Source organism: Brienomyrus brachyistius, chromosome 18, assembly GCF_023856365.1.
Source record: "Brienomyrus brachyistius isolate T26 chromosome 18, BBRACH_0.4, whole genome shotgun sequence".
NCBI classification, from domain to species: domain Eukaryota; kingdom Metazoa; phylum Chordata; class Actinopteri; order Osteoglossiformes; family Mormyridae; genus Brienomyrus; species Brienomyrus brachyistius.
The window spans coordinates 18,495,278-18,602,295 of NC_064550.1; the positions used below are offsets into that span (position 1 = coordinate 18,495,278).

General features: G+C 44.5%; 4 protein-coding genes across 9 annotated transcripts; all 4 read right to left on the reverse strand.

The window, feature by feature from the left end:
* Positions 1-5,588: 5,588 nt before the first annotated feature.
* On the reverse strand, positions 5,589-44,289 carry LOC125713400 (ubiquitin carboxyl-terminal hydrolase 2-like). Of its 2 annotated transcripts, XM_048984492.1 has the most exons (14): positions 44,073-44,289; positions 42,495-42,586; positions 37,009-37,717; positions 13,824-13,874; positions 13,049-13,172; positions 12,843-12,954; positions 11,680-11,790; positions 10,331-10,395; positions 9,692-9,795; positions 9,421-9,501; positions 9,108-9,186; positions 8,484-8,591; positions 8,245-8,365; positions 5,589-6,766 (listed from the first exon to the last, which is right to left on the reverse strand). In XM_048984492.1, the coding sequence occupies exons 3-14, from the start codon at positions 37,672-37,674 to the stop codon at positions 6,682-6,684; spliced, it is 1,707 nt and encodes a 568-aa protein (XP_048840449.1). In that variant the 5' UTR covers positions 37,675-37,717; positions 42,495-42,586; positions 44,073-44,289; the 3' UTR covers positions 5,589-6,681. The 2 variants fall into 2 exon arrangements, with proteins under 2 accessions (XP_048840449.1, XP_048840450.1); XM_048984493.1 differs by lacking the exons at positions 37,009-37,717; positions 42,495-42,586; positions 44,073-44,289 and adding an exon at positions 19,323-19,928.
* A 1,375-nt stretch (positions 44,290-45,664) lies between these two features.
* On the reverse strand, positions 45,665-64,997 carry tecta (tectorin alpha). The gene is made up of 23 exons (XM_048984230.1): positions 64,951-64,997; positions 61,445-61,658; positions 61,063-61,350; positions 60,792-60,929; positions 60,480-60,645; positions 59,975-60,387; positions 58,710-59,280; positions 57,311-57,921; positions 56,354-56,924; positions 55,332-55,966; positions 53,107-53,866; positions 52,777-52,976; positions 51,781-52,161; positions 51,253-51,539; positions 49,338-49,618; positions 49,006-49,116; positions 48,683-48,885; positions 48,433-48,596; positions 48,071-48,319; positions 47,750-47,912; positions 47,148-47,232; positions 46,534-46,653; positions 45,665-45,995 (listed from the first exon to the last, which is right to left on the reverse strand). Exons 1-23 carry the CDS (start codon positions 64,995-64,997, stop codon positions 45,895-45,897), a joined length of 6,759 nt encoding a protein of 2,252 aa, XP_048840187.1. The 3' UTR covers positions 45,665-45,894.
* Positions 64,998-71,707: 6,710 nt separating this feature from the next.
* On the reverse strand, positions 71,708-85,852 carry tbcelb (tubulin folding cofactor E-like b). 5 transcript variants are annotated; one of them, XM_048983815.1, is made up of 12 exons: positions 85,731-85,852; positions 82,963-83,010; positions 82,564-82,781; positions 81,842-81,900; positions 81,161-81,328; positions 80,288-80,427; positions 79,296-79,477; positions 78,174-78,430; positions 76,466-76,592; positions 75,849-75,965; positions 72,836-72,927; positions 72,352-72,450 (listed from the first exon to the last, which is right to left on the reverse strand). In XM_048983815.1, exons 5-11 carry the CDS (start codon positions 81,312-81,314, stop codon positions 72,855-72,857), a joined length of 1,050 nt encoding a protein of 349 aa, XP_048839772.1. In that variant the 5' UTR covers positions 81,315-81,328; positions 81,842-81,900; positions 82,564-82,781; positions 82,963-83,010; positions 85,731-85,852; the 3' UTR covers positions 72,352-72,450; positions 72,836-72,854. The 5 variants fall into 5 exon arrangements, with proteins under 5 accessions (XP_048839768.1, XP_048839769.1, XP_048839770.1 ...); XM_048983811.1 differs by lacking the exon at positions 72,836-72,927 and having other exon boundaries at positions 71,708-72,450; XM_048983812.1 differs by lacking the exon at positions 72,836-72,927 and having other exon boundaries at positions 71,708-72,450; positions 82,963-83,118; positions 85,731-85,839.
* A 1,235-nt stretch (positions 85,853-87,087) lies between these two features.
* On the reverse strand, positions 87,088-104,568 carry LOC125713270 (alpha-2-macroglobulin-like). Its single transcript, XM_048984269.1, has 33 exons — positions 104,370-104,568; positions 103,949-104,105; positions 103,558-103,610; positions 102,155-102,175; positions 101,023-101,188; positions 100,531-100,615; positions 100,039-100,153; positions 99,146-99,263; positions 98,942-99,051; positions 98,539-98,697; positions 98,111-98,356; positions 97,091-97,154; positions 96,868-97,013; positions 96,532-96,678; positions 96,030-96,161; positions 95,378-95,568; positions 94,982-95,207; positions 94,627-94,747; positions 94,415-94,536; positions 94,068-94,119; positions 93,193-93,276; positions 92,660-92,836; positions 92,289-92,367; positions 91,748-91,904; positions 91,119-91,193; positions 90,641-90,803; positions 89,948-90,138; positions 89,646-89,861; positions 88,863-88,981; positions 88,589-88,679; positions 87,799-87,867; positions 87,598-87,703; positions 87,088-87,173 (listed from the first exon to the last, which is right to left on the reverse strand). The coding sequence occupies exons 1-33, from the start codon at positions 104,403-104,405 to the stop codon at positions 87,124-87,126; spliced, it is 4,044 nt and encodes a 1,347-aa protein (XP_048840226.1). The 5' UTR covers positions 104,406-104,568; the 3' UTR covers positions 87,088-87,123.
* Positions 104,569-107,018: the final 2,450 nt, after the last annotated feature.

Below are 107,018 nucleotides of genomic sequence, written 5' to 3' on the forward strand. Positions count from 1 at the left end.
TAGCCCCGAGTGATCGGACTTAACAACGGCCATGTCTATGACCCTATACTCAAAAATGGTTTGATAATAGAAGGATATTTTTCAATGAATTGCAAACTTAAGCAAACAATTTTTTCATTGGTGTAAGCGTTACAGTTTACCATAAGCATAAATACTTAAAAAAGATATCTCAATTTGTCCAAAGTAATAAACCCTAAGCCTACCAACCTGTAGATATGTATTTACAGAATATAATATGAATATAATATGTCTTCTTCTATGAATATAATATCTTCCTAGGCCTTTCCAGCCAAGGGTCATTGTAGATCTATCACTTTACTTAACTTTTAGGAGAAATAAAGTTCATCCATCTACACATCTTTTTAAAAAAATCAGGGAATCTTTTCATTTGAGCACATTTCTGTGTTTGCATTCAGGAAAGCAGTTATGATCTTCCGCTTTCATGAAAACCAATATGAAGGTTATTACCATGGACCTCATCATATACAGATAACAGCATACGGAGAGTCTGTTGATCTACAAACACAACTTTATGGCTCTTTATGACACCAATGTGGCTTTTGCCTGTACGCATCATGCTGGACCGTCGGATGTAAGGTATTTCGCATATGAGTAAAGCTCCTCCCCCAACCCCCCAAATATAAAAGCAGGAGCAAAACTCCCAGAAAGTACTGGAGTAAAAACTTAAGGTGACAGACAACGAGAAAGACGGAAAACTGGATTATCCCAAGTGGTTAGTCACAGTCTTACAGATTGTATTTTATCTTTCTTTCCTCCATCTTAAATGTTAATGAATAGCCCTGAAATGATTACCATGTACCGCGGTAATAGGGCTCTCGCAGACTAATGGCGCCAACATACGTCTTTTTGTTCCTCTTGTACTTTTTACATTTTATATATGCTATTTTCCCCCCACTATATTTCCAAAATCTATGATTGATTTAAAAATGTGGTTTACGCAAATCAAAGTTATTATACTTCAGGTTGTATGGCTTGCTTACCAGGATGTCGTCAAGAAAATATTTTTCTTTTTATTTTTAGCAGTGAAATGTTTTATTTTTTTCCCCTTTCTCTCTGGAAAAGCCATAGTACGATGACCTTTGACAATTGGCTTGTGAGAAATTCTTAGATTTATATTAGAACTTGATAGAACCATAATGCATTAATCGACACCATACTAAGTATGAGATTTGATGTGTGAGACTAAGCAAAGGTGGTACTGGGGGCTGCATGTTTTCATTAGAAGGCTTTATTCTTTCTCTGGAGAGCAGGAACTCAGGAGCTGTTGAGGGAATCATGCTTGGAAGGTTCTGCGTTCTGCTGTATGCAGGTGAGGTATCCATCTTACATTTATTCAGACGTCTCATTTGAATCTGGGGCTGTTATTCCTGCCTAGGTGTTCCTGTTGCTCTCTTTATTTCAATTTCAGCAGTTCATGTTGTATTCGCAAGCACCACGATGATCCCTATAATACTATCGATGACGTCCTCAAACCAAGAGACAGTCTCACCAGTGGGCACAGCGGTACTGACCTCAGTGGTCTCCTCCTCCGCAAACACCAACACCAGTCCAACGTCCTCCAATCAGACAAGTCCATCACATGACCCGACCCCAGAAGAGGGGACCCCTGAAGGACTATCACCTGGAGAAGCGGCAGGGGTGGCTGTTGGAACCATCGCTGGGGTGGCTGTTGTCGGTGAGTGGGTTGCTGCCCTAGAACAAGGTTCTTCCAAATATGCACCAAAAATTTGCCTATAGAATCCCAACAACTCACTCAACTACATAAGTGCACACCAACCCAAACCTACTGAAAGATAAGTCTACTAAAATTGAGTTATTTACTACATTAAATATCCCACATGTATTAATATTACACATTTACGTTTTGTATCTACCAGAAGTACCACTTTACAATAAGGCTCATTAATAAAAAGAAAACTTATTTTTTAAACTTCTTTAAAATGGTCTTTTAATGATTTACAATGTGTTACAACCTAATTAATAACCATATTATAAACCATTCATAAACTCTCTATACGGGTAGCCTTATTGTAAAGAGGCATCCTACCAGATATTTCTGTCCAAAGTGACGTACAAGTGAGGCAAACAACACAAGTCAAGCACAGTGTGGAATATTTGCAGGGCATTTTCAGAAGCAAATCGCATGGATTTTATGTGCATGAGCTACAGTAATACTTGCACATTTAATGATCTCATATTTAAACAGGCACAGCAGGTTTATTGTGGTAAATATACACTCTGTTAGCATGGAGTATGTTTTCACTTAGTTGTTCTTAATGTTGTTGGCTATGTAATGAATCCAGGCGTGTCCCCTTTTTCTGTTGGGCAGGTGGGGGGATTTTTGCTGGTCTGAAGTTCAGCAGAAGACTTGGCAACTAGCAGCAGCTACCTTGCAAATGCCTCGGAGCTGAAAAGTCATTTCTGGCATTGGCCAAATGTTATCCAACAGGAGCATGACATCATTACTGATTGAACCTTCAAGAACAGAAATGTTAAGGAGCCGCCAAAATGACTCTAGATCAGATTCAGTTTGATGCCGAACAAAAATAGGATGTAATCACAAAACTAAGTCTTACTCTGTCCCTGTACACTTGTACTTACTGGTTACTTCTAAGGCTGTTTCAAACACAGGTCTAGTTTTAATAATTATGGATTCAAGTCCTGTGGACGACAGACTGAAATACCCCCAAAATGTTTGCCCCCTTTCAACAGCACACCCATCTGCCTCGGCTTATGTCTGTGTTTAATGGCATAAGCAGCTCGGAAATCAGTAGTCGGTGTGTCGATTGTGTCACTCCTAAACGACTAAGCTTGACTTTCAATTATCCACAGCATCACAGAAACCCAGCTTTTAATTCACAGTTAATATATACCTCATTCCACAATTCAGAGACAAAATGTCACTCATATGGCTGTACATTCAAAAACATCACAACATATAAAATTATTTCTGAGAAGGCATCTGCATATTTATAGCCAATGACTATAAAATAACACTGTATCATGGCATCGGCAATGAACATTTCAGTTTTATAAAGTATTGATTAGCAACAAGATGCTAACATTGTGTCAGTTTCATTACTGTAATATCATTAGGGAATATATCGTGACTAGTATACAGTTAACGCAATATGCTAAGATGACATCAAAACAGCCCCTCAGAGCTGTATTATGTCAGGATGCACTAACAGGAAACACAGAAAATGACTGATCTAAGGACGGTTCTGATGGCAGGACAGCCGAGCTAGAGAGCTCACAAATTGCATCGCCATTGAAAACGGGGTGATTGGGCCCGGGGGGGGGGGGGAGGGGGGGCTAGGACAGAACTCCTGAGGAAGCACAATGTCGACGCCTCGTCCCAGCTAGCTCCACACATCGACCTAACTGCACAGTTGCGCTAAATATTTATTACCCTCTTAACAGCTGATTTCTGAACCGGATCCAGTTTCATCCAGTAGAGTAACTTGATTATTCACTAGGATGGAAATCCAAAGGTGGGGGGCGAAAGGTGATAAAAGGGGAAAGGATTTACCAGGATTTCAGGTTTTTTCTGAATAGCAATAAATGAGGCACGTTTAATTCCGCACTTTATATACCAGCAACAATGACAGATAATGATCAATCTGTAACTGGATTCATATATAATGAAATACCCTTTCACTATGGATGCAAGCAGCATTACTATCATGCTAACGAAAACAACAAGTTAAAGGGCGTTATTGTGTAGATGGACACAACAGTCATCCCTTTAGCTGTGCGCATAGAAATGAGCGACTCGCCCCGTAAATACAAGAGAAAAGCGGACTTGCAGCAGAATGGGGCGGGGAAATCGGTATATACGCCAATCTGACCACGTCTGATTGACAACGTTATTAACCAATGACAGGCCAAATCAGCCACAGCCTAGCGGAAAACAGCTAGGATTAATCATGCTGCGGGTGTATCGAAATTAATACAACAGACCTGTAAATAACGTCTGCGTAAGGGGCTCCTATAGCCCTTTCTGTCAATGCGAATGACTTTGAAAGACAAAACACCACCGTCTTGTAAATCCTTCGGTGAAAATACTGTTCTTGCATTATGTTTTATAGAATTTCCGCACTCTAGTGGACATGAGTAGAAAGTGCACATCAGCCTTCCAACTATCCACCTTCGAACCGCATATCCTAGCAGGGGTGGTGGGTAACCTGAAATTTACTGGTGCATATCAGCGCAGACACACACAGCATACACTAAACGACCTTCACGGCCTGAGGACTCAGATGAGGAAGCGTCTAATACGGGTGGAACGTCAGATGTTGGTGTTTCGTGTGAGAGGCAGTGGTCCCCTAAGGGGCTGCTCAGCTGCAGTGGAAAAAAACACAAACAACTTGCTTACTGAGAACTTTCTCCCCGAGCTTCTTCCCAGTGTGGGCTTTAGGACAATGCTATCCCCCCTCCTGACTGAGGCAATTAGCGGCTGCGAAACGCCGCCTGTTAGCGTTGCTCACCAGTGGAGTTCGGTCATACTGTTGGAAGCTGTTGTTTCTCTCCGTCTGTGTGGTAGTGATCGCCACCTTGCGGAAGTTTTAATAAAATTAAAGGAACATTTCTGCCCAAATAAACAAGCTGTACAGAAACTTATAATTAAATATACTACAGTGAACTGTACATTTATGGCTAATGATGACATTATGAGTAAAGTAATGTTTAGTACTGTACCATTACCATGTGACAAAAGAATGAATGGATGAATGAATGTTACATTTATACAGTGCATTTGAAGACACCCTTTACAGAACCAATGGGGAGACACTTCAACCACCACCACCACCATGTAGCCCCCACCTGGACGATGTGACAGCAGCCATTCTGCACCAGTACGCTCACCACACAGTAGCCAAGGGGGTGAAGGGGCAGGAGAGAATTCACCAGTCAGATATAGGGGATGATTAGGAGGCCAGATCTGATAGGGCCACTGGTAATTTTAGGCAGGATATCGGGGTGCCACCCCATCTCTTCCAAATGATGCCCAGGGATCTTTTATGACCTCAGAGAGTCATAAAAAGAGCATGAGCGAAAATAAATATCGAATGTATGCGCTTTGTTTTGCAACCTAGGTAACATTAGTCATGTTTATGTCACCTATCCAGTAACACCTTATTTGTATCTATGCAGTTAGCAGATTCTTTTATCCTGTTTATTAACGCAGCCAGGGATAGTGCGTGGCCCTGCAAGGTGGGACTCAGGGCCTCCGTGCTCGAACGGTCACTGGTTCATACCTCGTGGGTTGGTGTAATGATTTCATCGCTGGGCCGTTGAGCAAGGACCTTAACCCCAGTTAGTCCATAGACACCAGCTGACCCAGCTCTCTGATTTTCACCTGTATGTGGCTGTGGGGGGAAAACATCTACTAAATAAATTAAGTGTAAATGTATACAGCTAAATATTTACTAAAACAATTCAGGCTTAACAGCTGACTCATTAAGTTCCACCTCCTGGGATTTAACCGCGCAGAAAAACAGCACAGCAGAAAGGTGCACCTCCAGAATGCACAGCACACACACGAGCAGGAACTGGGAAAAAGATTCTCAAAATGTTTTTATTTATGTTTTTTTTAACTGCCCCTGTTAAAAACAGACTTCGTCACATTATCACCAATAAGCATCAAACAAAAGTATTCTCTCTTTAGCTTATTAAATAAACTAAAGACAGTAATGGGTCACGTTCAGCACCACCGCATAGTACATTCTCTATATTGCATCATAATATAAAAATATTCATACACAGACACACACATTTGAATTCATGTATGTGTTTAAAAACATTCTTTCCATGTTGTACAGTGGCATGAAGTCAATGTGAAAATAATCCATAGTTATGAGCTTTTATTTTACGTCATATGTCCATTCACAGTTCTTTTCTAGCAGCCCCACAGTGACGGTACAAAAAACATGGCCCCCTTCCATGGCTTAACACCTTCCCTCATCACCAATGGGTGAGAGGTGGAGGAGGTTTTAATACAGGCCAATGAGGAGGGAGGAAGTAGGTCAGGTGGGTAGTGGACTGGAGTGGTGAGAGATGACGAACAATAGGCACTGGGGCTGTGTGCGTGTAACGGAAGGGGAGAGTATGGAGGTGGCGGGGGGGGGGGGGGGGGGGGGTGAAGAGAGGTGTGAAGTTGTAGTGAAAACACAAGGTCTGTAGTTATGTCCATGGCCCCCTGTTCCAAAATGTTTCAGCAGGGGGCATCAGAGAACCATTTAGGTTATGTGGATTTTAGGCTTTGGGGGTTTAGTGTTAAACCAAAAACCGCAGGAGCCTCTACGGCTGAGGCATTCTGGAAAACGCAGACGGTGTAACTCGAGCGAGGGCTCCTGTCGCAGTGCATAGAGGGGACCTCTGAAACAGGGCCGTCTGGGTTATTGCCTGAAGGTACGCTGCCGCCATCACAAGAGGCCTGTGTGCACATATGGTGGAGGTGCCTTGGGCCCAGTGCTTTTCCAGCTTTTCCAGGTATTCTTCTTCCCATTGGAAAACGCCTTCCGTTCGTCTAGCTCTGAGAAGGGGGAGGTGGGAAGGGAGGCTTATGTGCTGAGCTCCCTCTGACAGATTAGTCCTCAGTAGTCCGATTCACGCTCCGGCGAGCCTGCGCCGTCCCGCCCATGTCCAAGGGGGACCTCACAACCGCGGGCCAGATGTCAATTCGTAGAAGAGCACGTAGGCGTCACTGCTGCGCACGTGGCTGGAGGACATCGGTGTTACTCTGTGGAGAGGTGCGGATGAGAGGACTTAGTACAGAAAGATTAAGCAGATATAGGAGAGGAGAAGAGGGTAGCTCAGGAGGACACAGAGGGGCTGTGAAGGCACACACAACTATTACAGATGGGACAGCACACAGGATGTAGACAGGGATAGGCCTCTGGCGCTGATATCCAATAACAGCTGTACTAAAAAAGCCCAGGGTGTTGATGACATGCAGGGAGAGATGTCGGATGTAGAGGGAGAGAGGGAAAGAGAAAGGCACAGGGCGCTAAAGAGGAGGGATGGAGAGTGGGAATAGGGAGGTAAGGGGCTCTGGCAGGCATATAGGGAATTGGATTCGTGCATGTGCATAAACACACGACCACACACGCACGCACGCACACACGCACACACACACACACACACACACACACGACCACACACACACACACACACACACACACACACACACACACACACACACACACACACACACACAGGTTATCAATTCTGGGCCCCCTGACAAAATGTGACCATGCCCCTGTTCAATTTTATTTTATTTCAAGTATTCACGGTCCCCCTGTAAAGTGCTGCCCCCCCTGAATCTGTCAGGGTATCCATGCCCATACTGTGGCCCCTGTGCAGTGCTGGGCCCCCTGAATCCGCCAAGGTATCCATCCCCATACTGTGGCCCCTGTACAGTGCTGGGCCCCCTGAATCCACCAAGGTATCCATCCCTATACTGTGGCCCCTGTACAGTGCTGGGCCTCCTGAATCCACCAAGGTATCCATCCCTATACTGTGGCCCCTGTACAGTGCTGGGCCCCCTGAATCCGCCAAGGTATCCATCCCCATACTGTGGCCCCTGTGCAGTGCCGGGCCCCCTGAATCCGCCAAGGTATCCAACCCCATACTGTGGCCCCTGTGCAGTGCTGGGCCCCTTGAATCCGCCTTGGTATCCATGTCCATACTGTGGCCCCTGTGCAGTGCTGGGCCCCCTGAATCCGCCTTGGTATCCATCCCCATACTGTGGCCCCTGTGCAGTGCTGGGCCCCCTGAATCTGCCTTGGTATCCATCCCCATACTGTGGCCCCTGTGCAGTGCTGGGCCCCCTGAATCCGCCAAGGTATCCATCCCCATACTGTGGCCCCTGTACAGTGCAGGGCCCCCTGAATACGCCAAGGTATCCATGTCCATACTGTGGCCCCTGTACAGTGCTGGGCCCCCTGAATCCGCCTTGGTATCCATCCCCATACTGTGGCCCCTGTACAGTGCAGGGCCCCCTGAATACGCCATGGTATCCATGTCCATACTGTGGCCCCTGTACAGTGCTGGGCCCCCTGAATCCGCCTTGGTATCCATCCCCATACTGTGCCCCTACATACATACAAACATACATACATACATACATACACCACTATCCCACGCGTGTTTGCGTGGTCATGTCCAATTCCCCAGCTGCACACGTATGAAAGCTCAGAGAACAGAATTCATGCCAACCTGGAGTCATTGAAGCTGTACCAGTCCCCCAGCGTGGGGTTGCGACAGTATGATGTGTAGTGCCCTCCCATGGTGGTGCCTGAGTGATTGGACACTGCATACAGGTTGTACACTGCATGAACTGCAGAAAGATAAGACAGGATGGATTATTATTCTCTCAGAATTACTGGCTGTCATCTGGTCCACCTGAGGGTGACACACGTCCAGAGGAAGGGCGGAGACGCACACTGGGAACTCACCACTGTTATCCGACGCAAACTCCCTGAGGTCCAGGTCCTTCAAGGGGAAGTTGACGAACGTGGACAGCTTGCTGGTTCGCACTCGGGCTTCTGAGAAGCGCTTCAGATCTGGGTGAGGGCACTAAGTCAAGGGCATGGCTGACTTCCGGTAGCTTTATAAATTTTTTTTGTATATTACGCAGAGTGGGGTTTCCTCCGGGTACTCCGGTTTCCCCCCACAGTCCAAAAACATGCTGAGGCTAATTGGAGTCGCTAAATTGCCCATAGGTGTGCATGTGTGAGTGAATGGTGTGTGAGTGTGCCCTGCGATGGGCTGGCCCCCCATCCTGGGTTGTTCCCTGCCTCGTGCCCATTGCTTCCGGGATAGGCTCCGGACCCCCCGCGACCCAATAGGATAAGCGGTTTGGAAAATGGATGGATGGATGGATATTACGCAGAAACACCATTCCATGGAAAGTGGTAATATTATTGGCGATATATCAATTCATATGAAGGAAAACCATTTTAACAAACTATAGGGCAACAGTTTAATCTGAAGTATGATAACTGAACTGTCTCTTGCGATACACAATGTGAAATTTCTCCAAAAAGAAAACTAAGAGTCTCCACGCTGGGAAAGGATACGAAGCACCAGAATCTTGGGAAATTTCTGGACGGTGAACTTCTTTGTGCATTTTTTCCTGGCTTTACACCTGTAGCACGTCTGCAGGCACAAACACACACTCACGTTAATACCACTTCTTTAGGAGCTCTGCTTGCACCCCCCCGCCCCCCAGGCAGGGAGTCTCTTTTTACTGGTATCTAAAAACAGTACGTCCTCCTATAAAACATCCTATTAAATATGGCAGGCTGTTAAAGTTTAGTGGTCCCTGACTGCCCGTGCTGGTCATTTCGCTGCATCATGTGAGTGGCAGAGAGGTTACCGGCAGGAACGCACCGGCTTCTCGTCGCCATCCAGCATGTCCTCCTTGGTGAAGAGCCTTATGCAGTCCATGAGACTCACCTCCCCGTAGGTCTTCTGTGGACAGAGAGGTCAAACGTACTAGCTGTTATCCACAAAAGCCCCACAGAGGTCGCACTCCTGACCCGTGGCATTGACTCGTTAGTTTTTCTAGTCCTTCCTCCTCTGGGTACAGGCAGCGATAAAACGATTCGGATTTCCCACAGGTCCTGCGAACGGGGCAGCTAATCCGAGACGGGCTGCATACCTTGGCGATGGGCAGGGAGAGATCCCAGAAGGGGTCAAAGACGGTGGAGCAGTAGCCGCATTCACTGCATGTCAAGGAGCTTTTCAACTGTCCCACAAAGAGATCTGTGTACAGGTAGACAGATATTAACCGTGTTCTACTCAAAACTACAGGTGTTAATCCAGTCCACCTCTGAGAGACAGATGCCAGCCCAGCCACAGATCTTTTTTTATCCAGAGACACTGGTTAGTTTGGATGGCATGTCTTGAGAGGAGGAACTGGATACATTCATTCAATACACCTGCTCCTTCCTGTGCACCACTCAATATCAGTGTTTACTTTCCCTTTTCTTAGCCCCAATCTGCCACCTGCATCCTGTTCTTTCACACCCTTGTCGCTTGGCCCAAGTTTGTTTTTTTTAACCCCCTATCGTTGATCGTTTTGCCTCTGCTCACATCTGCCACTTTTTCTGCGTTGATCTCACCCCAACCCGCTTTCTGTAAGCCTGGTTCCATAAATAAAACCCATTTGCTGTGACGGTCTCGATTTCACATGGCTCTTCCGGATGTCTGAATCTGACAGCGCCTTCCTAGTTCCGCGCATGCAGGGAGGTGTCGGAAGGGTTTTGCATGTGAAGGCGTCAGCGGGCTGGACACTCACCCACTACTTTGCTGTCCTCTCTCTCAAGGTACCTGTTCCACATTCTCTTCCCTTTCTCGTCATCGCTGCAGGGAAGGGAAACGGAGTAGACCTGTGTCACAGTGAGCACCTCGCACCATACCTGCCTGGCCTGATTTCCAGCTGGCCTTCTAATCGACCATCCAGTAAGGGGAGGCTAATCCCCAGTGTGACAGAGTCCTTCCCCAGCAAGGCTGGGTTCCTTCAGACAGCCACCCGGCTTGGGTGGTCCGTAAACGTTTATATAACATTGCAACAGGAACCAACAGCATAGCTGTCAGCTTCTGTGACTAATGGAGAAAAAATGACAGCTGAAGGAATTTCACTGGATGGCGAACAAAGTGAACGCATTATGCTAGAAGCTTAGAAGCCCCGCACAGGAGACTAAAAAAGAAAATAATCCAAATCTATATTTTTAGATACTGTAAATATAAAACTGTTCAGTGGACACACACACACAAACACATATATATAATGCAACTCTACTAATTAAATATTTAATTGGACATGCAATATACCAGTAAGTCAAACACAAAAACACAGACTGGCAAGACAAAACTGATGATTTTGTTTATGAACTGTTTTGGAGACTCCAGTTTTAGTTATATAAGAAATAACATGTGACATTAATGAAGCATTAATGTAACATTAATGGGCCACCTGTGTTCATTAGCAGGTCTATCTCGACACGGAAAGAACCGAACGTCTAAACCTCCAGCCACATGCTCACGACATACTTCTGGTGATCTGCCTTTCAGCAGGACTGTAAATGGCACAAAGCAAATTTAAATACCTAAAACCGATAATTACTGTGTCGTTTCTGGGTGCCGATTGGTTTCGTTTAATTATGTCACTGGGTATACGAACCGCTAATGTAGCAGAATGTGGCAGATCAACCCACAGATTATAAAATGGTACATTTTCTACATATAATAATCTTTATTTAATATTTTTATACAACATAAAGGGTACTAGAGGTTGGGACACATGAAGCTTCCAAATGATTATGCTGTTTAAAAATAATTATGCTATTTTTAACAAGCGAAATAAGACATCATTAATAAAACTTAAAAACTAAAAAGCTGTATTAAACATTTTCATTTTATTTCTTGAGCAAACGCCTTTATCCAAAGTGACATTTTTGAGGAAGCAGGGTGATACAATCCCTGGAGCAATTACCGTTAAGGGCCTTGCTCAAGGGCCCAACGGTGAGATCTCACATGGAGCCCTGCTACCCCCTGCCACTTAGCTAAATAAAACATGCAGAGAGTGTCCCCCAGTGGCATGAGGACCTGAAGGGTTACAGCATGGGCCTGGCGGCTGCTACTTACGGTAGGTGGTCCAGGTCCTCCATGTGAGCCCGCGGTCGCACAGCGATCCGGTTCACCTCATTGTGCAGCCCATCAAGCAGGAATCGTAGGAACTCTTGTGCGTCCTGCTGGCTGGAGCATGCGGAGAGCATGGCGGCCTGGTTACATTACTCCATACTACAGTCTGCTCTCATACGTTCTGCTTACAGAATTCCCTTTGACCATTACATATCGTCACTGTCTACTGTTTGACAATGGTGACTTTTTACTATAGAGGGAATACGCCCACTCTCCTCTGTCTGCTGATAGCATGTGACATCAAACTGACCAATGAAAGTCATCTAAATAGTCAACATTTGTTTCCATGTTGGTCATTTGTACAGATTACTTTATATCACCATGGCTATTTAACTAATATTTATGTTTGTACTAGTTAACATTTGTGTTCATAATGGTCGTTTGTTGGAATTATTTTATATCGCTAATTCAAACAAGTTATTGTTGCTGTCCAATGAAAACCATGTCTGTCCACTATTTGACAGTTGTGATTTTTTTATTAAACGTGGAGTACAGCCAGTTTCCCGTCTGCCAATAGCGTCTGACATCTAATTGACCAATGCAAATATCTTTCATGAAGTCATCTATTTAACTAATATTTATGTTTGCACTAATTAGCATTTATATTCACAATAGTCATTTGTATGAATTACTATATATGGCTAATTTGAAAGAGTTAACTTGATAGCTAGGTAGCTAGCTCACCAACATCAATTGAAAAAATAAGGCAAGATTAGTTTGCATCTTGTTGACACTGACATATATGCCCTGCTGACAAGGATCCACGTAAGTTCATTTAAAACATTGATCTGTTCACTGATGGCTGTGTGAAGTTAGGTTTCTATTTGTGGTGCTAATGGTGTCTCATTACATTATTTTAGAAATATTTTGTAAAGTATGAAATAAATGAGATTTTTGGTGATGCATGCTTTTAACAGGACAGTGACGACATGCTGCCTTTACAGACGTCCTTAACGGCAAGTACATTTAAATACATTAAACATGGGGGGGGGGGGGAAATGGGCGGGGCAATTTTGCTATTTAACATTTACCTTAATATGTAGGGGAAAACTAGGTTGAATTAGACTAGACAGCAGTGTTTGATGTGGGGGATCGAAACCACTTACTTGTAGCCCACGAATCTGGGAGCGTACTTCTGGATTTGGGTTTTGAACTCAGAGGGGCTGACAGCCTCACTGGCCGACGACGTCCAAAGCGTCTGTATGAGTTTGGCGAACTCTGAAGGGGGAGACGAGAGACGGGGGCCATCAGAAGCTGCACAGGGGCCCTCTGTCAAATGGGCCGAGCCGAGCCGAGCCGAGCCGAGCCTTACCCTCCATGAGCGCGGTGTGAGCGCGGCTGTTGTTGTTGAGGTCTCGCCGGTGAGAGCTGTGGAGGCAGTAATCGCGCAGGTCACGCGTGTTGCTCAGGCACTGCAAGATGGAGTTCATGAAACACTGTGGGAGACAGTGGGACATACACACACACACACACACTTATTATTCAAACAGGATTTTAAAATAAAGCTCTCTTACATTACGTTACGTCACATTTCTAAGCCGGTCCACTTTTACCCAAAGCGACGTTCTTTTCATACAGCTGGCTTTTTATTAAATCCGTTCATGGTTAAGTACCACCCTCAAGGGCACCTCGAAAAAAGCCCTCCAAGTGCTGTATTGACTACCTGCTGCTCTGTAACGTCACAAGGAGCATGTGGGCGAGGATCTCTGCCACGGCAGTGACATGAGCAGTAATTAAAATGCTCAACAGATAAGTGCTCTTGAAAAGGATGGAGGGACAGCAGAAGTGGGTTGGGGGGGGGGTTTATACTTAAATTTGTATTTGGTGGGGAAGAATTTATTTTTGGAACACCCTCTGTACCGTTACCTAAGGGCTCCCATTCTGGAAGTAGAATCAGGGTACGTACAGTCTGTACTCAGCCTGATACACGACACGCAAGTGGTTTCAATGAAACCCAATCTGAAGAAGACAAGCAAGAGGTCCAGCCCTCCTCGTGTGACCACCTAGTACCAGACACGCATAGTTACTCCTGTTCGCAGGAAGCCACGGTACCTATACTTTAGCAAAGAACATGAGAGCCAACTCACCGTGTTGCCCAGGTTTCGTAGTCCTACCAGCCCCTGGGCACTCTTGGAGTTCTGTGAATACACGGGGGGGGGGGGGGGGGGGGGATCAGCTACTGAAAATAAACGCGTGTAACGACCCTCAAGTTCACAGTATAAAGGGGAGAAAGAGAGAGTTTGCCAACAAGCTAAAGCAGTGACTCATCTAGTGGTGGCACATGAGAGGATTAAAGCTGGAGACCAGAAGGCAATCGTCCCTTCAGCAGACACACACACAGACACACACACACGTTTGCACTCATATCTTTGTAGGGACTCTCCATTTGTTTCTATAGGAAAAACCATAATCCCAACATTGACAAACTTAACATCTACCTAGCCTTAACCACAAGTAACCAAACAAAATCCAAAACTTTTGGCTACTTCGGTTTTTTAATGGTATTTACAGATATTTTTTCAAACTGAGGTTTTTATTGTGGGGATTTCAAAAAACATCCCCACAAGCTAAAAAGTAACAGGTTTTACCACATCGTAGGGGCATTTGGTCTGCACAATCTGGTAAACACACACACACACACACACACACACACACACACACACACACACACACACAGGCAAACAGAGTCCAATCAGGGCCTACAGCCCCCCACAGTGTGACTCACTTCCAGACTGTTGACGGGAAGGCCCTGTGCGACAGACAAAGTAGAAACCTGACACAGCACTGTTTTTTCCAGCACGACGCAGCCCCGCACGCTCCCTGGTGACGCAGTGGAAAGAAACCCAATCTACTACCCAGACCGGAGCTCAGCCCAAGCTGGAGGTGACCCCCTCCACAAACCAGTGAGCCTCAGCCAGACAGCAGCGAGAGGGAGACCTGGGCTCAGCTCAAGGAAGCTGTCATATTCACTATGACTGGGTCGGGACCTTGGATGGTTCACAAAAGGACCACAAAAGGAGCAAAGCCAACAAAAGACTCTCATAATTACATTAATAAAATCCCAATAATCATCATAATAACTTTATGTTTTAGTCAAGGTCCATCATATGACCTTAAATCATTTCCACTACTTTAGGTTTAAAAGCCTGTAGTTATAGCATTAATTACCCTGCACTGAAGTTGCATGAATGTGTAACAGTATAGTAAACATCCTCTGACGTGCCTATAGGGCCTTGTACGCTGCCGGCAGCTCCTCGTGACCGCAAAATCGCCGCTGCAGTGCCGGGACGTGTGACGCCTGTCATCTGCCGGGGTCTTGCATCCCACCCTGCACTGATCTATGTATGTGTCATCTCTCAGACGCCGTCAGGGGCGCGACAGCACCACAGCGTCACGGCCCAAAATAGCCCCCCGCCCTCCACGTCCCATTTAATTATCTGGCGCGCGCTGGCCGCCGTGCCGGAGCCGTGCCTACGGTAGCGACACGGTAACGAGCAGATGCTCCTAAGCCCTGGCTGTCCTTATGGACGCCCGCCAGCGGTGTGCAGACAGCTGGCTCAGTCGGCTGAGACACCGGCTTGTATCTTCATGTTATACAGAGAGCTACTCACACCCGTGGCCAGTACTACTGCAAGCATCGAAAACACAGGACTGTCACCGCAGCCTTTTTGATTTGGTTCGCACAAAATCTGCAAAAATAAATGATTGACATGAGAGAGCTGATAAGAAGCAATAAATACAGGAACCCACGCAAAAACGAGGTTCTGCTGGACAGAGTATTTTATAAATCACACATGAAGGACAATGGAGGAACGGTTTGTTTCTTTGGACAGAACAAACGGCCGCCAGCCTGCAAAATAATCCCACTGCTTCCCAAAATGGCCCAGTTCATTGGCCCAGAACTGGTAAGTGGATTCCTGGTGTTTTGCTGTTGGACCTTAAGAAGCTGAATATTCAGAATCAACAGAGAATGTTACAGAGGTGCACCTGCGGAGGGCGGTGAGCGTTCCAACACCTCTGCCCCACTTCTGTTGGGTTTTAGACAAATGGGTGCATCCAGAATGCGATCATACACAGTTAGCAGCGTGTGCTGCCACACTGCAAACGCGGCAGGCGTGTTTCGCTGAGCCCCTGCAGGCTGGTCCTGCGGGAGGAGCCGTCAGTGCCAGAGACACCAGGAGCGGTCTGTCCTTGTCACAAGGCTGCGGGGCTTTGCGGTCACACCTGTCCTCACGCTGCTGGGCCTCACTAAGCTTTCCAGATCGCTCTCTCCCTATCTGTGACACACACATACACACACAGTTCTGTCTCCCCCTGTCAAAAGCTTTTTTTCTCTTCCTCTTGCTGACACACACCCTTGTTCCTTCCCCTTGCCACAGACACACACATCACTCACACAGAAAACACACACCTCATCTAAATTTCTCCCTCTACCACACCTTCTCAATCTCTCAGATGCATGTGGGTCACAGTGTGCCAGTGTCCTGCTCTGCAGAATGGCAGAGAGAGACTAATCCTGCTTTTATAACTCCTGAAAACAGAAAGCAGAGCACTGCTCCAGCTTAGATTATGGACCCCTGCCACGGCTAACGCCACGTGTGAACTACCGCCCAAAAAGCCATTTCTAACACACCTTCCAAAGGGCATTACCCCAGGGCTTAGGGAAACGCAATGTCCTCTTAAGGTCACAAAGAAGCTAACTTGGATTCTACCCAGGGCTAAATGATGAGCTCTTTTTTGCACGCCACCGATGAACAGCACTATAGTCAAGGGTGCCTGATAGCACACTGCCAAAGGACATCTTACGATTTAGCAAGGTCATGAACTGAAATATTCTACTTAATACCCCATGAATAAATGTATTAATATTACAGATGGCTGCCTGGGGCCTTCCTATCTTCCTTTTTCGTTCATTTGTGAAGAGCCTATAACCTAGACATGGAGCATGCAGGCTCTGAAAGAGAGGACTGGCAAGATTTCCTGGGGGGAACCATGGAAAATAAACCGAAATGACAAGGTGCTTTTAGGTCCTGAACCCAGCTGTGGGCTGGCACCGCTCCAGGAGTGCACCGCGGGACGGCAGCACTGACCGCGCTAAGTAAACACCAGCTGGCATGAGCCTGGAGCCTGAGGCGCTGCGAGACTCCGTGTTCTGACCCCCCACCTCTACACCCACCATGGTTCCTTATGCTGGCTGACGGATCATAAGCTACCTGCAGAAACACAGATTGCTGAGAATTTGAAGGCTGGAGACCATCGCGCTTATCAAACGGCTTACTGTTGTACGTAAGTATCCCTAATGACCCTCAGTAGGCAGAGAAAGATATTTTTTCTATAGAAAACCTGCAAATCTGCAGCTAGTGGCCCTCCTCAGCTCATTAGAGATATATTACTGCTGAGGTATCAGCAGTGCCAGCATTCCATTCCAATTCTAACAACCATATAGTCACATTAGTGGATCTAGCGGCCCTTATCAGCAGACCTTGAGCATATCTAAGGTCCTCTGCTCTCACGTTACACAGATAAGAGTGAAAAAAATCCAAATGCTTCTTTCATATCTGCTGCATATAATTCAGCACAGTGTTCTGATTAAGCACAGAGGCATGCGGCAGCATAGGCCCCCATTGCATAACTACAGAGGCCATAAACAGTAACATCAGGTAAAGTTATCTAAAGCAGGCTTTGATGTGCTCCCACTTGTATACGGGGAGAACATGCACTGGTACAAATGTGTTTGCACCCAGAGCAGCAAATCAGTTTGGCTGAACAGCAATGAGTGGTATGCAGAAAGGTTTCCGTAATTCGTTAGTCTTATAAGCATGTCGTAGTTAACAACAGAACCAACAAACAATAACCAATTATATTTGTTAAACTAAATATGGGATTAAAATTAGCTTTTTCTTTAAATAAATATACATGGTATATTTATTTTTATTACAGTTTAACTGTGGTCTTGTTGTGACATGAAATATACTCATAACTTTCCTCATTCTGACCACAGGAAGACGCTGGCACACCTAAGACAAGGTTAAAGGGTTTTATTCAACAACTGAAGGATTCATGCTGACATATTGAGCAACTTTCACAACTTCATTACAGATTACTGAGAATGAGCTTTTTAAGCAAGACTCTTTTCACATTTCCCACAGCCGGGGAAAAACAAAGCAAACTATTTAACCTGAATTTCTGCAGGAGTTTTCTAGATGCATAAGTGGGCTAAACACAAAATTCTGAGCTACTTAAGCCTCCTAGAATAAAGGCAGCTATGATACAATAAAATATATGCTGATATGGTTTTCTCTGCTGTTCACAGGCTGTGGCTCAGTATAGCAAGCTATGGCAAGCATAGCATCAGGCGGGACATTTTACACTATTATGTATTTAGGAAGCGTTGATATCCAAAGCAACATAGATATTGAGAAAAGCAGGGTCAGACAATCCCTGGAGTAAAAGAGGATTAAGGACCTTGCTCAGGGGCCCAACCTGGGCCTGGCCACCCAGGGATTTGGTCCTGCGACCTTCTGATCACCAGCACAGTTTCCTAATCCCGAGCCACACATTGTTCCACACAATGGACCTGAAACTTAACATCACATTGTGATGATCATTCATCTGATGGTTTTTCCACATTTTATTACATTAGGGTCTGAAACAAACCCAGGAAATCAAGGTATGCAATGTACATCTAGAAATGAACTAATTGATTTCAGAACATCACAAACGAATTAGAAAAAGCGAAACTGTTGTGTTATTTAATAATTCAGCAACGCTGACTGCTGTTTTATTTGGGAATTGATATATGCTGCGGGTTTAGCGCCCACATATGTAGGTACAGGGCTCCTGTAGGGCTGTGCAGCATACGGCGGCTTGTACGACGTCAGCGGGCGTTCGCGAGCAGCCACCGGATTGGCTGTTACATAACCCGGCCGCAGGCAATAGCGCATATTTGCCACATTCCGGCCTCTGCGTAACTGTTACTCGCATCAGCGGTAGAGCAAAGGTAGAGTAAAATACGGAGAAGACACACTGGCACGAACAAACCCACTAGCCCCATAAAACACTGTCAGTCTCAGAAAGAAGTGCCAGATGCTTACATTAACTCATCCATCTTTCTGTCCGACACATTTTACATTATGATCTAATCATGGTTTGTGTACGGGCGATTCATTTAATCTCACTTGAAATACTAAAGTCATTTCGAAAAGTATATCTACAATTAGACCTGCCATTTAATTACAACAACCAAAAAATTTTTTTTTACCGTTTAACATTGCTTCATTCATTCATAACATTAAACGAGTGTTGATATAGCAATGGGGTGTTATATAACGAAAGGATCTGCTCATTTGTCAGTATTACAGATGTTCAGATACAGTAAATGTCTGCGGAGCCAAATAAAGCAATTCAGTTCTGATGTACTAGTAATATTACATGGACAATACACACATATTCCATCATGCCTTTGAACACAGTATGACTAAGTGTGAATTGTTCCATCGGCATGTTCCACAGACGTGGGAGTACTTATACAGTAGTTAATCTGACTAATCGCATGGAGAGAACGGAGTCGATTCGACCGTGCTTACCTTGGCTTGGTTAATGAGGAGCCCCACGAAAGTGGACACTAGCATAGAGCCCGACATTGTAGGGCTCTTGCGCCTTAGGTCCTGCTTGAGAAAGGGAAAAGCGGCTGCCGGAGCCTCCTCCGGCACCGTGACCGTGTACGACTGTCGCATGCTCGGCATTGCTGCGCTCTACGCTGCAAATACTATTATTTCACGTTGATGAATATAAGCAAAAAGTTTACGAGCCGGGCTCGCCAGTCGCCTTGATGTGATACTGAACTCTGTGCTCAGATGTACTTCACTTTTCATCTGGAGAGCCTTCCGGTGGCACCGCTATTTTTGGCGTTTCTTCGCGATTGTTCCGTCTCCGGCACCCTTTAAAGGTCGCTATTCGTTCACAGAAATAGAAAAAAAGATTCACCCGGCGTACATCTGCAATACTTATTCTCAGCTAACGACGATAGCTACATTTAGGAAATACATCTGCAAAGCACCGCACAGTCGGAAATCCGCCATTAAAACCATACAGTCTTCGCTTAAAAGCGGCGATTAGGAACCTTGTCGCGCAGTACATTCACAAATCAAGGCGAATCGGTGCTCCTTTCGGTTTTACTACACAGTAACACACGCCCCCTTCAGCACAGACGTCAGAAGATCTCTCACGCCTCCCAGACGTCAAACACCGGCAAGCGAGTCCTATTTACTTTTGTCTACGCAGGGGGATGAAAATTAATCTAAATCTGCAAATCCTGGAATAATTCTGCTTTTCTCGTTGCATGTGTATTGTCTTCTTCTGTTTAATATGATTATTATTATTATTTTATCCACCCAGACTGACAAAGCTACTGCATGGTTTTAGCTAATCACGGTGAGACTGAATATAAACGGGTCCTGCTGTGAATGCAGGGATCTTGCAGATCTGCGTAGAGACAAAGTATTTTCTCGGAGAATCTGACCCGATATGGCGTTTCCGTAGGAATCTGTCCTTTCTTCAGAAGGGACATAGCTGCGGGAAACGCGAGGTGCCGGCTGATACGGATCATTAAGCCGGATGCCCCGTATGTCAGTAGGGCTCGCACTACGCGTTTTGCCAACACCTAAAGGACACTTCTCAGAGCTACCGCGGCAATATGGCTGGGCCCGGGTGGTCCTAGGCCCACCCAGATGGAACTCGGGCCCACCCAATCAGTGTTCACAGTCAGCGATCCAGTATGATAAAACTAAGGTGTCTGACAGGTATGTGTGTGCGTGGTTAGAGGAATCAGATGAAATGTGCTGCTAAGAGAAGAGGTTAGCTGAGCTGAATCTGTTTAGCCTCGAGCAAAGGAGACAAAGGGGGGACATGATCCACGTATATAAGATTCTAACAGGTCTTTACGCTGTTCAGCCAAATGGCTACTACAAAATTATTCGTGACCATTAGCGGGAGAACATTTTAAAATGAATTTGAAAAAGCACTTCTTTACGCAGCGTGTAGTTAGAGTACGGAATAGTCTCCCCGTTAGTGTAGCGCAAGCTAAAACCCTGGGTTCCTTTAAATCAGAACTAGATTTTAACAACTCTGAGCTATTAGTTAAGTTCTCCCAAAAACGAGCTTGATGGGCCGAATGGCCTCCTGTCGTTTGTAAATTTCTTATGTTGTAAGAGGCAAATAGATTCTTCTTCCTCTTTGTTAATTTCCTCTTAGTAATACCATGGCTCATTGAAAAACTGATAAAAAATGATGTAGTTCAGTATTAAGTGCGCTTTTGTTGCCACGTAAATTGTTTTGGGACTGACCCACCTGATTTTCTACTTGCCCACCCACACTATGATTTCTGGCTATTGTCTGAGTCATTCATTTATACATAATACTTGAAAGTCATTTCGTAATTGTACGGTATGACAATAATTATACAAATCCTCTTTGTAATTCAACCTCCACCTTAGTCTCATACTATCAGGATTAGTAAATTACATTTTTTAATTATAATTTTGAATGCCTGTGTTTTACACACAGTAAAAAATGTCAGTGGGGGCAGTATCGGCAGTTGTAAAGTGACACACATTTGCTACCAAATTCAAGATGGATGTAGATGTGTACTTTTAAGCTGTTAGATCTCAGCTCATTGACCCTAAACTGAAATCCCAGACACCTGAAATGTCATTACGGGCTTTTTAGAAGACACACAAAAGATGGATAAACCACAAATCCCTCAATATAAGTGCCCTACATGAATGGTGTGACCTCATGACATCGAATGATCGAGTGATTAGTCATCACTAGTATAACTGCTGTAGGTTTAACAGGCTCCTAAGTGACAAACCAAAACTGGTTCTATATTACTAGAGACTGTCTCTGAGGTGACATCAGTCAGGAGGAAAGAAGACGGTATTTGGGTTTAAAAGCAGCTGTAGGCAGCTCTTCCTCACAAAGAACAATGCATTGTCAGTAGTTCGTACTGCTGGATGGAAGTGTCACGGAAGTCAAACTGTCAGGACCCTCCTCTGTGCCATCGTAAACAGAAAGAATGTTGCAAGGATAGAATGTATCTCGTATGCTAGCCACAGATATTTGAGGATCCAGTGGCACACAGAGCCTAGGCAATGGATTCGGGCCCACAGGAAAGCAGCAGAACACATATTGTTAGGGTGAAGTGTCAGCACAATGGAGTCACTGAATTCCAAGTTCACGGTCCAAGCAGCCAGAGCTCAACCCCTTGACTCCACTGGACCTAGACTGCACAGGGCCCACATTTCCATTTTGCGGTCTGCTCCCCATATATATATATATATACATGGGTGACTAGCTACACTGCCAGCTGAAGTACAGGCGGGACAGCATGGGAACATCCTGTGTGCCCTAGGGGTCATTCACTTTTAATCCTGACCAAGGTTCAGAAAACTGAAACCACTCTTCAAGTGGTGCCTTTGAGCGACTGTGGAGGTGCTAAAGGATACGGCAGATCGTACGACAGACTTAAAGAGCTCAGTCAACCTATGTTTTAACCTTTTATATACATATAAACACAAATATGAGCATATGATGGCAGCAAAATCAATATCACTGGCTTTGAAAGTAATAATATTAAGATAATATTAATGAATATTAATTAATACTAAACATCCTTCTACACAATTAAGCAGATAAATGGTACTTTTAGGCTGTAGGATGCATAAGCCTGAAATGCACCAAGAGGGCAGCTAACAACTAGCACCAAACAGCCGACAAATGGTCAGCTCCTTTCAATTGTGAAATTCTGCGCTGGAACACACTAGTACAACTAGAGGTGATGGTTGCCATACAGCCCAATCATTATATTTCACACTGATTTAATATAATAAATCAGTCTAAACAGCGGCAAAGGCAACCAAGCATCTCCGACTGTGCCGCACACACTGGCACGGCGGAACGTCACCGACTTTCACCGACAGCATGATGCCTTCCGACGGCCGAAAAGCGGCTTGGTGTTTTCCAGGCTTTAAAGTGCAATTTCTCCATTCATTAAAAGATAGCATAAACACAAATAAAAAATATAGGCCCCTATTTGGCCAGATTATTTGATATACTTGAAATATGTGTGTTTGTAACAGTAAACATAAAATCTATAAAAAAGTGTTAAAAGAGCAAAAGTGTTAAATCAACCCCTTAAATACAAATTCAGCCTAAAAATTTCAGGTTGTCTGATTCCTAAGATGGCAAAATGTAAAACAGGACATTAAAAAGTCCAAGATGTAGATGGTTCCCAAGCATGTGTAGCATCAGATCAGGAACCAAGCCATTTTGCGCCTTTGTTATCTTTCCTGCTTTTGCCAAAATTCTTTTAATGCCGCAAAAAAAAGCTAAACTCAGATATCTGCAGGTCAAAGGTCCAAGAACCGTCTGCTGCCTGACACTCCGCTCAGTGGGCACATTTGGAAAGTTACGTCTGATTGATTGTGCGCTGGGCGGTCTTTGGATTAACTGTTAACCACTAGAGATTATTACAGGGGTTTATAGCCCCCACCTGGTGACTTTGTATCAAAGCTAGAACCACTAACAAGGGTTACGGGCTGGCATAACTAACACAAAATTGGGTCCAGTTTCTTCTATTAGAAAATTCTGATTGCTCTTTTGTGCCTTTGGGCCGGACTCCACTGCATGCAGGTCAAGGTCTAAAATAAGTAACAAGCAGTATCATATCACTGGAGTGAGTCACTTTCATCAGTGTTACAAAAAATCCCTACATATGGCCCAAGTGTTACGGCTGTAACACCAAGCCGTTCAGACAAGAGAAAAAGTCATTTGTTACAGAAATTTGTGTGTCTTAGTCGGATAGCTTTTCAACAGCTTAGATCCTTTTAAAGACATGATTATAAGTTTCAGACAATAACATGCTGTCATTGATGCAATTTTTGGAAGAACCAAGGCACTCCTGTAAAATGTAATAAACTGAAACACACTGTTCCCTGTTTGGACATCTAAAATACACAAAGAAATATATCAGTAAAAATTCAGACCAAGATTTTTTTTTTAACCAACTAGTTGCGTATGTTAGAGAGTGCTTGGTTGCAACAATATCTTGGTCTGGATTTTTACTTTCTGGACCTGCACTATCCACCTCTGTAAAGTTCTTTGTAGCTGTACTCATTAACGGTCATAAAGAAGGAGGTACCTGCAGTATCGTATCTGAACATCCATACATCTTCCCACTGCTTATGCTGCACAGGGACATGGCGTTAATTAAAACATTCCACACCTATTTATAGTAAGTGAATTATGAGCTATATAAGTAACAGTCGGCCGGCATGGTGGTGCAGTGGTTAGCACTGTCGCCTCACACCTCTGGGACCCGGGTTCGAGTCTCCGCCTGGGTCACATGTGTGCGGAGTTTGCATGTTCTCCCCATGTCGTCGTGGGGTTTCCTCCGGGTACTCCGGTTTCCCCCCACAGTCCAAAAACATGCTGAGGCTAATTGGAGTTGCTGAATTGCCCATAGGTGTGCATGTGTGAGTGAATGGTGTGTGAGTGTGCCCTGCGATGGGCTGGCCCCCCATCCTGGGTTGTTCCCTGCCTCGTGCCCATTGATTCCGGGATAGGCTCCGGACCCCCCGCGACCCAATAGGATAAGCGGTTTGGAAAATGGATGGATGGATAAGTAACAGTCAAATTTCTTACAATAAATTATGGGGGCTGTGCTTTGAATAATCTAGAGCATCCCAAACAAAAAAAGCCATCACATTTATGCTCATATTACTGCTCATATCATTGCACTTTCTACTAATGAACACACAGTATGTGCCTCAATAGAACAACGAAGACAAGTACACCATGATATGTGCAATATAAGGAATGTTTCACCTTTTTGCTTCTCCAGCAAAGTACGTCACTAGATAACCACAGCAGTTAAGGGAATAAAATGTAATCGTAACTGTATATTCTTCTAACCCTTCCAAATCAGTCTAATGGTGTAGATAGTGTTCCACTCTATAACATTAGTGGTTTCTTAAAAATATATTAAAGGTTAAAACCCCTGAAAAATTAGATGACATGGTTGAAGTTATCATCCAAAAGGTTATGGCACATCTTAGCCCAGTTTCAGGCCACAGCAGAGCCCCACACTCCCAGGTCACATGACCTAATGGATCATCAAATGACCTTGTAAATAGCACCCCTGAAGGGGCTTGAGGAGTTCCACATATTTCACCTATATTCTATTACTTATTATTATGGCTGTATTCCAATTCTGGCACCTTCCTCGACTGTATGACTCCTGCATCAGTAGCTCCCCCAGGCTTAACACAATCTATGATTTCAGGTGTAACACAGAATGTGCTGTTCCTTACAAGCATGCATTTTCAATGCCCATTTTGTTGGTTTGCATAGTAATAGAATATTCAGTAATACTTTACTTAAAGCAGTCATATAAATGCATTATACTGTGCATTATTGGGGAGTTTAGTTCTCCCCAAGCGAGCTTGATGGGCCGAATGGCCTCCTCTCGTTTGTATAGTTCTTATGTTCTTATTATGCATACCTCCATAATGCATTATGATGTATTCATAAAGTATTATAAACACGGCTATAGTTATAAAACGGTATAACGCATTATAGCCGTGTTTATTGCTAATCATAAATGCTCTACGAAGCTCTCATCTATAATGCACTATAAATACCTTCATTATGCATTATATCGGTCAGTATAAGAAGTGAGAATGCTTTGTAATGCATTATGAAGGTATTTATAGTGTATTGTAGATGAGCTTCATAGAGCATTCATAAAGCATAATAAACATGACCATAATGTGTTCCATCCATCCATCCATTTTCCAAACCGCTTATCCTACTGGGTCGCGGGGGGTCCGGAGCCTATCCCGGAAGCAATGGGCACGAGGCAGGGAACAACCCAGGATGGGGGGCCAGCCCATCGCAGGGCACACTCACACACCAGTTACTCACACATGCACACCTATGGGCAATTTGGCAACTCCAATTAGCCTCAGCATGTTTTTGGACCGTGGGGGGAAACCGGAGTACCCGGAGGAAACCCCACGACGACATGGGGAGAACATGCAAACTCCACACACATGTAACCCAGGCGGAGACTCGAACCCGGGTCCCAGAGGTGTGAGGCAACAGTGCTAACCACTGCACCACCATGCCGCCCCCATAATGTGTTCTTTATTTATAAATAGTTATAACTGTGTTTATAATACTTTATGAATGCATCATAATGTGTTACGAAAGTATCTATAATGCATTATAATGACTACCTTAAGTAAAGTGTTGCCAAATTTTCTGTCTATGTTTGAACAAAGTTTGAACAAAGAACATACACCACTCAACCATAACATTAAAACCACACATATTGACAGGTGAGGTGAGTAACACTGACTGTCTCGTTACAATGGCATTATATATTAGCTAAGTTGATGTATTGGAAGCAGGAAAAATTGGCAAGCGTAAGACTTTGACAAGGGTCAAACTGTGATGGCTAAACGACTGAGTCAGAGCATCTCCAAAATTACAGGTCTTGGGGTGTTCCCAGGATGCAGGGGTTAGTACCTACCGAATTGGTCCAATGGATTGCCAACTGGCAAATCGCGATGGGGTCATGGTAGCACAAGACTCACTGCTATGCATGGGAAGCAAAGACTAGCCCGCCTGGTCCAATCCTACCAGAGAGGTAATGTAGCACAAATTGCTGATAAATGGTGGCTATGATAGAAAGATGTCAGAACACAAAGTGCATCACAGCTTGCTGCGTATGGGTTCGCGTAACCGCAGACCAGTCAGAGTGCCCATGCTGACTCCTGTCTACCACCAAGAGCGCCTACAATGGGCACGTCAGCGTCAGAACTGGACCATGGAGCAATGGAAGAAGGTGGCCTAGTCTGATGAGTCATGTTTTCTGTTACATCATGCGGATGGCCAGGTGCATGTGCGTCGTTTACCTGAGGAAGAGATGGCACTGGGATGCATTATGGGAAGTCAAGCTGGAAGAGGCAGTGTGATGCTCTGCTGGGAAACCTTCGGTCCTGGCATTCATGTGGATGGTACTTTGACACGTACCACCTACCTAAGCATTGTTGCAGACCAAGTACACCTCTTCATGGCAACAGTATTCCCCGATGGCAACAGCCTCTTTCAGCAGGATAATGGACCCTGTCACACTGTAAAAAATGTGCAAGAATGGTTTGAGGAACACAAAAAGAGTTCAAGACGTTGACTTGACCTACAAATTCCCCAGATCTCAATCTGATCGAGCAGCTGTGGGATGTGATGGACAAACAAGTGCAATCGACCTCACAACTTACAGGACGTAAAGGATATGCTGCTATCCTCTTGGTGCCAGATACCACAGGATACATTCAGAGGTCTTGTGGAGTTCACGCCTCAATGGGTCAGAGATGCCAGCAATGTTAGGCAGGTGGTTTTAATATTATGACTGATTGGTGTATGTCTTGTGTAACACAAGCTCAGATATGATTTTGGTCAGCTGTTTTCAGGCATTGTATTTGTAGTTTAACCGAGGAACCACAACTGGTTCTGCTTCTTTATTGTTTCCTCGAGGCAACACAGGAGGTGCACAGGAACTTATGAGCAGTCAGACTCCAGACTATGAGTGAGGAAACATGGTGGGAGTCACCATTTCACATTCCTCCGTAATAGGTTAGTGTTAGTCAGCCCTGTATGCAGTCGTTCAGGTTAGCGAGTATGTGCGCTTCTTAGCCGGGAATGGGGTGGGAAGGTTCAGAAGGGAGTGGCAGGGAACACCCACCTGACCTTGTCCTTTTGGCTGTGGGTCTGGGAAATAGTGGAATGACAGTAAGTGGATTTCCCCCTACCCTCCTATTTAGGTCTATACATTGTCCTTTTATTAAACAAACTAAATAACCTTATGCTATTTATCTTATTTACACAACAGCTTGTCATTTTTGTCTCTACACAGTCGCGCGTTTACAATTCTCCTCTGTTCTCTGTATCGCGCATGGCGTAGCTCCGCCCCGATGCGCACACAGACACGTGCGTGCACACAGGTGACTGAGAGTGCACGATCATATACATTATATATATATATGCGTGCCTGGGTCACATGTGTGCAGAGTTTGCATGTTATCCCCATGTCATCGTGGGGTTTCCTCCAGGTACTCCGGATTCCCCCCACAGTCAAAAAACATGCTGAGGCTAATTGGAGTTGCTAAATTGCCCGTAGGTGTGCCTGTGTGAGTGAATGGTGTGTGAGTGTGCCCTGCGATGGGCTGGCCCCCCATCCTGGGTTGTTCCCTGCCTCGTGTCCATTGCTTCCGGGACCCCCCGCGACCCAGTAGGATAAGCGGTTTGGAAAATGGATGGATGGATGGATGGATGGATAAATAAAGAAATATTCTGATGTTTAGTTCAGTTGTTATATTGACTGCTGTCATTAAAAAAGACACATGAACACCATGAATCCTGTCGGTGTCTGTCTCCCCCCCCCAATGTATACATTGTGCCAGTCCAAAGTAATACACTGCAAACTAAATGTAGCATAAAGTAAGGGATGAAATTGACAGGTTCTAGTAGGACAAGGTGGGAGAATCTGGGCCACACAGCACAGAGGACAGAAGTATGACTGTCCCTGTGTGCACAATAAACAGTATTGTGATTTGATGTTTTTACATCAAAGTCTGTGTGTTTGGACAACAGCTGTTAGGAAGTTTTCCTGCATGTGCATGTGGGTGCTTCTATGACAACACTGTGTTGACCTGTGTCCTTTTACTGATTAGAGAGACTGCATTCACACACACACACACACACACACACCCTTAGGTCTGAGCTTGAGCACCATTGCCCTTTCCACTACCCATGCTTGGCTGTCAGGGTTTATTTCCCCACCATTTTCTTCCCCACCACTATACCCAAGTATAGCACCAATTTCTTCTTCCCATCTAAATATCCAACCATCTATTTTCTGAAACTGCTTTCCTATTCAGGGTCACGGGGGCTGGGTCCAGGATGTGGCACCAACCCATTGCAGGGTGCACTTACACACACCCACCCACCTATGTGCAATTTGTTAACTCCAGTTAGCCTCAGCATGTTTTTGGACTGTAACCGGAGTACCCAGAGGAAACCCCAGGATGGCACAGGGAGAACATGCAAACTCCGCACACATGGAACCCTAGCACCACCATCTGCCCCTCCCCCCTCAAAATGTCACATGGGTAATTTCACTTGTCTCACCTGGACAGCCTCACACATACTATTGTGTGTTCAGTGTATATTCATCGGCATGTGCAATTATATACATGCATAAATGTTGGCCAAGAGTGTATATGTGTTGTGAGCGTTTATGTTCATATCGTATGTGTGTGTGTATCCTTTGGGAATGTGGTTGTGCACATGGACATGTCATAAGTAGTGAAATGGATGAGAATGCATGTTTGCTGACAAAAAAAAAAAACCTCATCATTTTACAAAACATAATAAGCAAAATAAGCGAAATAATTTCACCTGGAAATTTCTCTCTCATAAAATAAGATCTTCAGAATTTAGATTAAAGATCTCAACTTAGTTTTTTTTTTGCAGCTCAGTGAAACACCACATGTCTACGGTAACCATCTGACTTCCTGTCAGCCCGCAGGCTCACCAGTGTGTTCCGTGGCTCACCGCTGATGTTGAGGGCTGGAAGAGGCACATTCCATTCCCTACAAGGACGGTGGTTATGGAATGTTGAGAGTGCAGATCATGTGGCAAAACAAACGAACTCACATTTATGTCAGCATATATTTACATGTCCACACATGAAGTGTGAATCACATGCAGTTGAAAGGTAAAAAGGCACAAAGGTACTTGTGTGTCTTACTGCACTATTCCTGACTTAGTTGGCCTACCAAGGCACGAAGATAATCCTTAATGTCCTTTGGCAGGGGTGTCAAACTCCAGTCCTGGGGGGCCGGATCTCTGTGTAGCTTAGTTCTTCCCTTTTTCCACCACAAATGATTCAGCTCAAGAGTTGTGTGGTAATTAGTGCAAGGTGGTGCAAGGAGTTGAATCTGGTGTGTTAAATGAGGAGAAACCCAAAAATGTGTAGGGCTCCAGCCCCCCAGGACTGGAGTTTGACACCCCTGTCCTATAGTGCGTTTAAGGTTCATTTGGCATTTGACAGAAGGGGATTACCAGTATAGTAAACCTCTTATTTCTGTTGGACATGGATTGAAGAAGGAAACGGTTGCATCCTGGCAGGGGCGGGATTGAGTCTCAGTGAGCCAGCAGTGCATATCTGCCCCTTTAACTACCTGCCACTGCAAGAAAGCCAGCAGCCTTTTTAGACACTGCACAAGTCTGAAACAACAATGAAAAGGAAAAAGCCCAAGTCTTTAATGTAAACAATCTCAGATGTCCAGATATAGACCAGTATATACAGCTAATACTGAGTAGAACAAACCTTTGCCTCCAGAACCACATCAAGGGTCAACATCCTGCACACAGCTGCTGTTCAGATCTGTTATTTTTTGGACTTGTGACTTTCCTTTTAGCTTTTACCAGTCTCTTCATTCTCCAGTAACCTCTGTCATGGCAAAGGTGTTTACAGACATTGACTGGAAGTTTTTTTTTGTTACCCAATTCTCTGTCGACACTCTAGACAATGTAGTATGTGAAAGATCTCATGAGGGTGACTGTTTCTGAGAAGCTGGACCCATCACTTATGGCACCAACAATCGCACCGTGCTTAAAACCGCTTAGATCAGGCATCTTAGCTGCTATAATATTTAAGCAAACAGTAAGAGAACGTCTTGATCCTTCCTGAATTCTGTATGTATTCAGCTGCAGCTACAACATTTACTGTTTGCGGGATCAGGCTGTTTGTATTAGCAAGCGGGTGGACATAATAAACTGCCCACTGAGTGCATATAGAAATTATGAAGTATAAGTTCATCTAACAAATGCCACAATCTACAACAATAGTCATGGTAAATTTGTAATGTTAAATGATAGCCTCTAGCTCTGGGTATCCCCGAGATATAACATAAAATCACATTACCCCTTCAGTACCTGTCTGAAGTACTAAAACAGCAATGTTAAGGGCACACCCCTCAGGCAGCAGTACATGGCATTCACACTGTATATGCAAGGATATAACTCCCCTGAGTATCCCGCTGAGACAGCAAGGTTAAGGACACTGCCCCACCACAAAGCTGTCTATTATTCTTCAACAGTAAGTTAAGGACATATCAACTCCAGGTAGCTGTCTGCAGGTCTCAGAAACTTAAGGATACAGAACCTGGCCCCAATGTACCTCAGTTTGCTGTGCAGCAAAGGGGTCAAACAAAGTGTCAGGAACCAAAGTGCCATGGTGGGGAATCTCTACACACTAAGAGGAGAGGCAGAACTAAATCTGGGCAAACTTTCTCCTCGCAAACACTGCCAGGCACTACAATAGCTCTTACAGGCACCGCATAGCTCTGACAGGCACTAGCATAGCTCTTACAGGCACTAGCATAGCTCTGACAGGCACTAGCATAGCTCTTACAGGCACTAGCATAGCTCTGACAGGCACTAACATAGCTCTGACAGGCACTACAATAGCTCTTACAGGCACTGCATAGCTCTGACAGGCACTGCATAGCTCTGACAGACACTAACATAGCTCTTACAGGCACTAGCATAGCTCTGACAGGCACTAGCATAGCTCTGACAGGCACTAGCATAGCTCTGACAGGCACTAGCATAGCTCTGACAGGCACTAGCATAGCTCTGACAGGCACTACAATAGCTCTTACAGGCACTGCATAGCTCTGACAGGCACTAGCATTGCTCTGACAAGCACTAGCATAGCTCTGACAGGCACTAGCATAGCTCTGACAGGCACTAGCATAGCTCTGAGAGGCACTAGCATAGCTCTGAGAGGCACTGCATAGCTCTGAGGGGCACTAGCATAGCTCTGAGAGGCACTGCATAGCTCTGACAGGCGCTGCGTACCTCTGACAGGCGCTGCGTACCTCTGACAGGCACTAGTATAGCTCTGAGAGGCACTGCATAGCTCTGAGAGGCACTAGCATAGCTCTGAGAGGCACTGCATAGCTCTGAGAGGCACTGCATAGCTCTGACAGGCACTAGCATAGCTCTGAGAGGCACTGCATAGCTCTGACAGGCGCTGCGTACCTCTGACAGGCACTAGTATAGCTCTGAGAGGCACTAGCATAGCTCTGACAGGCACCGCATAGCTCTGACAGGCACTAGCATTGCTCTGACAGGCACTAGCATTGCTCTGACAGGCACTAGCATAGCTCTGACAGGCACTAGCATAGCTCTGACAGGCACTAGCATAGCTGACAGACACTGCATAGCTCTGAGAGACACTGCATAGCTCAGACAGGCACTAGCATAGCTGACAGACACTGCATAGCTCTGACAGGCACTAGCATAGCTGACAGACACTGCATAGCTCTGACAGGCACTGCATAGCTCTGACAGGCACTAGCATAGCTCTGAGAGGCACTGCATAGCTCTGAGAGGCACTGCATAGCTCTGAGAGGCACTGCATAGCTCTTACAGGCACTAGCATAGCTCTGAGAGGCACTGCATAGCTCTGACAGGCGCTGCGTACCTCTGACAGGCACTAGTATAGCTCTGAGAGGCACTACATAGCTCTGAGAGGTTATGCATAGCTCTAAGAGGCACTGCACAGCTCTGACAGGCACTAGCATAGCTCTGACAGGCAGTAGCATAGCTCTGAGAGGCACTGCATAGCTCTCACATGCACTAGCATAGCTCTCACAGGCACCACATAGCTCTGAGAGGTTATGCATAGCTCTAAGAGGCACTGCACAGCTCTGACAGGCACCACATAGCTCTGAGAGGTTATGCATAGCTCTAAGAGGCACTGCACAGCTCTGACAGACACTAGCATAGCTTTGACAGGCAGTAGCATAGCTCTGACAGACACTGCGTAGCTCTGGTGTATGATGGCCTAGAACAAGGTCACTGCTGAGCCTTGCTGCAGTCTAATGCCAGAGGTGATGTTCTGCTGAGATATACAAACACACTTCTGTAATCCATCGACTCAGTGTGGCCCCAGCTGTGGCCCCAGCTGTTCTGCCCCTTTCCCTACGCTATGCGGGAAAGGGGCAGAACAGCTGGGGCCACACTGAGTCGATGGATTACAGAAGTGTGTTTGTATATCTCAGCACATGTCAAATGGGCAATGGATATAAACGTGCACAGAACAAAGTGGTCTCATAACAATAATGTTGTAGTAAAAAGTTTTTTTAGTAATTCAGTTGACTTCAGTTAAAAAACAGCCCCACCCAATTTTGTTGTGTCAAGTTCAAGATTACTCATCATGAGAAGAATTATGCCTCAGACTGTATTTAACGTTTTATTTATTAATTATTGATTCAGATTTTCCACACAGTGTAAGCAGTCAAGGCACAAATTTAATGGAACCTCGCCTTCATCACTGGCCTCCCTGTTGACTTGTCTCAAAAACTAAAGGTGCACAACATTGGCTGCACCTTCCAACCTGAAGTCGGATTCTGTACTGTCACAGTGCCCATGATGACCCACGGATAGTGGCTACAGGTCAGACAACCAGCACTGATGAGCCACAATGTTATGGATAGAACACAGTGTTCAGATGAATGGGAAGAATTACATGTAATGTAGGGGCAGCAATCATGAGGCATAAGCACTGAGTTAACAGACAGCTAGCAAAGTGAATTGGTGCTGGAAAGGTGGTTGCCTCCATACCAAGAGGCTACACTGCAGTTGCACATGTGGCAGGGCACATTTTTGACATTCTTAAGCAATGAACAGTTCATTTCTAGGTAAAAATGCGAACACGAATGCCATTCCATGACATATGACTAAACTCCACCCCCTAGTGCCCACGAGTTTTCCAAGGTCCCACCCACCACCTTATCACTCATTGAGTTTTGATTGGCACCTACATTTCAGGATGCTCTGCAATAACCCCAGGAGGATGGTTTCCATGGAGTTAACACAGAGATGACCTCAACACTCAAGTTCTGTAGGGTTCGGACAACATTCAGCTAAAAGTAACGTCACACTGAAAACTAAATGACAGGAGATGCCTCCAAATCTTCCCTGACATAAATCCTGCTGTGCTCAACAGTGAAGGACTTGGCAGCAAACTCCGTTGACTGGCTGAAGATTCACCTTACGCAGTGACAATGACAATTTCTGTAACTAGACTCACAACGAGGTAGTTGCAGGGCAGCTGCGAGGGCAAAGTGGCCACTGTACCTTTAAGCAAAGTACTTGCTTAACTTTAAATGCTTCAGGAAATCGCATGAGTCAGGCTTTAATTAAGGTGCATTCTCTTGCAGGTCTCAAGCCCCTTGGGGGCCAGAGTTTACCACCTCCATACTTTGCTAACCACACACCATAAATATTGTTGTAGTAATGAGTTTGGGACTTTAAAATGAATTTAAATTTACCTTGACAACCCGGCCCTAAAGACCGTACATGTTACTTAAACAGATGAGCAACAGTAGATGTGCCGACAGAATACGTTACCAAGGGGATGGAAGGAATTCTTTCTCACGCCCAATCAAACAGGTTCAATATATAATGTCTGTTTATTTCTGGCCTTTCACATAGCTGCCCCAGCCCTTGAAATAGGGTTGTGACAGAGATAGCTCTCACTTCCACATCATTACACTTCGCTTGCATCAACGGAAAGCATTATGTGGACAACGCCCAAGCCCTCAAGCCTGACTGTGCCATGCAATGATGGCATTGTCTTCTCTAGAACAGGTATGCAAGCTCCCAGGGACTCCCAACCAATGGACGAAGGTGAAAGGTATTCAAGGCAACTATAGACAACAGATTCATTCGATGACTAATACTATTAATGAAAATGTGGAATATAGCTTGAAACTATGTTAATATGTATCATTTCTATCCTGAGGGTGGTGTTCTTTGCTGGTGCTTTCCTCCATATCTGTAAATTCCACAGTTCTGTGTGAATATTCACGTACAGTCATCCATCAACTTCCATCCTATCGAGTAACGTCCAATCATACTTAATAAAATTCATCGAGAAATATCCAAAGCGGACATAGAAGATGTTAGTGGACATATTTTATGTGAAATGTCACAAGAACCAAAACACACCAATTGTGCTGCCACTATAGAGGTTTACTTAAATGTTTGTCATATTGAATCTTATGTTATACAGCATATTTGACTTCTCCCCTATAATGATTGAGATACATCCAGATTGATTAGGTCCTCATTTACCAGGATGAAATTCAGACATAAGTCAATGAACAGCTGTATTCCAGTTGCTTCTTAGAGTCTGAAGATATAGTTAGAGTGAACCAGCGATTATTCATTATGCAAATAAGTGGAAATAAACTGCATGAGAAAGACCTGTGATGGACCAAGTGTGGCTGGCGATGGACAGGAACTTGATCAGCACCATTCTAGTGGGCTTTAGTGGCTATTGAAGATGGATAAACAAGGAAAAAAATCAGTTCTATACAAAATTATACATAAAAGTGGAATATGATAATAAAAATGACACCCTCCTGATCCCAAAGAAACTGCTGGTCTCAACAAAATACGAAACAGTTTTTTGGAAAGTTTTTCTGTTGTGAACTTTTGTCTTGTGCTTCTGTCCCCCCCTTGTGGCAGTTTGGCAGTACTGCTATAGATCTTTTTGTCACCATATGATACTTAGAAACTTCGATAGATTAAACCAGTTGAATATAAAGAGTCACAGTCACAGAGGACTGGTTGGTTGAAACAAAATCTTGGTCTGGAATTGTACTCTCTGGACTTGAAATCTCCACCTCTGGATATACTTCACTGGACCACATATTTCTTTAGGTGCAGGCAAATATGATGCACTTGCACTACATGTGATTTTTTTTCAAAAAGACAATATAATATTAATGGAATATAAATCATTACATTTTCTCAGACACCTCAACAATAATAAGTCTGTGCACCCACTAAACCACTATGTCACAGAATTGTACCAGACACAGTTTCCACTGGCCCTGGTTGTACAGCAATAATGTTTCTGCTTCTCTGAATTTACAGTCCTTTGTTGTTTAAATGAAGCTATGTCGCCACCTAAAGGTTGAAAATCTACATTGCAGTACGTGACGGTAGTGTTCTTATGTCCTTGACTCCACTCTCTGTGTGTGAACCATGCATGCTCTGCCCATGTTACATGGGTTTCCTGTAGGTACTCTGCTTTTCCCCCCACGAAAGACACAAATCGAGACTGACTGACATCTCGGTATTTGCCATGATGCATGACTGTATGTATGAGTGAGTGTGTGTGTGCCCTGCAATGGAATACCATCCCACCCATCAGCCTTATGCCCAGTGTTGCCTAAGACAGACTTATTTCCCCTTTCCCACTAACCCTCACTAAAGTAACTGCTTAAAAGATGGATGGTTGGATGAATTTTCTCATGACTGCAAAAATCCAAAAGTTCTGAGTCAGACCTAAATGTCTGCAACCCCTTTATGCACCCACTAGAATACATTACAGAGTTCGGGCAAATGCCTTCTTTAAACACTGAAGGTCAAACTGCTGTAGCCCTTTCTGTCATAACTAACAGACCATTCCTCTGGCCTTACCAGGAACAAAGAAAAGAAGCTGTTTTAATTAAACACAGAACAATTCTTCAGTGCTTTCCTAAAGACCCTTCTCAGCTAAGATAACCTTCACAGCGAAAAAGAATATTCTACCCTAGGGCTTCTTGATTATGGCAGAAATCATAATCACATTTAATTTGGTCAATATTGCCATTTACTGTCCATTCTCTCCAAATTGCAGTTTCATAACACTGCAATTAGTCAGCAAAAGGAAGTGGGGGAAGCATGATGTGCCAACATTCAGATTCAGTTTTGGCACATCACCTAGAACAGGCTATAATCCCAATTCTGAACCGACTGACAAAAGGGTACAGCCAGCCAACTGTAAGCATGCACAGTAACAGGACAGAATTCGCCGGGAATCGCATCCCCATTCTCACATAAAGATTTAAACTAAGTAGCAGGTACAATCCCCTGACACACCTGAATTTATGAATGTCAAATGGATTGAACTTTATTCTAGGCTGTTAGCGGACACTTTCGAGGCCATACCAGCACACTTCCGACATGACCCAGTTCAAGGTAAACTATGACAACTATGAATGATGCATCTGGGCAGAAGTTCACCTTCCACAAAGTAGGGCCCAAACTAGCTGTGAACAGGGGGACACTGAGGCATCTTACCGTACTGTCTGGGCCAGGGGACACCAGGCGACCTGCGCTGGCTCTCTCCCACGAGCGGCAGGTGCTGCCAATGGCCTCCTGTGTGGAGCTGCGTGCGATGGCAAAGCCAGAACGGCTAGTGCGAAAGGCGTCCATTGTCTGTCCTGCCCGGCTCCGGCCAGATGACCGGGTCTCGTCATAGTCCTGTCGGCTGGTTCCTGGGGAGCCAGGGGGGTCGGCTAGACCCAGGGAGGTCAGGTCTCGCGTCAGGTCTGTCTGGCTCACGGACCTGCGCCGGCTCAGGGATAGCCGGGGGGAGGCCCCCGGGGATGCAGAAAGATAGCCAGGCCTGGCTGGAGAATGGCTGTAGGCAGGGCACCCCCCGCCCCCGTTCAGGCCTCCAAGGCCATAGTCCCTCATCGGTGCCCTGCTCAGGCTTTCGCTGCGACGTCCATTCAGCAGTTCGCCCCGGGGTAGCGGCCGGCCACGATCCGGCTCCGGGGATACGCTGCAGTGGCGGCCACGGCCCGCGCTCAGGTAGCTGGGGGACGTGTAACTGGACGGAGCACTCATGTAGGCCAGCCGCTCGTGCTCGGCGTATGAGCTCAGTGGGGAGCCGCACGAGGTGTAGTGGCCGGTGTAAGAGTTGTTGCCGTAGCGCTTGGCCGTGGACGTGATGCGAGACATGCTGGAGTGGCAGCCGCAGAGATGCGGTGGCAGAACACATTGACTGCAAGAGAGGAGACGGGGGAAGTCATCGTTATGAACACCCCCATTCCTGTAACTACTTTGATTGTTAAAAAATAATAATATGCCCATCTATCTTTCATCCAATCACCCAAGATGGGGTCATAGGGTGGCCTGACGCAAATCCTAGGCAGCACAGGGCACAAGAGACCAGAGAACATCATGGAAGAGTCGCCAGTGTGTCGCAGGGCACACATGCACTATTTCTAAGGGCCAGTCTTTGGGTTGCAGGAGCAAACTGGAGTACCTGGTGAAAACTCGGGAAACACAGGGAGATCATGTGAACTCTAGAACCATGCAGATCACACAACTCTGGATAAATTAACCCCCAAGGCAATTTAAAATGTAATAACATTGTCAAAGCCAATGTAAAACTGAGGTGGCTAAGTGAAATTTAAAAATATCGTACATAATAATAATGAGGGCGGCATGGTGGTGCAGTGGTTAGCACTGTTGCCTCACACCTCTGGGACCCGGGTTCGAGTCTCCGCCTGGTTCACATGTGTGTGGAGTTTGCATGATCTCCCCATGTCGTCGTGGGGTTTCCTCCGGGTACTCCGGTTACCCCCTACAGTCCAAAGACACGCTGAAGCTAATTGGGGTTGCTAAATTGCCTGTGTGAGTGAATGGTGTGTGTGTGTGCCCTGCAATGGGCTGCCCTCCCATCCTGGATTGTTCCCTGCCTCGTGCCCATTGCTTCCGGGATAGGCTCCAGACCCCCCACGACCCAGTAGGATAAGCGGTTCGGAAAATGGATGGATGGATAATAATAATGAGAGATAATACTATGTTAGTCACGCCGAAAAGGCTCCTCATTACATCAGGAAATGTCCTCTCCTTCGCCAGGGAGCAGCTGTTGTTTTCCCTCTGAGTATGTTTTTTCTGGCTTTTCGCAACGAAAACATCCTCAAATCGATCCGCTCAGTCGCAAGCTGCCTGCTTTTTATGTACAGCATGCACTGTTCCCCCAGAGTGATGAAGGTGGAACTTAGGCAGCAAGATGCCCCACAAATGTGCAAGCAGAAGGGAACGTCACCGTCGAAACACGGAAACTACCAGAAACCGAATCGTGTGCCTGTATGCTGAGATCAGCAAGGCCATCTCCTTTATTTTCACATCATCTAAGTCCTTTTTCCTGCAGAGCTGATACTTGAAATATCTGTTAGCTTTTGATACAGCACTTACAATTTTACAAGTAAACTAGTCTTCAAAGTATCAGATGCAACATAAAGCACAGTGAGGTCTGGAGCTCTGCTCGATGTTGGATGCCTGTTACCTCTTCAAGCTCAAATCCTGAGCATTACTCTAAAACAATTACTATTACCATAATTTTTCTCCTTGTTGCGAACAAGCAGAGAACAGAACTGAAGATGAGATAAACAAAGCTAGCAGTACAAAGACTACAAAGACCCCTGCAAGCGGCTCCTAAGTGAGAGCTGGCAGGCTTGTTGGGGGGTACGGCAGCGGATAAGCTGTTTGCCGGACACTGGGAATGACTCCATTAAAACCTCCCCATTTCTGGGCCACAGCTTGTTCCTGTGGAGACAGACAGTCCCTTGTTCACAAGGCACTGCGGCATGTGAATAAGTAAAAGTATCCGGTGATGTCGATATGCTCCGGGATCTTGGTTGTGGCAGGGTGCTGGGGGGGGGGGGGGGGGTCTCCAGTTTCTTTAATCCACCCCTCATCATGGACTGTGAGAGCATCAATAATTCAGCTGGCAGAGAGGAGGCAGCTAACTGGAGGCCATCCAGCTAAGGTGAGCTGCTTAGTGCGGATCCAGCAAGAAGGGGTGGTGGTGATGGCGTGGCCATGAGACGGATCGCCACATGTGCTGGGATTACTTTTACATTTACTGGTGAACTGCACAGCGTTTTGGGGATAAGGGTGACGGTGGCTGGGATCGGACATCGGAGAAGCACGGTTTAGCGGGCACCCCAAGAGGTCTGTCCCAGGCCTGAGAGGTGAGCGAACCATGTGACTTTCTGGTAGAGGCTTGTCGAGTGTTTTCAAGTCACTGGAGTAGGCTTTTCCAGGAATACTCTCCCTCCTCCATTTTAATAAAGGCAAGCAAGTAGGAGACAACATGCACACAAACACTGGCCAAACTGAAACATAAGCTAAGCACAATGACACTAGCTAAACATGGAATGACTGGCTAAAACCTCATTCTGTCCAATGTCAAGCTACAGGTCAGATTTAATCTAAACTCAAACACAAAGGGCACATACAAGCGATACCTCCAAAACACTCAGACCAAAAAAAGACCCAACGTTAATCAATGGTTTCTAGTTTACATCTCAATAGGAAGAAGCAACTCCAGACCTGCAAGACTTTGCTGGTTTCCATTCGACCTCAGACCTTAATTATTTGATTCAGCTCAAGTCCAGTGGCAGAACACTCACACGTTTACACCCACCGTGCAGTTTTTTTTCCCCTTTCGCTTTCCCTGGAGGTTCCGCTCACTGCGGTTCCCATGACTACATGCGAACAAGCTCCTTCCTTCGGATACAAACACACTGTGTGCCACTGCCGTTTCACTCACCCTGTCGCCTACAATGATGGATGTTTGTCATGTTACCCAAGAAATAACTTTGCTTTCTTCCTCACGAAGTACCCCAACTACCTACAGCATAATTTTGTTTCTTATAAGATGGCTAAACCCAGAAATAAAATACAAAGCTTAAAGGTTAATTGAGTTAAGCCCCATAATGAATTGTGGAACAATACCAGCAGTGTTGTCCCAAGCAAATATCAAAGATTGGAATCATGTTCAATTCAGGCATTTTTTAATTGAACGATCCGAAACTCCATCTATTTAATTTCGCCCAATGTACATTAATTACACAGAATGTAACGTACCATCACACATTGCAAAAAACCTGAAGCACATGACTTAAAACTACAAACTATGGATGTGTCAGCCATGTGGAAATTCCTTAAACTTAAATTCAAAGTAGCCCAACAGCTACCTTCAATGTTTGCAATGCCACTCTTTCTAGAGGAGGTAGCAACAGTGTCATTTAATACAAAGAATCTAATGGCACTTTAAGAGACTAAAAGAAAGAATACTGCGAAACAGCGAGACTCAGACGAAGAATGCACTGACGTCTACTGTATGTGCATGTATGTTTAAATATTTATAAAAAGATCGAATTGGGACTCGGAATCAGTAGATATAAATATTGAATGGATAGGATCGGGGTACCAAAAAGTGGATTGGGACATCCCTAAATACAACCACAATAAAAACCTGAACCCATGGCCAATGGTCACATAAGTAGTTCCACCAACACTCCAATACCTTCTAGGCCTTGACCCTAAGAATTTCCCATGTTCCACAGAGAAGAGAACTGTAGTAAAGGTGGAACTAAGCTGACTAGCCTCACAGACCCGTGGACAAAAAGAACAAAGGCAAAAGGGTCCCTCTCCTTGCAGAGACAGACTAACAAATCCAACAAGCATATCACATTAATAAATTTAATAAATGTACAATGAAATGTCAACTGTTCTGACTCGCAAACCAGGATGGTACTATTTATAAAAAACTGAAGGGGTGGTAATCAGTCAATCTGTTTACTTGAATGTGAATGATGTAAAAGCCTGGATATAACTATACTGTACTTACATGGGTGTGAGGAAATGAGACAGGCCAGCCACTCTAACACAGGGAAAGGGGGGAAGTGTAGAGACAGATAAAGGAGTCTGTGGGGCCTTTGTCTGTACATCATGAATGACTTATCCTACCATCTCCTGCAAATCCAAGGTATGCTGCTAGAAGCTGAAAATATGCATAAACATGCTCATTCCCTTTAGATAAAGTGGACTATGGTTTTTGGGAACCTCCCCTTTTGACGAAAAGATGCGCACGAGATGCTTGGTCACAATACAATTGAGTAGGGGATTTCTAAAATGTCCAGTTAGTGTCCTTTATAACATCCATCCATTTAAAATAACCGCTTACCCATTTAAGCTTGCGGTAATGCAGAGCTTATTCCAGGAAGGACAAAGAGGAAGGCACGATTCACTCTTAGTGAGCCATTTATGTGGGCACTAAAAATTTACCACTGCAGTGAGTGAAGGCTTTAATTACCCTACAGATACCCCTTTTGCCCCACTGTGTTTCACATTTAGGGCTTTCACATTAAATACCCAAGTCCATTTTCGCATGCATACCTTGCAAAAAAATCCCTTTCATCCCTTTCCATTTGGCAAAATAAGTGTGGATGAGGTCAAGTCTCATTTAAGTCTCCAAAGCTGGCTGAGTGAAACCACCAACGAAACCAGCTTACCTGGCTGCAGCCCATCTAGGCAGACATCTTGGCCCAAAAAACACAGATCAGCTTACGCAAAACTGAACTACAACATGCGATCACTCAAAGGGTACAATGAACAAGGAAAACTATCACTAAAACAATATCAACAAAAATTGTGGAGTTGCATTGTATATACAGAGAGTGTGGTTGTGATGTATGATAGAACCACCTTTGCCCTGCACCACCAGCATGGCCAACTGGAGTAGATGACCTGCTTGTAATGTGAGAAAAATGACTGACATGTTTATATAAATGTACAGCCGGATTAATGTTCAACACAATGGCCTCCTCAGTTGCTTGATCAGATCCCTATCTGTGGTATTAGCAGCTACCCTCGCTCTGTATGACAGGATAGCTAAGTTACTCTGTGAAAACGGTGGCCGACTAAGGGGACATATACAGGTTTCATGTCCGCAGTGCCCACTGCATGAGCGGGGCGCCTACCTGCAGTGTTCGGAGAGGCTGTTCTCAGTGCCAGCAAGCAGCAGTGTGGCAACTCATCCTCCTTCAGCACAGTGGCATCTTGCCGTGCAGACCTGTGGAAAAGTGACAAGGACCACCGATATCAGGACAACCAGTAACTCTTACCTACACCCACCCAGTCAGTTCTTTTCCCCATTGTTATTGTGGCCCGTTGCAAATTAGACTGAGCACACCTGACTTTTCAGCCTGACCCACTGTACCGCTAAACTTCAGCACCACTTCATTAAAACGTGGAATGCCATCCTGGGCATCAGGCTTGAATATACCTATAAGCTAAGTGCAGTGAGAGCAGCAGAGCTCTCTGAGCGCCAGGTGCTGCCCTGGCAGGGACAACTGAGGAATAGTTAAGGGACTGTATAAGAAGAACAATCCAGAAAACCGGAGATCAGGTTACAGAACCGGTGAAAATATACCGGGGGCCCGCGACCTGCGCAGGACACTAAGATCTCACTGGAATTACAAATCGCTCTTAAAGCAGAGGCAAAAAAACACTTAAAGCAGAACTACATTGTTCATGATCCAAAGGCCAGTGACCGTGAGGGCGAGCGCTTTTCATTCACCAGCTACTTCGCTTTCGTCAGTCCCTACTCGTTGATTTATGTAAAAACCACTTCCTTGGCTGCACAGCATTTTGCCCATTTCCTCTATGAATTACAATGGTACAGGCGAAATGTCCGTGAGAAAAACGACAAAATCCTTTCATCCTCTACCTTCGGGACATTTTAATGTCTCGAGCTCAGTCCGGGAAATAGCAGCAACAACACAAACCCGCGTAAATTTTACATACGAAGCTATGCCCTCAAAGCTAAACATTATCTTAAATGCGATGTTTTATGGGTGACAAGTGTAAAATATGCAAATGTAAAACAATCTAAACTTTTTAGGAGCACTCAGGTGACTTGTCTTCCCACCAAGACAACGCCAAAGTTTCGCGTTTGCCAGATAGAGGGGCTGGTTGTATCTTCTGAGGACAGATACGCCAACGCAACTGCGGGGAAATAAATAAATAGAGAAAGAAATGCGGCTCTGTGGCCAGCTAGTGCTTGTGGAGTGTTACTCATCGTGATGATGTCAGCTCCGAGGTAGCAGAAGGAGCATATTCACCCCCAAGACTTGACAAGCCAGCAAAGGATTGACTCACACGTTGACAAGAATTTACGGTTTTTTTCCCCCAAGATCCATAACGCCTGAAAATACCACGTTGCCGTGTGGCTGGCCGTTTATCAGTATGACATATATCTGCCAAAAAAAACACGAGGAACTGAGGCTGGCCGGGCAGCGACTCGAGCCGGTGACGCCACATTCAGCTGCTGTTATACGCACCGCGTTAGCCACCCGGCTAGCCAGTTAGCTGTACACCCGGTACTGTTAAAATATTCCGCTCCATCACTCACACACACGCGCGCGGCCGGATTCTGGCTACGTCCCAAAAAGAACAGATAGTCCTGCTAGACACACAGGCAAAGAAAGACAGAAGAGGGGAAACATGCGGCGCTTGGAGGAGCGAGCAGCCGGTGGCCGCGGTGGCGGAGCCCTCACCCTCAAGGTCCGAGCTCATAGTGAGACTACTGTCAAAATAAAGACGCATCGCTCTATGTCCTAAAAAGTAAAATTACGCCTTCTTCTTCGCCAAAAACGTCATTCCACAAGAGACTGGCACAGACCCAATCGCTGGGAAAAGTCACAGTTTTTTTCTCTAGTATTAAAGCTCTTAAGGTGCGAGTTGATATCCAGTTTATTACAAAATAACGGTCTTCGCTCTCTTTAACTCTGACGTAACGGCTAGAAACCTGCAGCGCTGATTGGTGAATTTTACACCCCCCCCCTTCACAACTCACGTCGCTACCGAACCGCCTTCTAAGCCATTGCCATGGTGACTGGAGTAAACACTCCGATGATGGATTAACTGTAAGATGCGCGTAAAACGTTGCGTTGCTGCTGCTGTCGCAGTGCCGAAACGCCGGTAAGTAGGTAGTTAGGTGAATAATCCAGGTGACCCGCTACAGGAGGCACTATATCTTGTCAAACCAACAACCTCTTCTCTCCTCCTAACATTTTCAACCCAAAATATTGTGTGTACGTGTATATGTATGCCCTGCACACCAGCATGTTAACATACAGGACAGGTAAAAACCATTTAAATTAAATGGAAATAAATCATTTCTTTAAAGCCACGTAGGGTGTAAATATCACTCATTTTATTATGGACACACTTGTATAATGCTTTTATAACATGTGATGTGGTTTCTCCACATCTAAAACAATACAGTGACAATATTATGTCATTCATTGATGTTAAGTTTACTAAAGTTGTTGCTTTATTTTTTACATTGTTGTACAATAACAGTATCATTTTTACCTTATTTTTCTGGAATTTCCCATAATTGCTGGTTTTAAGCAAATCAGTAAACCAACTATACATTTGTACATTGAGAACAGGGACTGTAATTCCTCTTCTCTGTGAAAACTGTAAAACTCATATATGCTATGAAAATAAAATGCAATGTGTTTCGTGTCTGTATTTGACTGATCCCTTTCAATTAAAAATATTCCCTTTATACCATACAAACATTACATACTGAAGATGAGTTTAGTTTCATAATTAATGCCCCGTTTGTCAATAATAATCTTCAAATCCTAAACTGCCCTGTTACATTTGATTCTGTTTTCATGATCCCTTTATCCGTATCAGTCCGCTTTATAATAGTTCTGTCTGCATTTGGCTGTATTTCTTTACATGTGGAGGTTATACAAAATGAAACATTTGTACGTGGACTGTTTAACATTTCAACTGGAGATTTGTAGGATTCGTACAGAAACCCAGAGTAAATCAGTTCAGAGCTACTTTAAAAATGTAAAAATAATCCATAAACACTGTATGCTGCTAATAATCCAGTTGCAGATGTCAAAACCGTCTGAGGGAATTAGTTTGCTTTGACTAGAGCATGAACATACGTGCTATGAAGCATAGACAACTGTGGCAACTGAACTGTGCTGTGAGGGCAGACGACACAAGGAGACTATGCCTGACCCAGGCTCAAAATACTTTACACTTCTATATAGGTTTAGTTCACTAAAATGTGTTATTACCATAATACTCTGTTGTTTCTCATTTCTAATCTTTCTGAGTATTTGCTGTTTTTTTTTTTTTTATCAGTCCCATTATTACAGTGAAGCTGTGGCCCAAGGATTCCACTGATCTTCAGTCCAGAGGTGATGGCCAGTGTATGTCACGACCTATAGCGTTGATGTTGTGACCCCAGTAGATTCTGCTGTTGGTTTTTCTGGTGTGAGAGCCTTTCTGAAGCTCTCCTCCTTTCCCACGCACACGCTCTCTCTCTTTCTTGTTATCCCACTCGGATCAGGAGAAGGAGGTATGTGTGGCCGCCAGGATGCTGCCAGCAGCAGCACTGAAGACCAGAAACAGGACTAATGGTCGGGGCTCATGACTGGAACTGGCGACTTTGAGAAGGAAGGAAAAAGAAAAAAACATCAGGCACAGGTTGTCATTTCAATATAGCAGGGAAAGAGGTTTGTGCAATGTATTGGACGAGAAGCAATTAAAATGTTTTCATACCACATAATTCCACGGACACAAAAAATGATTTGAATGTTCTTAGCAGACTCTCTGAATGATACTTTTGCAGTTGTCAGGAAATAGTCAACGGTAGGAAAAGTGCCATACAAAATGCAAGCCTTATATGATGATGACTGACAATTGCCAAAAGATGAAGAAAGGCTGTATAATTCGTCCATGTTTCATCGATGAGCACTCCAGAGAGTGTGCACTCCAGATTTTCACAAGGGTAGCTGACAATTATGCAATATATGGCAATGACAATTTTACTTCTTATCAGAGCTGTAGATCTGAAGGCTGAAACTGGCACTGCAAATATGTGCATAATTTGCATAATCTGGGGTATTGTGTAACGGGAGGGGGGCAAAGATTTCAAATGGCAAGCAATGTTTTTGCTTTAATTGGGTGGTGGGAGAAGCTCACCCAAACAGGTCTTCCCATCACGCTGCAGCGTGCCGGTCACACAGCTGCACACGGCTCCAGTCACCTGGCTGGTGCAGATCTGGTCACACCCACCATTGTTTTCCTCACACCAATCAGACTCTAAGGTGGGGGAGGAGCCATGGACGACCACCACAGTGTGTCCAGAAGCAGCCATTCAAATTTTGTTTAGTATTGTACACTAGTGGCTAACATTGTGGAAACACCTGGCATTTTTGGCATCATGCTTTAAAAATTACTGCATGAATACTGGCGGTAATCTTTATAAACAATCAAAGAATTTTTGCAAATGTCATACATTGGATGATGAAATAAGTAACTACAGTAACTAGAATACAATTCTGCAATCTCTAAAAATTAAAAGTGTTTCCACAATTTTGGCCTCTAGTGTATTTTAGGACACAGTGCATTAAAATCCATTTTAGAATGTCAAAGTAATTTTCAACACAAGAAAAGGACCTATAATTTAAAAACTAAATTTACTGGATACTTGTAGCATTTTGCAGAGAGATATTATTCTAGAAGGAGCTGATCACTGAAAGAACATCTTTAAAAATAAAAGGCCAATGAAAAATCAAGAAGAGTATCAGGCCCACCTTTCCTCCTAATGGGTCCCACGGTTAGAATGTGCTCTGTTTGTTCGCTATATTCTGAGCTCATCCTCCTTTTGTGTGGACAGTTCTATAGGGGGAAAAATTAACCGGCACGTTAAATTCAGGCCTTCACACAGAGCCTTAAAATTTCAGTCCTACACAACATACATTTTTCATAGTTCTAGAAAAATATTTTATTGAGCTGCAGTTAAAAAAAGTCCCATGTAATTCAAACAATCGTTTCCACCTGGCCAAGGGATCATGAACTTGGTTGACTAACTGTTGACAGAAATTCAGGCCCTTTACACAGAATTAACTGCAATTATCTATTACAGGGCTCTTTAAAGTCAGTTTCAAATCCAGGCCTAGTGTTCAGTTCTCCCAGGTATTTAGTTTGATAGTTCCTGATTCTGATTGGTCAGAGGCTTCGCACCCGGCTCACCGGTGAAGGTAGGCTGGAAAATCAGCAGGGCTCGGCACTTGAGGACCGTTATTTGAATAACCCTTGTCTATTAAATTTCCATGGCAAAATGACTTTGAGCAAAAATGCCTATTGGTCAATGGCACTATTCAAACGGAGAGCAGGAGCGTCTTATTGGCCTTACCACTTTGCAGGCGTTTGTTTCAGAGTCGCAGAGCGAGACGTCACAATGCAGGTGCACCTCATCGTAATCCCCGATGAATTTGAAGACTGTTACGTGGAAGCGGCACGTCAGGGACACCCCATTCTCTGCCATACCGATGGTGTTGTCCTTGATGTTCGGACATCTGCAGTATACGTATTTCTGACTTGAGTTTACAATTCAAGTCATGGTCTATAAACTACAGTAAAGACAGAGTATTTCGCTGAAATAGCTTTATAGCTTAATGAGAGAATCAGATTATAAATTACAGAGCAATGCTCATGGCAAGTGTTCAATAGCTACCCTTTCTCAATGATGATGTAGCGAAGACGATCGCTGCTGTATCTGGATGGCGTCGCCCAGCACATGTTGACAATAAGGATGAGCTGGTTCTTATCTGCGCCCTCTACAAAGACCCCCACGAACAGGACATCCCGCGTGCTGAGAACCACTTCACCCTCACGGTAAGGGTTGCGGTAAGATGCATTCTTATACAGGGCCATCTTGGTGATGAAATTGCCCTCTTGAGTGGGTAAGGTCAGGTTTATCACACTAGAGAGTGAAGGGAGAGGAGCGTAAAGATTAAGAACATAAGGTCAGAAGTCAATCATGCGAACCCTGATTTCCCTTAGAAGAGGAAGAGGCTCATCAAGGTGATCTCTCACCTCAGCATGGGCTTGAGTACTGTCTCAAGGGATATTTTTATATCCAATTCATAGGCGCAGGAGAATTCCACGTTGATTGTCTTATCCCGTGTGATGACGTTACCTGTGTTGTTGACACTCTCAATCCACACGGTGTTCTTATACATTATGTGAGTGCCATTCGACTAAGAGAAACACAATTACCTGTTACTTAACAACCTCACACACAAAGTCCGACTCAGGGCAGGAACTCCTCAACGAAATGTACTACCTGCACAATGGAACCACAATGGCCCTTGGTATTGTTTATGTGGAAGGAGATGAAATCCTCTCCCTCAATTCCCGGGCAATGCTGATCGTTGATTCGCACATCCTCTCGCTCAAAGCCCAGTTGGAACAGTTTACACTTAGAGATGGACACCTCCATCTGAGCATGCTTGCAGGTAACCTCTGCTTGAATGACGTCATCATCAGCTGTCAGTCAAAGAGTCAAAGACGAGAAAAAGATGATGAAAAGGAACAAAGGCCTCGTCGTTCTCATTAAAACAGACACAGAATGGTTTAATTCTGCTAATCCCACTCAGGGGTTCTCACCCGTCTCAGTCATGGGCAGCTCTGGACAGCCACAAAGGTCTCCTCCATTTTCTTGTTCGCAGGTGTTGTTAGAACAGGTCTCTCCAGCACAGGGGTCAAAGATCCATTCTGCTAAATACAGGTCCATGCCCAAAATTAGCCATCTAAGTACGTTTTGCCTACGTCTAGCATCTGCTATCACAATGCTTGCTCTGATCTCTCCTTAACTCTAGTACAAGTCATTTCAATGCATTTGGCAAATATATACATGTCATACGCTTTGACTTTTAACTTGAAGCCTCCCACCCCTTACGATTGCCTTTGCTACTCAACGGGTGACGCTGTCCCCTTACAGCAGTTCTCCTGAGTGATCCACTTGGTGGTGAGGGTGCCGAAGGAGCGGCAGGCCTCAGCGTACGCAGCCAGCGAGCCGCACACCTGCGCCCTGCGATGGTTATAGCAACCATCCAGGTAACAGGACTGGTAGAAAGGCCTGGGGTCCAGCAAACCGTGGCAGGGCTGGAAGAAGCCTTTCATCTGGGTGAGTTTCAGGCAGGCGTCTTCGCCCTGCAGCTCTGAAACGGCGCTGTTGTCACAAGACTGCGCCAGGGCTACATACTGAGTCTCATCGCAGCTGTAAGGGATCCGCAGAACGAATGGAGATAAGTTTAAGGCTTTTCTAAACATCTTTATTGTGCTCCAAGTTGAGGGACAATTCCCACGTCTGGACATTTCTCTCCATATTCTATTTGCAGTATCAATAAATTTACACTACAGTGAACAACTTATTTTTGTATTTAGTTCAGGTTATTGGCCTGTTCTGTATCTGCGAAAGCTCGCCATTATTCCCCAGAGGTGGAAAGTTCAGGTCCAGAGAGTACAAATCCAGACCAAGGATTCAAGGTTTCAAGCAACCAGTTTGCTACTCTGTGATTGTGACTCTTTATAGTTGAAACAAAACCTTGGTCTGGATTTATATTTTCTGAACCTGAACTTTGCACCTCTGTTATTCTCAGAACACATTTTCTCTTGTACATTTACCATTTATATTCTGTTTAGTTTTGCTTATATGGTACTTTGAAGTGTTTCTCTAATGTGTCTTGTAATATCGTCCTCTACTCCATGTTTGGCACCGAATCATAACCAGTTCTGGTGTGTTTGTGCACCATTGTGTAAATTAATTGAAACAAGTAGTACTTTTTTCAGTTTTGTTGTGGAAAGCCAACAATACACCTTCATTGTTTTCAATGTTTGGAGGTTACATCATCATCAGCATCATGTGCAAAAGTCTTAAGCAGCTAACAATAATTATGTTTACATAACTGTCATGTTGGTGTAAAACTATGCTGTTACACCTAGCAAAGTGTGTCAACTTCGCCATTTCAAAACCTCCGCTAAAATCACCCTGTTATTTCCAGCAACCATACAATACACCCGTGTATGTTTTGACCTGACCACTAGCCCACCTCAAATATCTCGTTCACTTTTTTAAACTAATTTAGTTAATTAATTAAGCAAGCTGGTGGTGAAATTTCATAAATACATAGAATGGTTCGGGTGCCACTGAGGAGAAGTTTGGGAACTGAAGTGGTGTTCATCTAGCCATCCAAGTAGATATCAGTAACTTTTTGGAGAACAGAAGACGTTTTTACTTGTTTTTATTGTGTTACTCGTAATTTTAATATGTTCTTATGTTAAATTATATTTTTTGTTCTAAGAAAATGTGCACTTACTACCCAGATAAATAGCGTTAAACCTTTCTTTTGAGTGCCTAAGACTTGTATGTAGGAAATGTCATCATTGTTACATTTCCTGATGGGTCAGGCATCGTTCAGCATGACCTAGCAGAAGTCGAAAAGGGTGAGGAATTTCATCAACAGGGAGAAAATCGAGGTGCTTGACTGGCCTGGATGCTCTTCGGATTTAAGCCCTGTAGAGGTCAATCTGCGAGCAGCACCATGGGATGAACCGTACCACAAAAGATAAACATTAATTCAAGTACGATACCGGTACCCCAAGATCCTCAAAGACTGCTCAAAATTGTTGGATTCTATGCCAAATCACATCCAACTGCTACTAAAAAAACTGAGGAGGTCATATATATTGAAATGTTGACATGTGGAACTTGTTTCAGTTAATTTGCACAAGGGTGTAACATGCTGGCAATAAAGTGTTCCGAGTTCTAAAATTAAACTGAGGTTCTCTAGTAAGAATCCTATATTAGGGCAATAAGGCAACCTTTTGATTTATTTGCCGTGCCTCCATCACCTGTTTTGCATGCCGTTCGTCTTCCAGCTCTGGGCCAGCTCTAGGGCACTGAGTGCCGCCTTTCCTCGGGAAGTGATGTAATCGTCTGTGGGATCCCCGTTGAAGTTTCCACAGAGGCCACAGACCTTGTTCTGCAACCTTGGGCCCATGGTGATGCTCAGTGTGTTGAAGCGATTGTAGCGCACCTGGATGTCCTGCACAGTGTCGATGACTAGGAAGCCCTCCGACGTGGACACCCTGGTCATCAGACCAGTGACAAAGGGAACGGAGACTGCTGTGCCATTCACCTAGTGCAGAGTCGTCATACAGTTCATATAAACGCATTGAACCTACAACACAAGTACTGCATAGGAATTATTCAGAATTGATTGTCTTGTGTCTCAAGGATTGTCTCCTGATTTAATCCTTTCTATTGATTCTTATAGCTACCACTTATTCATACAAAGATACCCTCATTTCAAAATCTTGCTCATATTCCTTATTGCTTCATCATCCGGCTAAGTCTACGATCCGTCACTAAACACAAACCTTGACAGTATTTCCAGAGATGAGAATGCTCTCCTCGTTGATATAGAGATAGACGTGGGAGATGGTGGTGAGGTTGGGCGTGGTCCACTTGTCGAAATTGGCAATGAGCTGGAAGGAGAGCTCCGGCAACTTGTGGCAGATGGTGGAGAGGACGAAAGAGCAGGAGGCCGGCAGACGGAGCGAGGCGCCGTCGAAGGTACGGAAAACGCCGCCTCCCGAGGCCAGGCAGTGCCGGCTGCGTCGGGGGAAGCAGCCTCTCACACCGTGCCGCAGTGCACACTCCTCCTCAGCCTTGCAGCGGCGGGGGTCGCACTGAATCAGATTGCGCCCAATGCACTGGCATCGCTTGTTGCAGTCACTGTTCCAGAAGAGCTGCTTCGGCTGGGAATGACAGCATGCAAGGAGAATGAGAATGTGACCTGGGGATGCATGCGGGCTAATAGGCGAGACAAATTCCATTATAGCTCGTGCAAGCATGACCCGCCTACATAAGAATTCATATTTGGCAAGAAGCAATGTGCAGGTTAAGCAACCTAAGATCCTTTAAATGGCATTAGGGGCATAGCTGCAGTTTGCTTACATTGCAGTACAAGACCGGCTTCTGAATATAATTAAGTAGGTCAATATGCAAATTGGCTGGCTTGCCAGTAGCTCTTTCTTAAGGGCAACTCCAAGGCAATGGGGTGGCGAGTGGCTACGTGTTTGTGTCCAGAAGATCAGCAGCTAAAGCCCCTGTCTTGGCAGAAGAGTCACATGTCCGTGGGCCCTTGAACAAGGCCCTTAACCCCCAGCTCCAGGGGCACTGCACGCTGCCCGACCCCGCTCTGGGACTAGCCCCTTGGAGAGCAAGACGAGGTAGGCAAAGAGAAGAATTACAGTGTAGTGGTGCATATAGGTGTACCTGTACTTGTGCAAATGATAAGTAAAGGATCCATATGAAATTAAACTGTATATCAGTCTGTGGAAGACAGTAGTAAAGAAAGACACACATCTTACCTCATAGTACTTGCCATCAGTATAGCAGCCACAGTTCTGACTGAGGATGCAGCTCTTTCCATTAATCACATAGCCCTGGTCACACTGGCATCCTTCCACACAGTAGTGGTTGCAGTCACGCTGCCCACGGGCTGGAGCACACTGGGGCTGGCACACAGACATGCAGCTGGAGTAGTGACTATTCATCGGGCAAGTAAGAGCTGAGTGTCATTAGGAAAGAAGGGGGAAAAAAAGTGTTATAAAGTCACGTGACGTGAGGTCCACAGATGATTGGTCTGATTTGTTTGATTAATAGCACATGTCATTAAGGTGCTGGGAGAGCTCACTCACTGCAGGGAGTGAAATTCCTCCAGCCAATCAATGGGACACCTTGCGTCTGACAGGTGCTGGCGTAGATCTGCAGCCAGTTGCAAATTGTTTCCGGTGCCCCTTGATCCAGACAGGTGTCCTGCAGGCAGCTCTGGTAAAAATAAGCGGGAGCCACCTTGCTGTGACAGCGGGAGAACACACCACGCCTGTCGATGATCCGGCCGCACAATCGCACAGCCTCCGGCTCTACGTAGCTATAAAGACCATCTCCCAAATGGAAGCGGGAGTTCGGATTGCTAAGGCTGTAACTGCCATAGTTATAATTTCCATTGCTGTTGGCATTGCTGTTGGCATTGCTGTTGAAATTGCTGTTGGAATTGCTGTTGGAATTGCTGTTGGAATTGCTGTTGGCATTGCTGTAGGCGTTGACATTTCCATTGTTATTGTCAGCTAGCAGGCCGTTGTCGGAAGCTATTCCACGTTCCAGCAAGCCACAACGGGGACAGGCATCCTTGCAGCCAACTTGACAGAAAGAATCTCGCTCCGCCCAAGTCTTGCCCCAGTCCGTGACACTAAGGTAGGACCCTGTGGGCAGGCCCTGGCAGAGCCCACAAGTGGAATTGTAGAGATTGCGTGGGAGAGTCAACAAGAGCAGTGTGCTCCAGTCGAATGCCACCTTCATCCCAAAGTCTGTCTCTAACACTACCTGCAGCCCAAAAGTGAATATGTTGACTTTCCCAGGTCCCAACTTCAGTGGAAGGTACAGACGCTCCTTGTTCACCTGTTAAAGGAGATCATTCAGTGCAGATAATTGTTAATTCTATCAGGGTACAGTGAGTACTAAGACCTGGAGGGCTGTACCGTTCCCTCCCTCAGGAATTAAAATGTCAAGATGAGGCATCCCTTGCTTAAGAGAAACCCCTTTATCACTGTAGATATCATTTGTACCATACTTACAATGCCAGTCAAAAGTTTGGACACACCTTACCACAGAAAGGTGTATTTGTGCTATTAACTATGTTTTAGAATAAAAAACATGAAACCTACATAATAACATACAGCTGTGGGAAAATTAAGAGACCACAGCACAATTTTTTGTTTACCTCATTTCTCAATTTATGGGTGTGTGTCTGTAAATGATATATATTGCAAACTCTGCTTCTCATTAATGAGATGAATTCCTTGTTTTACGGGACTTCAGTCCTGCTTCTAGGAGCCTGATACACACTGTCCTAGCAGTGCACTTCACACCTGCACTTAATGTTTCTTATTCCTTTTGAAGCTCACTTGATGTCAGCCTACGATTCATGAGAGACTGTCAAATAAGTTAATATTCACCTCTGACATTAGAGAGTCGCTTCCACCCTCTACCTGCCTGGTTTCTGGTCATTGCCAACATCTCCTGCTTCACCTTATTCTTGTTTACTGCAGTCTTAGAAATTTTGAACCTGGAAGCAACCTGCTGATCACTGTAGCCTCCTGCCAGCAGAACCAAAAATAAACCAGGATTTAAAATGCAGATTTATTTAAAAATATAGAGTGGTCTCTTAATTTTTTCCATGGCTGTATAAAGTATTATGCAATGACCGAAAAAATATTTTTAAAAAATTGTTGGAGGGGGAGGCAGCTCTGTGGGTTGGAAGTCACAAGGTTGCTGTTTCAAATCTCTGATTGGCAGCGTGATCTCACCATTGGGTCGTTGATCAAGGCCCTTAACCCCATCTGCCACACACACACACACACACACACACACACACACACATATATATATATTTATTAATTTTATATATATATATATATATATATATATATATATATATATATATATATATATATATATATATATATATATATATATATATATATATATATATATATATATAAAATTTATTTATTTTTATTTTTTTTAGCATTCATTGGCTTTTACTTCACTTTCTGGTTGAACTCTCCCCAAGCATTTCCGTTGTGTTTCGGTCAGGTGGCCAGGTCATGTGATGTGACACTGTCACTCTCCTTTTGTAAGCGGCTTGGTGTGTCCAAACATTTGACTAGTACCATGCGTAAAATAATCTGTCATTGTAGACTTTTAAATACTCATGTGCTAAATCAAGTGACAGGCGGCCATTGATTTACACGTCTTAGCTGACTGATCCTTCAGGAAGCACTTTGCCCGAAAGCTCCTAACAGAAACCTTGAGACTATAAGCTAGCATTATAGGCTTGTCTTAGACAGATTCCATTGCTTACCACAACAGTATTTTTGTAATTCCTCGAGATCTCAATCTCATAGTCATATACTTCGAGGACAAAGCCTTGAACCCAAATTGCTTGTCCTGTGTCGCGATCCTCATTTCTTGCCAACAGCTGGAAGGGTGGGAAGCCATTGTTGTTGTCCTCTTCTCTAGATTCATCCCGCTCCCTGTGGTCACAGCTAGTGGTCACAAGACGGAGAGAGCAGCTGGTCTGAAGCTCAAAGGGGAGGCCAGTGAAGGGCAGAAAGTGACTGTATCCCGCAGCAATGCACACGGCCTCGGTGCGCGGTTGGCAGAAGTAGAGTCCGGAGTCTTCTTGGCAGAACTCCTCGGAGTGGCATGGGGAAATCTGGCAGTAGACCCGGTTGTCGGGGCCGTTGCAGAAGCAGCGCTCTTGGCACTCCCAGTCCGTCCAGAAAGTCTCATTGGTAGCCAGCTGTCGACCGCGGTGCAAGCAGCCGCAGTCGCTCTTGTGAATGCACTGGCCATCCTTCAGCACAAAGCCTTCCTCGCACTGGCAGCCCTCAGAGCAAGGTAGGGGACAAGGACCATCCAGCCCAATGCTAGTGCAGGTGAGAGGGCAGGCACTGGTACACTCCTCAAAGTGGCTATTCTCGGGGCAAGGCAGGGCTGTGGGAGCACAAATCAGGAGCGAGAAAGAACATGAGAAGGAATGACACTTGAAGTGCTACATTAAGGTACTCAAATGTACACTAGTGGCCAAAAGTGTGGAAACGCCTAGCTTTTTTGACACTGCGCTTTAAATATTGACGGTAACATCTATAAACAAAGAATGCTTACAAATATCATACACTGGACGATTTAAAAAGTAACTGGAGTAACAGGAATAGAGTTCTGCGATCTCTAAAAATTGGAAGCATTTCCACGATTTTGGCCATTAGTGCAGACTCTTGTTTCAGACATTGATCAGCGATGCCTTGGGAGATGACATGAGGAACTAACTTCACTTGGTATTAATGTGCTATGGTGCGCTTGAAAGGATTGTTTGGTACATACGGCAGTTGGTGGCACTTCTCCATGGTCCCAGGTTGATCTGGGCGTCTTGGCAGGAGGATGCATAGGCTTGCAAGGAGGAGCAGAGGGCAGAACGGTTGCCCTCACGAACGCACATGTTGTATAAGCAGTTGCGGAAAAAGGGGGACGGGTTGACGGCGTTGTGGCAGGCCAGGAAGGTGCTGTTACTGGGATCGTTGATGGTACCGCAAAGCCACGGGCTCTGATAGAGACGCAGGTCCACACACATGCGGTACAGGTCCTCGCAATCGCCGTTGCACGTCAGGTCGTCGGCGATGGCCCGCCAGCCTTCGGTGAAGAGCTCGGCGCTCTCTGCCAGCCGGCTGTTGGGCAGCCGGAGGTCGTCGGTGGCGTTGCCGTTAAAGTAGCCGCACAGTCCGCAAGTGGTGTTGTAGTACAGTGTGGAAAGCGTGATGTTGAGAAAGCCTTGACGGGTGTAGCGCACCTTCACCATGCCTGTCCACTCCGCCACAGTAGCATTACCTGGGGCCCGGTATATCACTAGGGTCTCCATAGGATGCACGTAGGGTAACGGGACAGGCTCACCATTCACCTGCAGGTGACAGATGACATAGACCAGTTACATTATTTATTTGTTCCACTTCTGATCATTCTTATAATCTTCCAAATATTTATCCAGTAACAGCTACAGGCAGCATATGGCACTAGGCCAGGGCACAGCCTGGATGGAAGTTCCATCACAGAGCACACACATGCATACAATCACATACACACTGTGCAATCTTAGAGACACCAGTCAGCCTAACTGCATGTCTTTGGACTGCAAGAGGAAGCTGGAATCCTCTGAAGAAATCTTCATAACAGGTAGAACAAGCCCCCAGCCCAGAAAGGGTGAGGCAACCTTGCTACTTACTGACCCACGGTGCCACCCTCATTGTTACAGTCCCTCATACAATTTTAAATTGTAATGGCACTAACCTTGACAACATCAAAATCGGAGCCACCCAGCTGTGCTTCCAAGTTTACCACTCGGGCCATAACCGGTCGCACCCACATGGAGCCCTTGTTCATCAACTTCCGGCCGATCTTGACCTCCACAGCCGAAACGTTGGGGGGCAAAGCTCCGCAAGGCTTTAGCAGGAAGTAGGAGTTCTCGTTGGGGAACGTGAGGGTGGGTCCATCGAAGGTGGACAGCACCTGGTTCTGGGAGACCGAGCACACGCCCTCCCGACGGGGGTAACAGCCCAGCCGGCCCAGCTCGGCCGTGCAGATCTCACCTTCCGTGCAGGAGTCGTTGACGCAGGAGATCTCACCGTCGGGGCCGCAGGTGCAGTACTGGGAGCAGTCGCTGCCCCCGTTGCTGTTGGCCACCCAGAAAGATTCATTTCGAAGGTAGTAGAGTCCATCGCGCTCACAGCCACAGTCCTCCTGCCGCACACAGCGGCTTCCGCTCAGCACATGGCCGTCATCACACTGGCATCCCTCGGTACAGGGGTGGGCGCAGTACAGGTGGGAAGTCAAATCGGAACAGGACGGAGGGCAGCTGCTGGTGCACACCTGATAGTGGCTGAACTCAGGGCACGGCAGAGCTTACACAGCATTAAAGTTAGAGGAAATAAAAAAGTTAGTTTCTTAACTGAGAATTTAAAAATAAAAACATCATGGCATGAAATACCCCCTAAGCAAGTCTGTCCATTTATCTCAGAAGATTCTGTTCATGGCTGAAATTCATGGCTCTTTTCTTCTCATCGAATACTTAGCTTTTAGATATACTGTACACTAGTGGTCAAAATTGTGGAAACATTTCCAATTTTTAGAAGTTGCAATAGAACTAGAATTAGGATAGAATTAGAACTGCAGTTACTTATTCAACTGACCAGTGTATGACATTTGTAAGTATTCTTTGATTGTTTATAAAGATTACCGCCAGTATTCATGTATTAATTATTAAAGTGAGTCTCCGCCTGGGTCACATGTGTGCGGAGTTTGCATGTTCTCCCCATGTCGTCGTGGGGTTTCCTCCAGGTACTCCGGTTTCCCCCCACAGTCTAAAAACATGCTGAGGCTAATTGGAGTTGCTAAATTGCCCGGAGGTGTGCATATGTGTGTGAATGGTGTGTGAGTGTGCCCTGCAATGGGCTGGCCCCCCATCCTGGGTCGTTCCCTGCCTCGTGCCCATTGCTTCCGGGATAGGCTCCGGACCCCCCGCGACCCAGTAGGATAAGCGGTTTGGAAAATGGATGGATGGATGGATTATTAAAGCGCGATGCCAAAAATGCTAGATGTTCCCGCAATATTGGCCAGTCAGTAGTGTATAGGCCAAACAGAATTGCTGGTAGCCTGTTATAATGGGGCAGGTTAAAGGAGAGAAACTCACCACAGAAGGTCCGGGACCTCCAGGTGCGAATGGTGACACCCAGAGCCTGGCAGGCCAAGGCGTACGCCTGGATGGCCTGGCACAGGGTGGTGATGTTGTCCCGGTTGCTGCACATGTCATAGACACAGCTGTACACAAAGGCAGTGGGGTCCACTACTGCGCGACAGTCCCGAAAGGGCCCGTCCGTCTTATTGATGATGCCGCAGTAGTCAGAACGAAAGTAGAAGGACTCGATGGCCGGGTCACAGACGCTGCAGTTGTGGGTGCAGCCGTCTGTACAGCGCCAGTCAGCGTCCTCTACCTGCCAGCTGCCCCCCAGCTCCACCACACTCTCCGCCAGAGAGCCGTCGGGCAGGACGGGGTCGTCGGCCGGATCATCGTTGTAGTTGCCGCACAAGCCGCAAGTATTGTTGAAGTAGGAGCTGGGCAAGGAGATCGAAGCGTAGTGCTGGCCGTCGTAGGTCACGAGCAGCCCAAAGTCTGTCTCCAGAGCTACAGCCACTCCGGACTGATAGACCCGGACAGCCCCCAGCTGCAGCTGCACGGGCAGAGTCTTCATCAAACCGTCCACCTGAAGGGGGCAGGGAGCAGCACATGGAGTTTTTGATTTTGCAGGAGATTTGTACTTTTTCCAGTTGACTCCTTATGAACTTGGAATATGTTCAAGTAATGTTGGACATACACCACCAGTCAAAGGTTCTTACCACATTTTTTTATATTCTGCAGGTTTATTATTCTTGTTAAACACTGAAAGGTTGAGTGAACAACTATACATGAAAATATAAGTCAAGAGTATGTAACAGTGCATGTGTGACGTCCTGTTAACTGGCAGTGTGGTGATGGCATAATCAAACTCTAGGCTGCCCTTTAACTTTAAATACACTAGTTAACTGTTTCATCTGATGAAACAGAGCAGTATTTAATGTCCCTTGTACAAAAGAATGCCTAGATTTTTTTCTGCTGTAATAGAGGAAGTTACTTTGATGAATGAAAGGTATGACATTTTCTTGTCAATAAAGGCACTGCAAATTTGTTAGCAAAGAATATTGAGTGTATTTTTAGTAAATGTTAAGTGAGTAACATGCAAATGTAGAAAAACAAAACGCTTTTGACTGATAGTGTATATCATGAATGCTACATCAAATTACTTGCCAACAGGTATGCTTTGCTGAGTAGGAATACTCAGATAATCATACTTACAGTGATGAATTTTAGCATTTTTTGCCAGTGGAAGGACCAACCCTGCAGTCAAGTTGTCAGCTCACCTGCACTGAACCTTGGCTGTTCCTGAGCAGGGTGACACGGTGACCATACATCTCGACTGTTATGTCACGTAGCCAGGAAACCGCGGCAACGCCACGGTTCTCGTTTTTGGCTTCCACGCTGAAGGACGGCAATCCCGGAGTCTCCCAGCAGGGCCGCGCCAACAGGTAAGAGCACGTACCCTGGAAGTGATAGAGGAAGCCATCGAAGGTGTGGTAGTGGGGGTCACCGAACACCACGCAGGTACTGGTGCGGGTGGGTTGGCAGTGGTACGCCCCCTCTTGCTGCTCGCAGGTTTCCAGCTGTCCGCACGGCGCTTCTTGACACATGACCTCATTGTCTAAATCCAAGCAGCGGCACCTCTGAGAGCACTGGTCAGATAACCAAAACACTTCCCCGCGTCGGAAGAACCTCCCTAGAGTTTAAAGGAGAATTAGAGACAAAAAATGAGCTTGGGCTTCCAAAAAAATTACCAAGAAAGGGAAACGAGCAATAGTAACATTTTACCGTTATAACTACAGCCATTGGCTGGGTCTATGAGGTCACCGTCAACTCGGAAGAGCCATCGTCCAGGCTGGTTGACATTAGTGGTCTGCTCAATGTTGACAACTTCATTGGAACGCGATCCTGGCAGGTTGAAGAAGCGGCTGATGTCCCCACCGTTAAAACCTGCCTGGATAGGAGGGGAGAATATAGGAGCCAAGCTGACACAAACTAATTTGACCCAAGTTTAGACTCATTTAAGTTTTAAGCCACGTATATTGCTTTTGATTGTTTCTTGATGTAGGCTCTGATTGCCTGGGATATCTTCCTGATTACCTGTGCTGTGGTGCCTCCCAGACCTGTGAGAGGGTCCCCACCACTGGCAGTGCCTGTACTCCAGGCAATCTCGCCATAGTTAAACATGGTAAAGTAGGAAAGACCGTCAGAAATGAGTATAGCCTGAAATGTGTTCACCTGCCCGGGCACAGAGGAAAAAAACAGAGAAGACCACGAGAGGATCATGCTTGAATGTAACTGTGAATTTGAAATGTTCAACCATCATATACATCTTATGGGCTCGAACAGCTAGAGAGAGACTTGTTCTTACTGGTGTGGTCTGGCTGCCGCCATAAAATGTGACCTGATGCCAGGTGGCGATGAAGAGCCACGTGGCAGTGAAGGTGTTCATGGCCTTGAAATACTTGCGGATGTCTTGAGTGGCCCTCTCCAGGAGTTCGGGGTCGATGCTCTCACGGTAATACACATCACCGCGAATGCCGTTGTGCACATCCGCCCAGAAGGGAGCAATAAAGGAGCGGCTATCAGTGAGCGGGAAGGCCTCAGGTGTGAACTGGTTGACCTGGACGTTGAAGGAGATGACCCCATTGTTGTTTACCTGCGGGAACATAATCATGATTGTTGGTAAGCAGGTCCGAATGTGTTCTGCAAATAGTGATAAATCACTTTTAAAGGAACATTCTTGAACTCACAAATATTGAGCGATAAGGGACACTGAAGAAGACGAATGGGAAGAAGAGATTCACTTCTGGGGAGCTTCCATCATCCATCTTAGCAGTTTCGAAATCTCCATAGGCCTGTCCAAAAGGGTACAGGATACTCTGAGAAAGAGCTGAAGGATGGAGGAAAAAATTAAAATCAGTATTGTTACTTGGACTCTTCCGGTCATGAGTGTATTTCTTATATCTATCAGCCAGTCAAACTATTTACAAGTGCTTCATCCTTCAAGGAGGACATTGACATTTTTAACCTATTAATAAAATGCTACAATGCTTTCTGTAAGTGCAGTTAACGATTTACAAGCGATTTAATGACCTACTTTTGAGTAAAATGTTATTCAAATTTTTTAACAATTAATGTACTTCCACAAATGACATTAGAGAGAGCTACTAACCTCTTGGAGACAGTAGACAGACAATGTAAGTAAAGACAACTTGAATGCTTGATTTGACCATCCTAGTGAACCAGGGAAGGGAATAACAGATTCAGGGGTGATTTTCTTCAATATTTCAATTCAAGTAAGCAGCAGACAATGTCAAAATCACAACACTACCGCACTTTTTTTAGTGTGTAAGGTTAGATTCAGGTATTGACCAGGATGAACATGCTTTGTTGGAATTAAAATGCATGAACGTTGCATAATTCAGTATTTTTTGTGTTGTTTATTATTTAGTCTAGACCTATAGGTCTTTTCACTCATACTTAATTTCTAACAAAATATACATAAAATATATCATCAGGGGCACCAAGAAATGTTGGTAGTGTACAGTGGAAGACCTCCACAGGTCCGTTCAATATGTGCGTCTCTCCCGATAACCACTGCGGATAAAGAAGTAGTAAAAAAGCACATGGATTTGGGAAATAGGAGAAAAGGGGGCAGAAAGGGAATGGATCACTGATATATAAACCCCCCCTCTTAAAGAGCAGTCTCCCAAGCCTCCCTCGGGTCTCTCCCCGTCTTCGCGACACGGCAGTCGTTAGCCGAGCTCTGAAAAGGCCCCATTATCTCACAGGGAACAATGTGCCCAAGATCACATTCTCTGGGGCTCTTGTGCAAGTGGGCAGTGACATGCCATGCCAGGCACTTTGGCGTGCTATGCATCGCCTGTGTTCCCGCCGCTCAGAAACCACTGGCGCGGGGCATCAAGGGCACGCTGCTACTTTAGCATGATGTACTATCGACTGTGGCGCGTCGAGACAACTAAGGGGCAATTAACCATTCAGAATGTCAACGCTGTTTTGACTAGCTTGGGTCATCTCGCTGTCTGTTACAGTTCACACTACCGCGAGAGCGGCAGCTAATCCTTTAAATTAAAGTATGTTTCACTTAACGCAATGAAAAGAAATGTTTTAAATTTCCAACATTAGTGCTTCACTTTAAGAAAAGAATCCAGAATTATATCTTTAATTCTGTACTATTTTACTGAATACTGAACAATTTTACTGAACAATGGGGGGAAAAAAAATAATCGAGGCTTTTTCTTTATAGTAAATAAATATGCTGTTCAGTCTTTGGTTGTCAGTATTTGATTCCCTGTAATTAAGTGAATTAATGAATAATGATATAATGAAGTATTTCCTGCATAATTGCTTCAAAAATGTTTCATTGGATATTGACTTGAATTTGGTATATTTATGGAGACGCAACATTTATCTATAACATACCATTTCCCTGAGAGCATTGCAAAGTATTAAAAAAAAAAACGTTTCTGTTCTGAAGAATGACATACAAAGATTTCTCAGTACAATAGGCCATTCTAGTTCAATTTTACCATCTATGTTATATCTCATCTAACTTTGTAAGCAGGGTTATCTGAATGTTTAGCTGCTGTGCACACGTTTGAATCCATTTGGCTTGGATAGGATGTGATGCTAGCTTTGGCTGTGACTCGTTCTCTCTGTGCCAGGAGTGTAAACCATAACACCTCTGCTCAACCCTAGCACTCTGCACAGGTATTATTATCTTTCATATAATCGTATATTTCATGTCATTTTCATATCATATCATCGCAGTGCTAGCTAGCATAGCTAGACATTGGAGAGCAAACCGTTAGCCGCTACTTGCTAATATGTAAGCAAGAGTTCAACTACTAGTAATATAACTACTAGTCCTATTCCTCCTGGAGAAGTTGATTATTCATCAGGGCATAATTGTATAATGGAAAACCCAGAATGATGAACCTCTTCTGTAGTCTAATAAAAGACTACTTCTAAAAAAGCATTAGTTACACTCAATGTACTGTGCCCTTGACTGGAATGGTGACAATGACGGAAAGGGGGTTGTGTGCCCCTTTTAGCCCTTTTCAAGCATGACTCATGCGACACAAGATGATGTCGGATCCTTTCATTTTCCAGGATTCTTTAGGGCACTTTATAAGGGTTAATACGGCACATTAGTAATCTCTATACATGATGTGGAGATACTGCCAATCCAAAAACCTCAGAACATCTAAAGCCATATCCCTGTACAATGTGCTACAAAATGTCAAATCGTGCAGACGATTTTCTGAAGTATATTGATGAGTGATATTTGCTGTTATGAAAGTGTGAAATGATTCAATTTTCCACTTTCTAAGCAACATATGTAGATATAAACACAAACCACCGTCAACAGAAATAGTCAATATTCGGTCAATTATCATAAAGTGGAATTTGAGAAAAGTTTGCCTCCCTAAATGTGAAGGAAATTTTGAATATTACATAACATAAATTTATAATAAATTTAAGGTTAAAGCTTTTGGAGCATAAGGTTGAAATGTCTGAAGCATTTTATATTGTACTTTAGTTAGGAATGTCAATACATCTTTTATATATATATATATTACATAAAATATATTTACATTATATTACATATATATTTATCAACACATTGAATGTAATATATATATATATATATATATATATATATATATATATATATATATATATATATATATATATATATATATATATACACATACATACATACACATAAATACAATGTGTTGATAAATTGAAGGTACTGAGATCAACATTTTGTTTTTCCATTGCAATATTATAGGTTTATCATAAAAAAATTCTCCTACATTCTCCTACTTCCAATCCCAGGGCACCGAATTCAGCTCAGATTATTTTAAGTCTACTAGCTGATTATCTGAGTATTCCTACTCAACAAAACATACCTCACCCCTTATGCCTAAACCTTTATGGTTTGTAGCAGTTTGTATTTATTCATGATGGTTTGCAGTAGTTTGCTGGATACTTATATCTGCCAAACAGAGCCACAACAATTCATTTAAAAATTCAAATCAATCTTTGAAAAATTGCAATCTTTAATTTTTTTTAATTTTTATGAACTATCAACAACTGCATAAGTGCCTCGGTCTTGCGGCAGCTTCCATCCTTCCAGCGAGCGAGTGCTTGGAAGCGGACACCTGACGGAAAGCCCTCAAGGTTTACTCACCTGTTAGGAAGACAGACTTTGCATCACACCTCTCACCGGGTTCCCTGGACCGCAGACCACTCTCCCATGAAACCAAGCGACATCCACGGGCTTATCAGGGTGCCAGTGTGTGGGTGAAGACGACGACAGGTAGTCAGGGAGGAGGGATGGGGTAGGGGGTGGGGGATACGTGTGGACAGATAGTCCAACCTTAGCAAAACACTTGAATTCCACTTCCCTTGGATTACTGGTAATTACAGCGGCAGAAAAACTGAATCCTTGTCTGGATTCTCTCCTGATCGATTTCAAAAACAAGGGAAAGTAAGTGAATGGAGGGAAAAAAAATTACACAGCGTTGGGATATGTTCCTCCAAAATACCGCATTACCGTTTTTCACAGGGATAGTGTTTAACTTCATCTGAGATCAGCTTTTTTGGGAGACGGGGAGGGTTCAGCAGGTGTAGAGGGTGAACGTGTGTTCAGTGAGAGAGAGGGGGAGGAGACTACGGCCTGAGGAACTTTGAAACCAGACCTTATTTTCTCCCAAGCAAGCTAAAAGTGTTTCAACAAAAAGCAGAGCTTAAAAAAAAGCCTGTTGGACTTGGTCGTAATTCCTTCCACTGCTTTCCCAGTAGGGTACGCTCTCTGATGTAAAATGTTACACGCGGGGGAAAAGTAGAAAAACTACATGCGAGAGGAGATGCAGTTACACAATTAAGATGAATTACTTAGGAAAAACGATGAGTTCTTGTTGTTTTCTCTCTAATTAAGATCACCTCATTTTCCAACGTACACCAGACAATGAAAACTCATTACCATAGATTCCTGAAAGATTGCATTGACTTTCAGCGGGGAAATCCCTGTTGATAAAGGATTGGAATGGACAGTGGCACAGTAGAGTCAGAAGACCATTGTTGGAAGGACAGTAGAGGTAATAGGAGAGCATAGGGGATAAGGTATGAGAGGCATCAGTATTGAAGAGGCCTGAGTTCCTATTGACTAAGCCAAAGTAGGGGTGCTTTCAATGACAGATTCTTTTACACCTCCAAGTCTTATCCTTGTAAATTTACAAAAGCCCCTAACCACAACTATGGAATTGAAAGGTCCCAATAGGCCCCAATAGACCTGCTGTTCCAAATTGGCTCATCTCGTGTTGAATCAGTGTCAGGAACTAGTGGTGATGGTGTAAGACATGAGAGGAAGATAGGGTGATAGGTCCCACTAACGAAAATGGAGGACATGATTGTGCTAGGATAAAAGATTTCAAAGCATCCAATCCTGATATCAAACAACTGGCAGAATGAAAGTGAATATCCTTCAGGAAACATGCGAGACATAGACACGAATCAGCTGATGTAACCCAGGCAATTCAATTAACAGAACTGCAGCATTGCAGCATCCAAAAGACTTTGACATTAGGGAGGTTGTGGTCCAATGTCAACATCCTAGTTTTGGGTTGTAGGCCAAATCATATCTTCCCAGGGGGTTGCAGACTTGAATTCAGCTTACCTGAACCTGGTCGATCCCCATTTTGTCCCTTGATTTTCACCTTCTAACCCCCTTTACCCATCAGTTGACCTAAACCTGCCCTCCCGTCGTCTTGCTCACAATACAGGTTCCCCACAGGTAACCAGAACCTTCTTGTAGGTGACTCTGTCTTTTGAGGGGCACAATACCCTCTGTTCAAAATGCTTTGCCCTTCGTCTAGCTCTGTAGTAGCAAGGGTGTATCAGAATACAGTCTGGCCATGTTTGCCATCAAACAAGTTCCTGGATATAGCTCAAGGAGCAAAAAGTCACTGTTGGGCTAATATAGGGGAATAGCCATGGAGGTGTGGATTCCTTGCATGCCAATTCTTCTTGAGGCCGCGGTCTTAGTTACTGTGGTCTAGTGAAGGCTTCTGATATCCATAAGGTTTATATCTGCCACTTTAGCTTACTTTTGAGTGGGTCACATTAAATGACAAACCCAACGGCAAGTCTAATATCAGTTGACAAGTCACTTCATCAGCCTTGTTTCCAATATCCCTGGGTTTTGTATAACCAGTTATGTTGACTATTCTTGAACTGACTTGTTGTAGTTCTTGACTAGATGAGGTCCAGCTGGAGGGTTAGGGTTAGGGAGTCACATTGTAAATCACCGGACTAGAGGACACAATCCCTGAAGTAATTCCATATTTACTAGTCGTATTTTACTATCTCAAAAAAACACGCTAAGATGTTCTTCCTTGTATTTACCATTACAAAATTATCATAAATGATCATAAATCTCCATGGAATTTCATGTCATCAGAGCAAGATTTTCGATGTGTTCAAATAAAAGCCACGTGCATATCTCCACAGACAGCCAAATAATATCAAGACAATCGGGTTTAAAATCAAACTCTTAAAGTTTTAATAAATCATCAGTTCATAGTCAAGGGTTGCTGAGAGACTCGCAACGAGGATTGTGGCGCTTCTGGTTCACAAACACTTCAGCATCCATCAGCTGTAAAGCAAACTGGAACAAATACGTCTTGGCCATTTTGGTCTTGGAACTGCAATATTGTATCGTGTCAAACCGCCGTCTTGATGTACAGCACTCACACCCTTGAACAATTAGCATGTGCTAGCTTTACATAAAAGCTGTCCCTTGCTCATCTCTTAAGCTAGCAGAGGATATACTTGAGCTCACAAAATGCCATGTATTTCTGGTTTTGGGCACAGTGGCAGACCTACGTAGCGAGCATAATACATTGTGCAATGGCAAGAGAATCACTTAGAACAGCATTCTGCCCATGTCTTGGTTCAAGAAGAACTATTTTCTTTGGCAAAGCACTGTCAACGATGTAATCTAGATATCAAATAAAATATCGACACATTTGAAGTATGTGGTAAAACTTGCAACCAGCAGTTTATCACCGTCTTGGTAATGACAAAAATGGCACACAGCTCACTCAGAACAGCTGTACCAGGAAAGAAGCATCTTTGAAGGACTGCAGTCTCCATTGTCCCTCACAATCCCACTTGCCAGACAATGCCCACACCATAGAACCTGAACGTCAGTTATATACTGCGTAGACATAACGATTCTCCATACATATTTCAACCTTTTCAATATAATTTTCAAGCAAACACATTTCGAACACTTCATCGTCAGCACTGGTACAGTCAGGCAAAACACATTCAGTAAATTAAAACAAATCGAACAGATTTCCACAATGTAGCAAAAAAAACAGAAACAAATTAAATAGTTGTACATGTGCAGTCCTACTTCACTGCTCTGCGGCCTTCATTGTTGGCAACATTTCCACCCTTTTAATGGGATTGACAGTTCCTTTCTCAGGTCTGAATGAAAGTTTGTTCGTGATAACAGAATAATAAAGGACTCTGAGCGGATCCATCTTCAGCAGCATCATCCCTCTGTCCAAATATACTCCTTCTATTCATCAGCCTGAATGGCCCACTCCTGCTTTCATACATTGCATATGAGCAACAATTCTCTCTCTTTGTGTAATGATCATTTCTCACCCCTTTGCCCCATTTTCTCCAGGGATCTCTCTCACAACAGCCGGCTGCTCATACCAGATATGGGCATTTACCACACACACACACACACACACAAGCAGAGGGAAGAATATTTAAACGCAAACAAATTTTACTGGATTTTCTCTATTATAATTTTGTGACGTACATCGCTCAGCATTAACATTTTTAAAGGGATGGATGTAAACCATAGCTGAAAGCTTGTATGCGCGCAGTACACTGCCTATGAAAGGGCTCTACAATATAAGGAATTCAGTACCTGTCATAAACAGATAAAGAAAAGGGCACATACAGTGACCCCAAGCGTTTCATTAAAAGCAGAGAGATGACAGGGCTGCTGCCTACGTCCTAATGCTGAGATAGACCTTTAATGGATTGGGGGTGTGTGTGTGAAAAGCTCTGCTATTATTAATGAAGAACACAACCATGCTTGTTCAAGAGTGAAATAAATGAAAACATTTCAATCTTAAAGCACCCCTACAGCCACCCCCCACCCTTTTCATAGCAATGACTCAATTCCTCTATACAATTCTAAGCCACTAGATCATCCAATGAAAGAACCATAATGGGTAGGAGAGAAGTCCAATGACCGCAAGGGCACTGGATCCATCAAAAAAATGGTTAGCCTTCAGAGTGCCCCCTCCCCTGTCACAGATTCAAACATATCATGGGCTAATAATAAGGTCGGCCCCTTTGTATGGACTATGGTTATCCCCCACCTTAAAAAAAATCTGCCTCAGATAAGGACCAGTTCCAAAGTAGCACTGCAGTGGAGAAAAGAGCTCTACATCACAAACCCGAAAATCAGACAAGCAAAATTTTAATATGCCTCAAGCAGAAAAAAAAAAAAATAAAAAAAAAAAAATATATATATATATATATATATATATAATTAATATGTAATATTTTATTTGGTGGAGGAACATGTGAGATCAAACTTTTGAATCACGTGTTGGATAATATTAATAAAGAAACATACAAATTATACAATCTTACAATAATGGCGTCTACCGTGCAAAGGAATAAATAAACGTAACTGGCAAAATTGCTCCCAAAACAACAGAAATAGAAGTTTAACAGCGCCTGACTTCCTGTCCCACTATCTGTGCATGATGCTACACACAGCTGCCGTCGATGTTCAGACGATTCCACAGACAGTGGTTTGTGGGATCAAGGAAAGCAGGGCGTGGTTTGTCATAAAAATCCAGCATCGACCTGTGCCTCAGACACAATCGCATTATATTAGCATAATATATTCCGTTTTTATAAAAATTACTGAAACACCAGCATAAAACCCACGCCTTTAATATATTATCTGAGATCTCTTAGATATGTTGCGGCAATCTTCTTTCCATTAGGGCCAGCCGTTCATTTGTAAGACAAGAAAGAAACCTGGCTGTCAAATTGCATGTTTACTCTACAGATACTGTTACACACATGCTGCACTGCACACTGTATAACGTCAAGTTTAACCAATTCAAATTCAAAGTGTAATCACTCCAGAATCTGGGAATTGAATAGCAGTTTACGTCACAGTGAATTTTGGTAAAACAGTGCTCCTTTAATTAAGGTGAGACAATCTCAAAATACTTGCGGTGGAATATGGTGCGAGAGGAGCTTGACTGACATAAAATGGCAGATACACAGAAAAAAAAGACACCAAAAGAAAACCTTTAAAGGTTGGTCCCAGACTGTATACAATTACTGGGGATGTCTGAAGACAGGCAAGTTGGCATGGCAACGTTAAGACCACCGGCTGAGATCTGAGAACCGGTTCTCATCACTCATGGCGATAAACGTTAGGATCTCCCTTCCACCCAAACTAAAAGGGTGCTGGACCGGGCCCCATCTCTGATGGAGCGTGTCCATCCTGATCAAGGTGTTACATGTCCACTTTAATGGGTGACTAAAGGGGTTTGGGATGGATGGAGAACTTAGTGGGGATACCCCTGTAACCCGATGCACAGGAAGTCGCATTGAAAGTGGTGCCTGGTAGGGGTTAAAGCTGGCTATTTCCCTCAAGGTCTTCAAAGATCCCTAGGGAGACGTAGTCAAGTCTTAGGGAGATGTATAATGGAAAGATCAAGGGGGCCAGTCTGGCCCAAAAACCCTCGAACTGGCCTTGGCCAATTCAAAGAGGGTAGATACTGTGACAGGTCAGTCCACAACGGACCAGGTGCTCAGATGAGACCAAGATCCCGTGAAGTATCTCCAAGCTTCATCAAGACCAGCTAATCTGTATCTCAAGACTCTTTTGGGGCGTAAGTGCTGTGTTTCTCCGTTTGTTATTTTAGCAGTGTGAGATTTATCAGACTAAAACTGTCGCGATAAAAATGAGGCTTGCGTTTTCCAATTCCTGCTGAATAAAGGAAAGCAACTTCAGAAGACCGCTGCCAAAACAAGACCCTACCTAAAACACTGCTTAGAGGTTATGAAAAGGCTGTTGGTATCATTTTCTCAGGGATTAAATGAAGCACTTTATGCAGGTAAATGTATCAAACCACTAACAGACACTAGAGAATGTATGTGCATTCGACTCTAATAGCAAACTCTGATATTTAATAAGCAGTAATTTACCATATTTACACCTGTGATTAAATGATATTCCTGCACAGGTGAGCTCTAAAACTACAAAACTAGCCTCAACAAACACACCACTAATTTACCTTGGAATGCCGAAACATTTTGGTAACCAAGTGAACAAGTTTAGGGTTTAGGCCACAAGCCTCATCCCAGCTGATACAGCAAGCTTTGCTTCAGACTGTCAACATGTGGCCCTTACAACAACCACTCACCTGCTGCACTCTTTCAGTTTCTAGAGGCCAACCTGTCATATAAGCTTATGTCAGTCATTTCTGTAGGAAACCCTTCAGTTACTAACTACGATGCTCAACTCTGAGACGTACATGTCACATAGACATTCTGCAACCAACCCAAAGTTGTTCCAATTGGCTGGTTGCTGGTTTGGCATGTACCATCTTCCATACAATTTTTATTATTATGCAATTTGGGATTGCTGTTCCGGTAACTATACAAGAATGTTTAAATATATTGATTGCATGAGTGCTTACTGCTTTGTTTTTAAACTTCATCGTTCACTTCAGCACGTTATTTTCCATTGCGGAGTAATAGTGCTACCTTCTAAGCTAGCAGCCACTTTTACTGAGAAAAAATTCGAAACTAATATGGTCTGGAAATATATAAATTTTACGGAGCTTCCCATCTGAAAAAAAAGAGCGAAGGATACAAGTGAAGGGTAAAAAAAAGACAATGTTCCTTTTCAGTCAATGTCAAGAAATCAACGCTTTATGTAACCCCATTCATCACTGTGAGCCTAACTGTGAATAGTTGTTCTTGAAGACACCTGAGGTGGTACAGGCTGCCATCAAAAACATCCACATGCACCTCAACAGCAGTCCAGCATGGCTGTCCACCCTTAGAAGATTGTCTGGACATCCAGTGGTTAAGCCCCCCCTGCACAATTCCTGCCTTCACGAGGCAGGTGCAGCTCTTTGAAGACGAGGTAATGTCACAAGGACAAATAATTCAGAATAAATTCAAGACCAGGCTACTTCCTGAACAAAACAACGGGGGTCAGTAGTAGAGAATGATTACGTTGATTGTGTGTGTGAGGCTTTGGTGGGGGGGTGATCTGGGATGGGGGTGGGGGGAGAGCTGTCCCATCCCAGCAGGGAGAGACTCAAATGGTCACTTGGATTTCGGAACCACAAGGATCTCGTCCCCGTCGCGGATGTTGTAGCTGTGCAGGGCACGGGTGCTGTACTTCATTTCCTCAGGTCCGAAAGCACAGCCCACCTCCTTGTCGATGTAGTAGACGCGCATGTTGTTGGTGGACAGCTGCACCACCGTTCTCAGCTGCTTCTTCAGCTCGGCCACCGTCTGGTCCAGCCGGATGCTCAGCATCTCCACCCTGTCCTCGTAGCGCACCTCTACTTTAGCATGGCACCGCGGCCGGAGGTCGATGTCCGCCAGCGGGGCCAGCTTGCCATACTTCGTCACCAGGCAGTGGTACCTTAGGGAGGGACAGGCCACAAAGCCAGCACTAAAACATATGAAATGTGGGACAGAGACTTGATGCGGAGAACAACCATTTCAGCCCTCAAACTGAACTTCTTGTGCTCAAACCATTAACGCTAAATTAATGCTTTTTAATCGTTAAAGTAAAAAATTTGCAAAACTATTTCCAAGTCACTCTGAAAAAGACAACACAGCAAATCCCACACAACAAATCGATCACTATTATTTGTCAGGATTCTGCGGGTTCAGCCATCATGAAATTGCAGAGAATCACGAGCGGTTGCTGAATCGATGAAAACACCGTTACAAATCCCAAGCAACGTAGGACATCACATGCAGCCCTCCCTTTAGAGGCAGACTACGCCAAGAATCACACGTGCCTCTGTTCTGCCCCTTGCCTCAGTTCCCTGTCCCAGACTCCCTCCTTCCCTGCGTTAGGTAGTCGTGAGAAAGGACCTTGGCCCAGGGGATTCTGCAGAGATAAGGCCAAAAAACGATTAAATAAAATCTAAAGGAAAGCCTCAGCCTTGAATGCCCCCTGTAACAGGTGGGTTAATCAGTGTAATTTGCCCTCCTTTCCAAAAAGGTTCCCAACAATGCAAGCCCCTGCTCTCAATTCTGCCTCGGGTTCCCGTGCAGCCCTGGGAATTCTACTCAAGTCACCTCTAAGCAGTTTCCCACAAAGTGCCATTTTCAGTTTTTTTTTTTTTCCCTTTTTCTCCGCTCCTGCAAACTCAGCCTCTAGAGGACGCATTTCGCATATGGCCTTTATATTGTGGTCAGAGTCATTGAACCCCTATTACATTATATATTTATTTAACGGCTGCCTCCATGGCTTCATTACACGCACTGGTGGGGTGGGGGGCACTTTATCACAATGTCTACAGGACTTCTGGCTTTTCAGAAACGTAACAGGAACCAAATAATGACTTTTAATTAAGCAATTAAGAGGTCAGGTGGAACAACATTTGGCCTAGTGCGTGGTCCAAGAGGAGTAAAGGTCTAAGTCCTGCCCCGGATCATTCATTCAGCAATGTCAACTGTGGCTAACCTGAGTCCTTGAGATTTTTACTTTATCCAGAAACATTACATAAAGGTGGCTTACATCTTCAGAACAATTCATGCTTTATACATAAATAATGCATATATATACATATATACACAAACACATACATAATTTTCTATATATATAACCATAAAAATAGGCATCAATTCTTGTCTCAATTTCCAGAGGTATATGTTCTTGGATTTTAATGTGGTATGATTTTATAACAAAATAATCTATCCAGTTACATGTCATTTTCCATCTAGTCTTTATTTCAAAAACACCAATGGAACAACAAGGGTGTCCTTTACACGTCACGCTTCATTGGTCAAACCCCCCAATTCTGCTTTTTAAAATACACCTTGAGCTCCAAGGCATCCAGGCAGGTAACTAGGGTTACCTGAGGGCAAAGCAATAGGGTGTGTGTTAAATTGCGGCTCTGTTATCCAGCTTTCCAGCCGAGGGCAAGTCGAAGTGCCCGTGACCTGCGTGTGGGGCTGTGATCTTCGAGAGGAAGAGGGCGCGTAGGGCTGTGCAGAAAGAGGATATACCGCTTCTGTCTGTTACTGCCGCCTGCTGTCCCCCAAGGGCCACCCCCCTATTCCCACCTGGGAAACTGGCAGAAGGTCAAACCCCCGAAAATGTAGTTTAATGTCTGCAGGCGGGGGGGGGGGGGAGAGAGAGAGAGAGAGAGAGGCACTGTCGACTGTATGGAACCACGCACCGTCTGCTAGCTGTACTCTAACACCTGGGAATGACGCACTGGCTCAGAGCCTGCGTCCCACTGCTGGTTCTGACCCGCCTACATTTCTCTACGTACCTCAGCCGACTGAGCCAGCACGGGCTGAGTCACGACCCGGCGGAACGGACGTGCGTCTAGACAGAGTGGTCAGTAAGGTCTCCCGGTCTCCAGAGTGAGAGACGACCGCAAGCAGTCAGGGCTACACGAAGGCAGAAACGCAAGGATGAGGAATTAGACTGGGCACTAAATGGGTGTCCGGGGGTGGGTGGGGGTAAAGAGGAAACAAGCTGTTAGGAGAGCGCTTTCCAGTCTGGTTTAACACCTCTACAAGTCCAGGAAAATAAGAGATGGATGCCCCTCCATATTCTACCAGAGACTCACATATCAAACACCCATTTTTATACCTTCCAAATCCCTGTCTATCTTAGTCGGAAAAAGAGGCACTTTCCTTGTGTCGTAATCAATGAGACAATGTCTGCAAATATTCCTTTTGAACTGGTGCGTCAGCTCCAGTTACAAATGGAAATAGGCAAAGTGCTCAATCCCCTATGAGGTGGAGGGGGGAGGGTGATGGGGGTGGGGGGGGAATCAGCCTGCCACCTTGTGTATCACCTTTCTGATCAGAGTATTACTCACAAAGGAGTCATTGAGTGACCAGAGACTGGCCACATTGTCTCCCAAAGGTTAGATTCCCCAATCAGAGGCTACACTCTTGTGGCAAATCCCTTCCCGGCATTCTCCTGGGGTTAAGTGGAATTTGCATGGCAAGGAGGGGTGCTCCGTTTCCCAGCCACCGAACAGCCCTTAGAATTCCTGTTAAAAGGGGGGGGGGTGTCCGCCCCGTCTTATCACACTTTGTTGTATGGCAGCCCCCTCGGTTTCCTTTTTTACCCTTTAAAGATTGGAAACTAGGACAGAGGTATAGATATACTAATGAGTTAACACTATCTGCCTGCCGCCTATACTCAGCGTGAAGACCACCATGGGGGAACCCATTAAAATCTCAAATGTCAACTCCCCTCATATATACACACACGTGTGCTTGTGTGTGCATGTACACAGCATATACACACAAACAAAGTGCGGATCACCCGGATCTTCTGGGGGCTAGACCTGGTTAAACGCTTCAGAGGGTAATCAGTTGATGTGATTGCTTGTTCCAACATGCCTGGTTGCAATCTGTGGTTCATCGGTCACAAAGGGCTTAAAATAGTAATAATCCATTCTCACAAACTCCCACACCCAAGGTGTGTGTTTTTATGAACTACTACTTTGTGATCTCCAGTACGCTGAATAACTGCCGTCGTTCATTTTTCCGTAACCGTTCGTGCTGTGGTTCGCTCGGAGCATGTCCCGGGAAGCGCAGGGCAAGAGGCAAAGAACACCTGGATGGAATGTTAGTCCGTTACATAGCACGCGCTCACACATAGTTACATCTAGTGATGGGCTATATACCCTGTTGAGGTTTGGACTCTGATGATGAGATCATGCTACCGTGGTAGCTTTGCAGCATAGACTAGATAGGAGGAGTATGCGTACTGAATGGGCAATACCCTGACCGTTAATAGAATAGCAATACGGAGCCCAGGTGTGCTGCGTGTCGCACCTGTAAGACAGCTCTTCCTCAGGACAGTCCAGATGGTAGCGTATGAAGAACCTCTCTGCATCCTCCCTCTCCTCGTCCGTCACTTTGCTTCCATTCAGCACCGACACGGAGGGCAGACTGCAAGGGGGGGGCCAAGGTGCTGTTATGGATGCCCCACTCAAGGATATACACAGGGCAATTGATTTTAAAGGGGCCACAATTCATATGGAGGGGCCAACCTTCTCATTAGCCAATGATATGTTTTGAACAGGTGAGTGACAGGGGATGGGGCATCCTGGGAGCCAATCATATTTCAGCTAAAGCCGATGCCCCCTGTGGACCCGGCCCTGTATACATTCCCAGGCACGCAGCATTGGTGCCAGAGGGCCAGGGTGTGTGCAGGCAGTTCTGCACATACGCTGTTGATGTTGCTGTGGCTGACTCAAATAAAATGCGAACGCAGGCAGATAGATAGGCAAACGTTTGTCAGCTTTGTAATCGTTTTACAGACAAAAGCCATATGAGGCAATAATGTATGATGCAGATGCTGAGCTAAATGTTCTGAAATTGAATGCAGTGGGTGGCCCTGTTTTTGTTTATGTGTGTGTGTGTGTGTTGGGGGTGGGGGGGGCACTTACTGTGCTACAGTGAGGCTGCGCCTCTCCGTGTTGGTGCAAGTCTGTAGTAAAGGAATTCCTAGCAGCCTCACTTCCTCCAACATGGGGAAGCAGTTCAGCTTCTCAATATCCTCCCACCTGTTTAGACCTAAAAAAAAAAGCACGCAAAGGAACACATCACTGTCAATTTTCATTCAAGTGGAGTGTCAACAATGACTAATATTAATAAAGGATAAGGGCTCCAATTTTGCAGTAAGTGATCCTGGTACATTTACAGACAGACAGGTACATGATCAATGTCTTTCATACCTCTAAACTGTCTAGTGTTTCCCAATCTGGCTGGCAGGAGCCCACAGCCGGCTCAAGTTTTTGCTCCCTCCGAGCTTCCTGTTTTGCTCCCTCCCAGCTCCTGAGCTTGGACTATCTTGGGAAACACTGGTCTATAGATTTTTTCCCCCCAGATACTCCACCGTAAACCTCAAGCGTTTTACATGAACGTCCACAGGGTGGCGTGGCCTAGAGTATCCATCACTGAGCGAGTCATGTTCACAGCGCTTTTACTACAAGCTTAGCTTTTGTGGATAGTGAGTAATCATCTACCCTTCGGAATGGCTGATGGGAGTTAGATTAACAAAATGATACATAACAAGATTCTCAGCTACAGCTAGATGCATATCCTGTTTCGGTAAAGACTTCCTTTAAAATGCAGAGAGGGCAGGGGTGAGATTTTCCACCACTCTTGACCGCCTAACAGCTCCCCCCCCACCTCATCCCTTTCTAAGCCTCCCCCAGGCACCCTAACCCCCAAAACCCATGTGAAAAGAACGCAATCTGGTCAGCAAAGCCGCTGCTATCGGTTCTTTCATCTCTCTTCCTTTCGCGTTCAGTGGACCGGCGAGACAGGTCAAAGGAAAGCCGGCTCTGCACCTCCGGTTGGAAGGATGCTCGGCCCGCTGCCCAGCCACGAGAGACCCTCAGGAGGCCTTACCGTCCCACCGAAGGCCTTTCACTGAGGTGCTAGTGTACTACTGATTTCTATCGCCACTAAAAAGCAGCAACTCACAAATCTGTGTCCATGACTAATAAACCTCTAGTCTTTCTTATGTTGCAATGATTTAGCAATACGTATGTTTTGTATGTACTGTATGTTTGGTATGTATGTATAGATATGTAGATAGATATATAGACAGACAGATAGAATAATCCATCCATCCATTTTCCAAAGCGCTTATCCTACTGGGTCGCGGGGGGTCCGGAGCCTATCCCGGAAGCAATGGGCACGAGGCAGGGAACAACCCAGGATGGGGGACCAGCCCATCGCAGGGGACACTCACACACCATTCACGCACACATGCACACCTACGGGCAATTTAGCAAGTCCAATTAGCCTCAGCATGTTTTTGGACTGTGGGGGGAAACCGGAGTACCTGGAGGAAACCCCACGACGACATGAGGAGAACAGGCAAACTCCACACACGTGACCCAGGTGGAGACTCGAACCCGGGTCCCAGAGGTGTGAGGCGACAGTGCTAACCACTGCACCACCAACCAGAATAATAATAAATAAATAAATAAATAATACATTGAGAACTTGCCACGAGGCCAATGAAACATTCTGCATATAGCATAGAACAATGCTGTACTAAATTGGTTCTTCATGGGCCTTTAAGGGGAACCCTAAGCTTGGCACTGGCTCATTGGCTGAAGCTTGGGAAGAGGGCGGGACTACCTGAGTTGTGAAGATTGATGCTGCGTAGTTTAGGAAAGAGTCGATGCAGGGCGTCCCCAGAGTCCTGGATGGAGGCGAGGCTGTTGTTGGCCATGACCAGGGTGTCCAGACAGGGGAACATGGCCCCAAACTTGCGCACCTCGCCCCAGTCCTGCAGGTTGTTGTCAGTGATGTGCAGCAGGCGTAGCGAGGGGCAGGGCACAGCTGAGTGTGTTACAGCCTCGTACTCATTAAGGCACAGGAAGAGCTCCTCCAGCCTGCAGGGGGCGACATACCTCATAGAGATGAGACTTGATAGCTTTGCGCAGCTATCTCCAAAGTCCCATATGGTTTTATCTACAGCTGAAATGTTCGGGCCGGGTGTCCTCCCAGTGCTATCTACAGAACAGGGCTAAAGAGCAGGGCCACAAGTTGGCATGTTACAGGTCATATCATTTAATGACCATCCAATACACCTAGCATTCTCCTTCCCTTATACCTAAACCCACAGCTTAGCCCAATGGTTCCCAAACTTTCTCTCTCATGCCCCCCTTCGGAAACAGAAGAAACCCCATGTCCATCTCGTATAACGTTTTTAATTTACTGACATTATGTCACAAACATTGTAAAAATGGGCATTGTGAGAATTCAAATGCAAATCAGAAGACATTTTGAAAATGAATTCACAATATGTGTAATCCCAGCTAGTCAGACTTCGTCATCAATTCGAACTCCGCTTTTAAACGATTACCGGAAGATGACGTGCTTTTCTTTCCTGTCAGAAATCTGTCCATTCTGTACTTTAAATGCTCCTGCTGTCTGACTGACCACACATACACATTTCTTTGTTTATTCCTCTAATACAGAAAAGATTCGTCATCAAATGTCAAGTTCTGCATTTTCTCCTGCTTAAGTGTGACCCCCCCCCCCCCCATAATGCCAGAATGACCCTCATGGGGGTGCAAACCACAGTTTGAGAACCACTGGCTTACTTACTAAGCCCTACTTACAACCATCAACAATGGCAGTCTTTTGTAAAGCCAATTCATACCATGCTTAGTATTTGTCAACCAATTAGGTATGTGGTACAGATACGGCTCCCTCCCCCAGTGTGACCAAGTAGCGGCCACCCAGCTGTCTTACTCGGGGATCTCCCTCGTGAAAGTGTGCACCGTCTCCCAGGAGACATGGGTGTTGTTGAGGACCAGCCGTCGAACCCTGACAAAGGCCTCCGCACAGCTGGCATCCAGCGGTGATTCGCTGAGGGGGTTGGAGCTCAGGTTGAGAAAATCCAGATTCGGGATGTTGGATACAATCTTGCTGATCTACATGAGCAGGAAAAAAAAAATAGGATAACAAGTGATGCCCAAATGAGAGGAGTATACTACCAAAGACCAGCCAGACCTGCACTGAAGACCTTATTTACCAGTTTGGTTTAACTGTCATTTTCGGTTTTCCTTTGCCATCGTTTGGCATATGACTTACACATCTACTATCCTTTTAAGAACCAACCTATTGGTGCTGACCTGCCCATACTTCCAGTGAACTACAAATGCTGTTTTTCACCAGCTGTGCCAGAGAGCAATAAAAGTGAACGCAGTGGTGTGACTTTGCGTAGGGCCCTGTGTGACAGGTCATGTTTTTCTCTAGCTGATTATTGATCATATACATTATCACAATCTGCAGAGACAGGCTATAACATGAGCTGGTTGGAGTTTTACTTATGCTCTGAGGACAGAAGGAAAAAATGATTGGTTATCTCTGAACCAATTAGATTATAGAGGAGGTGGGTCTAAGCAACTAGAAGAGGCAGGACCAAGACATCTGATTGGTTGATCTCGCTTCCTCTAGTTGCTTGGTCCATCTCATCTACAATGTGACTGGTTCTCTCTCTGAACCAAACATTTTTGTGTAAGTAAAACTCCCTCGAGCATAACCCTAACCATATATTCATTCCTGTGTTTTCTCTTGACTTATTTTCCTTAAGAGATTTTACAGATCTGTTTCAGATCTTCTTTTAAGTGTTAACACTCAAGAACAAAGCTGCTCCTGATATTGGATCATTTGCTAAGGATTTCACTGCCAAAGAAACCTGATCCCACGGGTGTTTGCCAAGGTCAAATTTGGATTCCCACCTCATGCCAGTCCTGCAGTTTGTTGTTGGACAGGTCCAGCTCCACTACATGGGCGCAGAAGGCCGAGATCTCAGCCTCATCTCCGGCGCGACTAATGCCACACCCATTGAGCACCAGGATACTGGGAAGGTTTAGTCGATCTATAAAGGAGTGGAAATAAAATGGAAAGACTCTCACCCACAATGATGCTTTCCTATACACTATACCTCATGCTTTTACACATTTCTACTTGTGAATCAATTAACCACCTGGAAAAATGCCCTAATTTTTTATGTCCCAATGAAATTATGTACAACACAGACGGTAACCATTTTTCAGCCATCATATGACAGTCTACAAGGACAAAACCCAATAGTCATTTTGTGTTATGTTAACTTGGCAGACAACTGGCAGACAGTTCCACAAATTTACCGGCTACAAATGTAAGGCTTGACACAGTCATCCAAGGTGTTTGAATACGGAATGCTACAGGAAGTTGACATAAACGTCACATATACTATAGGATGCTACTGTGCTATATGGGGGTAAACGGTGGAAACGGATTTGTTCCAACACCATAAACCCGCTGGAACAACAAAAGACAACAATCCACAATTTGTTATCATGTAACATATCTTGCCTTTCAAACTATTCAAAGTGTTTGGGCGACAGTGGATTAATACACGCATGACACTGTCCATATAAATCTTATTTTCACTGTAGCCTCTCAGACGCTGCACCATGAGTGTTTCAAGGACTGCAAAGAAGATAAAACTCAAAAAACAGACCTGGCTGGTCCAGAGTCCACAGCTCCAATCTTGCTCTAAAAATGAGCCAGCTCTACCAAGGCCCAGATCGTATAACGCTCCAGCCAGCAGTGTTGGCAGGTCTCACCTTTCATAGGTGAACCTTGAGGACCCATTGGTACCACCACCCCAACGCCGGGACCTCTGCGGTACGGGAAATTCTCCGGGCTGTACTTCTCGCTGATCACCTCCATGAAGGTCCGGCCCTCATCTTCGGGGGGATCCATGGCGCCCTCCCACATGGCCTCTCCGTCGTCTAGGTCGGGATTGGGAAGGAATCAAAAATCACAGATGTTATCCAATAAGGCTGACAGTCCAATCCCTGCACAGGACCACCACAAGATTCCTACAGCTGCTAGTATTTCATGGCTCCTACGACTCCTTCTCCAGCAAAACACCATTTTACACAGAACAATACATTCCCCGATAATACGATTAACTAAACCACTACAGACCTCATACTTCACAGACCAATTCAACCAAAATACAGACTGGCTTAAATAAAAAAATTTGCGTCTGAAGTTTCCCCAAAAGGAGCGACAAGGGGAGATGAATCAGCCCCTGTTCAGTGTGGAAATCAGAGGAAGGGTAGATGAATCAAATCACAGGCAGTATTAAAAAAAGTGCAACTACATCCAATACCAAGGAGTGGAGTTATGTTGCAGCCAGTAAATAGTCTACACTGCAAACATACCAGGGGTGAGCATAGCAGAATTTCACCTGCTTTATTCTTTCTAAATGTAAAACAACCCAGGCAGACCTTTCTCACCTGCGGGTGGAGCGGCGTCCTGCTCTGCTGGGCTCACCGTCAAAGCCTGCCTGGCCTCCCTGCCGAAGAGAGAACTTTTGTTAAATCCAGGGAGTCTGACGCGAATCCAGTCCCTTCGAGCCGGAATTAAAAAATCCTCTGGCTGATACAATTATAACACCTGACTGACACCACCTGAGATGACTAATTAAGATGTTAAACACCATTCATCCATTTATTACTCATTGTATCCTGCATTTCTGTACTGCTCATCGCCTTGAGCTTTCGGCAACTATTTCTTTCTGTTTTTATGTTACTCCATCTATATGTTTCATGTTCCTGAAGATTATGAGTGTCTTCAAATTTTGAAAAGCGCTGTTCAAATCCAATGAATAATAATAATAAAATAATACTACAATTAACAAAAATACTGTATATATTGTATAGAACAATATTGTTGTTGTCATTATTATTATAAAAACACTTTAAGACTGGATTGTGGCTTGAACCATATTCTGTTCCTAATTTTAAACTAAAATCTCTCCTGACGTCCATCTGCAGTATTTATTTTTACCCTGTCTGCCTTCAATAAATCTTTACCAGCTTCTATGTGGAGTAATATCACCTTTGAGCCCACAGATATATGCATTTAACATCCAGTTCTGCTGACCGTACAGCATCATAACGATGTGTGTAATCTCCTACCCCAAAACATGCGCAGGAATAGACTGGTGTCACCTTACCCTGTGAGAGGGCAGCCGCAGAGTGAGGCAGTGAGCCCTGACCGCTCCGTGGTTCCCTCCGAACGTGACCTTTTCCAGCAGCAAGGCACTGTGAGGCTGCCCGGCAGCCCAGCTGAGCAGCGCGGCCTGAAATCCCGTGTGGATTCTGCGTGGTTCTCCCTGTACTCTGGCCACGTCCGAGCTGTGTACCAGTCACATTACACACACCTCTAGACGCCCTGGGTGTGTTACACAGAGACAAAATATAAATGCTAAAATGTTTATACTCATAACTCAAAAATCCCATTTTAAATATTCAAACGCCCTTGTAAAAAAAAGAATCTTGTGACAGATCAGGGCAGCATGTTGTCAGCCATCTCTTACGAAGACTCATGTCGTTGACATGACCTGGTGATGTACCTGCGACTGACTCTAGCTTCTGAAGGGGTTTTCTGTGTCACTTGGGCCCTGCGGAAAAAGAAAGCCGGCGCATCCAGAGTCTTAATTCGCAAATCATTCTCTAAATGTCGAAGGGAGCTTCAAATCTGTGCAACAGTTTCATCTGAGTTTGGACAACTGGAGGAAAACAAAAAACACACTCACAGAATTGATACATCTGTTGTTTGCAATTCCTTTATTCGCTTTTCACTAACCTCTACCTGTTTTCTTCAAAGAAAAATAAATCACTTAACAAAAAACGTTAAAGATAATAAAAGTCCCATCAACAATCAGGCTTATCAGTTTCATCTTTCTATCAGGCCCAAGTTTCATCTCTGGCCAGCCTGCAACGAGGAACTGGGCCTTCGTCACCCCGTCTGGATTGAGCTGAAGTCCTGTGTGGACAGCCCCCTTTCAGACGCTCCTGTGAAGTCCTATCGAAAAAGGTGTCACTGACCAGGAGCCTCTGATGTTTAGCCCAGTCTGTTTGGTTTCACCTTCCGACCAGGTCCAAAGGCCAGGCGTTAACTAACAAGCCATATCAAATGGAAGTATTTTACTGAAAGTGCACTCTGATTTGTGACAATTCCTGCTGCAAAAAACCGAACAAATAGATTCCCTGTTCTAGAAGATTCTGCGGGTGCTGATGAGTGCTGAATGAAGATACATTGTTTGCCGTTGGCTCCTTCAGAAAACTATATTTAAAGACACTGCCCTATTTAACAGGGGACACTGGCTTTCTCTGCTTTTCTCGCCCTTGAAAGTATTTTTTGCTGACAAGTTGTAACTAAACATTGACCTCTAGCAAAGGAATATACCATAAGCAAAGCGAGAACATTTTTACTCTATAAGAGATGACGAAAGCCAGGAAGCCAATAATGTCTTGGAGCAACAAAAGAAACGTTTTAGCTAAACCTTAATGCTGGGGGCCAACCTTACAGACCTGCCACCACAAAACAGGAGCCATCAGACTAACCATTGCCATGACAATGGAGTGTTTTACTCCTTTGTCATGTATTGTTTGTCAAATTCTTGGTTGCCATGAGTGTTTCCATAGAGCTACAAGCAAAAAAAAAAAATTAAGTTAAAACTGAATGGAATGACTAACCAAAGATAAATTAACAATACTTTAAAAATCGCAGAAGGAAATTTTTAAAGTGTTCATCATTAGCAAGTGAGGTGTATAATTTTGACTGCACTATCATCACGCGATAATTAAATCACTTATTTACTTTTACCGTTAACCATTACGACTGCAGAAAGTCTGCATTTACAGCGGTATTTCTGCCAGCTCCTGTACTGAAAATGCTGCTCTTCGAGATAGATTTGCCATGGTCCGCTGGTGTGAAGGACGTTTATTTTTAACTACACCATTGTTTATCCCCAAAACATTTTTAAAACACACACACACTTCGCGTTTAAAATTCAAAACTTACAGTGTAAATGCTACTATTTAAATTTAAATGCTATTTATTTTATTTACAATAATTATCCGAACCAGTGATAAAAATATCTAGATCACTCTAGGTAAAAATCGCAAAAGGCGATAGGACGCCCCCTACCCGCAAACATGTTCATTTGCACGCTGGAATGCGCTTCTTGCTAATACGGTGTTTTGAAACTTGCGATGTATTCAGCTGTATGGTCACCAGCCGTCAGCATGTCAGATACTTGTATTCGAATTAGAAAAAAATATTTGGTCATTTTGAGGAGTGATGCGTGAAAGATCGCTTAAAATGTATTTGATAACAGTGGTTTAAACAGTGTAAACGGGTTGTCATAAAATTCCCCTAGCAACGACAAGAATTCGATCACCAAATTTCAACTTCATAAACGCTTCATATGCAAACGTACCAAGGTTTAGAAGTTTCTTTGTGGATCTGCCAGATAAGAATAAAACGACAGCTAGAAATCATATATACCTACCTTGCACTGTATTTACTTCTTGATATGCAAAGCACAATTTAGCTTGCCATAAAACGACAGTGTTACTGATCTTAATTAACTGCATCTGCACGTTTTTTGTTTACTTGAAGATCTTTCACCGAAATGCTTTTACAAATTTCAGAAAATGGCCGCTAGGTTATAAGGGATTTTTGCTTGCATCTCACCTCCCGACAAGCAAAACTTGTTTTTTTTCAGCAACGGACATTACGATCCTTCCAAATGAAAGAATAACAAAATCGATCGCTCCAGCGGTACAGATGTTTTATTGCGTAAATACGGTAATTTGGAACATATGCCGTTATATATTGTCCGCAGCTATCTATAAGTGCTGAATCAACAGTACTGTAGTCGTTACAGTAATAAAATTAATCAATATCAATCACGAAAAACATTCGCTTAATAACTGACTCTGAGACTAAAATCAATGTCGAGGGAAAAAATGACAGAATTAATTGTATTATTTCCATTCAACCAAAACAACTCAGTATGATAATGTCAGCAAATGAAGGACAACTGTCTCTTGTTCACCTGCAAGGTGAGTGCCGTTACTGTCGTCGCACAGGTGGCTAACCAGCTAACGAATAAAGGAAGCTAGCTAGCACTGACTAGCCTAGATATACATTTGCAAAGCTATGCCCACTCAAGATTAGCTCAATGACCCCAAACGTACAGACACTGGCCAGAACAGCATGCACAATTAGTCTAGCGAACCAAAGTATCACTTTCATCCAGAGGTAAATCTCAAAAGCGGGACATCTTTCAGAAAACTGTGCGGCGAAAAAAGTATTTTAATTCACACTCACCCCACTATCTCCTCCTCACTATGATTTTGTTATTGTTGATCAGTTGTCAGCGCTGCACCCCCCCCTCCTTGTCCAGGAAGTGACGCGACACGCACAAAACCGAAGCGTTTTCTGCGGCTTCGTGCAGGAGACTGACTCCTCGCGCACTACGAACGCTGTTATTGGCTGAGGCTCCAACGCCGATGTACATCAGCCAATGAGATGCACTGGACGCGAGGAAAGTTCGACCCCCTACCGTTTGTGCCCGTGCAGTGTCGCGTGGTTAAACGTACAGCGCGTTGACGTACAGTTTGAAAGGTGCACTTCGTACCTGATTTCCCCAATTTAAAAGATGCACGTAGGCGGTAGTTCGTCTTCAGGGTTTATGGTAATTAGACCAACTAAAAATAGATCAGATGAAAGTGATGGCAGTCAACATATGTCGTTCTGTTTTTCTAAGTTTTTTTGCATTGCAAAATTAATCACTTTTGCATCACGCACCAAAGTACATTCAAGACTTTGCGGATGATTTTAAATCATGCGATGTGCGTATTTAATAATTGTATTAGAGAAGTAATACAATCTAATTAAGTTAATACACCGTGCATAGTACATTTCTTACTAAATGAATGTGTCACCCTGTTCTTATGGGCGTACTTCGCAATAGTACTAGTAGTACATCATAGACGTTAGTGTGCCTTTGGTAGTGTGGCACCGAACAAGCCATCCTTCTCAATAGTCAGCATGCTACGCTTTTTCGTGGCAAAGTAGCCCAAAGATTGAATTGTAATATATTTTTTTCTGCACATTGAAGAAAAATTGTATGCACCAGATGGCAGTATAACACAACAGATGATGAGGGCTGTACCTCTATTAGAAAAGGCCGATGCGTACTTGTATGTATAATTTGTTGAGATGAAAATGTTTTTTTTTTTTAAATAAAAGTACACACTGCACACATGACAAAAACAGATTTAAAAAGAAAATTCTGCATTCAAATTTCAATTTATTGCACTCTGACAGATGGACACGCCAAGGGAGATCAGTAGCTGGACGTGTGCCACACTAGGGGGTTCTGGGAATAAGAAATATGCTGGATGTTTCATCGTCCCTCTTGTTCTTTTTTTTTGTATCCTATAGAATGGGGAAAAAACCATTAAACAGGATCATTAACATCTTTAATTTGAGAGGACCTCGACAACAAAGTTTGCTTTAAATCATACTTTATGGTCAACTTTTTGTATTATTTGTGTTTTCAAAACCTAAATAAAAAATGACTGAAAGCATCCCGTGTTTGTACATTGTCATTGCCACCACCTTGTACTTTTTATGCTTGTTGGATAAAAAGATTCTGATTATTTATTTATGTACCAAATTACCATAATTCCTCTGTTGGAGAGCAATCGCCCATGTGTCACTGATCTTTGGCACAAACTGAAGTGTATTTCGTCACAGCCTGGTCACCTGCAGGGAACAGACATGCTGTAAGGGAAGGAATGTTTGCAACGGATGGCGTCTATTCACATGCAAATTACATAAACACTCGATAGGTTTATGACGAGTGAGGCCTGTGCGCGGTAGCCTGAGCTGTCCAGCAGATTGACTTTACATACAATGCTGAAAAATAGTTTTGATCAGGAAATCTCTTCCATTCATATATGTTTCTTGGCTGACATTATTATGGAATGTCTTATATTTTCATTTACAGTTATTCACTCAAGTTGAATTTTTCCCAGCATATTTCTAGTTGAGCACATTGCTAAGAGGTACACCAGCTACGACCTGAATCAGCAGTTGTCAGGATCATAAACCAGTACTCCAGCCTGATTTCTCTCTACATGCCACAATCGCCCTATTTAAATTTGTTTCGCTTGCTGCATTTTCTTACTGGGCAGATAGTAGTCGTACACCTTGACGGTGGCTGGCTTCAGGGGCTCCACCTGAACCTCACGCCTGAGCTTGAAGCTGATTTCTGTAGCATTATTCTGCAGTAGCTGCAAATAGACATCGGGTCAAGTACGACACAGTCTCCTCATATAATTAAAGATATGGTAGGGAAAAGCGTTAATATTAAACTTGATCTACTCACCTTTGTGAAATAAAGCAACACATGGTTGTTTTCAATTTCGACCCGGTCAACCTCCGAAGAGTCCTCCAGCTGCAGAAGAAGGCCGGCAGTTGTGGGGAGATTTCTCGTGTTATTTGAGCCTTAGTAATATCTCATGATGCCACAGTGTATATTATTTATACAAGACCAGAGGTGGCAATTTCAGGTCCAGAAAGTAAAAATCCAGACCATGATTTACTTTCAACCAACCAGTTGAGCATAAAGAGTCCCAGTGCCACAGAGTGCTCAACTGGTTGGTTGAAAGTAAATCATGGTCTGGATTTTTACTTTCTGGACCTGAAATTACCACCTCTGCACAAGACACATTAATGACTCATTCGAAGTAGTAATGGATGAATACATTTAGGATCTAAAAGTCATAAGTCGGTTTCTATGGTAGTAGAAAGGTTCTTTGCTATTGTTCTATTTTTACTCCTGTATTGTCCAGAATACTTTGGAAAGACAAGAGCTATCCTGCGTAATAAGATCCCTGTAATTAGGAAGGGAGGATTCCTGGCTTCGGGGTGTAATGAATTGTTGAACTTCCTGTTTTAATTTTTTAAACTCACCTAAAAGCATTGTTTGGAATTGACACGTTAAGGTTCAAATGTTAGTCAGTTGAGAGTTTAATGGTAACTGAAACTCTTAACTCTTGCAGATTCTTACAATAATTGTTACTATGAGAAAAGTCACCTGACATGTGCCTTTGGGGTCAATTTCACCCCAGGGTAGTTGTGAGAGCTATCTCTCCAGATGCCTGGTGCCAGCTCACCTGCTTCAAGTTTTCTGCCTCCGGGATGAACCCAGAAAGCATTGCCACATCTGCAATCACCATGTCTGTACTGTCTCTTGGGCCGTTGTATCTGTTGAGATAAGGTATTCACGCGTCATTCTGAAGTACCAATTATTGGATCTTTAAACCAGACACTTCCTACGGGTTGCCGATCTAAAATCGACGCGTGGGTCGTGGCTTCCAGTGGACAGCATCTGCCTTACACGAGGTGCATCCCATGTGGAGCCGCCCCCAGTGAAGCGTACACCCTTACTGGAGAATCAGGTTGAATAAGAGGTGCCGTCCACTGCTAGTGCAGTTGCCTTTTGTGGAAGCCGTGATGCCGAAGATGGAGCCATCAGCAGTAGGAGGAATGTTGTAGTAGAGTGCTGTCTGAGGAGGAATAGAGGAGGATCAGCAGTGGTTCGGGCCAGCCAATCACACAGCTTCCTAAATGAATACACTCTGATGACAAAGGTATCGGCTACATTTTTCAACAAGACATTAATGTATGAACACTACCGGTCAAAAATATCTTGCACACACTGAGATTTTCTACATTTGCATGTTACTCACTTAACATTTACTAAAAATACAATCAATATTTTTAGTTAAATAAATTTACAGTACGTTCGCCATTTGAGTACCTTTATTAGGAAGAAAACGTCATACCTTTCATTCATCAACAACCTCCTCTAGCAGTTATAACAGCAGAGAAAATGTGAGGCATGAAACAGTTAACATGTGCATTTAAAGTTAAAGGACAGCCTACAATTTGACTTTGCCATCACCACACAACCAGTTAATAGATGTCGGACATGCACTGTTACATACTCTTTCCATGTTATAAAGGAAGCTTGTTTTATTTGACTTGTATTTTAATTTATAGTTTTTCACTCAACGTTCCAGTGCTTAACAAGAATAAAAAATGGCAGTTTATGAATAAATGGAAAACTGGTAACAACCTATGGCGTGCAAAAACGTTTGACTGGCAGTGTACAAAAGTACATTATTTTACACAAACACAATGGAAAGGATAGACGTGTATCACACCAACCTGCACTGAGACACAGGCACTGCCCTGAGCCTCAATCACATACTGCCCTGGGATGCTTTGTAGTTCACTCTCTTGGTAGATTAGCTTGTTGGTTTTATCCACTGTGAAGTGGTGCATGTCGCCTCCGGAGGAATGAACTGAAACTGTGCTGGTCCCTCCTGGACTATAGACCAAGGTAGCATAGCGGGACAATGCCTGGAGGGCTACCACCGTGTCCTACAGACAAAGAAATCATCCCACCTTTGCTGTGGACTGCAGATAGAGGCAGGACTCAGATGATACCGAAACGGCCCTGTCCATACCTGCGTGGAGAAGAAGCCTCCTTGTGGATTCTGCTGCTTCACCAGCCAACCTGCGATGCGGCTGGTGTAGCCACGGTCAGCGGCGGACAGCTGCGGCCGCCGCAGGACAGCCAGGAGCACGTAAGAGGTCAACTCTACTGATAGCGAGGTGGATGCTTCTGAGCTCGGCGGGGACCAATGAAGCAGGCCCTCTGTGGATGGTACCCTGGTTCATTATCGTGCAACTAACATGGGTAAAGCATGGGGCAATGTCCTGTACATCCAGCATCTGTGGCATCCGGAATTTCAGATACATGAGATTAGACTGATACAAAGAAGGGAAGGACGGCGCTGACCAAGCCAAACTCCAGCAAAATCAAACTCTTACTTTCATTGTAGTTGCAGGACAGGAAATGGAGTTTCTGTTACATTATTCATATACTTCCAAGATAATGAAGAGTCATCCAACATAATGTAAGAACTTTATATGATTAATAAATAAAGAGGGGTATTACTGAAGGAACAGAGTACCAGAATCAAGTGTTCAAGATCGAGATTTTGTCACATTTCCACTGGGTATTGAAAGGCATGAATGAATAAATAAATGAATGAATTAATGAGTGATTGAATATTCATTTGGACTATTTTGGTGGAATCAGGTTGAGTTTATGAACTCAATACCTCACTGGCCAGGCCAAGTAAAGCACTATTTACCATTCCTGGAGGCAACAGAATCCAAGTACTTCAGCAGGCGATCACTGGTGTCCATCTCTTGGGCCAAGCTGAAGGTGTAGGCCAGTAGAGCAGTTGTGTAGATGTCACTCAGGTTATGACTGGCCTTCCTCAGACATATCAAGCTCTTGGCTAGTGCTGGGCTCTAGAGAGGAAGTTTTATATATTTGCATCAAAGAAAAATTAAAGATTTTGTTAGTCAGGTGGTGATAGTTGACAGTTGATTATTTCTTCTGCTTAAACTATATTATCCGTAGACAGTCAGAGTTAACATTGCACATTCATTGCTTGTTCAAAATTACATTCTGTAAAACATTATTCCTGGTCTTCATGGGGTTACAGCCAAATGGTTTGAGCACAGTTCTGTGCTTGATTTAATTGCTTGTCACATCAAAATCAGCTCCGCATCAGCAGGCGATCAAAGGGTTAGGGCCTGGGAACTCTCCGGAAGACCACTTACGGATGCACTTGTATTCAGCTCCAGCATCGATGCTGAGATGTAGGCGGTGAGAGTCACATCATCCATCACCCCACCCTAAAAGATCAACCAGTCTACTGCATATAAAACAAAAACTTAACATAATGACATTATTCACATTTTGCATCTTACACACAAATAAAATAATCATATTACTTTCTCACTTTATAAAAACTAAGCATGCAAAGCAAGTCCTTTATTTTCATCTATCTTTCTGTTTTTCTAATAAAGACTTTGTGGTAACACTTTGCTTAAATGCATAGATACCTTCATAATGCATTATAATGGAGAGTGTAAGCCTTTATAATGCTATATGAAGGTATTTATAGTGCATTATTGATGACAGCTTCATAAAGCATTCATAATGCATAATAAATATGGCTATAATACGTTATGCCTTTTTATTATTAGTTATAACTGTGTTTATAATACTTTATGAATGCATTATAATGCATTACAAAGGTATCTAAAATGCATTATACATGGGTACTTTAAATAAAGTGTTGCTGACTTTGTTTTCAGAACCATTGAAAAAGAGTCCGATATAAGGAAGCATCTTCATTATCGTTGTTTGTTTTAAGATGTTCCCCAGGGCCCCCTTTCTTCCTGACCTTCATCCTCTTGTTAAACAGGGTCCCCACAGTTTTGAAACAGCCATCCTTTTTCTGCTGAGACTGCAGCCAGGTTCTCGCACCATTGATCACTTTGGGTTCGACGTACATGAAAGATCGCGCGCTGCCAAGTGACCTCATGACGAATGCAGTCAGCCTAGAAGGGAAGGTGCTGAATGAGATGGTCGTATGTGCTGCACTCAGGCGAGCAGACAACATCACTGTCATGTCAGTACACGTTGCATTTCTTTATAGGACAAAATACACCTTATTTCCCTATTGCAGGCAAGCAAACATTTGAAAACCCATCCATTTTCTGTAACTGCTTAACTTATTCTGGGTCACGATGGCTCCAGAGTCTATCTTCACCACTGCGCCACCCACATTTGAAAATAAGTATTGAAATAAGGTAGAAAAAAAGATTCTTTTTGGGTTCCAGGAGTTATTGTCTTTGTAGAGACATTTTCACAAAAGGTAATAAAACATGCGCATAAAGATACACATGAATTCCATTAATGGACTTGCGATCGGCCGTTCATACCAGCTATTCACTTCCGTTCCATGACCAAACGTGCTGAATGCCCCATTCACATGCAGATACCTCAGTTGCCTCTGGTAGCCTGTTGGTATGAACAACATCTTTTTTTGTATGCTTGCTTTTAACACTCCACTTGTTTTGTGCTGTTACAAGTGTTCAGTCTTCTGAAGAACCAGTTTAATTCCAAACCAAATAAAAGCCCAGAAACCCATTTGGTTGTTTGGTATTTGGTTTTCTCCATCTCACCTCTGCATCTATTCCTGGTTCCTAATACCACTGGGTCACCAAGCTTGTCCTAAATAGACTGTGACCATGACCTACTCTTACATGTGGGTTAGAAGATGTACATCCCACCTGAAGTCAGGTATTCTCACCAGTATTCAGAAAGTGGGTGGCCTTCTGAAGCACGATGGGGTCCAGCTGTTCTGTAGCCTTCAAGTAGTGCATGATGTAGATGTTTGGGGCCAACAGTGCCATGTTCTGCTCCCCACAGCCGTACGGCATGGCGAGCATCCCATCCAAGTTCTGTAACGCTCTGCCCAGGATATCCCCTGCAGAGGAGTGGACATTAACATGCTGAATTTACCCATACAGACTGGGCTAGTTGGATACAAAGCAAAAGCATGAATGAAGCCCCTTGAGGCTAAAAGTTTTTCCCGAGAAAGGTCTTCATTTAAAAAATTCCAAAATAAGTTTGAAAACTATACGCTTGTTACTAATAAAACATGTTATGTGAATAGATTTAGTAAAGACTAATTTGCAGCCTGGGTGGATTATAACTGTGTCCAGGGCTACTTCAGGCAGCAGTGCTCATGCTAACGGTGTTTGACCTACGAGACCCGAACATGCACAGTCTTCCGACTATGGGTGTATTATTTGCAGTTTCAGTGACTGAGTGTCTTCTCACCAATCACAGAGACAGCTGCCCGGGCTGAGCCCTCCACAACATCAGCAGGGAGCTGCAGCATCACTTCCTCCTGGAGGGGCGCACCTGCAGAACATGCAGTGTCATCACCAATATGCTGCCCTACACACACACACACACACACACACCCACCCTCCAAAGAAGAATACAGAAACTCCTGGGGCTCCTTCATGGTCTACCTGCCCTTCTAGAAGACTACTGCCATTGTACCTTTGAGTAAAGCCCTTCAACTGAATCACTGTATACAGGTATCCATTGACTTGCATCCGCATTTGGGATCGGAACCACCGGTTCTTGATAGTTATGGGGAGAGGCAAGGCATTAAGTACAGTACTGTAATATACACACAGTACTCTATAGCAAATAATAATGTAAATATAAACCACAGCACTTTATATAGAGATTGGACTTATATTTCACCAAAAATAAGGTACGAATTGCACTATGAAATTAAACGATGCACAGAGCAGGAAACAACGGGAGCTGTTCTTCTTGTACAGTACAGTAAGTTTCTTTGTATGTAATGAAATAGCACAGTACAGGCGCTGTACTTATCTGCTTATTGTAGCCGTCCATCACACACACATTACTGTAAACACACTGTATTACAGTTAGATATGAGAGTGGGTCATTATACGGCCGGCAGCGCTGCCCAGTCAACTGCACCTGTTACATAGAGATACATACACCTGCTAACTTCCTACTATGTCCACTTTGAAGAATCTCCCCATCAAAGTTTTATTATTTACTGTGGAACTCAGACGTAAATGTTGGACACAGACAGACGGTGTTTGGACACAGACAGACGGTGTTTGGACACAGACAGATCTCCTCGGTGTTTGGATACAGTGTCTTACCCTGAGGACACAGCAGCCAACCGTGAGTGACGGTCTTTTCAGTTCCTTCTGCCTGGAAATGAGGGGGACGAGGGGAGAGCAGCTATGAACTGCGCAGCAAAAGCTAAACAACAACAGAGCTGCATGGTGTGTTAATTTTGACATCATTTCTGGCAAAACCTTAAATTCTGGAATTCCATGTCCAGACCACCAAAGCTATGATAATGTTACGTAAATTACAGAATAATGCAATTATAGTCTGAAACCTCAATTAGTTAAGCATGTACCCTGCAGTCCTTCCACACTACTTAGAAAACAGCAAATGCAGATAGCAAAGGGAAATTGTGACAAAGGTGTCAGTTGCTCACCTTTATCAACAGGCTGCGAGTGACGATGTCGACGCGCCCCTTCTCCGGGACGCTAACGACTTCGTTGTCACACACGGTTTGTGACTCCACTGCCTCGGCCCTCACAGTCACGTTCACGGACCCTGGTTGGAGGGGGGCGAGGAGATTTGTAGTATCACACAGCATTAAAAACACTACAGCAACACTTTCTATGGGGGTGGGACCTAATTTACCGATCACAGAGGGCACCAAAATCCAGCGGAAGATCTTCCATTGGCAAACACAGGTAGAGTATTGCTCTGCTGCAAAAGGCTCCAGAATGTAGTTGGAGGAAGGTGCTGGAGTTACAGTCACCTAGTAGCCAGGAAACATGCTTGGAAATTCGGTCTCCATTATACAATGAATCCCCCCCCCCACCAATAAATCTCCTACTGATATTCCTTGTGATCTACTTTGCCATAATCTACGCCAATCAATTGCTTATACAGAAACACACAGATGCAGGACTGCCACAAAGGTCAATATGACAATAACGCAAATTCAGTTGTGATTCATTGATAGAGCAACCACTGCAGGTAGTTCTCCTACCATGATGCACTTGAGCTCATAGTTAACGACTGTTGCCTTGAGCTCAAAGCGCTCCCCACGGATTATGGAGTGCGGCAAAGTCAGCTCTACGAAGAAGGGCTGGAAGACAGTGAGCGAAGGGGGAGTGGCCAGGCCCAGACCCTCCTTGGACAGGCAGAAAGCCTCCGTCTCCCAGGTGGTAATGGTGTCAGGGGCTGTGAGATGAATTACAGAGGAGCCAGACTCCCTACAGATGGGGAACAGGTTCATACACTCACACAGGCGTGTTTAAAAGCATCCATATCAAGGGAGACACAAACTCACACGTGTGAGATACCAAATCAGTGAGGTTCAGGAATCTAAAGGTTTAAAAGATGCACCAGCATTTGTGTGGTGCCACCTGTGGTCTTCACTTACCCCACCTCTATAAGATCCCAAACCCATGTCTCTGGGAAGAAGATGCGTGGTTTTTCCAAAGAACCAAAGAACCCTGATGCCCCAACAGGATATCTCATGTATGGAAAGGGTTCCAGGTTAAACTCTATCCCCAATAATTTCACACACTGCGGTCGCTCCAGAAAACTGCTCACAATCTTCAGACCCATTTCCTAGAAACAAGTGACGGCAGAAACAGGGTGACTTACCAACCTGCGATATCACCCCTTGCTTACAGACGTTGATCTTTGCATAATGGATTCTGTCGTATGGCACAGCATAAGCACCATGCTCCCAAACAAAATCAACAATTACAGACCCAGATGGCACGCAGAAAGTTATCCTAGCAAATGATCATTTGCATATTGACTTATATGGCTGTCTGTTTACCTAGATAGTGCCTGGAGCAACAGACATTAACAGCCTTGCTCAAAGGCCCAGTGGTAAAATCAGTTTATCAACCATGGGACATGAACCGAGGACCTTCCATTTTTGGACACAGAGTCTTGCCCCACTGAGCCACTCCCAAAAAACCCAGAAACATGGGGAGTACATGCAAACTCCACATGCAGAGCTGGGAGTGAGACTCAAATCCCCAACTAAGCTAAGCATGGTACCAAAACTGCCACCTTACCTTAAACTTTCTGATACTGGTCTCTGAGATTCCACTGACGTATTCGTCCTGTAAAGAGCGGGCGGCCCTCACAGGTAGGCACTCTCTTCTTTCCCACCAAACCACATGTGATCTTCCACGCTCAGTATTAAACTGCTCACCAAAGACCAAAAACATCAAAATAAAAATCTGTACAGTCATCAGCCTTCTTACGTCAAATTGAGCAACATTTCATCGTACATTAATAAAATTTATCAAGGGAACAGACGTAGCAGACATATGTAGCAAAAACCAAAAGAAAATGATTGCGCTGCCAGGTTTAATTAAATGTATGTGATATTGCATCTTATGTTATACAGTATATTTGACCTCTGACCTATAATGATCGGGATATGTCCAGACTTAGGCCCTCACATCCGGGACGAACCCGGAGGTAAGTCGATGGATACCTGTATAACATGATGACAACATAGGGGCTCCAATGGCATGAGGAAGGTCATACTGAGGCAGGCTCAGCACCTACCTTGTCTACATTTAGCCTCTTGTCATCCATCAGTAGCACGCTCTTGTCCACCACAGAGAGGCCACATACAGACCCAGGCTGGGCTCTGAGCTGCAGGTTCACTCCCTCCCCTGGGACAGCTTGAGAGTGTGAGAACTGCAGGGAGACCTGGAAAGCGCGCGCACACACACACACACACACACACACACACACACACACACACACACGTGTTTACAGTACACATACGCCGAAGTAACACACTTACAGCATACCCTCAGACAAAGACAGAAATACAATCATATCCGTCCTCTTCTCCAGTGTGTGGAACGGTCATACACACACACACACACACTATACCTTGTTTCTGAAGCACTTTTCTGCTTTAAATCTCATACTGTTCGCAATCACAATCTTGCTAGGAAGCAGAGAGTAGACGAGCACTTCTCCAAATGGTCCAAAATCAGGGGTCACTTGCACTGGGATGGATGCCTCCCCCTTGGTCACTGTGGCAATGTGAGTAAATTACTCTTCTCATCCTGTAGGAGGCGCCATCAGCACTGAGGCACAGCGATAAACTCACCACTGCCTTCCTGCAGTACAACTAGAATACGACCATGGGAGGTAATTGCTTCGTTGGACAAGACCTTAGGAGGGAGAAAACATGCACAATGCAGGCTGAGCACAAGGGAGCGGCAGTTACTTAATGTAATTATATCAGTGCATCGGGAAATCTACACACTTTCATTACGTTTGTGAGTCTAAAACAGTGTACTGGAGATCACTAACAGGCGGACCGCGGTCCGGGTCCGGACCCAGAAGCTGTCCCATACGGATCCGGACTGATAGCCAAAACAGAAAGTTATTATTTAAAACCTGATAGGGCGCTTCTTTTCAGTTGTGCTTTACCACTAGAACCGCCGATTCCCATGCTAAACGTCTTTAACCACCAAGCAAGATGTAGTTCGGCGTTTGCAGCCCTTTTGCGCTAATGTGCCATTCGTGTTAATAGCAGCAGCGAATCAACAGCCGCAACCAAAAAGCCGTAATGTTCCTAAGAGAGTGGCTGCTCTCTCCTGAAATTCTACAGCTGAAAAGTTTTCAAACACAGTATGTATTATATAACATGTTGGATAAATAGACGTAGTTTATTGGTGATTTCATGTTCGTTGAAGTTTCCGCTTTTTAACAACTGTATAAAGTAATGTTATTCGTTTCAGGGTTGCCAAATCTCATGTATCTGACATGACACTCACGTTTTCAGACTCAAGCAGGAGATCTTACGGCAAATCTATATTATTCCATTATAAACCTAAAATTACATACGTCAAAAGTGTATTTACACAGTTAAATGCCTGAAACAGTCAGGTATTGATTACATGCAATGTTTATACAACTAATAGGCTACTTAAATATATATCACACTAAATAGTTAGACATTATGATCTTCCGGGCCTTTACTTCAAGGAATTTTCTCTAACTGGACCTCTCTAAATTTTAGTCGCATACCCCTTATGTAGACAATAAAAATTAGCAAACCCATGCTGTTGCCTGACTGGCATGTGTGAGTCACATCTCAAATACTTTGCCTTTAGGAACTAACCAGGTAAAACAGGTCCAATAAGGCACTTTTGGAAGTCTCCTCGAAGATGACGTACTGAAACCGGAGCTGCTGCTCTGACCAGCAAGACAATGTGTCCTGCACTGGATCTATGGTCAGGGAACTCTGGGGCTGTGGAGGCTCTGTGGGTCTTATTGAACTGGGCTCCCACAGAGTGAGGTATATGTACGCATCATGGAAATAGAGGTACTCCATTCCTGGAAAACTCTCTCCCTTGCGTGCGTTTCCCTGCAAAGTAAACCAGCTACCTTAGACCACACTGGCACTGACAAAGAGAGTCTTTTTGAACAGGGAACAAGTATCGCAAGGAGAAAAATTTAAGCCAAAAAAAAAAAAATATATATATATATATATATATATATATATATATATATATATTTTTTTTAATCATTCATGGGAGAAGAACTTACATAAAGTGACTTTGTATTTGAATGAGACCAAATACTTGTGTTTAGGGAGAAGGACGCTATACCATTGGCATCAGTGGTAATATTCTTCGTCCAGGAATAATCAGATAAATAAATTTTCATATTGGCGATGGGCGACTTCTTATAATCAACAGCTTTTATCTGAAAAAAGAAGCAAAACACAGACATTTTCTTATACATTTCCTAAGGCACTGAATCATTGTCTGTAAAGTCTTTTGGAAAACTGGGGGACAGCGTTAGAATCCAGCACCGATTCAGTACGGAAATAAAAAATTCTTATTGATAAACTTATAGCCTTTTGGACTATGTAATCCATAAATATAGGAGAAGTGTTGCATGAGCAGTCCTTGGAGGTCTCAGCATTTCTCTGATGTTCCAAACGTACTTTGCCCTCAAAGGTGGAGTTGTGGTGGAAAACAGTGGGTGTGTCCACAAACGATAACCCTCCAGCATCAGCATTCAGGCTTATTCGAGCTGTTTCTTCTAGGAAGACACCTAGAGAACGAAACTCCCATAAACATTCCCATAAACACGTACATAATTTTCTAGCACTTCTCCTGCACCACATGGAGCATAACTGTACCCTTACCTGTTCCTTCTTCCTCTAATTTCATGGTGAATTTCAGCGAGCGTGCAAAATCATCCCAATTGACTGAACAAAAATGGGACATGCTGAACCGGTGGAAGGCACAGCCCATTTTGTTGACCTGAGGAAATAAGTGTATCACATGTTCAGAAGGGAGAACAATGTTTCATTCTGTAGCAATCTGCAATTTGCAGTGGTTTAAAGATAGACACTGTGTTAATTGTCAAGTCAGTGAGCATTATACAACACATATAATACTTCGAAAAGTCTTATGCAGTTTAGGATATTTAATCGGAGTAACAAGTGTATATTTGCTCAAGAAAAAAAACACACATTTTAACATCAGAACCAGAGGTGAAAAGTTCAGGTGCAGAAAGTACAAATCCAGACCGAGGTTTTGTTTCAACCGTTCAGCTGAGTATAAAGAGTCAGAGTCACAGAGCACGCAGCTGATTGGTCGGCTGTAGATAAAAGCTTCTCCTGAAGCAGCCAGTACAGTCAGTAATAATTGCATATAAATTATGCAGAAATGTTAATTCAAACACCTTTCAATTGCCTATTCTGAGTGGGATCACATGGAGGCCGAGAGTCAATTCCAGGCAGCACAGAACGCAAGCCAGGCATATATCCTGGACAGGATGCCAGTCCATTCAGGACTCGTAAATGCACACACTCTGGGTAATTTAGGGATGCCAGTTAGCCTGACCACCGGAGGTGTGAGGCACCAGGGCTAACCACTGACCCACCGCACCGCCTAGATAAGTTAATTTCAGTAATATACAGTTCATGTATATCCTCAAATAAGAACAGAATTATGTCAGAAAGTGAGATTATGTTCATATGCAGAACATAACTGACAATGAACAAAGTGGGACATGTGCAGGTTTCCCACCTACCTGAACGTCTTCCATCTGACAGACTGCAGTGGCATTAGTGTCCTGTGAATAACTGTAGACTTCTCGACACAGCTTCAGCGACGCTACGCCAACCACAGGCTTCCCATACGTATACCTGAAAAACGCAGCAAGCCCAAATTTTCTGTCTGACTTCCTGAACACTAGCTGAGGCCCTGATTAGAAAAAAATCCAGCAACAACCTGTCATGACCTGCTCGTCCCATCCTCCTGTATGCCACGCCCCCCTCGCGACCTTGTGTGGAATCCCCGCGTTACCAGCTGTTTCTCATTGTTGTGAATTAGTCTGATGTACTTAAGTCTGCGTTTGAGTACGTTTCCCCAGTTCTGCCATTTCCGTCATATTGTGTCTGCCTGTTCCGTGTTCGTCCAGAATTAAATCCTGAGTTTTCCCCTGTTCCCTGAGTCCTGCCTCTGTTTCCGCGGTCCGTACCTTCATGCCACTGTGACACAAACAACAGAAGGTCTCACTCACGTGCCACACACTCCAGCCTCAATCTCCTTTTCCAGGACATTGACCTCCTCTGGCACTTTAAGGTCCACCTGGAACCTTGGTAAAACTAAATACAATGACCAGAAGAATGAAAGTTAGTTTGTTCTGAATACAAGTTTCCTCTACTGCTAATCTGACCAGCGAAGAGGTTAGCAGCAATTTTTTATAGACCAGGGGTGTAAAACTGCAGTCCTGGGGGGCCGGAGTCCTGTGTAGCTTAGTTCTTTCCCTGTTCCACCACAAATGATTCAGCTCAAGAGCTGTGTGGTAATTAGCACAAGGAGTTAAATCAGGTGTGTTAAATGAGGGGAAACCCAAAAATGTGCAGGACTCCGGCCCCCCAGGACTGGAGTTTCATACCCCTGATATAGATGGAGGGAACCTGTAACTGTTGGTTAAGAGGAAGGGTAGAGACCTAAGGAATGCATGAGGCACACATGTCAATTAGACTCAACCTTTTGCTATAAAACGCACCATAGTCTTTAACCTCGAAATTTTCTTCAACGTGGCCATTCTGGCTCCACACGGAGAGTTTGTATCGTCCTGGGTATGCCTTAGAATTCAGTGGGAAGGACATCTGCAGAATTCTGCCATTGTTCGTGCTGTTGACCCACTGGCCAATTATATGGCCCACAGGAGACTGTAGGGGAATGCAGAGCATGAGAATGTCAACTCCAGAATTTCTACCTGTATGTCAAATAAACTGCAACATAAAAATGTTTTACATTTAGAAAACTATTAAAATGTAAATATATTATGCTTTTCTATATGGATTTTATATACAGCTCTGGAAAAAATTGAGACCACAGCAAAATTTCAGTTTCACTCATTTCTCAATTTATGGATATGCACCTGTGTAATATATACACTTTTTGCAAACTCCAGCCTTGTCTTTCCCAGCTTCTCACTGATGAAGGGCTTCTTCCTTGCTTTCTGGGACTTCAGTCCTGCTTCTAGGAGCCTCATACAAACTATCCCAGCAGTGCACTTCACATCACTTAATGTATCCCATTCTTTTATAAGGTCAGCTGAGGTCATCCGCCAATTTATGAGACACTGCCGGATAAGTTAACAGCCATCTCTGGCATTAGGAAGTTGCTTCTGCCCTCTATCTGGCTGGTTTCTGGTAACTGCCAGTGTCTCCTGCTTCACCTTATTCTTGTCTCCTGCTGTCTTAGAAACTTTGAGCCTAGAAGCAGCCAGCCTCACAGTGTAGCCTTCTGCCGGCAGAAGCAGGATTAAACCAGGATTTAACAATGCAGAGTGGTCTCTTACTTTTGTTCCAGAGCTGTGTATATGTATGCCTTTTCAACTATTTACTCAATAAAAACATCAAGTTTACTGGTTCAAGCCAGATTCCTATATTCTGTGTATTTAGTACTGATCTAACACTAATGGTACAGCCCATCTGAAACAATGCTTTAATATATCATTATTCCTATGACAGTATATTTTCAATTTCATGACTGTTCTCTAAGCTGGGATCCTCCTCTGAGTATCGACAGACCAGATGACAGACCCGTGACCTTCCATGTTTTGGACAATTGAGGTGTTACCACACATTTCTGATCCTTCAGCTTGTGTCGTCACCGTGCAGCCTAATTACCTGGAGTTCCATGCGGTCATACTGCAGAAAGAAGGAAACATGCAGACAATAGCCCTGTTAATGACTGTACCCACACTGCACCCCTTGAGAAACTGGGCAATAACTCTGCACTTTCCTGCAATATTTAACTTTGTTGCCTATTAGATTTGTTAAGCTCTCAGAGGTCAGATTCGGGGGGGGGGGGGGGGGGGGGGGACAGTAGCGGAGGGTGCCATCAGAGGCAGCACCAGCACCTGTGTGCCATCACCTACACCCCCACACTGAGACTCAAATCTTAACATTTGGACAGTGTAAATTAAGACTTTGCCATCTTGTTCATCTGACTTCCTATGCTGCCCCCTGGAGGACGGGCTCCCCCTTTGGGTCTGGTTAGGGTTATGGCTTCCTCTGCTGCCCCCTGGAGGACGGGCTCCCCCTTTGGGTCTGGTTAGGGTTAGGGCTTCTCTGCTGCCCCCTGGAGGACGGGCTCCCCCTCTGGGTCTGGTTAGGGTTAGGGCTTCTCTGCTGCCCCCTGGAGGATGGGCTCCCCCTTTGGGTCTGGTTAGGGTTAGGGCTTCTCTGCTGCCCCCTGGAGGACGGGCTCCCCCTTTGGGTCTGGTTAGGGTTAGGGCTTCTCTGCTGCCCCCTGGAGGACGGGCTCCCCCTTTGGGTCTGGTTAGGGTTAGGGCTTCTCTGCTGCCCCCTGGAGGACGGGCTCCCCCTCTGGGTCTGGTTAGGGTTAGGGCTTCTCTGCTGCCCCCTGGAGGACGGGCTCCCCCTTTGGGTTTGGTTAGGGTTAGGGCTTCTCTGCTGCCCCCTGGAGGAAGGGCTCCCCCTTTGAGTCTGGTTCCTCCCATGGTTTATTCTTTTTATGGGGTTTTTCCTTGCCACTATCACCTCTGTCTTGCTCACTGGGGGCTTTGGGCAGGGATAATGTAAAGCACTTTGAGACAGTGTAATGTTGTGCAATGCGTTATACAAATGAAATACAATTGAAAGGTAACGTACAAGTACGGGGTAGTGGGGGACACATCCTAAATATGACCTTTGGCTACAGTGCAGCCCTGAGCAGCTGCGTCGCCTTGTCCTTGCTTTCGGCCAATGTGCTGAGTAAGCCCAACCCAGCATTTCCAGTCAGAGGCACCGGTCAATCACCTTTGAACACCCACGCCTGTTTGTTCCCAAAACCAGGCCTGCCTCAGCCATTCCCCCTGTCACTATGACAAATAAAGCCTTGAATAGCCCAAAGTGGTGCAACTACTGAAAACTAGCCCCCCTTAGCATAGATTAGTGCTCCCCCAACACCGCGAGGCTGTGATTTCTCATTAATGTTTCACCTAAACCTAGCCTTGAAAAAGTGTGGATGAAGGAGAACAGCGCATCCCACTAAGTTTGAGATTTAAGAAGCAATCCCTGTTTCTTACCAGCTGATTGACAGGAATCAAATTCTCATCCACGGTGAAAATACGGAAATGCACTAAAAAGAAGGGAAAGAAAAGGGGGACAAACATGAATCAGTATATGAGTAAATTACATAATACCCAATATTATAATTCCTATGTTATAATAGGAGCCGGCGAAACTGTGATATTCATTTAAATATCGCTGCGCTGGCCAGAATATTTTATGCTCAGCACCAACAATATCTCCCACTCTCAGTGTTTTTCATCAAGGTGATTAATGCATAGCTATGCACAATTTTCAAAATGCACAAGTTACTGTCGAATGATTGTGCAAGAGAGAGAGAGAGAGAGAGAGAGAGGAGAGAGAGAGAGAGAGAGAGAGAGAGAGAATGAGACGCAGGGGAAGGGTCACCTGTCTGCCCTTGTTTGTAAACAGGTTTATCAGTCCGAATGAACGTTGAGAAGGACATGGGAGTAAACATCACATCGCTTCTCTTTGTTATTCGAGAGGACGTCCCTTGGACTTCCACCTCAATGCTCTGTTGAGAATTTTCCTTCACCACTGGAGCCTGCAGTTGAAGACAACAGGCCAAATATTGTTATATAATAGTGCTTATAATCCACACATATTAGAGCAATTACATATAAAGATCACAAAATAACAATGTCTTACTAAGATGACTTATTACTAGGTTACCATAAAGAGTACAGGGTACGTTTAAGACAACGTAGTCTTTATAAAACACAGGGACACATACCCCCCCCCCCCCCACCCTCACCACTCTCCACCCCCAGTCTGGTATTTTAAATTCATATCTAGGTAGATGGTTTACCTGAAAGAGGAAACATTCATAGAAGTCTTGGTCCATCCGTTTGAGAAACAGTGTCTTCCTTTGGTCATTGTGCGTCAGTGCGACAGTCAGGGTCAGGGACTCGTTAGGGGAAAAGACATGGGCACATACTGTGGCCTCAGACCCCCCCTGGATCGTACCCGGGAAGGTGACCCAGAAAAACACTACAAAAAACACAGTATAAGTTACCGTGCCTTCAGACACACAGTGAAATTAGCCGAACTGAATCAGAGCGAAGACTGATTTATTGAGGGTTTATATCTTACAGTCTAAAACGCATTATTAGGATATTCACTGATACAAACGGGTGGCACTAATATTTTCACTCCAGGGGTACAAGACTAGAGAGCCCAATATGTCATACAGCCAGAAAAAAAATGAATTTGTAAAGATAAATACATTAGATACAAGCAAATACATTTACAGAAATTGGCATTAAGCATTGATATGACTAGCACAAGCCATATTTTCAAATAATAAATTACTATATAATTTTATTTTATTTAACTTAGGCCTAATATTTTCAAATAGCATTGTCATTTAATGAGTAGGGGGTGGAACTGCACCCATGGAAAATCTCTACTGATAAGCTTTCATACCTTAATGATATCAAGGATAAATCTCTATCTATATATATTTTTAACAGTCGATTCTCTGCTTTGCTATTTCCATAAGGAAATTACTCAGAAACGAGGCTGCGCACGCCCATTTAGCAATCATAAAATCACATCAGAATTAAACGATAGGAACAGGATCCCTGGGTTTTTTTGGTAACATTCAACTTTAACTGTCAGCTAAAGGTATGTTTAACTATACGCTGTCAAAGGAGAAGATGCATTTCCGTGCATGTGATGTTTGAAAAAGCTACAGGCAAGAAGTTCTGGTTTTATTTACTTACGGACTTTTGGTTGCTTGACAGGCGACGAGCAGAAGGCAGAGAAGGATAGCTACTCTAGACATTTTAATATGAGATATTTCAGCGACCCACGAGACTGGCGCTGATCTGGTTTAAGAGCCGGGTCTGCATTCTGCTCAACCTTGCACTTCCACAGTACAAATAGCTTCTTTACACTGTTTACTGAAGGATAACATTACGGTCACTGACTTGCCTTATCGACATCTGCTACGATAGAGGTAATGATCTCTGACGTGCTATGCATCTTTCCTTTGACTAGATATGTGGAGACTTCTAGATCCTACATGAATGGTAACCACGAGGTAACACCTCAAACTGTTAAGGAAAGGTACCATAACATTAAATTGTCGCTGAAATGCATATTCGGTGCGGCAAATAGGCAGCTATTTCAGTATTAGGACACTCGAGCAAGCTGTGGTAGCTGAAATCTTTAAGACTGTCTGTGGTCATAGGTATCGTTATGACCCTAGCACTGGAAATCTCCGTGTTCAGGACTATTTCTTATTAACATCACTCTCAAATCGGCACAATGAGAAGAGATGATGGTAAAATAGCAGGGGGGTGAGGTTGGACGGGTAGCACTAGCTGTTATATGGATGCGGTTCTGCAGCTTGATTAGGGGGTTTTATCCGGGTTTTTACCTCAATCCAAAAATATTATTTGCTCCAGAAAATTGGCGAAGCTCGATTATTCTCAGTTTTATAGGTGAGGACCATGATAATCAGTGGATCACTGAGTTACAGGTAAATGTGTGGCTACTGAAAGTGGATTATCATTGTGGGGGGTGGGGGGGGCACAGTGGTGCAGTGGTCAGGACTGTTACCTCACACCTCTGGGACTTGGCTTCAAGTCTCTGCCAGGGTTCCATGTGTGTGGAGTTTGCATGTTCTCCCTGTGTCATTGTGGGGTTTCCTCTAGGTACTTCAGTCCCACCCCCCCAAGTCCTGCCTGTGGTGGCCAGGTGGTCACCTAGCTCCTCTAGGGTACACCAACATGGTAGAAGAATTCCATGATGAGCTTTTTGGCCACGGTTGCTGCCCTTTGCATCGGTGCCCCCACCTGGAAGGTCTGGCACTCTGCACCGGCAGCTTGGTCTTTTCTGGATGGTGAACATAGCAGCAGAAGCAGCTCTGCAATTTCCCACGTGTCTTTGCTGCCCCAAAGTGCCTGGATCCTGTTGTGCAATACACTGCCAACAGGACCATAGGTCGAAGGTTCTGGGGCCCTGGTAGCTACAGTGGCTGTTGAGCAATGTCTACGGACACGCTTCTCAAATGCCCCCCGCTGGGAGTAGAAGGCTTTGGTTTCTGAGTCCAGCGTGGAGACCTACCTCCCTGTGAAATCATTGTTAGAGAAATCGGAAACATGGATGAGCAGGTCATCGAGGTGGATGATGCACTGGTTGTGGGGGACACAGACCAACCCTTGCTTCATCAACCTATCAAAGGTGGCTGGGGCATTGCAGAGGCTGAATGGTTGAGAGTGTTATAGAGACGAGTCCTTCTGGGTCATGCTGTTCAGAAGCCAGAAGTCTACACAAAAGAATCTTCTGCCCATGGTCCAAAGGTTCAAAGCCACCTGCTGCTGCTGCCATCTCCCGAATCATCTGCTCTGCTGTTGATGCTTCTGAAACACCAGCCGATGAGGTCACAGCCGCATGGCTGGGCATGTCTGCTGTTGATGTGGCGTTGGACAAGCATGGTGAGGCTGCACTC

Excerpts from the sequence above, each read along its gene's own strand:
- LOC125713400 (XM_048984492.1), bottom strand. The coding sequence starts at position 37,674 with ATGTCTCGCATCACGTCCACGGCCAAGCGCTACGGCAACAACTCTTAC. Across the intron at positions 9,502-9,691 it reads TCTCCCTGCCCATCGCCAAG|AAGACCTACGGGGAGGTGAG; the intron begins GTATGCAGCCCG and ends CTCTGTCCACAG. Across the intron at positions 6,767-8,244 it reads TACAGCTTCAATGACTCCAG|AGTAACACCGATGTCCTCCA; the intron begins GTTGGCATGAAT and ends ACCTCTCCACAG.
- tecta (XM_048984230.1), bottom strand. The coding sequence starts at position 64,997 with ATGTCGCTTGGTTTCATGGGAGAGTGGTCTGCGGTCCAGGGAACCCG. Across the intron at positions 59,281-59,974 it reads ACAGCCAAGGTTCAGTGCAG|GTGGACGGTTTGATGAAGAC; the intron begins GTGAGCTGACAA and ends TGCCCCCTTCAG. Across the intron at positions 55,967-56,353 it reads GAGAAGTGCCACCAACTGCC|CCCTGCCTTGCCCCGAGAAT; the intron begins GTATGTACCAAA and ends GTGCTCCCACAG.
- LOC125713270 (XM_048984269.1), bottom strand. The coding sequence starts at position 104,405 with ATGGACCAAGACTTCTATGAATGTTTCCTCTTTCAG. Across the intron at positions 92,837-93,192 it reads GGCAGCTGTCTCTGTGATTG|GGGATATCCTGGGCAGAGCG; the intron begins GTGAGAAGACAC and ends ACTCCTCTGCAG. Across the intron at positions 91,194-91,747 it reads TGTTTAACAAGAGGATGAAG|GGTGGGGTGATGGATGATGT; the intron begins GTCAGGAAGAAA and ends TTGATCTTTTAG.
- tbcelb (XM_048983814.1), bottom strand. The coding sequence starts at position 81,314 with ATGTGGGAGGGCGCCATGGATCCCCCCGAAGATGAGGGCCGGACCTTC. Across the intron at positions 79,478-80,287 it reads AACTGCAGGACTGGCATGAG|ATCAGCAAGATTGTATCCAA; the intron begins GTGGGAATCCAA and ends CTGCTCATGTAG. Across the intron at positions 72,451-75,848 it reads GAGGAAGAGCTGTCTTACAG|GTACCACTGCCTGGTGACGA; the intron begins GTGCGACACGCA and ends TCCCTCCCTAAG.